A 118449-nucleotide genomic window follows, 5' to 3' on the forward strand; every position below is an offset into this window, starting at 1 on the left:
CAGCCTCCCCCACAGCATCGGGGAAAGTCCTCTGAGCCTTTGGCCCTGCACATCTCCCGCCCTGCCATGAGCTCTGCTCCAAAGCCTCCTCCCTGAGCTCCTTCCTCTCTCCCTGCTGTCACTTTTGTCCCTGGTGGGTTGTTTTCTTCACCTCTCTGCTCCTCTGGAGGTGATCCCAGGGCCTGCAAGGGAACAGGCAGCAGCAACACCCACATCTCCCTCCGTGAGCTGGGAACCGCAGGAAGGGTGGAAGAACCAGGCTGAGCTCTCCCCTCTCTGCAGGAGCGCGTCCCCTGCACAGTCCGGCTTCACCCCTGGAGAACTGCAGGCAGCTGCCCTCTCCCCTTCGCCTGCCTCCCAGGTCTTTTATCATATTAATGGCAGACCCACAGGGAGACTGACCCGCTTGGGGCATCACTGGACGAACCTGCAATTGGAAAACCGCTTTTGAGCAGGCTCCCTTGTGGGGATGGGCAGTGCCACCTCCCTTCCCTGCCCGCGCTGCCGAAAGCGCCGACCCTCGCTCCTGAAGCTGCCGGCGCTGAGCTCTCGCCGCTTCCCCCTCCGGCTTTTTGGCCGGCTCCGCCTGGCACAGGTACAGCCTCTGAATAGAAATCAAATTTTGCTCAAAAGCATTAATTTCTTCTGGATCGTGGAGCGCCCAGATGGTCTCCAGCGGTAATGAAGGGAGACCTTGAACGTGTCGCTTGAACAGCGTGAAAAGCCAAAGTCAAACAACACTCCTCCCTCGGTGGTTGTGTTTGTTAGCTTGCCCAGAGAGCCAGGATGAGCGAGGCATCGCCCCGGTCCAGCGGTGCAGCTGGCACCTTGAACCCACAGCTATAATCCCTCACCCTTCCCCAGCGCTCATCGCTCCAGAAACTCCAAAGTTTCCCAAATGCTGCTTTAATTGAGCCTGGCGGGGGGGGCGGGAAGGATGACCCCGTGCAGCGTCTCCGCAGCATAACCCAGAAGCAGGGATTTTCTTTCATCATCGACTCACTGGGTGATGCTCCCCTGGTGCAGACGGGCGAGGAACCCGGCATCCTGCACCCCATTTCTGAGCTTTAGCCCTAAAAACCTTCCCTGGGCAATGCTGCCCGCTGTAGAGCCAGCCGAGTGGATTCTGCATTTGCTGACAGACCACGGGGTGCCAGTGGCAAAGTCGCAGGGGGAATTGCAGGGTTGTGTTTTGTGGCTCCCCAGGGAGAGCAGGGGTCTGGTTTGATGCTCTTAGATTTACCACAACTATGGGGATGAGGGGGAATGCAAGCTCGGTACGTTTTTTAATTAAAGGCTGATAAACAGCCTCTCCGCCTGCAAAACATCCGTGGCTCGGGGGTATAATGAGGCTGAATCTCCTCAGCACTTACCAGCGTGTTGTGTTGTGGTGGCAGTGCAGGAATATGTTGGTGAAAGCTGGGATCAGTTGTTTCAGCGCATTGCGATGTGCCACCGGCGGTTACAGCCGTGGGATGCTGCTCGCTGCCCCGCGGGGACGGGGATGCGGGGACGGGGATGTGAGGATGGGGGTGCAGGGATGGGGATGAGGAGAGGGGGATGTGAGGATGGGGATGTGGGGTTGGGGGTGCGGGGATGGAGGTGCGGGGACGGGGATGCAGGGGTGGGGGTGCAGAATGGGGGTGCGGGGATGGGGATGCAGGGATGGGGAGGCAGGGATGGGGAGGCAGGGATGGGGATGCAGATGTGGGGGATGGGATGCAGGGACACAGTGCCACGATCCTTGGGGCTGACAGGAGGGGTTGCGTCTGTCTCTTTGGCAAGTTCAGAAGTAGAAAAGCAAATTGTCGTGCTCAAAGGCGGCTCCTTGGGGAAGCTCTCCTCTCTGTGCCTGCCGGGAGGAGAAAGTGCTTCTGGAACCTGCTTTGAACACTGTCCGTGGGGGGCTGCATCGCGCGCCTCGGCTGCTGGAGTTAACTTAGGTCAATGTTTTTATCCCGACTGCCAAACTCTCCCGTGCTTTTGCAGCTGGAAAGGGGAAACTACTACAACCCCAGTCCCAGCACAGGCCGGCCTGGCTGGGAGAAATGGGATCTGCCGGTGCATCGCAGGCCGTGGGGCTGACGGTGGGGGTCCGTGCCGTGGGAGTGGGAGGGGGGTATCCGGGCGCTAAGCATCCTCTCCGGGAGCAGCGGGCCCCATCCTGCGCCGGGGGATGCCGGGGCTGGGGTCCCTGCTGGGAAAGGGGACCCGGGAGAGAGGCGTCCCGGCCCGGGGCCGCCCGCCCTCCTCCCCGCCGCTCCCGGGGCCCGGCCCGGCTCCAGCCCCGCTCGGAGGCAGGAAAATCCCCATCGATCCCAGCAAAACCATCGCAACTTTCCCACGGCCGGGAACGGGCTGCCGGCCCCCCCGGAGCCCACGCATCCCCGGGGGGGTGGACAAGGGGGGGGGTCCCGTCCCATATGCGTGTGTGTGTGTGTGTGCGCGTCCCTCCCCGCCGCCATCCCGGCGCTCCGCCCCCCCGCGGGGCCGCGGCCGGGGCCGGGCGGAACCCGCCGCCCCCCCCGCCCAGGCGTCCCGGCGGCGGCGAGGGCGAGCCGGGAGCCGGGAGCCGCGAACCGGGAAAGCGGGAACTGGGAGCCGGGAACCGGCCGCTCCGCTGCCTCCCGCCGCTCCATGGCCACGGCCGCGGCGGCGGAGCCCAGCGCCCGCCGCCCCCGGGGGCCCGGCCCCGGCCCCGGCCCCGGAGGGAGGCGCACGGCTCGGCGGCCGCCGGTGAGTGCGGGGCGGGGGGGAACGGGGCCCCGTGGGGGCGGGGGGGCACCGGCGGGTGGGTACCCACGGACACGGCACCGGCCGTACACGCTCGCATCAACCCCGGGCGCGCCGAGCCCGCAGCAGGATGAACGGCGGGCACCCACGGGGCACCCACAGTCACCGGGCACCCATGGCCACCGGGCACCCACAGGGCACCCACGGCCACGGGGCACCCACAGTCACCTGGCACCCATGGCCACCGGGCACCCACGGCCACCGGGCACCCACAGGGCACCCACGGCCACGGGGCACCCACAGTCACCGGGCACCCACGGCCACCGGGCACCCACAGGGCACCCACGGCCACGGGGCACCCACAGTCACCTGGCACCCACGGCCACCGGGCACCCACGGGGCACCCACAGTCACCGGGCACCCATGGCCACCGGGCACCCACGGGGCACCCATGGACGTGGGACGACCACGGGGCACCCATGGACATGGGGCACCCCCGGCCGCCAACAGGCTCCCGCAGACATCAAGCGACACACAGGGACACGACAGACGCAAGCACATAGGCACACAGACATGGGCACACGCGTGCGCACACCAACACGCAGGCGTGCACAGGTGAGCACGCACACTCGTGTGCAAGCCCACGCACGGACACGCGTGCACACACACCCCCCTCACGGCCAGAAAGCGGGACCTGGGAAACAGCCGGCCGTACTATCCACATCCCAGTGCTTTTTGCAGCTCCCCAAGCCTCCTCGCAGAGGGTTGAGGCGAGGAGCGGGCACGCAGCTAATCCCCACGCAGGGTTTGATGCAGACACTCGAGAGAGGAGAAGTGGGTGGAAGTCACCCCAGTAGCTCCTGGACTTTGGGACTGGGAGGGTCTTTCGGCACAAGGGGCTCAGCTTTGCGGCTTGGAGGAGGGGAACAACCGCAGCCAGACCCCCAGCTCCCGTCTCGCTTCCAGGTGGGTTTTGATTCCTGTTCACAAAATCAGGGAGACGGAGCTTTTGCAGGGCGAAGACTAGGGGAGATGGGAGGTTTAAAATGCTGGAGGCAACAGTAATCCCGGCTGGGAACACAGCTGGGAACTTCACTGCTTGCAGGCAAAGTGGGAAGGGGGTCCCTGGGGTGGGAGGAGATGGATTGTATGTGTTTGTACCCGCTGGGTAACTTGGGCCATGCCTGGGAGCAGGGAGGACTTGGCAGCCCCCTAGAGTCCCTCCCTCCACTCTGGCAGGGATTTTTCAAAGGAGCAGCAGAGAAAGTGCCAAATTCAGAGAGTTTGGTCCTAATTCCCTGGAAATCCCGGCCTGTGGATTCCTTCCCCCCCACCCCCCTTTTCTTTTGGCCGGGAGGATTCGCAAGGTGCTTGGCTGCAGCCTGCATCCCCGGGTGCCCTGGCCACCCTGCACCGCTTCCAAGAGGCAGGAATTCTCCCAGGAAATCCCCCTGAGCTCTCTCCTCCTCCAAGCAAGCAAAAAGCTGCCATTAGAAATCCGCTCTCCGTTTAAATTTAGATGCCTGCATTATCTTGAATTTGGATTTATTAATTATTTGCATCTGGTTCATATCAAAAAAAGTTGAGCAATGCAGATGTCCTGATTTCAGCATCAGCTTGGAGGAGAAACACAAAATTCGCTGGCGTTTCTATTGTCTCCTTAAACAATGGCCCGTCAGAAGCGGCCGGGAATTACGATCCCCTTTGCAGGGGTCTGACATGAATTAAGCACCCGTCCAACTTGCGTGATCTCCTCGCTATGGGTGACTGCGGCTCATTTCCCAGCCGCAGAGATTAGTCTAATTAGCAGACCAAATCTGGGTAAGGCAAGCTCTTGTAATTAGTAATCAGTTGGATGTTTCCACGCACTTTCTTTGCCTGAGGGGTAGAGAGGAGTTTAGCGGATGGCCCCGTTTCGGGAGCAAGGAGGACTTTGGAGCAGTCAAGGTGAACGGTGCTCGTGACACTGGTGGCTTTCCCTGATCCCGGGCGTTGCCGCACCCCGTTTGCCCATCGGGACCCTCTCATCCGGGGGACCCCATCAAGCCTGGGGTGGAAAGCGAAGGGACAGACCCGTCTGTGTCCCCAAACCACCCCAGCACCGTCTTTCCCCGTAGCCTGCTGTCCTGGTGGCTCCTGGCTGCTGTCTGGGATGTGTCACCTGGAGGTGGGAAGCCGGCAGGACGCTTCTCCCACAGCTTGGCCAGGCGCGGAGGTGCTCTCTCCATCAGCGAGTGCTTAGTGGGGGTGGTTGTGCGCTCGCGTCTCATCCATCCCGTTAACGTCTCATCCATCCTGTCCTTCCCTTGGGGGAGCCGAGATCTCCGCTTCTGCGGAGAGAGAAACGAGGGATGATTCAGACTGATGAGCCATCACCTTTGGGTGACAGGCAGAGGGTAAGTATTCACAGCCAGGACCTCCGGTGCTGCAGCAAAGGTGGAAATCTATCACAAGCCCCATTAAAAGCAGGCGTGAGACCCCCAGCCCAGGACCAGAAGGTGGTTCCCGCTGGGAAGGGGGATAATCCTTCCTGCACCGTGATAACTAGTGTTACTGCATTCATGTGAAAGCTTCTATGAGGGAACTTAATTAATTATGATTGATTAACAGGTGTCCCCAGCCAAAACTGAAGCTGGAGAGGCGGATTTTGTCACCGTGTTGGGAATGCGCTTTTGCTGGGGCCATGGCAGGGAGATCTACCCCTCGGGACAGAGGCCGGAGGAGGCTTTGCAGCTTTGGGCTGGGAGCTGCCTGTGGGTGCTGGGAGTGACAGGGTTGTCTTCTGCTGGGAGGGTCCCAGAAAGATGCTTGGCAGCTTTTTATCCTGTTTCTTCTCTCTGGATGCCTTAAATGTGTAGCCAAGGGGGAAAACTTGAAGTGGACCGAGAAAAATAGGCAAGGAGGAGGCCCCACGCCACTCCAAGCATCCAAGACGATGGTTGCACCCCATGCCGGGACCCACGCTGCTCCCCCTCCGGCTTCATCTCTCCTGCAGCCGGGATGGGAGGTGAGATGGGGAGAGGGGAGCTGGTGCCTGGGTGCTGCTCCGTGCGATCCCCTCCCTGCCCCGTGCTGGGGGCAACGTTGGAGGTTAGGCTGAAAAAGGGATTCTTTTTAAGCATCGCGTCTTGGCACAGACTGTCGTTACTGTTGTCCATACCTTCCCCGGTGGGTGGGGAAGCCAGGGAGGGCTCTCACAGCGCGGCATGTCCTTGCGTCCGTAAGGTCTCGGCTGCCTGGGTCCCCCTTCCATCTGGAGGGGGATTTGGGGGACCTCAGCCACCACGGCCTTTGGCATCAGGGGGTCCCTGAGGGGCTTGGATGAGCAGAGGGGGCTGCTCTGTCTCAGCACTTTGGGGGTCTCACCCATCACTGCGGCCTTTAAACACGCTGCAGGCTTTGCTGGCTGATTTGGTTACACATTCCAAAACCAGTTTATTCCCAAAGTCAGGAGAGTGGCTTTAAAGTTGCAATATTTTAGGAAAAAAAAAAAAAAAAAGGAAAAATGAGGGGCTTTCTGCTTGTCAGGCCTTCCTTGAGTGCTTGTTGCAGCCTGGGCTGCTCCCGGTACCAGCGCCCCGGGGTGATGCGCTGGAGACGTGACGTGCAGAGGAACCACAAGATGGGATCCTGGGCATAGGGTGGGACAGTGCCCCGAGGAGGGGCAGCACAGCCTGGAGCGGGGCAGGACAGCACCACTGGAAATGCTCTCCCTGGGAAGATGCTGGGTTTTAAATCCCTGCTGGTGTGGTGGAGTCTATCCCTCTCTGAAGCCCTTTCCAAGATGTTATCCTGGAAAGATAACGGGCAAGGGGGATAGACCTGCAAGGGGAAGGCAGCTGCCCTCAGCGTTGCTGCACTTGGCCCTTTTCCGTCCTTTTTTGCAGCTCTCCAGCACATCACCGAGCTGGCTGGCCGCTGGCCGGCATCTCCTGCCACATGGCGCCAGGTCGGCACTGCCAGGCACCAGTGCAGCCCCTCACCCCTCGGCCGCAGGGAGATTTTGAGGCCAAATCTGCTTTTTTGATAGCCTGTGGCACGCTGCAAACTCAGGCTCTCAGCTCGGTCACGGCAGGGGCAGAGCATCTCCAGAGCACCCAAGGGATGCTGGGACCCGCCTGGGAGAGGGACCCTTCCCAAATTCTGCGTTACCCCCGGTCCAGCTCCGCTGTCATCGGCTGCGTTGGGATTTAGTGTCAAATTTTAGGAGCGTCTGTCTGCGAAGGCGGCAGGAGAGGATTGGGGTGGGAGGGTGGAGCCAGCAATGTGCCTTCGTGATGGGGGGGATTAGAGAGATATTTGCGTTTACTTTAATGCCAGGCTTATTGCGGGGATTGGAAGCTTAACTCCGAACCTGGCAGCGCAGCAGCCCTCATCTCGCTCTATAACGATAACGGCATTTACATTTCTATACTGTCATTCCTCCCCACCGGGAATCAAAACCTCAGAACTGGAGGCGTCGGGTCCCGGTGAAGCACGGCTGCCTCCGGGCTGGAGGGAGGTGGCCGGGAGCGAGGGGAGCCTCGAGCCACCGCCGGTCCCAGCCAAGGCACCGGGCTGTCCCCCTGCCCCGGCAGCACCCCCGGGACCCCCGGCCCTGCCCTCCAGCTGAGCCGTGTCTCGCGCCGCTGCGCCAACATTGCATTAATTCGCGTGAGTGTCGGCGTCTGCGAGTTGCAGAATTGGATGGCAACACTGGTTTTTTTTTTTTTTTTTTTAATTTTTTTTAAAGAGCTTATATAACCTTGGGGATTCTATTAATAAAAATAATGGTTTTGAACTCTGGGAACAACCAGCCCCGACGATGAGCAATTAAATGCTCCAACTTCAGAAAGCAGGCAGCTATCGGGCAGCGGGGAGATAAGGGGAGAGGCGTTGGGGGCAGGAATGGTGGCAGGGGGCTGGGGAGGGAGCGAAGGGGATTCCCTGGATGCAGATTGCCGGCGTCTGCCTGTCCCTCCTGCCCTGGGTCTCCATCGCTGTGCCCTAGGGAAAGGGAGAGGAGCGGGGAATAGGCTTGTTTCAGACCCAGCCTGGGTCTGGACCCCGTGGATGGGCACCCTCTGGTCCACCTCCACCCATTTTTAAGCACCCCAGCTCCTGCGCTTTGACCCCGGGCCATATCCAATATGAGAGCGAGGGAAGAGCAGCCCAGTGTGGCCCAGGTGAACGTCACTCGGCCCCAGGCCCTGGGGGAGATCCTGGGGGGATGCTCATGGTCCCCACCAGAGCTGGCTTTGACTCCACGGGGCCTCAAGGGGGGGGTTAAAGGAGGTAACGGCGGAATTGGGTTTAAAGAGGCTCGACCAAAGCTCGGGGCCAAAACTGAGAGGAGGCTGGTGGGGGGGGCGGTTTCAGGGTGACTTTGGGGGCCACGAGCCCTGGGTGTTTCATATCCATCCCCCCCAGCTGGTATCAGAGAGTCTTTGCTCTGCTCTTGTGGTTTAGGGAGGTTTACTCCTTTTAATCCCTGAGTAGCCAGCAAGGCATTTAAAGGGTTTAATATGAATTTAAGAGAAGTTGAATCTAAGATGGTAATTAGAGAAAGCTGGGGCACAACCTAAATCATGGCATTTGGAGGCAAAAAAACCTCACAGTCTTTGGGATGTGTTCAAGTGCCTGGTTGTTCCCTTTTAATACCAAAATATTTAAAAACTCATTTTTCCATTCAGGGTGACCATTGCATTCAGGTTATTGTGTTTCCCGTTTTGCAAGGCAGGATTATCGGCTTGTTTCACAGAAGGGTTTAACACCCCACTCAGCAGCGGGCTGTGGGTTTGGCTTGTTTTGTTTGGGACTTTTTTTCCTTTAAATCTCCCTTATTCAAATTGTCACAGCTTGACAGCCTTGTGCCAGGAACACGCTGTCATCCTGAAACTCATATCTTTAATTCCTTCCCTCTGATGCTAATAACACCTTAAGATGATTAAGACTGGAAAAAAAAAACTTAGCATCTTATTTTTCTGCCGTCGGTGATGCTGGTTGTTGGCTCTCGGCTCTTCATTCATCTTGGGGAGTAAAATTAGAGCGGTCACCCTCCTCCTACCAGGGTGTTTCTCCGTGGTTTTAGTTTCTGGCTTTTAACTGCTGAATATCGGTGCCACCGGGCTGCCGTGCTATCCGAACGCTTTTCTTTTGCAATTTAAGGCGCAGCGGCGTGGCGAGCCCCCTCCCGCAGCACCCCTTGGCTGGGGGCCACCCTGCGGCGCTCCCCGCTCACGCCGGCGGCACGTCCCCGGCCCCCGGTTGGGAACAGCCCGGGCAGCGTTCCCACACCGGCCCCCGGCAGCGCCGGCAGCGCCAGGAGACGCGGGCGAGGGCACGGACGCGCCGTCCTGCCCGGGCTGCACAGCCACAGCCCGCGTTACCAGCCGTCGCTGGGCACACAGCAGCGAGCAGCCGGGCTGCAAGGACACAGGCTCCTGTCAACAGGAGGTTGTTTATCGTTTTTAAAGATGCTTTTGGTCCAGGACACGTTCAGAGCATGTTTTAGCTTCCCCATATCGCAGAGCACCACTTACCCTGTTCACGGCAGTGCCAGCCCAGCTGATGCTTCCCTGCCAGGCTGGTCACCGGCTGGTTTTGGCAGCAACTTTGACACCTCCTTGCTCATCTAGCAAACAAGATACTGGGTAAAATTAAATACTGCACACTGCGGAATGCCCCATAAATCCCTGGATGCGGTGCTTTATCCCTGTGTGTGTGGGGTCAGGACCCTGTGGATGCACTGAGTGGGTCGGCTTTCCCCTGAAGCAGAAGAGAGCAGCAGATTGAGAAGAGTCTCCTTCCGCTAAAATCCTGCATAGGTGCTGGGTTGGTGGGTCCCGCAGTCTGACGAGCGTCTCGAGGCCGATGGGCTGTTGGTTTAGGTTTTTAGGTCCTGTTTGGATAGTGAGCGGAGCAAACTGGGGAGCTGCATTGCTCGCTGGGCCCCGGGCGATGCGGCTTTGTCAGGCCTTTGGTTTGGGTTTTCACGTGTAGCCGTGCCTCAGTTTCCCCAGTGGGCAAATAAATAAGCCCCTTCCCTCACTGCTGTCAAGCTGAGCTGGCTGGTGCCTCCCTTTTGCAGGTGTCGTAGGACTCGGTGACCCAGGACAGGGCATTTTGGCCCCCCCGCTGCCAGTGATGTCTCTGCCGGTGCAGCAGGGTCCCGGCCATCCTCGCTGCCCCGGGCAACTCAGGGGGTTTAGGGATATGAGTTTTGAGGCTTTGGCAGCATGGTCGGAGGGAGCCCCACTGCTGCTGAGCAGGGAGAGAGGAGTAACCTGAGGAAAGCAGGGAGGCGAAGGAGGAGACCAAAGCTTCTGGTCCCTGTTGTGGTGCAGCCTGGGGGCTCAGTGGCCCCCATGCTCCCAGCATCCCTGTGCTCCTGGTGTCGTTGTGTCCCCCATGTTCCTGTCACCCCCATACTCCCAGTGTCCCCGTGTTCCCCAGGCTCCCAACACCCCTCTACTCCCAGAGTCCCTGTGGGCCCCATGTTCCCAGCATCCTCATGCTCCTGGCATCCCCATGTTCCCAGTGTCCCTGTGGTCCCCCTGCTCCCGGCACGCTCATGCTCCCAGCATCCCAGGTACGCAGAACCCCAGACCCAGCAAGTGATGCCTCTTCTCCCCTTTTTTTCCTCCCTACCCCACAGGAAGAGCAGCCGAGCCGGAGACGATGACTGCCGAGGGCACCAAAACCAATGGACCCATGCGGGAACTGGAGGCGGGGGGGACCAAACCGCCGATGCCCCCCGCCCCGCCGCGGCGCCGGGGGCGCAGGCTGCGGCGCAAGTCACCGCCGGAGGTCCCGGTGAAAGGGCAGCTCCGCATGCGCTCACCGTCGGGAGCCTTCGTCATGGTGGGCATCTCGGTGGTCCTGGTGGGCATGACCATTGCCGTGGTGGGCTACTGGCCCCACCGGGGAGCCGGGAGCACCGGGGCCGGCACGGGGAACACCAGCACCGCGGGGGACATGAGGAGGGAGGTGGCCGCCGGGCGCCACATGCCCCACAGCGAGAAGCTCAAGCTGATCGGCCCCGTCATCATGGGCATCGGGCTCTTCATCTTCATCTGCGCCAACACCATGCTGTACGAGAACAGGGACATGGAGACCCGCAGGCTGATGCAGAAGGGTCTCTACTCCATGGCGGCTGGTCTCCCTGTGGGGACCGGCCCCGAGGACGGGCACTGCCAGCATGGGGACGGCCAGCCCATCCCCAAGGCCAACGCCGAGTGCGTGGAGGGCTGCTACCAGGTGGATCTGTCCTGCCAGCCCTGCCCCAGCCCTGGCAGCAAGTGGTCTGACTGCTACGGCCCCAACAGGCTCCAGACCACGGCCGAGCTCCTCCAGCATCCAGCAGCATCCCCTGCCGCCTCCCTCCTCAGCCTCCGCTCTGGCACCTCCGCCGAGGCCAACCTCAGCCTCCACTGCCACGCTGGAGCCGATTCCCTCCTCTCCTCGGCCGTCGGTGCCTTGGCGTTGCCCGTTATCAAGCTCAACAACCGCTTGCTGGACGTGGCGGCACGGGGGGCTGGCGAGAGCGCAGAGGGGGACATGGCTGAGCCCCCTGCCGAAGCCCCGTGGCTCTCCCGGGCTCCGTTCTCCACCAGTGGCAGCATCGTGCCCTGCGGCCAGGACCGTGGTGGTGGTGGCGGCCACGTCATCATCAACGTGGATGGTGGCTGCCCCGGCACGGAGCCGGCGGCACCGGAGCTCAGCCTGGATGCACAGCTCCACCCCCCAGGACACTCCAAGTCCCTGGACCTCGGCCGGCCAGGGGTGCTGCTGGTGGCCCCCATCAAGGACCGTAAGAACCGGAGCTGGCCCCGGCTGGACCACATCAGCCTGGTGGGTTACGCCAAACTGGAAAGCACCGGCGAGTCCTCGGACCGGCTGCTGGAGCCCAGCGAGCCCCAGAGCCGGGGCGAGCCCCGACCCAGCTCCTGGGCGGTGGGGATGGAGCAGGGCACGCGCGTCTGACGTCCTCACGACCCTCAGGGACCGAGACGTCGCAGTCCCTCATCCTGGCCCACAGCACCCACCAGCGACCCCAAAACATCCAGGAGGGGTTCAGGTGGTGTTTTTAAGCAGATGCCAAGAGGGAGGTCCCGACTGCTGCTCCTGGGGGAGGACTGCCTGGGGTGGGATGTCCTCTCATGGCTGCCTCTCGATGGCTTCCCAGTGGATGCCCTTGGCCTTACAAGCCCTTCTCCTGGTGGCTTTTCCAGAGGAGCCCTCGCTTCGAGACCCAACACAAACTGCAGGATGAACACTCAGGGCAGGCAAAACCCCACCAGCCCCCGCAGCACTTTGTTTCAGCGGGATTGGGGTGGGGGGATGTTTTGGAGGGCAGTGTCCCCTTGCCCAGCCTCAACCCACCGGAAAATTTGCTTGACCAGAGCACGTAAGCCCAATGGGGCTATTAAATATTATCTTGATGCCGTGCGGTCCTGCCTCGCCTCATCGTCTCGCCTGCGGGATGCTCGGGGTGGGCAGCGCACCTGCGGCGGCCGGTGCCGGAGGGTCTCCGAGGCCATGCTGCCCCCACCCAGGCTCAGCTGGAGAGAGTAAGGATGTGCTGTAACCAGCTGCTGAATATTTGCAGAGTAAGGTGATAAGCTCAAGGTTTGGGGGGATTTTTGCAGAGTAGGGATGTCAGGGTGCCTGGGGAGCTGCAGGTGCTGCTGCGTGCCCTTCTGCTGTTCAGGCAGCTGCAAAATTAAGAGTTTCTGGGGTGCGGTGGTTCCCAAAGCCCATCTGCAGGTCCAGGTTTATTTGTTCTCTTTTCTGGTGGGGTGAAGGATGCGGGTAGTGGGAGGATGCGGGTATTGGGAGGGATGCGATGGGGCAGAGAGTTAGGGGTGAGTGTTGGTGCTGGTTTTTCTGGGCCCTGTTGGGTGCTGTTGCATTATTTGGTGCCCTTTGGATGCAGAACAGGAGCTGCACGGGATGAGGCCAGAGAGCCAGCCCTGGCACTGGGGCAATGCAACCCCCGGAGAGAAGGCAGCACAGAAACAAAACCCTCCAAAAAACCCATCACAGCAGGAAAATGCAGTGGGAAAAGGTGGATAAAATGAGAAATGAGGCTGCGCTGTGGGATGCTGTTTGCATCCCGTCGCGGGCGACGGCTCCGGGCTCGGCAGACCAGAGGAGGGAAGTGTCAGCTGCCCATTTTCTTGCAAATGAGCAATTTTTGCCCCAGCATTTCTTTCCCTATCCTTTCCCAGGGCCTTTACGGTGTTTGCCCTGGGGAAGGTGGTCAATGCTTTGGTGCTCGGCCCCCATGCCCGTTGATTCCCCTCGCACGTGGCTGCAGCGTCCCTCTGAAGCCCCATGGGTGAAGCCCACCCGGGAGGGCTCGTGGGGACAGGGGGGTGAGGGGGTGTCAGGTCCCACCGGCCATGGCGCAGCCATGAGGCAGCAATGGTGGGGCATGGTTAAAATAAATAGGAACTGGAGAACTATCCTTCACCTTTGTATTTTTAAGGCAGGGGCTGGAAGGTCCCAGCTGTGCCACCGGCTCCTGTGAATGCTGGGACAAACCTCCACCGGGCTGTCCTCCCTCGACCCGGGGACGCACAACGCTGGAGTCTGAGCCAGTGCTCCTCCCAAAAAGAAACCCCCAGTTTTTTAACACCAGTTCCATCTCTGGCTCTGGCAGAGACCCAGGAGCCAGGGGGTGGTTGGGCACCCACCGCTGGCTGGTGCTGAGCCTCGGGCGGCTGCCGAGGGCACCGAGGTGGGAGCATCCCCACAGCCCCTCAGTGGCAGGGTACCACTTGGGCAGACACCTGTAGCTTTCCAAAGCATCTTTTTGCTCTTTGCCTGTTTCTTTTCCCCCACCTCCAGGGAGCTGTCACCTACCAAAAAGCAGAGAAGGACTTTTTTTTGCAGCAGCAGCAGCTTTGCCTTGTCAAAGCATCCGGCACCGACATCTTGCCAGGCACCCGGGACCACCCTTGATGCTGCCCTCCCCATTGAGCCAGAAGTAAATGGTGCCCTGGGTAAATCACTGCTCTGATCCTGTTTTCCAGCCAGAAGCACCCTGTCCATCTGCAGCAGCCGTGTCTGCCGGTGCTGGGGGCTTGTCCCAGCCCGGCCCATTCCCCCGGCTCTTATCACGGATGCCAAGGGTGTCAAAGGATGGGTCAGGGTGAAGGGGCGAGGGCGGCTCTGCTCTCCAGTGACTTGGGAAGCTTCAGAAATGTGGCGTTGCTGCTTAGATGGGCTCTCTGCCTTTTGCCTTCCCAAGACCAGAGCCCGCCATGGTGCGCATAAATGGCTGAAATATATTTTCTCTTAATGAAATGTATTTTTTTTTCTTTGGTGATTCGTGTCTCTGCTTCTCCCTGTCTTTGGTCTGAAGCGAGCCCAGAGCCTCAGACCTTGCAAGCCTCAGGGACAATACCCTCCTCCAGACCAAAACATCCCTGCAGAATGGTTTGGAAACTGTCTTTTCTGGCAAAAAAAAAAAATATTCCCAGCACAAGTGTTTCCAGCGGCTCAGAGACCAACACCCTCCTGGCCCGGGGCTGAGGCTGGGCAGAGGGGAACCATCTCCAGCTGGGGGCTCTTGTCACCCCTTTTTGTCACCCCATGGGGCTGGGGAGAGGGGACAGGGCTGCGGGAGCCGGGGGATTGTGGTGGCGATGCTGTTGTCTCACCCAGCTGTGATCGCCTTCCACATCGCCCCGCGTTACCAACGGCACTTGGCACCAGAGCTGGGAAGCAGCAGACTAAAGCTTCCAAGAAACAGAACTGCTCCGCACTCATCTTAGAAAAGTCAAGGTTTCCCACAACTTTTATGTTTTTCCTCCCTTTGAAAACTCGGCATGCCTTGTTTCAATTTTATTTTTTTAATTTCTGGTTTGCCTTTCAAACAGGAGCAATATCTGCTTGGTGCCCTATTGCCCGGAGCAGACCTGGCCCCGTCTCTGCCTTCCCCCGTGCCCCTGCACCCGCTCCCAGCCTGCCCCATGTGAAGTCCCCCCAGCTGTGGGGCTGCTGAACCCCCCTTTTCCCAAAAAGCAACCCCATAGCTTCCCCCCCCACCCTCCTGCAGTGTTTTTTTCCTGCTTTACAAGAAAAGGCTGCCTCTGCTTCCAATGCAAACTCCCCCAAGAAGTTTGGGTACCAGCATCCCCCTTTGCAGGGAAGCAGAGACGGGGCCGACGGCTGCGGTCTGGGAGTCGGTAGCACCCCTGAGGTTTCACTGGGAGCGATACCAGCCCACAGCTCAGCTATTTATTTGGCTGTTTAATCATAAAATTATTTAGGCACTGGTTCAATGCAATAAAGAGCAACAACAGAAAGTCACCGGCGGGGCCTGCCCCGAAGCAGCGTCCCAGGGGATGTGCCAGGAGGTTGTTTTTATCTGAAAATAACTTTTCATTTGGGCTTAACCAGCTGCAGCCAGAGCTCATGCCAGGCCCTGGGCCATGCTTCGGAAACTGGCAGCAAGAAACTGGAGCCTGAAACACTGCAAGGAGCCACGCCAGGAGCTGCCTTAGGGCTGGGGGCTTTTGTTTTAATTTTCCTACTTCATTTTCTGGCTGGGGCTCAGCCTGGCCTCAGGAAGCGGCTGCAACCCAACATGGCAAATGATGGGGGACGAGAGGAGAACCTGCCTGCAACATCTCCTGCCTGGACCACACACCGACTCCAGCATCCTTCTGCCCAACTCAGCAGCAGCCTCTGGGGAGGCATTTCTGAGCCATGTAGGGATTGTTTTAAAATGCAAAGCTGCTTTATTAATTAGTCTGGTGGGGTGAGAAGACCCCTGCTCTCTCTCAGGAGAGCATCAGCTCCACACCCCTCACCTGCATCTCTGCCTGCGGACACGGTTTCGAGAGCATTTGTGGGATTTTAGCAGCACTGTCTTCAACAGCTCGTCCTGCTGTGGATGCTCTCAGCCCCACGCTGTCCCCGCAGCGTGCTGGGAATGATAGTGGGTAGGGCTGGATCTGGGTTAAAACCAAAAATTTAAAAATAAAACAAAAAACCCCACCCTGGATCCCCGCAGTGGCCCTGCTCAGCTGCAGAGCTGTGAAGTTAAACCATCCTGGGAGCACTGGAGATCTCACGCTGTGCAGGGTGATGCCGGACAGTATCTTCTCATCCTGCCCAGGAACCAGCTCTATAAACTATAGATTAAGTACTCAGACATTACCACCCTCCCCAGGAGGTGCCTGCTGCAGGGGGAGCTTCCTACCCAGAAAAGGGGGATTTCTCCAATAACACCAGCAAAAGAGATCAGCGGGGCTGTCCCCAAAGCTGGCCAGGACTGACCACGGGGTGTCCTTGGGCCACCACAGCAGAGGATGGAGGCAGGAGAGGCAAGGGGCCCCACTAATTGCAATTACCCCCATGCCACCGAGGCACCTCTAGGCTGGTACATGGTTACGGGACAGCTGTGCTTTGGGCCAAAAATGGACAAAATGCAGAAAATGGGTTTGGGGAAACCACTGCCATAGGTTGTGTGTGGGAGAGGTGCCCTGGGAAGGGCGCAGACCTCCCCAGCAGCCACATCCCATGCCCAGGGCCACCCAGCCAGCACCAGTGGGGCTCCAGGTTTGCTGCTGGGACACGTCCATCCCCAGGGGAGGTGGTGGAGGCCGGGTTAATAACAGCCCTTTGAGCACCTCCTTAACAGGACACCTATGTGGAGCTGGAGCCAAGGACTGTGCAGCTTGAACAGGGCAGGCTCAGAGCCAGCCCCAAAAACATCCCCCAAAGGGGCAAAAAGGGCGGACAAAGAGAGAAAGGCTGGAGCAGCCACACAAAAAAGTAGCAGATAACACTTGCAAAGGATCCAGACCCAAACCCCCGAGCGCAGCCAGCTACGGCCGCACTTGGCCAGATCGGCCACAGGTGAGGGAAGATCCCTCCCACCCCACACCTGATGCTGCTCAGCCCACGGGGTCCCACTAAGCTGCCAGCCTCAGGCTGGTTTGCAGCCCTTCCTCCTCCTCTCCCCGCAGCAAGGGAAGCTACAGCCGTGAGTCTGCATGGCCGGTAAGTCCTTAAGATTTAAAGTCTGTGCAAAGGAAAGCGCTCCGCTGGCGGCCGCGCGCCTGTAGTACGGCCAGGGAATGCAAATGTTGGTGCATTATTTAGGGCAAGTGCTCTCTGCTATAAATCTCCTTCCTGAGGCACTGGGAAGATGATGTGTTGGGGTTTCTGTGCCGGGGCTGAGGCTGGGGCCGTGGCAAAGTGCACTGAGCGATAGCGCGGCGCTTTGCACCTTATGTTTAAAGATGAGGACCCCTAAGCGGGGGTGGTGGGGTGTGGATATACTCCCTGATGCTATAAAGCCTTGTGACCTCTTGGTGAGGTGTGCAGGGTGCTGCTTTTGGATGCTTTATTTAAAAAAAAAAAAAAAAAAAAAAGAAATAAGTGCAATGTAAAGTTGTTCTCTGCATTAATGAGCCAGCGCTGAGCCAAGGGCATCTGTCTTGGTGCTTCCTGGCACCTGGGGAAGCTGGGACGGGGCTGGAGCTGGGGTGCGTTTGGGTGCTGTTGCTTGATTTTTTTGTTTGTTTTAATTTTATTTTTTGGCTTTTGTGGGTTTGGGGGTGTCCTGCACAGACTCGCTGGACCCCCAGGCTCTGCACGTTTCTCCTGCTGCAGAAAGGGGCTGTGCAGTGTGGGGCTGAGCCCCTCAGGGCTGCTTCTGGGTGGGATGGGGAGAGCTGAGCTCCAAAGCCCGAATCCCCCATCAGCTGTTCTCAGCATCCCTGTGAGGTTGGAGCCGGAGCCCAAATCTCTGGGGCTTTGGCTTGGAGCCTGTTGGGGAGCCTGTGCTGAGGGCAAGCAGGGGGAAGGAAAGGATGTGCAGATAATGGGGTATGTCTGGCATGCAAGGGGTTAATTGGGACTTGGGACATTTAAGGGCTGGGAATTTGGGCTTTGGGAATCCATTCCTACCCCAGGAAAACTGTCTCATATGGAGGAGCTTGGTAGGATGTGTGTGTGGGAGGTGGCAGGGGAAAGCTTGTGTCTCACCACCTTGGAGCTTTACTGCTGCGGAGGCAGAGCAGAGCGTGGGTCGGGAATGGCCAAAAGCCGCTGCCTGCGGCTCCCTGGGGCCTCGGCACCGCGGCGACACCAGAGCATGGACCAAAGCACGCCAGCTCCGGAGCCTGGCCCAGCCTCAGTGTCCTGCAGCGGGCAGGAGAGCAGCTGCTTTCGGGAGATGAGCTCTATCCCCATCAGGGCACCAGAACTGGGGCCGATGGAGCCAACCCCGCCGTGGGGACAGCAGGGCAGCGGTCTCTCCTGGACGTGTCCTGCACGAGAAAACTCTTGTGGCACTAAATGCCGTGGCCACCCGAGATGTCCCCTGGGTGCCAGAGCTGCGCTCACCCACTGCCTCATCCTGGGCGAGCGCCTGGGCACGGGTTTGCGCCGGCACAACTGGGCGCTGCCTCGGATCCCACGGCAGAAGCTCTGCAGGTTTCCCTGGCGCTCGCCGAGGGCGGTGGGACGCACCCAGCCGGTGTGTCCGGCTCCATGGGGCGACAGAGGAGCCGCGCTCTGGCCAGAGACCCACCGCCTCCCTGCTCTGGAGTTCTGGAGGGGGGAGGCGAGGTGGTGGCGGTGGCGATGGAGTGGGCTGGAGGGATGCCGCTCCAGGTCTGTGGTGTTTGGGAAGCCCAGCATGGCGCAACTGGGCTGTACTGGTGTGTACTGGGCTGTAATCCCAGCCATTGATTTGGTTTTCCAGCCTTCCAGGGGCTGGCGTGATCCTGGGATGCTCTGCAAGAGCAATGGGGATGCTCTGCTCCCCCAAACCGACTTGGGGAGCACCAAGCCCTCAGAGCCTGGGTGGGAGCGAGGGGCTGCTGGAGCTGATGCCCACAGACCTGCAGATGTGCTTACCTGGGGGCTTGGGGACAAAGCAGGGGTGAACCCAGTGCCACCAACCTGGCTGCTGTAGGACAGGAGCTCGTGCCCTGCCTCCGCTTTTGACTTTCCCCCCCGTGCCTCAGTTTCCCCAGTTATGGACCAGTTCGGGCTGCTCGGTGAGCAGCCGAGCTAGGGCTGAGCTTGGTGTGTCCTACCTGGCCTGTTGCAAATGCAGTTCCTCCCTTCCAACCCTGTTATCCCAGACCCTAAACCACCCTGGGGTCGCCCACCTAGAAGCGATGGAGTCAACCCCACCGCTTGCCTGGCTCCCGCAGCAATTCCCCTGGGGGCCCTGAGAGCGGCCCTGACCCCCGGGCACCACGCTGGTCCGCAGGGAACACAACTGGCTGCCCGAGCCCCCAAAATGAGAGGAACAGCCTAAAAATAGCCTGGGCTGGAATGAGCTGGTGTCTGAATGGGAACTTTCTCCTGCTGGTGCGATGGCTGCTCCTCTGGGTCAGGGTCTGGGATGGAGACCCAAGGAAGGACCACGGATGGGTGCTGAAGGGAAACGGCTTTTATGGCTCCTTCCCAAAGGATGGGACCTCCAAGACAGAGCCGTTGCCATCAGTGGGGGATCTGGGGGCTGGAGCCGGTGTGGGGCCACCCAGGAGCCCGCGCTTGGTCCCTGGGGACCCCGTGAGCTGCTGCTGCCTTCTGCTGGTGTTGGGACAAGGAGTTTGGGGTTGGTTATTTTTATTTATTTGCATCTCTCTAGATTGCCATGGTGTTTGTTTACCTAATATTTTCCCTTGCTTGTAGCCAGGCAAAATGCCTCTGGGCTTTGTAGACTTTGCGGTTTTGGGGGGGGGGAACGGGACGACTGAGGCACGGGGCTAAAGCGAAGCGATAGGGCTCAGACCCCCTCCCCTGCTCCAGCTGTGAGGGGGTAAAGGCACCCTGTGCTTGGGACACCCAGCCCGGGGCTGGGCTTTAAGGGGAGGGAGCTTTAAGGAAAAGCCCTTCCAGTCGTGGCTGGCTCCTGGTTGACGGCCCCAGGGCTCGGTGGCAGAGCAGGGGTCCTAGCTGAGCACCGGTGGTTGGTGTTTGCTGTTACTGCACTTGTCCTGGGGACACACTTCCCCTCGGCATTTCAGATGGAGCTCAGATATCCCCTGTGCTGTGGATGTCCTCGCCCTTGCGATGGCAACGGTCCTGCCCAGCGAAGCGCCGCGGATGGGCTGTGTGGGACCAGGTCCCCCGGTGCCACCGATGTCTCTGGGGAGGGGCTGGGCTGGGAGCCCCTCGGGGAGGGCAGGGGCAGCGGGGATGGCCGTCAGCTCACATCCCCTCGCCGACGGGCTGCCCTGGCGCAGGGTGCCCAAGGGTGGTGGTTTTTCTGCTGGGAGATGCCGCTGGAGTCCAGCAAACCCCGGCCGGTGACGCTCCCCCTGGTATGACCTGATGCTGAGCTGGGTGCTGTGGGGACGGGCTGGGACCCACCTCTGCTATGGGGCAGCTCGTCAAGGCCAGGCAGAGCTTAGTGTCGCTCCCTGGGTGACTTCAAATAATTCAGAGGGGGGCAGGTGGTGCTTTGGCCAGCTGGCGGCTGAGCGGGTGGCTGACACCCCGACGTGCAGCTGAGCGGAGTGATTAAGCTATTTCTTGGCTCTTTGTCCCCCAACACCCTGTCTTCAGGGGTCGCGGTTCATGCCTGGCTGTGGCTCATCAGGCCAGCGTGTTCGCTGACGGAGCTGGGACCGCTGCAAGCCCCAGCTCCCCAGGACAGGGTTATTTAAAGCGTGTTTTGGTGTAACCCTAATCAGGTTGGACAAGACGAGGAGCCCGGGGCTGCCCCGGCCGCGTGCGGCAGCCTGTGCTGGCTTGGGGAAATAACATGATGTTTGACTCTGCCTCGTGTTTTAAGTAAATGGAGTTGCTGTGACATGTTATGGAAAAGCAGCTCCAGGGGTGGCCGGTTCCCAACTATCTGGGGCCGATTTCTGTGGCTCCTTTGTACTTTTTGCTTTACAGTACATTGAGATTTAATACTTGGAGTGGCTTGAAAGCAAACTGGCCAAAGGCAGGGTGTCAGTACGATGCACTGGCTTCTCTCCGCAGCCATTTGAATTAATGTTGCTTTTTGCATGTGGACAGAGACATGTGCATGAGCAGCAACGGGGTCATGGACCCTTCCCCTTCTGTCCTGTCGGGGAAACTGAGGCACGACGAGGTGGTACCACAGCCAGCCCCAGGGCTGCCCCTGCCTTCCCATCCAGTTCCCAGGCTCCAGCTGTCCTATCGGAGCCAAATGGCTTTTGTTCTCTGTCAGGCTGGCGGCCAAGATGCCCCATCAGCTTTCTGCGGTATTTCTGTCCCTCCTAAAGATGCTGCGGCCAGAAAAAAAAAAAATGCAACAGGACAAAAAAATAAATAGCTGGGGTAGGCATGTTCCCCCGCTCCAGTTCAATCGCATTTGCTCAGGGTTGGGCAGCAGCTGCTCAGCACAAACCCTCACCCGAGCTCACCTCAAATTCAGGCGCGCAAAGGGAGGTTTTATATCAAGTGATGATGTTTGCGGGAAAACTTGGGCCTCTGGGGCTCCCTTCTGGCCCTTTCTGGGGGCTTTGGTCCCACACGTGGCCCTGCTGGGAGCTGGCTGCAGTGTCTGAAGCCACCGCGAGCGCAGGGAAGCGCAGCCGGCGGCGGCTCTGCCGGGGACGCGCCTGGGAGGCGCCGGGTCTGGCTTCGGCTGGAACAAGCAAATTGCCACAAAGCCGGGATGCGGAGAGAGACCTGGAGGAGGGTGAGGACAAGAAAAAAGGCTTCGGGGCCCAGGAGACAGTTTTGTTTGAAAATTTATTGAAAAACGCAATACAAGAAGCAATACTGAACACTTATGTCTGCCTAAATGCTACAGCAACTTTCCCTTTGATTTACTATGAAAGTCCAAAATAACAGCTTCCATCGCTAATCGATCTATAAAGATTTGCCAATTTTAAAAGTTCCTATTTATTTTTATAAAGAAGAGTGTAAACACCTACCCTAGACAATTCATAATTGCCTTAGAAAAATTTTACAAAGCTCCTTCATATTCTCAACTAAATTTTTTTAAATTTTTTTACAAGTTTCATCTCTAAGGCTGGGACACTACCACCTCTTAAGGTAATTGTACAATTAGGAAAACCAGCAAACCACAGTTTATTAAAACCAGAAATCAGTTATTCCTTTGCTAATACATCTGTGTTGGTCAGAGATTGCTATTTGGCAACCGGAGCTGCCTTTCCAGTTTAATAGAGGAGAACATGAGCTCCTTGCCTTCCTTTCTATAAAAACATTCATTCATATATAAATAGCTTCCATATAATGTATATTATACAATCAAGACAGTCTCTGGGTGAATTTGTGGAGTGGGAAGAGCTGGGAACATTCATATAAATAGACCTTACTTAGCTGGTTTGTCCCTAGAAATAACACAGCATGCTAAGAGCCAAGGATTTTAAAAACCCGCCGGAGGTGGAAGGGATGCCGGCAGCCCCGGCTGAGGATGGAAGAAGCTGCTTCTGCTCGTAAGTTTTATCTTCTTCCCAGGCTGCCGCTGCTCCTGTCCAGCTCCCGGGCTCTGCACGCGGGCGGCCGCGTCGGCTGGGGAGGGTCGGCAGGGCTGGAAATCCCCCGTGGGGTCAGACAGCAGGGCGACGGCAAAGGTCAGACGAGGCGGTAACTTGTTTAAACTACTCAAGGAGAAGCCAGAACTTAGATGCGGGAAAGTGTGAGAATGAACAACCTGGAAACTGCCACCCAAAATCCAGGAAAAAACAAAGTTATTCTAGTCTACGGGCCCTTAGAAAGGGGCGTACGCAGCCACAGCAGGCACATCTTTTTGGAAAGGAACCACCTCTCTGTGCCAGCAGGTTTCTCACCCCAGAAATCCCCTGCCCGGGGTGTTTTTGTCCCATTCATCCCGCTCAGGGCACAGGACACCCCAGCTGAACACCCACGGCCAAGCTTCAGCCTCTCACCACGTCCCCCTGAGTTCTCGTGATGGCCGAGTGCCTTTAAGTGCTATGGCCAAACTTAATTTATCACGCTGGCTTTGTCTGGTAAAGCTCAGAAATCCTCTTAATGACTACTCGGTGTCCCTGTTTCCTCCGCAGGTAGCTGCTCCAGGGTGAGAAGGAAGGCCCGAGTGGCAGAAAGCTCAGTTCCTAGAGAAGGGACATCGCCAGAGGGCTGCTCAGCACGACGGGCTTTAAGGCAAGCGTTACCCAACTAAGCTGAGGACAGCAAGGACTCGGACCTGTTAAAGGGCCTGTGTTGCAGAATAAGGAAGGAAAAGGCTGTTCAGACATAAAGAGGAAGACTTTGGCTCTATACTACAGCTGTGGAGCCCAGGACTCCCTAAATCCCCAGGGCAGGATGCCTGGTACCCAGTGGAAGGCAGAGCATCACCGGAGGGGACCACTCGCCCGGAGCAGCCCGAGCAGCAGCTACCGGCATGGGAAGGCTGGAGGCTGAGAAGGACCCACGGCCAGCAAGGCTCAAAGAAAGCAAAAATCCAGCAGCTCCAGCGTTTTCAGCATAGTCGCCAATCAATACTGACAGCTTAATTAAAATTGCACCTGACTCTGAGAAGCTACACTAGCCCCAGTGTAGTTCAAAGGTTGTTTGCAGCTAAACAGCAAGTTGTCACAGCCTGAGCTAAATCCAGTGACTTCTGAAACACATTATTCAAATTTAAAATAGCAAAGAGCTTTTTTTTATTGCCATTCTCTTCCCATCCTCGACTGCAGAGCAGCAGCAGAGCACTCCATGCCCTCAGCTACCAATGTGCCACACTATATATATATATTTTAAAAAAAAATCACAATCTCAAAGTGTACCAAAGTGATCACAAGTGTCTGGGCAGCCTCTTAACAAAGCTTGGTTTGGGGTTTTTTTTTTTTTCTTCATTTCTTTTTAAATGTACATGCTGGAAAGAGAAACCAGGGCATGATTAAAACACTTCCATGAAGCTCAGAAAGCAGCAGCAGGAGCTGAGCCCCAGATGCCGTGCAGGGAAATGCATCCAGCTCCAGCGAAGATGTTTTCTGGTCATCCCCACCTAGCTGGAGATGGCCCCCGTGGTCTGTAAGCTCAGCCTAAAGATGCAGACACTAACCCTGGTATTTCATTCCAGCAAGGTGGTCACGAAGCCAAACGAAGTACAGACCCTTAAGCCAGCGTGGAAGAGGGGGTGGCAGCGCTCCCCACACGGCTTGGCTCTGTCGTGACCAGCAACACCTGACACCTCCTAAGATTCCTTGTTCAGTCTCTCCAAACAGAGCTTACAGGCCTAGGTAGGATTGTCTAAAGGACTTTAATTTAAAATGCTAGTAGGTTATACGCCCTGGTATGGGGGCAACATGTTTAGCTTCAAATACCTCTGTGTAGGGAGGAAAATCTCCAACCCATGACTTATTAAAAAAAAAAAACAACCCTAATTTAAAAATCATGAACACAAACAAGTGAATAACTATGACACTGAAAAAAAAAATCAATTACTGTGAATGCTGCATAAGCCTACCTTAATAGCATTCAGAGTCCAAACACCTTAAACGCACACTTCTAAGGGCTTTTTTTAATTTAATGGCATCTAGAAAACACAAACAGGTAGGTAGCACTCGGCAGAGACACACAGGAGGAAGGCGAGGTGCTGTCACAGTCCTCTTAAAGCTCTAAAATTCACAGTATAAGATACTTGAAGCAACTTCCAGTATTCCTTAAACCTAGTCAACTATTAAGATGTGTGCATAGGCTACACCACAAAATCCTACTGTGTTCACACATCGGGGGCCTGAAACCCAACGGGGAGGAAACTCGGAGCGAAGGCGGCAGCTCTGCTCTGCACGCCCGGGCGGCGCGGCTGGAATCTCCAGCTCCCTAGAGCTAAAAAAATCAAGAGGCAATCAGAAATGCTGCACAAAACTGAAGTCTGACTTTTTAAACTGACTCTCCCGGCAGAAGGACCCATGGCTTTTTCAAGGCGCGTATGGATCCTACACTCGGAATATGCACGGATGTGGCTTATCTCCGTTATCCCTGATGAGGCGGAGGGAATACAACTTAAAACAGCGACCCTTTGAGCCCTGCAAGGCGTGTCTGGGTCTGTATCTGAAGAGGCTATGCGTGAGAGGGAATGCAAAATGGAAAACCTGTAAAAAATATTCAGTACAGTTAGAAATATGGCATACTTCTGTCACAATATAAAAAAAAAAAAAAATCTATATCCAATACGATCCAATGGAGTCTGGAAAATCCCAAGTAAAATGTCAAAGCGCAACTCCTAATAAATGATATGAATGTCTCTGAGTGTCAAGTCTTGTAAATCCGAGGTCTTTGTGCTCCAGGTAGTTTCTTGGTAGTTTTGCTGAGCTGCTTCTTCCTGGTGTTGTGTCTAGCAGGAACGATTCCTAGAGAGAGAGACAAGTGGTAAGTTATGGCTCCCGACAGCCGGCTTTCTGGGAAAGGAACCTGCTTTCCTGAAGCCGCTGGAGAACTGAAATCAGGTGAGTTATCATCAATAGCAGGTGTGACTTCAGGCTCAGAGCCACCTCCAGGCGCCCGGCACAAACAACGTCCTGCTCCCATCCCTGAAGGACCATATTTTAAGAGCTGCAAGGCCAGGAACCCTTAAGGAGACCTCTGCTGTTTTAATTCTGGTTTGGACAGTTAACAAGCCCAACCACACGCCTGTTAAACCACGCTGTCTCTCCTCTCGCCCAGCTTCTTGTTCCAGCTCCCAAATCTCTGCAGGTACCGCCTTTGCTGGGATGAGGCGGGGCAGCGCACAGCACCGACCCGGGCACCACCAACACCACCGGCCGTGGGGCAGGACAGGCTTTACAGCACTGATGCACCAACAGAGCTCCCGGGTTCCTCGAGCAGCTCTTGCCCAAGACCATCACGACCGCAGAAAAGGGATCTTCCCAGGCGAGTCAGGAGCTCGGGGTCCAGCTCAGGGGTTTACCGGCACTGACACAGGCAGGGCTCTACAAGAAATGTATAGCTCAGAGTGCTGCTGGTGCATCGAAGGTGTTTGGTAAGGCAAAACAGCCTCATCACAGGGGCCACGTAGCTTCTTTTAGATTTTCCTGGCTCGTTTCCACAGCGGGATTAATCTGTATTCGTGACTGCTTCATCAGCCTTAAATGATTGAATGGGAACAGCCTGAGCAGGACTCATCAGCTAACAATAATAATTTTACTTAAACTTTGACCGTATTTAGCCAAACGTCGCTTGCACTGAGATCAGGCCCCCTGCAGCACCCGCCCCTCCCTTGTACGTGGCCTCCTTACTTACACAGCCTCGCTACTCCTCTGGGAGCTCGGTCTCCTGGTGCACAACCACTTTGGTCACCGACATGTCCGGGTGCTGCTCCTTTGCTGCCTTTATCGCCTGCGCTAGAACCTGGAAGAGACCACATTTCAGAGCATGCCACCGAGGGTCCTCAGGGGTCAAGAGACTAATTCTAACTCTGGGGAGAGAAAAAGAAAAGTGATTCTACTTCAGTTCGGTGACTTGCAGTCATATGAGGTTGTTTCTGAAAGGAAAAGCTGTTTTCTAAGAACACACTACACCTCCCCACTGCCCGATGGTAGACGATGGATGAGAGCAATTAAGCAAAACCCTGTTTGTTCTTCCAGGAAGGGTGATGAGCACATTTCAGACATCATCTCAGGCATTTTCTTTCGGAATTAATAAAGTGGTTCTTGTCGTACGAATGTTCTCCAGCCCCATGATACTTGCAACTAAAATTAAATTCAAAGAATAATTCTCTGATGACAAAATCATCACTTCCAACACACGCCAGAGGCCAATGAGGCTGACTCATCAGAAAGGTTTCATATAAAGCCGATGAGATTTAATGCAGGTGCTGAGTGCTATGAAATGACTTCTGGCACTATACAGCAGCAACAGCGCTTCGAAGTTACTATAAAACTAATGCAGATCATCCAGATATCAAGGAAAACCTTCGTTTCGCATTTTTGTGGATTATTTTGAAAAACTGCATTTGTCCAGAACAATTCTGGAATCAAAACTTTGCTGCCAACACCAGTTTCAGAGCAGAATTAAGCTTTGCTGGCCCAGCTATACAGCTGCGTATGGGCAAAGAGGAATTTATTATTAAAATCAGTTTTGGATTTTTATTTCTACCCCAGTAAAGTTTCCCTAGATTGTTTCCTGGTTAAGTTGTCTCGGGAAAGGCAGCCTGCCTAGTTGGTGCCAGCTCTGAGAAGCTCTTTGGACCGCATCCAAGCTCCTACCTGGTCGTGGTCTACATCTGCATCTCCTGTGATGACAATCCTCTTTTCAATCCGCGTCTCTGAAATGCCACCTTTTACAGTCTAGTACAAAAGGAAAAAACTAGTATTAGTCTAGAAGTGAAAAGGAGTTCGAGTGCACTGGGGCTGCCCGTCTAAAGACAGTATTAAATACAGCGTTACCGAACACTGCCGTCACACCACGGTATCAGAATCACGGGGGAAAACTCAAAGAAAAACTGTCAAATATTATTTTTCTTATAACTGAGCAAGGAGGAGCTTTGACTCGCTGTACAGCTCTTTGCCGTTGTCCCACAGGACAGTCAGAGCTCGTGTCCACAGACAATTAATGCATAATCTACAGTCTTAATTCAATGCAGGCAAACCTGGAAACCTCATGCTTTGTTTCATGGATTAATCACATTTTTTTAAAAAGAACTGGGGTTTAAGCTTTTTTTTCCCTATTACTCAGCTCTGCCCGTCTCTCTATCGTGTTACCGTTTTAGCTGTTGTCGTCGTTTTATCGTGGTCCCGTGCTTTACCTTTGTGATCTGTGTGGTGGTGGTGCTGCTGGTGGTTTCCGAGGTGATGGTCTGAGCAGTCAGCAGGATGCCAGGGTCTAAATCTCCATTGCCACCATCCGTCTGTGGGACAGAAGAACAGGCCGTCAGCCTCTGCGGGCCGCGGGGACAGAAGCAGAGGCCTCCGCATCACGAGCGGGATGCGATCCGAGGACAGGAACTCCTCCCCACCGTGACCGCGGGACAGAGCGAGCTGATCTGCAGCCGCCGAGCTGCGCCCAGCTGCACGAGGACGTCGCAGGGCGCTGAAGGCTCAGCACAAAGCCCGTGGGCTTTAAGACTGGAAACGCAGGGATCCACAAAATCACCCAGGCAGGACCTCTAACACCTCTCGGACCAGGTGGGCTGGGATACACCCAAGTCTGGGTACGCTGCAATGCCGGTCGTGCTCCCCCGTGCCAAGCCGCATGCTTTGGGCCGCGATGGGAGACGGAAGCAGATACCTATCCCGAATTACCCCTTCCTGGATCCAGGCAGGTTCACATAGCCAGAGAGCACAGTCTGACTCAGAAGGTACTTTCTCCCCTTCCTCCCTCCTGACACCACCTCGCCCATCACTCGCTTTAAACTCTGCAGAAGGGAAGTGCAGATACCTGCTGACCTAGGAACAACTTCTAGAGCTGGTTGCTTGGTTCCCATCCTGCACGACTCGACCTTTCAAGGTCTGCTGAAAAACCTAAACCAAGTCATCCTGCCAACTCATCCTGGCCGCGCTGCCCGCGTCTCCCTTACGGTGCGCTGCCAACACCGGGCAGCGTCCCCAGCTCTGCGGCGGAGCAATATCTGGAGTTACCACAAGGTGGGACCATTTTCCACAGACTGGAAGAAATCTCACGGCACATCACAAGCCGGTACACGCACAGCCGACTTCTCCCAGCCCGGGAGATGCACTTCTCCTTTTCATTTCCCAGCTGGAAATGGTAACAGCAGGAACCAGAGCAAAACTCCTCTCTTCACGTCTAGCCGCTCCCTGAGAAACGGGGCGATGCTCACCACCGCCCGGTGCAGGCGTGTCCGAACGCCCCCTCCCGCAGCCGGGGAGGATGCTGAGCGGCCACGGGGCTCCGCAGGAATCCCAAATTACACAAGCATGGTCCATGGGATACCCGCGCCCAGACCTACATCCCACAGTCACTACACTCCAACAGCAGAGCATGGGGTGCTTCTAACAACCAGCTATGACAAACCCAAGATAACACAGGCTCTAAATTCTCAAATACATATATAAAACCTATTTTAGATTGAGGATTAATTTTAACCTCAGCAACGAAACCATACCTGCATACGTTGGCATTGCTCCACTAACTTTTCTAGTTTCCGATCACCAGGCACCCAACTCTGGCTATATTTTATACAAAACTTTGGTTTTCAACACATGTTTCAGGGTTGAAACCTGAAGAATAATGAAATCGTTTCTAAATCAAGCTCTGAAGAGGCATATACAGCAAGGAGAGCTGGGGAAAACAAGACGAGGCACCTCTTGCAGAAAAAAGGCCAACTCAGGTTAACGCCATAGAGTCCAATCTACATCCACCAGTGGCTGAAGAGAAATTCTGCTTGCATACACGCCTTGAAAAAATAATTACTCTTCAGGGACAGTAAAAACACTGCTCCTCAAAAATACCAGATGCACCTGGAAATAATGCCCAGAGCATCGGTTAACGTCTGTGCTGTGACTCAGGTGCTTGGAGGAAGGCAGGTGCTGCTGCCTCATCCGGAGGATTCGGAAACAAAACACATACTTGGGTTTAAGCAATCCACTGGAAAATTAATCAGAACACACCTTACCTGTGCAGCTTCATAGGTGATGGTCTTCGTCTCCGTGTGGACAATGGGGACTTCTTTTGTGGGAATTTCGCTTTTGACGGCGCTGGACACGTCGGAGATGGTGACCGTCTGCGTCTTCACTAGCGGTGGCTGTGAGACAGGGTTAAAAACATCTCCGTAAAGACCCAGTTAGCATCTCCGCATCGTGACCGTGTTGCTGGCAAATGTTCTGACACTGATCTGATAAAAGCACTGTGGGAACCAAGGTCAGCCTGGAAATCTGGGGTTTTAAGCCTCTGGTACGACACTGCTCAGAGGGCAGAGACCGTGCGTGGGGATTAAACAGACAGAAAGATCCTCCAGACCTTCCCCAGCACCGTGCCCTCGGGTCAGCCCAAGCGAGGCATTAAGGGTTTAACCGGTGTGTCACATACCACAAAGAAACTGTCTCCACTGATTATTAACTTTCTAATTACTAGAAGCTCATTGCCAGCTGCCAGTAAAAGATGACCCTCATCTACTGATGACAATGTCAAGATTAACATAAACCCTGGGCAAATAAAGACTTAATCACAGTTGAGAAGCTTTATCCTGACTGCAAGTGAAACTATATTAACTATATTATTTAAAAAATCCTCACCAGATCCTAGGTCTTTAACTTTTATTAAATCAATGTCAGACAAAACAGAAACGTGACATCTCGGAAGAGAAATGGAAGGGGGGGGAGAGAAATCAGTTGTTCCACCACCTGATAATTATCCAGAAGACAGAGTTAGTTCAGACCCACAGTGTTTTTCCCAGAGGGCTTGATTTCTGCTCACCGTCCCCAAACCTGATAGATGCCACCGTGATTGTTAGTGGGGGAAGTGGGTATCTATTTAACCGTAAGCAATTAATATCAACACTGAAGCAGGCAAAAATATCTCCCATGGTGGGGAGCAGAAAGGGACATCAAAGCCCACGTTCACGATGTAAAAGCACGTTTGACAGCGCTTCAAATCGCTCTGCTGTGCTGAGGCTCAGCCTCCGGTACAGCAGGAAACAGCAAAAACCTTAAGGAACTAAAATTATATGCCTTTGGAGCCTAAATATTTCCCTTTTGGGGGATGCAACAGGATGCTTGGATCAAAGAAAGGCAAAGGGCGTTGCGCTGTAGCAACGGTATTTAACGCAAAGATAAATTGAGAGGGGCTCGTCTTTACTGCAAAAATAAATCGAGAGGGGCTTGTGTGCACTGACTGCAGGAGATGAACCAGCTAATTGGCTCCAAGCACGAGCCCAAGCCAAGCCAACACACAACTCCTCTCTGGGTCCGTGGCATCTGCTTGCTGCAGTGTTTGGGTTCCCACGCCAAAGACAGCCGGGGTGTGGGGGAGCAGGCGCTGGGGCTCACTACCTGGAAGCAGCGAATGACTGCCGGCAGCCCGTTATTAACATCTGAGTCGTGACACTCGCCATTTAGCTTTCTAAAGGCAAATCTGTCTTCGCCATCCTCCGCCACCTCCTCCTCTCCTCCCCAGGGCTGCTGGGGAGGTGCGGCAGGGCTGGCGGGGGGCTCCGGCTCAGAGAGCTCCGAGTCCTTCTCTGCATCTGCACAAACCCCCTTTCCACATCTCGGGTCCTCCTCGCTTGTGGGGAGGTTGGGAGCTGCTGCCGCCTCCTCCTCCTCCTCCTCCTCCTCCTCCTCCTCCTCCTCGCTGCTTAGGGAGGAAGCAGCAAAGTCACGGCTGGGAGAAGGCGCTGAGGCAGGTGGCACTGGGGTCTCACTAAAAGCTACCGACTGCTTTGAGCCCTCCCACGCAAAGCCAATGTTAACACTGCTGCTCTCTGGCACTGCAGCCACATCCTCTCTGGGGAGAAAGTCACTCATTTTCTAAAAAGAAACGAATACACAAAAAAGGCCAGAGAGAGAGAGAGAGAGAGAGAGAGCGCGCGTTAGGGAGAACAGGAGGTCATGAGGCATAAAGGCAAAACATCAGTTTCTTATAACATATCACATCTCCAGTAACGCATGCATCGGCAGTGAGTTTGGAGACTTGAAAGCTTGAAAACCTTTGTGCTATGCGACGTATCCAGTGCATTCACTGGCTCGGCCTTCCTGGTACATTAATAATCCACTCTCCTGAAGTTTAAGGAATTAATATTAAAACAACTCTCTGCAACTAAAGGAAGAGCCACCACTAAGCCCTTTTTGCCCAGTTTGGAAACAGCGGTCACTTCGGTGTAGCGAGCGGGGTCTTGGACACATCCAAAACGCACATGTGCAACAAAACCCACCGGCTACACCAAAACCATACCCCAGTTCTGCTTTTAAGTCCTTAAAATATTTTACACTGTGTTTTAATTTGCATGTGGAAGTTAAAGGAATAAGCCCAGAATCAGCGTACAGGATACCCCGCAGAGCCTGTGCTTTGCTCTTTTCTTCTCCCCTGGGGACGCTCACACCTCCGAGCACCCTCTTTGCTGTTGCAGCCTCCGGGATAACTAACACAGACTTGTCATTACGGCACTGGTAAAATTATTGTAAGAATATCTACAGGGTAGTATTGAAATCAACTGCCTCAATTACCGAGAGGCTCCTGAATGGTCGATGCAGTCTGGTCACCTGAAAGAATTTGTATTATTTCTTCTAGACAAACCAGTTCAATCAACTCGCACAACTTAGCACAAAACTTTTCAGCTGAGGAATAAAGAAATGCAGCTTTAAACCAGAAAGCCAGGTGTTCACGCTGACGCGTGCTGACCCCGTCGGCACCGAGCATGCGGCTCAGCTCAGCAAGCTGCTTTTGACCACTTATTCAGGACTATCGAAATATCTGTAACATACTTTATCCCAAAGGCAGGTGGCGCACGGAAGCCTTTGCGGTCGCTAAACCTCCTGGAGGTACAGCGTAATTGGCGTTTGTGATGGTGCACGGGAGAGAAGGCACGTAATGAAGCAACTCAGCCCTCCGAGAAGCAAGCAAGCATGTCTAAAGCACCTGAGGTATTTGGGAGGAGCGTGCCGAGCCAGAGGGTTTAACTAAGGCTGGTGCTATTCTCTCTCCGTTCGGCTCGTTAGCAAGGTCTCAACTAGGTCTTCTCGCATCTCTGGGAGCCCTCTAGCCAGGAGGGAAGCAACAGTGACAGAAGAGAAGAGAAGAGTTAAAACGTGAACAAGACAGAAAGCTTTAGCAAAAATCAGCTGTTTGCCCGAACGCCCGAGCGACGACCATTTCACACGCACAGAGAAGCAGCATTTCAGCCAGCAGCGGTGCACGACGGCTACGCTCCTGCCCCCTGCCAGAAATCGCGTGTCTCGTTATTGACGCGGGAAGTTGCCTTCAAGGAAGGGCAGAATAAGCAGTTACGGGCACCTACGCCTTTACACCTATCTAAGTTGTCACATCATACAACATCAGGGAGCAAGGAGGGAAAAACCCCAGCGGGATGCTACTTAATCAATGCCATTGCTATTCCTTCTCAATAATTAACCTCAAAGTTCATTTCTGGTAATTTTGTATAAAAATAGCAACGAATCATGTTCATCCAAAACCACGGATTAAATTTTCGTAAAAGCACGGCCAGTCCATTTCGTCAGCTGTTGTTCTAATTTCGGTGGCGGTGTTAAGATGAACAGAAACTGTTGCCTCACTGACTATTAAGAAGATTCTCTGGGCAACCAAAATATTGTAATTTGTGCTTAAAACACGAGGTCTGAAGCCTGTGGGTTATTGGGTACAAACGCATTTTCTGTACACCAGGGGCTTTCAGCCCCATTGACCTCATCTAATGGCACAGTTCAATAGTATGTTAAGAATAGTAACTGCTTTATGAGGGAATAAAAAGACGCTTATTTTAGCATCATTTCAAAAAGTGACTCCTCCACCATTCCCCCCCAGGTATTTTTCAGCTCCCAGCTCCTTTATGTTGCAGATTTCTGTCCATTAGGATTTCCAGCCTCTTGGGCATCTTCTAAGTTCTTGGGACATTGCTTAGGAAAATGCATTTACCAAGAGTGAAGGGACAGTCACCAGCACTGTGATGATCAGGTCTAGTAGGGAAGTGTTATTTCTGATCAAAAACCACTTCCATATGTATAATTTATATCCAGATCCCCCCCTTCATTTCGCCTAATGCAAGAGACTACGCTGCGCATCTCACAAAACAGAACGGAGGTTATCAGCTTTGAATGCCCTTGTCTTAATCTTCCTTTAAAACTTTGTTTCATACACTGCCAATATACTGATCTTTCCTTAATTATACATGCTAAAACTTGCAAATTAATCATGGGGTCTTGAGAAGACACAGTACATCTGGGGTTTAATGGAAACTGCCTTAGGAGCAAGATTTCCTTACATACCAGCTGGGGCACTACAACCAAGAGGAAGAATCACAGATAAAACAAAGCAGATTTAAATAGATCTGCCATTTGTGTAGCTGCTTAGAGACAAACATTTGTATCCAGTCAAAATAACTTCCCAGCTCCCTTCTGTATACAGAAAAAATAATTTGCATTTTGGAAATATCTCGTATGGTAAAAGCAAAAAGGAAGGGAAAGGCTCGAGTGAAGCCTGTGGCGCACATATCCCGGCCGGCAGTAGAGCAAAGTGCGGCAACAAACATGCGAACTGTAAAGACAGAGTGAAATCCTGATAAGATCAACCGATCAGAAGCACTTTTCTTGCCTTCCTATTCCACCGGTAAGAAGTTAGGCTAATTGAAACTATTTGTTTGTATATAAAATTATCTATTTACACACACCTTTGGTTTTTTTTTTTTTAAAATACAGCTATGTTTGCTCCTATATTTAAAAACACAGTTTGCACGTAGGCTAGAAGAGAGTATTTTTTAATTTAAAAAAAACCCGAACAACCAAACCTGGGAATTTGCAATCTGTTACACATTCTGATCTTATCAAGATTTATTTTAATTTGCAAATGCAAAAGCATTCCTATTTTCAGGGCTCAGATTTGCAGAGTTCCAAGCTCTCCTTGAGACCCGTGAAACCTGAGAGCGCCCGGGCTGCAAACCGCTCACCTCCGGAGGCACAAAACCAACCCAGCGACGCCTGCGTCAGGCACGAAGCAGACTATTCGCATAAGCCATACACAGTGTAAACAAAATACAGGACAGGATGCAATGCCCCAGAAGGGAGAAATCGAACCAGAAATGAATGCAGCTAAAACATTACCCTGCTGAACGCAAATCTTTGTGCCCCCGACGCTGACAAACACCGAGGATACAGCTTAAGCGTTACAGTGTAGTAAGTGACACACAGCAATTCAGACTGGGGATAAATTAATAACAGGCTTAATTGCACGGCTGATACCAGCGACCAAAAGGATTTGTTTTTCTTAAAAAGTGTTTTCGTATAAATTTGGTTGCCTGTATTTTTTGAAGAACCTGCTATTTTGGATGAGGCTACGTTCGCATGAGCCGGCTGCCCCGCGCTGCCGGCACGGGCGCCTGCTCTCGCAGCCCGCGCAGACATGCTGCTGCCGCTCTCCCCCGAAATATTCAATTATCCTCATCCCAAACCAGACCCCTCTCCTGCAGGAAGCTTAAGGAGTGCTAAGATGATGTCAACCTGACGGTTACCAAAGACGTTTGACACAAACTGATAAAACCATGAAATTACTCCCTACAACCGCCCTATGAAATGCTACAAATTCCTGCTGGTTAGTACTTCCCAGTCCCCTCCTTTTTCAGCACGTCACTGCAGCCGTTAACGCCGGTGTGTTATTAGGTTATCCCCGAACAAGCACCCACATTAGCTGACAGGCTCGGTGTGACCGTCTACGGATGCACAAGTAGATGACGTTGCTTTCGCAGCGCACCACACTCACCAGTGAGAACTCCCAGATCAAATGATGCTCAATCTCACAGCTGTCAAAGCACTTGGGTAAAAAGCATTATAAAGCAGGAAACAAGAGATCCTTATTTTACAATACCTGCCATGCCTCACAGAGCTGCTTTGCCTTAAAGATAGAAGGTAAAAAGTTTAGAAGCCATTCTACAAACCCTGGCATTTGAAAACAACAGCCGTTACCTATGGATTTGCGTTTTGGGGCTGACTTCTTTAATTGCCATCGATCTGATCACAACGTCCTGCCCAGCCTAGTCAGATGACAGAAGGGTAAAAGAGAATTTAACCGATGTTTAAAAGTAAGGCTAGAAAATACACAGCATGCTACGAGCTTAAAAAGAAGAAATTACTGCGTGAGCGAGAATCCCAGGGAACGACACGATACACAGCAGCCACCTCCAAACCACCGCATCGACTACCTGGCAACATGAAACAACCTCAAGATCAACACTTAAGTTATTAAAATAAGGTTGCTGAGCGGTACGATTCCAGAAGCGTGTCCTCTCCCCATCCACCCTGATCCCCTTCCCATCCCCTTTGTGGGGCAGGTACCCCCGGGTGAGGGGTGCAAAACTGTGCACTTGTTATTCCAAATTCCCTCTGCAGGGAAAAAGCTGCTAGCGGCACTGCAAACATCGCTTCCGACTTAGTGCAGCAGCAGCAGGTGAAAAGAGTGGGAGTACCATCAGGGTTTATAACTGACATCGCCTTTGTGCTGCTGTGTTTCGCCTGCTTCACTTCATAAATCAAGTTACAGCCCTGCTCTGGTGCCAGGCTCGGCCAGGAGAGCGGCAGCACAAGCCTCGCGCTGCTCCATCGCAGCCAGATTCGCTTTCCTATCATCACTCGTGACAGCACGGAATGAGCCAAACAGTTATTCCAGAAGTAAATAATCTCACAGAAGGGAAGTTGGGGAGTTAAAATTAAGCCTGATTCTTGATACAGCCTCTAGACACAACCTCAGGCAGCTTCAACCAGCTAAAACCCAACCAGAGGTTGCACTGTATTACCAAGCAGAAAGGTGGTGGTTAATCAGGAACGCGGTTGCTTTGCTTACAAGAATAGATGGGAACATTTTTGTCCTCAAATTAATCCAACGTGCCGGGCAGAGGCTCTCGCAGTTGCGCTGCACAGAACCCACGACACTTCTGCTCTCAGGACAACTTTCTGCAATGACTTTTCCTGCTGTTCAGTCTCAGAAGCGAAGAGGGAGAACGTGTTAGTGTCACATTAAGTATTTGGTAGAGGGCTGAACCTTCTGACCCCTCTGCAAACAAAGCCTTTCTTAAACCAGGCTGGTTTTAATCCTCAATCAAATTTTTCAGGCCAGTTTGAGAGTGTGCATTGCTTACGGCCGCAGCCTCGCGTGCCCCCTCTTCCTGGGGGCACCAAACCCGCACCGGAGAGCGTCCGGCAGACCCAGCAGCCTGAATGCAACCGGTAACGGCCCGGGGTCTGATGGCTCCCGGTTTGAGAAAGCAACGCCGAGGGTTAGTCTGAGGAAGTCCTTAACACCGGTCATATACACCTTCTTTGTTAATAAGTTAATAAGCAGTGGAAAGAAGTATCTGATTTGCAATAACATTTATTAATGATACATGTACATATTTACACAGAAAAATCTGAGAAAAAATACAAAACCGAAAAAGTGTTCCAAAAGAGAGCATTTTAGGTAAAAAAGAAAGTGTTTTTAGTCCCCACAAACTGATCCAACATGACCGTGCACCACCGCTAGAAGATCCCAAAGTTGCACAAACCAAGGCTAGTCCTTCCCTCCAGCTTCAGGAACCAAGACAGATGCAACGAGGGACTCAAGAGAAACCACCACTGCCAGCCTCCCCAAAGTCACCCGCTGGTAACTGCACACCAAAGAGCGTCTAAATGCACCCGTAACCCTTCTTTGGGCTAAATTTTTCCAGAAAGCATCCTACCTCAGTCTGTAAGTCACAACAGGTGCCATCAACTCACGACCAGGAAAAAACAAAACCCAATAAACCAGCAGAATAATTCTCATAGTGACAAATTACTGACCTTTACGCGGAGTGTAAGACTTTGCCCATAACCCTCCCGAGGAGCCCTGCAGTACGGGCACGGCGAGGCCGGCCCAATCGCGCTCCTGCAAACAACTCCTCTGCTGCCACGCCGAGGAAATCCACCTCTCGTCATTATTCCAGGAGAGGAGATGAATACCGAATACCTACTTTTTAGGGTCAAGACTAGTTACAGCACAAACTGCAAGGGAGGAGAGCTGGTCTTAGCTTAACTCGTACCCTAACCTGACCTGCCCATCGAGCCCCAGTTCAGCTCCTATTGACCCACGGGGCAAAGCGGCACATGGCAGGAGTTGCAACAATACCCTCATTTATCTGTTCACTTTTAAGAACAGAAAAGAAAACAGGGATGTTGTTTTACAGTCAAGCACACCTCGAATATCGCTGATGATGATCACACACTGAGCCCAATACCTAACGCAGCCTTGGAGCCGAATCCCAGTTTCAAGCCATCGGCTCTGACACACTTTCTGCTTCAAAATACTAATGTCCACCTTCTCCTAAAGCATGAAAGCACATGGAACTGTTCTGTGTTTATCTGCCATTCAGAAGAGATGACATCAGGGTAAGAAGATTCAGAAAGTGAGCGCGGAGCCAACCACCAACTTCGCGATGGAGAACGCCGAAGCCTCAACAGCTGCTAACTGGATCCCACATGTGAGCACCGAAGACCCTCGCTGCAGCTGAGTGGCCACACCACAAAACACTGGGAAAGTCTAATTAGCATCAAAACTGCTGGCAGTTGTCTTGTAGCTACGTCACCGGCGTGCCAGAGGAACTGAAATGTTGTTTTCTGCAGCAGGTCACGTTGGAAAAATCAGGGTTACTCACACCGACCTGGGTAAGGTTACGTGCTGTGGACATTTCCGGCTTCCCTTTGGAAGGGATAATTCAGTTCTCCATCACTCACAGACCGGCACTGCACCGGCCACGTGCGAAGAGGGTGCGTTAATCCCACCACGGCTCGGGGCACGTGGCCGGGGGCTGCCGGTGCTCCGCAGCAAGTTTGTTCCTGAGGAAAAAAGGGAGCGAAGTACCTGCATTGGTTCCTCTACAAAAACCCTGAGACCTCTGCCTTTAAACGAAGCTAGAGCGAATCAACCCTCCCTGTGCACGGGTACGACAGCACGCATCCCAAACCCCCTTCTTTCAGCGCCGCATCCTGCGCGGACATCAAGGGAGGAGGGTGAAACCAGGAATCGAGCAGCAGAGCACCACCGCGCACGAGAGAGAAACCGCGCAGGAACGGGACCGTGCGTGGATTGCCACGGGGCACGTCCGCGACTCCCTTAGCCTCACAAGTGAACAGGGAAAAAGAGCAGAGGAGCGACGGGCAAGGGGGCTGGAGCACAGCGGGCACATCACTGCGGCGGCGAACGGATGAGGTTTCTGTTCCTGAAAAGCTACAGGCTTTCTCTGTCAGAAGAGATCGTATCTACCCGGATGAATATAGCTAACTGGCCGCTAAACTGCCATAGAAATATAAAGTATTTGTTCAGTTTCTTTATACTCTGCAGTGATAATTGTTATATAAATCCCAAAAACGGTCCTGAGCATTCTCAGAATGTAAAGTTTCAAAGCTTTTTTTTGCTGATGATAACCAGCCTTATCTCAAGATTAAAAAAAGAGAAGGTGGGAGAGAATGTTTTAATTAAGAAGTTAAAGAATTGAGTTTAAGCGCCCAACAGAGCGCATCTCTCATCACTCTGGGATAAGATACACCAAGCACTATGTTCAACTATTGCTCTGGGCAAAGATTTTCAGACTTCAGGTCCTTTGGAATTTGGTACAGAAACCACGGCTTTGCAAAAGCCACTGGTATGGCTTCAAAGTACTTGTCATCGGTTCAGAAAGAGAGCATGTGGTAACCTCAGCGGTGCTCAAAGCGGCATCGCGGCTTTGAAAGGAAGCAGGTGCGTGTTTAAGCTGCTCTTTTCCAGGAAATCTGGACAGAAAATGGACAGAGAGAGACCCGAACAACTCCTGTCCCTTCCCCTCTCTGCGCCAGGCTGGGGAGAACGAAGAGTCCCTGTTTTTCATCACGTCTGCTCCAATTTTGGGAAGGAAATTCAGGCAGGGGATCCCAGCCAGAAGCTTCTTCCATCCTGCACCTTCTGAACAGCACGTGGCACCTCAGCACCCCTCCCCACCTCTGCCACCTCTCCTCTCCAGGGCCCGCCTTCGAGATAAGCCTTCCTAAACGTCACGCTGAGCTCAGCGGAGCTCACACGCGCCCTAGCGCGCGTCCCGCGGGTGCAGGCGCGCCGCCCGAGCACGCCGGCAGCAGGCAGGCTGCGCCGCCGACAGCCCTCCTTCGCGCCACGGCGCGCCGCTGCGGCCACCCGGTGACTTCTACACTTCCAGCCACTGAAAGAGGAAGACTGTGTATTAAAGGCAGTGTATTAAAAAGGGAAGAATACTTTCCAATGAAAAATCAGCATCCTCACGAAACAAAGTCCTAAAGGCACAAACTGGTGAACTAATCGGAGCGGGTTACCAGAGTAATCAGAAGGATTCCTGCGAGATTAAAACAAAGGGTTTCACTAGCAACCTAAGTTTCTGAGACATCATTTAGAGAGCCTCACCCTGTACACTGAGAGCAAGAGAGGCGCTCCAACAGTCCGTGATACACCACGGTCCTTCAGATCAGACAGCACGTGCCATAGTTGCCTGATGTCTTTTTCCTGCAAGATTATCTGCTAGCTTCCTAAATAACACTGTTCACACAGACACAGATCTATAAAGGGTTATAAATACATGTATTTATATATATTCACACGTCTTAGCCCCTGTAACAAAGGTCTACTCCTTTCTCTTCTGTGCTGCTGGAGCAGCTGCCAACACTGATGGCACTGGTGGCTGTTCTCAGAAGTAGTTGTGTCTATACCAATGCTCCAGAGAAAGCAACAGAAAGCTCGTCACTACCGAAAGAAGCGGTTGGCTCAGCTCAGTCCCATAATTACTATATACAGAAAAGAAACCCCTTAGACACAAAGTCCCATCTTCCCTCCAGCTCGCCAATCAGTTTTGCTCAGCCCAGCTGGGCAACTCGTCTTGGAGCCTGCGCAGCTCGACCAGGGTAACTGGGGTAAACGTGAGCATCATCCAGACATTTACATTTGTAGGCAATAAACAACAGGCGGCATGCAACAGTTTTGTTAGAGGAGTCAAAAGAATCGATGGCTTTAACATTAGAAGCGTGTCCTGATGTGGTAAAGTCAACATGCTAACAGAGATGTACCCAACACCAGGTTACTCCATTCCCGTGACCTAAGCGTCAGTTAGTTCAACACAAATTAGAAAAAAAAAACAAAACACATCTGAAGCGCACAAAGACCACCAGATTCAGAAAAATGATTAATCTATGTTTACAATAAACATTTCCTTGCAACGGGTTTTCTTCCGTAACACAATGTATTTTCTTGGAAACGAGAATAGGGGTGCGAGAGGGAAGCAGCGATGCTTTGCAAAAGGCTTCCCCCACTGGGAAAATGAAGAGTGGCCTGTCCCTGTCTCTAAGTCAACACTAACAGCAGCATTGATAATCAACACTTTTTATTTAAAAGCCAATCTTAGCGTCCCAGAAAAGGAGTGGTTACGGATTAGATTCGGCAGCTTGCTGTAAAGCCTCTTTTGGGCCAGTACCAAATGTTCTTCAGCTTGTGAACATCTTACATTTAAAAGAACAAGCTTAAAGGCAAGTCTTGGCCAATTCCTACGTGAAGCCTACAGGGGCTGAAGAAGCAAACGCCTCCTCCCACGTATTTACGCTCCCCGTCTGCCCTCTCAGAGCAATCAGGAGCACGGTTCAGAGAATTTGCTTTTGCACACTAGGAAACGTCAGAATAGACCTGGCAATCCATGACCACTCCTGCCAGGTCCTGGATCACGGCTACACAACAACACACAGCGGGATTAACACGACGGTCGCAGGGTGTCCCCGACCCGGGACAGCGAGCTACGGAGACAGGGATGCCCAGGACAAGGAAGATGCAGCAGAGGCTACGGCCAAGAAATTCAGGAGCTTTGGTCTTGAGGTTTCACCATGACCCTGTTGCCACTCAGAGAAAGAGCAGCCACCAAACAGTCAGTGCTATGACCAGGAGAAAGGACATCATAAAGGGAATACGTGGAGAAGGAAAAATGCTAGAGTACAGCTGACACTTTTTGAGTGATTTCTGCTCTTCAGGAATTGGAATAGAAACCTTTGGAAGAGCTTCTTCGCTTGCTTGCCGGGGAAAGGCTGTCTCAGTAGGGATCTCCTGCTTTTTTAGTTTGTCTTCATCCTGTACTAACAGAGGACGTTCCTGTGTCTGCTTTCGTGGTAGAAGATCAAGAAAGACAGAGAGAGATGAACAAAGATGACGGATGGAAAGTGCCCAAAATGACACTTGGAGGTGTGCAAAGCGTTAGGACAGCCTTCCTCTCAACAGAAAAATAAACTGCCCTGGAGAGCAGAGCCGCTGGCGGCTCGGGTCGCACCAGCCTTAGAGCTACAAAATCGAGTCCTCTCTGCAGAGCTCGTGAACATCTGGATCACGACCACGCGTGTTTTGTGCCTGCCCTCCCAGAAAAGCATATGCACAAAACCTCCTGAGGTGTTTTGGAATCGGAATGGTTGGGGGGAAAAAAAAAGTTTGAGGCATTAGAAGTAGAAATGGCTTCGTACAAAATGTGGTCTCTGACACCTTCCTATTCTACAGTGCCCTTAAAAAATAGCGTTCGGTAAATACCGGTGAACATCCAGCAGCAGCGCAGATACAAAACGCTTTTTTGGAGTTCTCGCGACAGTATCAAAACGTCAATTTTTTGAAAATTCTACCAGAACAAGTGAAAAATTGTTACATCTCAGAAATCCCGAGCGTGGAACAGGCAGGGTGGCAGGAGGAGTGTTGCAAACTCCTTAAACGTTGCTCCACATTTTAGCTCTGTTGTTTCTGGTGTCTAAAGAATGTAAAAAACCAGAATGAGCAAATCACCACGTAGGATCATGCAAGGGCTCTAGCGCTTTCGTTGAAGAAAGAAAAGACCGTGGGAAATGTTGTTCAGTAACTCTCCACCCCTTTAGTTTGCCAGACCTGGTCAAACCCAAGAGCACCTAGGAGAGGAAAAACTTGGCTCTAAGCTCTCGCAGTTGAGCTAGCCTCCTTTGATCAGTGCGGTATTTTGGGACTGGTTCTTTGCACACCCCTAAGTGATGAGTATCAGGGAGAAAGTAGCTGGGAGACTGGGCAGCGAAAGAAAATATAAAATGCAAGAGTAACATGATCATTAAAACAAAAAACGGAAAGAAAGACAACATAAAAAGAACAGGGTACAGTTAAACTTTCATAATTGCTTTTCTCTCCGAATACACGGTTGTATCTTTCATGCAGCTTTTTCGAACCAGCCATGCACCAAAATAAGCAAAATTGAAAGCTGCAAAAGCTGCAGCAGTGCAAAAGTCCTCTCGGTGTGAGTTATGAAACTACTTCAAGTAGCCAAAAGAAAAAAAATGTTATCCAGCAGCTGCTGTTGAGTTTCTGCTTGGTGCCATTGCAATAGCAAAAGTCTGGTTCAGAAGCACATATCAGAACAGCGGCTTTACCTCAAGCCCACCAACCTGTCTCTCAGAAGATAGGACAGTGACTTTCTTGACCTGGACACACAAAGCGTGTTAAGGTTCAGTTGTCTTGCAATAAAACACAAAGGAACAGCAGAAAACCAGCCCCTGGCAGAATACCCTTCGGCCGCTACAACAGGGTGGAGACACCACCACAACAGGAGAAACAGGTTTGCTTTGCATCGTGATTTACCGTCCCTCCGCGCGTGCAGGTAAAGGGAAACACCCTCCCCGGTAGGTGCCTGGCAAAGATGCATTTCTGGAAGTCCACAGAACGTGTCCACCTCAGAGCAAAACCACTTCAGAGAGTGAAGTGAAATGGGAATTTCCAGAAAGGCAAGTCCAGGGCTGCCACCAACCCTCGCATGGCTGCGGACCACCGCAGCCTTAGATGGGGAAAGCCCACACCACCCCGCTATCAGGAACGGCAGCCCCCCCCCCCCCGACCTCACATGCAGTCACCACGCTTGAAATTCCTCCTAACAACCAGGAATATCATTCCTGAACTGTAGTTGTGGAGCTTGAGAGCCGCCGCCCCCCGCCCCGCACATCCATAAGCCACGTGGCACCGTGGGCAGAGCTCCGCTGCCCAAATTCCTGCAGAATTTACACCGAGGCTCAGCATCCAAAAAGGAAAGTCCATCCAAGTGTTAAGCAGGGTAATTCCAAGCATAATGATCAAGCCCAATCCGTTGATTTTGGGGGGTTTTATTTTTCTAACGGGGGTAAAAAAGGCCTATAAACGTTGTGGCTTTTCTCTATGCTTTGAGAAGCCTGTAGCAAACCTGGCTGCTAAAACCCCTTGAACCTGTTCTGATAACCCTCCTTCCACTGCGAGATTATTTCTGTTTAAAAAGTATCTCCCTTGCAATGGTTTGAAGATGAAATACCAGCTTATCTGCAGTGCTGCGGGCAGGAAGGGGAGAAGCCAGGCTTAAACCAGGAGAGACTCTACGACTGCTGCCACTGCAGCCAGGATGCAATTTTTCAGTTGTAATGAAAAATCACATTCATTATTTAAGAGTCTTATTACCACAGGCTCTGACTACAATGTTACTCACAAGCTTCAAATCTGAGCTAGGTTCCGCCAATATTAATCAGAGAAGCTCTGTTATCCCAGAAGAAACCAGTTGGCAGGCAGAACTCCGCTGCTCCAACTCGGTTTCTTTGAAAAATTACCTTTTCAAGGACATTAGCAGGGAGACTGTGAATGTGTATGGCTACTAACACACAGACACTGTTCCTGTAAGGAGAAAGATTCCCATCACGTATGAACAGCCCTGCTGTAGCCTGAGGAGTCTTCCTGAAGCCTCCACAGCAGATCAGCACCTGCAGATCCTAATGCAAGACTAAACCCAACGACATACCGGATTAACTGGAGAATGAAGTGACTCTTGGAAACTGATACCATCCTAGTGCTTCTCCACAGGGTTATCTGCAATATTCTCTCCTACATAATAATTCCCTTTAACTTAGGTGTTTGGGTTTGGGGATATATTTTTTTTTCCATATTTTGGGGAGATGCATTCCCTGGCACCAGGAATAAGGCAATCCCCAAAACAGCCATGCGAAGTACACCCTCGCACCACGGGTGACAGCAACACTGGGAAAAGCGGCATCAAAACCAGGTGAAGAATTCCTACAATTCCTTCGTTCTTTTCTACCACAAAAAAAAAAAAAAAAAAAATTTAAAACCCCCACGGTTTTACGATACTACGCCTAAAGCGCCAATTCTCTCAGAGACTGTTATACATCCTAGAAGTCAATTTTAACTATTAAAATTCAATGCAACCAAAAACTAAGGGGAGCTGAGGCTCGGTCCTAGGCTGCAAAGCTGTCCCTTGGGAGCTGCGCACGAACACCCCCACGCCGCCGAGGTACTCACTCCATCCGCTCCCGTGGGAATCTGCCCGTTGACGTTGAGGGTTCGGAAAGGGGAGTGAGTGGACAAGCGTTTGTCCCATTCACTCGGCCGAGGCTCCGGGACGGACTCCATGAAGTTCTTCTTCAACTCACTGATGTTGGCGTGATGCCTCTTTATTTCTTCTTGGGTCTTATCTAGATCCTATTAGCAAAAGGACAGGGTGAATGACGAGACACGGAGATGACGCCTGCGATGGCCTACGCTGCCGCATAGCGAAGCTGCGCTCAGCAGAGTTGTTGCCGACTTCCACCAACTGCGCTCACACTGCAAACGCACAAAGGGAACGTCCTCTCTCCTCTTTCCTCTTGTGTTAATGGGGACGAACTGCGATCGGCACGAGTGGGGTCTCCTCCAGGGGCGGGGCGTGCCATCGGTTCGTCCCAAGGTACGCCAAAAGAGATGACAGCTGAGGTGTAATCTCATGGCTTTTCCCCATATGGGTTTTTTTAAAAATTACAATAATATGGGGTTTTGGGTTATTTAATTTAATGCCTTTAAATTGGGTGGGTTTGCTTTCTTTTCCCTCCGCTAGCCTGAATATTCGTGGGTATAAACACAGTTAATCTTTAAGAAAATATTTTCCCCATTTTATTTATTCTCTTCACACCTATTTCTCTTTCATCCTACCAGGAATTATCTTTGGACCGAGAATAACCCCATTACTTTTTCCCCTTCCCTCTCATCTCATCTCATCCCTCCAGGAGCTACCACAGGAGGTTTTAGACTTCTGAAATGAAGACGAGATGAGAGCCCTTTAAAAATCAAACGGAGAATTTACTCTATGCCGGATCAATCCGGAAACTTCTGCTAAAACGGTTCGTCTGGAGAAAGCCAGATTTCTACTCCGTGATGCCAGTTTACAGCATAAATGCACAGACTTCAAGGCAAGTCAGCTCTCCTCAACTTGTTTAAAAATAGCTTTTCCTTGCAAGCAAACGAGAGTTTGTTGAAAACAAAGCTTTTGCATAAAATAGGCATAAGCCAAACAACAGCTTTTGTGGACAGTGCCAAAAAGCAGCAAGCCTCACCCGTTAGAAAGGGGGGAAATAAGGTCAGTAAAAGCATCACTGAGAAATGTCACCGGTTTTGTGCTTTTAGTTGGTACCGGGCCCGTTGGCTTCAGAAGACGGGAGAGCAAATGCACGCCCAGAGGAGGGTCCCCCCACAAACACGTGCGCCCCTGCAGCTCACCCAGGGCACCGCGCCCTCCCGCCGCGGGGCTATAAGCCCCAAGTGCCTCATTAACCACGTCTGTCCTTTTTGGCACGGTTCTGGGGGAGGGAAAAAAGCCAGTTTTGGCCTCTGTCCTGGATGAAAGCACAAGGCAAGTGCCTGCTAGTTGCGGGGGGGGGGAGGGGAAACCACAACTAAGTCTGCTGAGGGCTCCAGGTAAAGCCCTGCCCGGTTCCAGGAGCCCTGCAGCTTCTCCTGGTTTAGAGAAGAGAGAAAGACCACCTTGGCTATCCACCACTGCATGAGGGCTGGTCCTGGGCGGGTTTGCAGCGGAGCTAAAGCCACAAGGAGCTACGTGGAGCCACAACAGGTCTTGAAAGCATCTGGAGGAACAAGCTCGCCAAGCTTTTCCTCCCGGGTTGCCCTTTTTGTAAGGCCACGGAGCGCGGGTTATCGAGCACGGAGCGATAAAAGGCTTTCAATAAAACCAAGCGGCAGCTTCGGCAGCGTGAGGTCTGCTGGAAAAACATCTGATCTGCCAAATGCATGGATTAAAAAAGACAAAAAAAAAAAAAAAGGAATAAAGGGGGTGAGCTGCTGGGGTCAGCCCTTTTCTAGGGGAGGGCTGGAGCACCTGCAACAGAACTGGTGGGGAGGGCAGCGGAGAGGGAAGGGGCTGGAGAAGAGGCTGGGTGCCAGAGCCAAGTATTGCACTAACAGGAAAAAGGGGTTTAGAAGCAATGAAAAAAAGCTCTGTTTGGGGTTGGGGAGATGGAGATGCTCGAGTTGGGCAAAAGAAAGCGACAGGCGCAGTCTTCGCAGTGCTCCAGCGGCGGCTCAACCCTGCCCGTCGTGCTGCAGACCCTCCACTCGTGGCCGAAAGCTTAAGTTGTAGCAGTCAAAAAAAAAAACATATTTAAAAAACGCTAAAACACCCAAAAGCTGCAAAACTTTTAAAATCGAGGTTAGGAGAAGGCAGTTAGTACACTTCGCTTGCAAGAGATACCAACAGGGAAACCCTACCAGCTGCTGGTGCTGCAATTTTGAGTAGAAACACATAACACAGAGTATCAGAAGCCACAAAACGTCTTCCATAACACAGTGTATTTAAAAAAATAATAAATATATGATTGGCATGGTCTGTTCTGAGACCACGCTCGGGCAAAACCAAGTGTAAAGGGCTCCCAAAGCTGAAGGGAACAGCGTACGCCGTGGGACGAAGCAGCTTCTCGCCCGCTCGCCAGCCTCCCGTGGCCATCGAGCCCCCGCATCAGCTCCAGCGGGACCAGGCACCGATGCAGGATGGGGCCCGGGGGGGCGTTACAGACGCTGCAAGGCAAGCGAGCAGCGGGAGGAGGATTGCGACACGGCAAGCTTCGTTGCAACCCCGTCAGCAACGTCCGAAAAGGAGGGCTCGCTCCTGTCTGAAGCCATGTGGACATCGCGGTGGCCCGAACGCCACGGAGGTGACAATTTCGCCTGCAGCTTATCCTGGTTTTTGCATTTTCATAGACTGTCTTTTCCCCCAGGAAAACAATTTATTTCAAGCAAGGAAAAACTTGTAAATGAGCCCTCCCCGCCAGGATTCATGCTGCTGTGAGCACCCAGCGGGTCCAAGAGCAGACCTGAGCTCTGCCAATCATATATTTTGGGTAAGTATGAGAGAATGAAAGTCAGAAGAGGTAGAAGGAAGAATGCCTGCAAACTGTTGACTGTCACCATGCAAAAGCGTATCTAAAGAAAACAAAAAAGGTCTTTCATGCAACAGCATGCAAAAACAAAGGCAGCGGCAGAAGAGGAAGAAAAAAGTTCAGCGCAGATGCAGAAGGTCTAGGGCAAACGCAACTGAAAAAAGCTTCAAGTTCATACAAACCTCCAACATTAAATTGCTATGCCTGATATAAATGTTTTCACCATCTAGCCTCTTTGATCTTTTCTGTGAAAATGAAAGAAAAGGGGGAAACAAAAAAAAAAAAAAAAAAGAAAAGCACAAAAAATTAAAATGTTGTTCTTGCGGGATTGACAAATTGGCAAATTAAAAAAGTTAACTCAAGGTCGGGAGCGCAGCGCTGTGCCAGCGTGGGGCGGGGACCCGGCCGCAGGGACGCCGCCGTGGGGCCACCACCAGGAAATGGGGGTTCTTGCTCATGGAGAATGGGGAAATGCAATGAGTCCTTTAAAGAGACAGCTCCCGGGGGTTCGTCGGCTTTTGCCTCGATTTGCGCCGCTCGCCACAAAGAGACAGTTCACCAATTTTCTGTGGAAGCCTTGCACGAAGTTCATGTTGCCAACAGTGACACGTGCCCGAGGCTGTACTGCCTGGTGTAACTTTTACGAGCTCTCAGTGTGCGCAGCAACTGTGTCTTTACCACCTTTCCCATCGTGGATATGTCCCCTATTATTTAATCAATACCAAAAAAACATTATACTTTTTTTTTTCCATTTCCTGGAATGCACACTTTAGAGTTTTCTTTGTTTTCTAACTAGATTTGTTACAGAGAAGATAAAATTTTATAAATCAAACCAAGCGTGTTTCTCTTGAACATTCATTGTGCGTAATTTTGCAGTCAGACTGTCTGCGGGACAAAAAGCTATTAATTTAAAAATCAAATATTTGATAGTTGCAGTTTAGGAAAAAAAAACCCAAAAACCCAACGCAAAGCGCATGAAGAAATTGGAGCACTGTCTTTTTAAACAGGTTACAGATGCATGAATGATATGGCAAATTTGTTTGGGGAGAGCGTAAAATGGCTAACCTTCCTCATTCTTATCAGCTCTTCCTCTTTTTCTGCAGGCTGCTGCTGTTGGGCAGTGATAAAAAAAAAAAGTTGTTGGTTCATTTCACTATGTTGAACCTCACTGTATAACCTTAAAAAAAAAAAGTGAGCAACCTAACTGAATTATTAGCACAAACCTGGGGCTGGTCACCATTCGTGGTGGGTACTGTGACCTCAATGTGCGTTTTCCTCACCTACATTTAAGAAATAAATTGGTAAAAACATTTCTTGTTAGTAGACTTGTTTCAAGAGACCATTTAGTTTCAAAACACAGCTGCATAAAGTTGGTTTTGAAATGCTGGGTTGAACATGCAAAAACCAACATGCAGACCTCCGGAAAGAGTTAATGACACCGCAGCTCTCTGACAGTCTGTTAGTTAACAGCGCATTTACGATGACTCCTTCAGCTTGAGAATTATTGGCATTGAAAACCAGTGCTCTCTAGTGCTTCAGGAGAAGGGCTTCCCACTTGCATTAGCTTTGCCAGGCAATGTTTTCAAATTTCATTTGCAGCTGAATCTCCCAGGGAAGCCCTTCCCCAAAGCAACATGCTCAAATTAACACAGAACACCTCAAAAATCGGAAAATTATTTGTTACGCTGTTGTTATACCACGTAACGAACAGGTATTACGGTCACAGAGTCAGTGGGAAGAGGCCTCTCTGTAAAATCAAACCTAACGTCGCAAATGAAGTTCTTTGCCGTCCATAGGCAGAGAGCCAAGACTGTCTTAACACTTTAAGGAAAGTATTTTAGGGAAACTGAATTGCCAAATACTCTAAAGGCGAGAGAAGTGTTAAAAGAAGTGATGCAGCTACATTTCAGCAACAGGGTAAATTTGGCAAGTTCAAATCCACAATTTCCTCCCACACCTACATTTAAAGGGGGAAAAAAAAAAAGGTGTTTAAGTGTTTGGGAAAAAAACCCTGTAATAAGTGAGGTGGGATGAATAAAGTTTACTTGTTCTCAGTTTAATGCTAGGGCGGGTGAGCAGCCGTGCAGGGACAGCGCTGCAGGAACTCTGCCACGGTGCACACTCCAGAGTGCCATCCTGAAGATCTCTTCAGCGTTTTCTTTTAAAAATTACGGGTCACACAGCAACCGTCCTTTCTTCACTCCCATCTCCCAACCTTAATTAACAGTGATCTCCCCTGGAGTATGTGGTACAAGACCCACTGCGTGATGTATTATAGCAAAAAATGTGGCTCCAGTAATGCTAGGAACAGCTAAATATTCAGAGTAATGAGAACATTGTATCTTGAGGCATACACCTCTGCTGCCACGCTGGAAGGTCTCAGTCAATCAGATTTGCAGGATATTAAGGACACTGTAATACGAACAATAATTTCTCACATTATTTTCGCTGACGAGAACAATGCGCACAGATCAACACGAACAGGGGTCTCAGACATTTGTAAAAAACCTCAAGTAACGTTTTAAAAAAACTTCATTTAAACAAGAAACCCCCCCCAAGGTCTCAACAGTGCCCCTCTTAACCAAAGCTTTAGTTCAGTCTGCAGAAGCATGTTAACAGCTCTCCCAGAGAAAGCCTATCAGTGTCAGAAACATTTGCGTGCCGATGCAGGGCTGCAGACCAGATCCGTCCCACTGATTTCTCTGGAATTGCTCCTGCTGTGGTACCAGGAATCGGCAGAGGCAGCTCAGCAATGGGTGAGCTCTGAATTCAACTACCATGAACTTCTGTGCAATTCTTGCCAGCTTTTTTTTTTAACCATATATCAGCAAGTTGCATTTAGTCTGAGCGCAACCACTAAAACCCAGCCACCCCAGACCTCCTCCTCCCCCGCAGTCGGAGGGTCAGGGCTGGGATTTCCCTGGGACCCAGAGCCCCTGTACCTCACTCCCACCCGATGCCTGGAATAAACCCCTGGCTGCCCGGGAGGGGAGATGCACAGAGCTGTCGCTCTGGGGCAGCTTCTAGAGCCAATGCCCCAGCCCGGCAAAGCGCAGCCGCCTCCAAAGGGACTCCGCTCTGACCTACCTTCGATGCATCGCCTGGCTCTGGCTTGGCTTTCTCCGGTGGGATTTCTTCACGCCTCACATCGGGTTTCACTGTTTCCTTTTCTACTTTAGAGGCAGCGACCATGTCTTTTGTGTCGGGCTTAGCTAGGCCTGGTTCTGCAGCGTGGCTCTGAGCGATGGCCGGGGCAGAGGAGGGCCGGGGACTCCTCTCGGGGGTTATCACGGCCACTGCTGAGGATGGGGGAGAGACAGACAGGGACACAGTTCAGAGCAGGCAACGCTTCTAAAGCGCCAGGAAAAGTCTTTCCAAATTACAGTGCTGTCATTGAAAAAGAAAGGGAGGAGGAGGAGGGGGAAAAAACGGAAAAGAAATAAAGATGTTGAGCAAAGCGGCTTGTGCATTTAGTACGGGAACTTTGTGATTATTTTCCTTATGGTTTAAATAAAATAAAATAAAACCCCACAACAGATGGTTTATAAAAAGCAAGCTTGCACTCTGCAGAGAAGCCACACCAGAAAGGTGAATCTATTTTTGACACTGTGCCATCGATTTCTGGGTCCTTCCCACACAACAGACACAGAAGTCCATCCCAATGCAGCCGTTAAAACAGAAACCACTTATAGCTGTGGTGAGTTCTTGACTCTTTGGCATCTCCTCAACCAGAAATGGATGGTTTCTGGAAGGGCAACACAGGCTTTCCCCCTTCTCCCCAGTCTTTTCAGCAATTCAGAGGAACAAAAAAAAATAACAAGTGTTGCTCTATAAAACTTTACAGCAACTTCCAGGTGGGTTTCAAAGCAGGCTGAGGCTGCGTGCCCGAGATGGATATCTCCTGCTGCAGATACCCAGCATCTCCAGATCAGTGACAGTGCAGAAATGAACAGCATGCTGCCAAAAAAATCATCATTCCAGAGAAGAATGACAGTCTTAGATACCAGCACTGGGTACACACAAAATCAACTGCCTACTCATTCCTTGGATTCCTGATTTCCCAGACAGTTCCACTCCCTGAAAAGCCTGACACCTCCGAAACACTCACGCCAGTACGGTGCGACAAAGCAAGGCCCAGTTAATTCCCTGTGTGTACCTACAGACGCGATAAGCTACGTGGTTCTCCTGGTGTTGGTTTTAATAGCCATTCCGCTAAAAATATACCTAGTCACCTGAAAATATTTCTTTGACGTGGTCTCATACTCCTGAAGTCAGTTTTTGCAGCAAGGGTCACACTGTGTAACCTACCCCAGCCAACACTGGGTTACCAGTGTCTGTCCAGCTGCTCAAAGGCACCGGAAAACTTGGTGTTAAAAAAGCAATTGTAATTTTAAGTAACTCCTCAGTAAGAATTCCCGTTTGACTGAAAAGATAACTGCGTCTCATCCGTGTGCATAAAACGTGTACAGAATTAAGTACCCACGTGGCCAAAAGCAGACATGGTGGAGGGGCAAAGAACCACCTGAATTTTCAGGGACTGAAATTACACTTTTAAGACAAACTCCTAGACAACACGCCTTGCTGAAAATCCACACTAAGACCCCAAACCACCACCGCCACCTCCTTTACCTCCCCCCACCCGCACTTCAGCACGGCAGTTCATTTCTGTGAGCCAGACACTGCGTCATCCTTTCCGAAGGATAACCGGTGCCGTGTCCCGGTGTCATTTATGCCGCAGAAGCGGTGACAGCCGCCGGGGAGGCCGTACGGAGAGACGGTGAGATGGCAGGGACAGTCAGGACTGGGAGGATGCTGGGTGTGCAAAGCCCTCGTGGTGGTACCTGGCTCCTGTGGGACCGGCTCTAGTTCTCTCATCACCACCATTTTTCCTTCCTCCTCCTCTTCAATTGGGCTTATCTCAACACTGCCAAGAGCACGTTTGGCTAAAAAAGTTATGCAGGTGTTAAAATGCCACCTTGAAGATCAAATCGCAGAGGAAATACTGCTATCAGTAAATCCGCAGGGCACCCCTCTTTAGGGACTCCTGCTTCTCTCGCAGCATTTCAGAGCCTCAAGACACATGGGAAATAAAATAAAAGATCCTAGGCTCTCCTTTTGATATCCAGCAAGGAGGTCTGCGCTCTCCAGAACTGCATTATTTTAACTATATTTTCTTGATTTACTACCTTTGGCTATTATGACACATGACGATTCAAACACAGTAAAAAGCGCTGCTCCAAAATATGAGATTTAAAATACCACCCTGGCCAAGAAAACTGTCCCTGCTGGGAACAAATGTGCCAAGAGGAAGAAAAAGTGCAGGAGGTGAATGAGAAGGGGCAGCTGCAGCAGGAGACCCCTGGGTGTGCTCGTGTCTGACACTGGCTGCTGTCCGCTCTGCTGCAGCCCGGCCCGTGGAATAGCCTCAAGTCGAACAACTTATGAATATTTTATGAAGCACAGGGGCTGGTTTGGCATTTTTCAAAACATTCAAGGAAACGGGTGAAGTTCCCAGTTACCTCCCTCCACAGCTTCAATCTCCTCTTCCTGCAATGACTAACCAACTCTGGTTTTAATTATAATTAGGGTGTATCTGTCTGCAACAGTGAAGTTGCTCTGAAAAAAAACCAAAACCTATATAGGGAAGAAGCTGGCTCCCTAGTGAAGAAAAAAAGCAGAGTGTAGGTGACCTCCAGCAGCCCCAGATCACACAACCTGATTTTCAGGCACCGCACGCTCCCACAGCTCAGGGGAACCAACCTTACAAGAAGGGACGGTAACAGAGGAGCGTTAAAAGGCCACTGCACGCTCATTTCAACATACAGGCACACAGCCAAGCCACGGCATGGCACCTCCTCATCTGCCCCCAATAAAGCAGCGCTCGCGTATCGCACTTGCAAAGCCGAGTATGATTTTAATGGCAACAAACACCACCGCAAACGATGCAACCTCTGGCCTACAGCACTGCATCACTTCAACCCAGCAGGTCAGCCCACGGGCGGCCGTGGGAGCCGTACCGATGCCAAACGCCGCTGCAGCTGTACCTGACCATGGCTGCAACGGCTCCGGTAACTTTGGCTCAGCAATGGGAACCTCCTCTGCCTTCTCCTCCTCCTCCTCTTCCTCCTCTGCAATGGGTTTCATTTCAAAAGTTTCAAGAGCGTGTTTGGCTAGAAAGAGGTCTGCATGCATTAATAGAGTGGTTGGAGAACCGTGTGGACACACGACAGTCACCACAGCAGAGGAAACAGTGAGAGGAGATCCCTCTCCAAGGCAGCGGCTGAGAACAGCAACGGGGTTTTCAAACCAGGCAGCTTAATAGTAATTTTTAACCGTGCAATCACTCATCAGTTTTTCTAGCGCTGCCAGGCCCAACAGGGTATTGGATGAGAGGGGGAAAAACAACACAAATAAGCTTTGCAGGCTTCTTGCCCGGGCAGGGATACGTGGGGACGTGCAAACGGCTGCCGAGCGCGGTGCTAGGACAGGCTCTGCCTGCAAAGTCTGGGGAGATGCAGGTGCTGGCTGGTAAAAATCCATGAAAAACACACGCAGGCTCCTCTAGATAAAAACCTATATAAAAACTAACAGCTTTAATTAAATGTACTTGAGTGATAAACTTCAAATCTAAAAACTAAGAACAGACAGCCATCTAGCCTCGTGTCTTAGAAGTTCATTCTCCACCTTCTGTTTTTACAGCATCAGGCTTTCCCTGGCAGGCGACGCTGACTAGGGAGAATTCAAGGCAAGATAGCGGTGGGGAGAGAGTCTGCCACGTTACTTTATGAAAGCTTGGTCTAGATTTCATACCGGAAAAACAGTGATGTCAAAAGCGTGCTGTACAAAAAGTCAGGGTGGAAGAAGGGAAGTGCAGCAGCACACGATGCACTTGCATATGAAATACCTCCAGCCCTAATGCACAACAGACATTCGCTATTTAAGTGATGAAGACTGCAAATATTTGACAACACCGCTGCTGTGATATGCTTATTAGTATTCAAATATGCTGTTGTACCTACACACCTCTTAGGGGCATTAATATTTATTAATGGTACTTTTCTTAAGAGAAATACAAGGCTCCGTGTAGCAAAATTGGCAGCATTTCTCAAACCACCAAAAAAAAAAACCAACCCAGAACAGGCTTTAAAAAATGGCAAGCGGGTCCCGGGCTGAAGAATTTCAGAAGCTTTATGAGAAGTTTCAAGATCAAACTTTAAAGTTTTCTAATCCACATTTACAAAAAAAACCCTCAAATTTAATAAGGAGACAGTTCTCAAGTGCCAGCACAACCTAAACTTTTTCCCCACCTCCCCGCAAGAATTACAGTCTAACAAGGTGCAAGGTGGAAAATTTAATGGGTTTCCCAGAGCCGGGGCTCGGACGGGCTGTCTGTCCTCCGACTGCCAGACTCTTCTTGCAAAGAAACAAAAAAGAAAGCTGCCAGATTTCGTGAAACTTGGAGTTGTCAGGAACAAGCATGTGAAGGATAGGAAAGGCGCTGCAGAAGAGTTGTAGCCACCACCACAGCTATACCTGGCTTTTCTTGGATCTGATCCACGGGTTTTGGTTCGGGAACCTCAACCGCCACCACCTCCTCCTGCTTCTCTTCCTCTAAGGCTCTGAACTCAACTTTTTGAGTCGCGCGTTTAGCTGAGGAAACGGGGCACACGTTAACAACTGCCCACACGGCAGATGGAGAAAAGCTGAAGACTTCAACGGGGACAGAAGCGTTACATTCACAGGCTGCTCTTTTCCAAGCTCTGACATTTGGGTGCGGGATTGCAGCAGGGATTTCTCTACTCATCCGGGATCGTAACGGTCTACAGGGCATAGCCGAGGGGCAACCAAGAGTGCTGGCCCCCTCGCCGCCGTGCATCGTGCCTGGGTAACCTCGCGCACCCGGACTGCAGGCAAGCGGGCACTTTGTTTTGCTGCGGTACAGAGCTCAGACCAGGCAGCCCTTTCCCTCCCGGCTCCGAGGCGTGAAGCCCGGGCTCAGGGTGTCGCTGAGCCCTGTAAACCCATGCCAAGAGCAGGGGCAGCCTGGCTGCTGCTGGCCACGGGGCCCTGGGGCAGCCCTGCTCCCTCCCGGGTTGCAGCACAACCTCGGGGCTCAAAGCAACACTGCTCTCGCTTCATCAGGTGCCCTTGGTGCCAAGGGATGCTCCCCTCAGCCCTGGATCCTAATTTTACAAGCACCCCATGATCTAGATGAAGGGAAGCAAACTTAGGCACTCCCCGCTCCATCCTCGCCTCCTCTAGCCTGCTGCTATCCAGCTCTCTTAAAAATGTGAGGGACGTGCCCACCTGATCCATATGCCACCAACTTCAACATTCGCTTTAACAGTCACTGAAGAGGTTTCACAGTTATGGCAAAATATATCTCCCTGAAGGAAAACTATATAATTTAGGAAGCTACATTAAACAAAACAAATCCTAGAATAGCTTAATTCCTGATTTACTAAAAGGAAAATGCGTTGAGATTGAATGAGGAAATATCTTTACACCCAGAATTTTGCCATAAGCCTTCAGCACCCACCTACAATCCTTTCTGTCGATCAGTTCTTGCTAGTACCGCTATCGGTTTGCATTTTATATCCAGGCCGTGTATTAAAGTGAGAAGTAATGTGTGTTTTTCTTTTAAAGCAGGGAATTTAGGTGGTATTTAAGGAGTATTTCAACATCCTACTGAATCCAGCCACAGGGAGGGAAGAGGCACCGGACACTCACCTCCGTCGAGGCTCCTGGAGGCTCGCTTACTTGCCGTCCGCTCGAACTGGGGAGCAGGTCGGTCGATCAAGGCACTCGCCTGCCTCGTCTGCGCCTGCGTCCGGCCGCTGTAGCGGAACTTGGAGCCCAGCGCCAGGAACCTGCTCTTCGGGATGGCCTCAGTGGAAGTCAGCCTGAAAACCACACGCACAATTTAAAAATCATACCTCCAGATCTAGGAAGCGGCAGGCGAAGAGAAATTGAAATACAAATTAAAGAAGTCTCTGCATACGCTTGATTAACAAAACAACACGCGCTAACAACAAGCCTCACATCCACATAAGCCAGAAGACCTCTGTCTTACGCATCTTACGAAGCAGAAGCCGCCTAGAAATTTATTGCAATATAAGCATTTAACGTCTCTGCAACCATTTCACTCCAATTTTAATGAAACACCGAGGAACGCTGAAGGAGTGCTTGTTTTCAGCACCTAACCTAAAACATTAGTTACTCAGGGTGAGCCTACCATTTCGAAAACCCACCTGAAAAACGTGTGATGTTCAACACATACTTTCCACAGCTTCTTCGCTGCCCGGTAACTTGGTAGCTTGAACCCAATTGTACTTTCATACTGTTCTTGCTGCAGAAAATATAAGTTATTTAGGTATAGCAAGGCATAAATGTGGCAGGAGTCCAGCTCCCAGCCCATCGACCTGTTCTGCTGTGGGACAAACTGCTGGTCTAGCCCAAGAGCAGCTGAACTCACTCCATGATGTGCAGGAGGAGCTCGGGTCCGAGAAAATACAGGGCTTGCCCACAAGGCCAGGCATCTCTCAGGATGCACCAGGATGTGCAGAGGGTTTTGCAGCCATTCAGACTCATTCACCTCCCCATCATTCTGCCCAGCTGCGGGACAGGGTCGAAAATTGACCTCCTTGCAAGGCTGGGTCATGGCATTCAAAGCAGGAGGAAGGAGGAGAGGAGTAAAGAGGCAGAAGCCCATTGTAGCCTCTTTCCCCACCGTGTTTCCAGCAGCCAGGCTGCTCTCGGGATCCCTCTGTTCACAAGAGGCAGCGTCAAGGCATCTGCCCCCTGCCCGTGGCAGCCTAAATGAAAAGGTATGCCCCTGTGGCTTTTTTAACACTTTTTTAAAGTGAGACAAAGAGCCTTTGTGCTGCCCTGTTTCCAGAAAAGGAGTTAGTCCTCTCCCAGTCTCAAGCGTGAGCTTCCCACAGCTTTCCTCTGGATGCTGGGAATACCACGCAGTGCCAGGAGGTGGTGCTGGATGACACGTTGTTTAAATTGTCACCCGCTGTTTTACGGCTTCAGCAAGGTCAGCGGGCTCTACCTGAGGAGCTGAACTTAATACCAAGCCAAGATCAGAAACCCAAGAGAGTGTAAAATGCTCATTCAGAGAAAAGCTTGCTCCCTCCCGCCACTTTGTTTCAGTGAAGCATACCCGTTGGTGGTCACCAGAAAGCAATTAAAGACGACACGAGCGCAAGAGAGTCCGAACGTACCTCCCCTGGCCGGATCTTAATAAAGAAGCCGCTGCGTTTGTAGGAAATCTTCAGGACTTTGGGCCAAGGGAAGCGGTTGATTCTCAGTTTATCTTTGTAAACAAGAAGGCCACTGGAACAGACTCCCAGAGTGATATCCACCCCTTCCAAGTCCTGGGAAAGAAGATGAGGGCTTAAGCAGTGTCAAAGTTAAAAATTTCAGGTCAATGTCCTCCAAATTACCCCTTTGGCCTTCCTCCGAGACTCTCCTGAACTCATCTCCCCACCACCCAGACATCAGCTTCTAGCTCCTTATGCAGCCAGGGCCAGGCTTGCTTTTCCTTCACGTTCCTCTTTACAACCTCCTCCCTTCTGCAGATCCCTCCTGCGATGCTGTTTGCTCAAAGGGCTGGCCTAGAATCTACCCTGCATTCCTCTGAGCAGAGTAGCTCACCTTGCCAGGTCAGAGCCTTGCTCTAAGTTCCTCAGGACCTGTCTACATCAGTAGCTTTGTAAAGCTTCCTGTAATATAGAAATAAGCAGTCGGGAAGAATCACTTCTCTTACAACACTTGCAACAGTGCTTGAGGCATTTCTGTTGTGTGTCTGTTTCTGGACCAGTAACCAGCTTCCTCCCTATATCTTTCAAAAGGAGCCTCCTGAAATAGGTGAAGTTGCTCCTGCAAGGGAAGGATAATCAGATCACAAAAGCCACAGGCAGGTGCACACACACAGATTCTCACCTTGGCTTGGTGAAGGTCGACTCCATACATAGAGAGCTTTTTTGCATTCTCAAGAAATTCCAGATCTGCTTGGGCTGGAGTCATGGATCTGGGGAAAAAGAGAAAGGGCTTGGCATTCCCCTAACTGTTGCTTTTAGGAGGGAACAGGTCAGACTTCACAAAACCATTTAAACGTTAGATTTTCCTTTGCTTTCAACACAGATGTGTGCCCAGATGAAGAATTATTAAACTGCTCCGAATGCACAAATCTGTGCTTTGAGACACCCCCATAACACAGATACACCGCATTTCTGTGGCGCTGTACGGACCCCCGACAAGAAAGCAAGTTATCCAGCGAGGAAGTGCGTTATGGGGTCCAAAACTTGATTCAGTGGAAGAAACACCAATTCAGCTGAAGGCAGAGGGTGACGGGTCCTGTCCTCCCAGACCTCCTGCCTCCGGCGCCCCCCAAACCCAGCTTTGTTCTCCAAACCAAATGCAAGGACAGCTGAGACCACTCGGCAGCGATTCCTACTGGGGCAGACCAGATGAATGAGACGCTTTCTGGGAACAGATGGTACCCCATCTGCAGGAGGGGCCGCACAACTTCGCTTAACAGAAACATCCTGATAACAACAGCTATTATCAATGTTACTGACGTGCCCTTGTAAATAAGTTTCTGGTGTACGAGGTACATCTAGCAGCTCTGCTGCGAGAGTATTTGGCTGTACGCATCTCATTTTGTTCCCCGCTTTGATGTCTCTCTTACTGAGCGCTCGCTTACACCGTGCGTGCGACGTCCATAGAGGTTTTAGCGGTGGGAGACAGGGCGAAGACGACTCTAAGGACAAACCTCCAGGAAAGACCCAGGAGCAATCGCCATCTCCGACACGTGCCTTGCGCTTTGCAAATAGAGTAGCCAGAGACGGAGCACGGCTTAGTGGAGTTTTCCTACTGAAAACCCTCTGACAGCTCGAGGTTCACAGAATATGGACCAGAAATTAAATGGCTGCATATTACTTCCTCCCTCCGGCACACACGAGCAGATTAAAGATAACTACGCCCTATACATTGAAGTATCCTTCTAATGAAGCCATGAATAATTCAGCAACGTGATCTGCCACTTCTAGCACAGCTAACGGCCTTTGACTTCAAGTCATGAAGCTTGTCAGCAGCCCCGTACTTATTTTCCCTCATTTCCTCTCTTCTCAGTGCAAATGGAGGGGAATCAATTTAAAGTATTGATTTGCGGGGTTGAGCGAAGTGTTAATTGTAGCTTTGGTCACAGCCGGGGGCACACGTCCGCCCTCCCCTACTGCACTCAGGTTATTAGCTCCCGTCTGCCTGCGAGAAGGCGTCGTCTTTGCTCTGTTCTCATCATTAGTGCATCAGCCAGCAGCTTTCCACAGGTCAAGGGGTTGCCGGTTGAAGGCCTCCCTATCACCAACTGGTTTTATGGGCTCCCCTCCCCCAAAACCCAGATGCATCTCTGGGAGGGTGCAGAAGCTGCCGGCTGGCCGCCCTCGCCCAGCTCCGCCCAGCTTCTGCAATCCAAGCACTCGAGAGCACCTATGAAAATAAGCTTGAAATAAGACGAGGAAGAGGTTTGGTTACTGTCGCCCTCTAATCTGGGACCAGGGGACTCCCAGGAGTCCTTCGACCCTACCGGAACAGGGCGCATCTGCCCAGGTCATGGCCGCGCTGGGAAATCCAAGGCCAGCCTAACTGCAGGTTTATACCTCCTGCATCACCTGGAATACTTCCACGTTAGGAAGTGTTACTCATTAAACGTGGCAGCAGAAAACCCCAAACATGCTGTAGGCTATGGCATATACATAAAGAGACGAGATCTGCTCCAACCAGACGCAATCCAAAAATTACATAAATGCCAAAGCAAATATAAAAACAGCAACAAAAAAAAGACAAAGGGCAAGGTTAAAAACAAGCAAACTTTGTATTTTCACACGAAATAAAACTCACTTTCACAGCTGTACTGTTGAAAAAGAACACGTGTTACTAAACAATTGCAAGGCTTTGCATCTGCTTTCTAAAAAATGTAATTTCTTCTTCACGCAGGAAAAAGGAATCCCAGCTTCTAGAAAGATTTTGTTTATAAAGTATTAGATCTTTTTTAAATAGCTGATGTTCTCAGTAGCTGAAAATTCACACCCCACTGCTAAAGCTTCTGTTGCCAACATAAAAAAAATCGGTGCAGCAGGAAACCAAAAGCATACGACAGAGGTGGGGAAAATACCAGAAAGCCCCATTATTTCAGGCTGCTGTGCACGAACAAGTCCTCCAGCTGCCACACCTTACCTGTACGTTTTATGAAGATCCACAACCTTCTCTTCAAGCTCTTTTGTCTGGTTTGGGGCCAATTTAAATTCACTGATGTAATCCGGGCCGTGGAGATCGGGGTCGTAGTCTCCCAGCTCGGACTGGACCGTGTACGAACCCAGCAGAGCCAAAGTCGCAAAGGAACAGGGCAGCCGCCCCGTAATGATGTCTTGTCTGAGCTGAAGACACAAGTAATACCTGGGGGGTGGGGGAGAAGCAAAATACTATTTCCAAAGAGCAAAGAGAAACTTAAGACACTTGAGGATCAATCAGAATCTCTTTTTTTGTGCCACTGATGAAGGCAGCACGATGCTTGTTTCTAATTTCTACCTGTACTTTCACTTATGGGGTAACAGTCCCATGGTAAGGAGCATGGAGGAAGGAGGACTTACTCTACTCTGCAAAGGGAGTAGAGGACACTTACAATCAGAAAACCTCATTTTTTAATAAAAATATACTTTTCTATGCAAAAACAGACATGTCAGGATCATAAATGATGCTACTTTACACATGCGGACTTCGGTGAAGAGAGGGAGCATCCCAGACATCCACTGACAACCAAACAAAAAACCCCTCCAGACCGTTAAGACGTTGGATCTCCTTGCCAAGGGATGGAATAATGGCCGAATAGTAAAAATTTCTGTTCAATATTCACTACTTTGCCGAGCGAGCTCCCTGGCCGGCAGCAAGATTCCCAGGTAATTCACCTGGTTATGTCCTCTGTCAGCTGCGCAGGATCCGGCGGATAAAACTTGACGTTGAAGGTAAAATCCCAGGGGCCTCCTGCAATTACAGAGAAAGGGTTGAGAAAAATAAACACACCTGAACAGCTTCATGATAGTCAGTCATTACAAAAACGCTGGGGATCTCCAGTCTGATCTTCAAAATACAGCCAGTGGATCATAAATACTGATTTTAGTGGTGCTCGCTCGCACCGCTGGCTGCTGCTTAGCCGACGGTATAAAATACAATTTCATTTACAAGGGCTAAGATACAGGCAGGAGGACACAAAGCAGGGCAGGCAAATACATGTGAATAGACCACAACTTGTGGAAAAAATTAAATTCATTGTTAAGAGGGCGAATTACATATTTTCTCACTGATTAAAAAAAAAAAGATTTATGTAGAGAGGTCAGGCGTGTGCTATAAGTTAATGAATTAGTATTGTTTTATCACCCGACCCAATTTTCAAATTTCTTGTAAGGAGCAGATGTGCTAATTGACTCAGCAGCCTAATGCACCGTGGTCGGGTGGTCAGACCACAGTTTAAACTCAGCACAATAGGAGCATCAATCTCTGGAAGAAACAGCAAGAACGAAGACAGGAAGAGCTTTACAAGTCCAGACCTAAATGCTTTAACGCAGCTTGGTGCAAACCTTGTACTGCACCGTTACAGGCATTAACTGGAGTGAGAATCCACCAGATCACACCTAGAATTGGCATTATATGTGGTACAGACCGTCTAGGTGACACAGCTGAAGGGGTTACTCTCCTTTCCTTGCAAATAATCAGGTTTACATGCAGCAAATAGTCCCGACCGACCCATTAAGCACTCAAAGTGATTTTCATAGTTACAACTCCCCCCTTGCTGTGCCCTTTAACGCTAGTTCAAAATAATATTTATTTCAGAAAGAGAAGATACCCCTGCACTTAACTTGCTCTGAGATTTAAGGCAATCTCAGACAGGGAGGAGGGGGGAAGTAGCGCTCATGGATTTACTTCTTATGCAATGCCGTAACAGGGATTAAACACAAGGCATGTTGTTTTCATCATACACAGTTCAAAACAAGTTACTCCAAGAAGACATTTTAGGTAGCAGAGGTTTCCTACAGATTGCAAGGAGGAGGCAGAGACTGACTCCCTGTATACGTACAACAACCTATACTCATAACCTACATAACCTATATGTACACATACTCATATGTAACATTCAACATATACTCAATTAAACTCAAATGATTTGCCATTTAACCCATCTCAGGGGACCAGATGCCGTAGCAGGTTGCTCATTACACTTACAAGCTGAATTTTACCTGCAGAGCAAGAGCAGCTCATGCCCTTTACGCACACCCTGCCATCGATTCAAAGGGAAGTTGATAAGAGCAGGAGCCCTTCCTACTCCATAGCCCTGTGGCATTTCCCCCCTAATCTGTACTTAATGCCACGCCCTGTCCTGCGACCCCACCAAAAGCATACCTAAAACAGTATTTTCCTTCGAAGCAGTCAGATTTGCTCCTGAGAGAAAAGAAAAGCCTCAAAAATTTATTTGACGCTGCCCTCATCTTCAACTAATTCAGTGCTAGCAGACCTTAAAACACAATTTTGGAGAGCATCTAGCATTTGCTCTGATATGACTCAAGTCATTTATCATTCCGATACCTCTATTTGGACCCCAAAACAGCCTCAGAGCCCATAAAACCTTGCTAGAGCATGCAGTTTTGCTCAGGCTCTCCCAGTCTCCTCTGAGATGTTAACAGTTCCCACTGACACCTATTTTCCCATCCTCCAACAGGGAGCAGATCCCCCAATTCCGCATCGCGTGGTGGGAAGGATAGTGTGGGCTTGCACAGGGCGAACGCACACCAAGTGATCTTTCCCCAAGAAAACGACATTTTTCCCTAAATCTAGCGCATCGCTAAGATCACTTAAGAAGAAGAGAAAGGATGCACAGGCTGCTTGAACTCGTGCTGATCCCTGCCAGACACCCTCACTCGAACTCTCACCCACCCTTGGGCCACCAGAGCCACTCTTATTTAGGGAAGGGGGGAGAAACCGCACACACCCACACGATAAATTCAATCTACTTACCATGAACCTGTTTTTTTATTTCTTTGGCAGGGTCCAGCCACGTCTGTAAGAGGATAAAAACATTCACAGTTTAACAGACGTTCCAGAAACACAACAGAAAACTGTAATTCACTAAAAATATGGCAAAAGGGCAACATTTGACACGAACACAGCCATGGAAACTGGACAGATGGTGCATTTTTCACAACTTTTACTCCAGTCTATGGTCTCAGTGGGTGCATTTCCAACCCTCCACCTACCAGGTACTCGTAGGGGAGGCACAAGGAACAGGAGAAAATAGAAAAGCAGCACATTAGGGCTGCAGGCACAGAGCAGCAGGTACGCTTACATCCACAAGGGGCATTTGTGCAACACTTTTTTTCTCCAGTGCCTTTAAAAATAGGCAAATGGGATGTTTACATTCATTTTAGGCACCCTGGCTCCATACTTACCCTATTCAGAACAAAGATTACCAAAATTTTCTCTTATTAGCTATGGTTTATAATGACCTAATCACTGAAATACGAACAAAAACATCCAATCGCTGGGGAAAGCTGGAATATTTTACAGGAGTGTGACATAAGCTTTCTCTCTTTTAACTACGACTCAAGCTTCTAGTAATTATCTCAGCTACAAACTTAGAAATATATCCTTCCTCCCTCCCGCCCCGTAATTTGGGGGTTTGTGGGATGGTGGTGCCACATCAGCCTCAAAAAACAACTCCTGCTTTTGCCAGCACGGTCTGAGCAACTCCCAGCACGTCCAGATTGGGCCTTTCCCTTTGCAGAGGTCAGGGTCCCCTGCTGAAGGCGATGGCATGGTGTTAACGGCCCTCATGGAGAAGCTACATTAAACCATCTTCTTCATTTTCATGAGCTCTGAGCGGGATTTGGTTATCCAGGTCTCCCAAGGTGAAGGAATTAAGTCATTGAATCCCCCAAGCTGATCCGTCTTGACCAGAAGGACACGTAATTTCATGGCAGGGGGACAGCGATACTTACATTTAATCTTACCTTTTTATATGCTTGCCCCTCTAACCTATAAAACTGGGGATACAAAATCCATTTGAAAGGTAGAAATGCCACTTGCTGTCTTTTTAGGGCCACCGTTTAAAGACAGCATCTCTACGTCCATGCTGTGTCCACGACTGCTCTTTTCTGCAGCGATAACGGCTGGGTTTCGGCCAGCCGAGCCCGGGGTGCAGCCATGCACCCCCGGCACTCACCCTGCCTGATCCAGCAGACAATGCCGGGCACAGCAATTAACAGCACTTTTATCCACACTGTCAGGAATCAGTGGGAAACAATCCTCCCTTTCAGAGCAGCGAGAGCATCAAGCTCCTCCGGTGCTGACCAGCTGCTCTATCCACCGCCACAATCTCCTGTTCCCACTGTCACCCTCTGCTGTTTCCATGTGGGAAAATGCCCATCCCCAGGAACGTTTATTCCCTGAATACCAAGGTGGAAAATCCCTCATACAACCCTTCCCTGCCCGGGAATACACACGTGCAGCGCCGCCTGCTCCGCACAGCTGCGGGCGAGGTGCAGAAGCTCATCTGTTAAGATCGTTTCTACCTGTGAATCAAGTAACTCAGTGTCGGGTCTTGTTTGAAGTCATAGCAAGAGGGAGATGGAGCTTTAGATTTCAAAGTTCAATGAAACGTAACCAGAAAGCTCTCCAAGAAACCCCAAAATGGTTTTTTACCCCGTTAGAGCAAACCAGACTTCCACCGAGCAGCTTACTCTGTGCTGGAGCTAAACCGATGCCCAGCAGAGCTTTACCTTCCTCAGCTCCCAGCTCCAGGACACAAATCTGACAAAACTGGCTGGTTTCAGTCCCTATGGATAAAAAGCTGCCCAGCGCCCTAGCCCTTGTCGGCTGCGCGGAAGGAGGTGCATGGTTTTGCTTCCAGAAGAATCGACACCAGCATGCCTGGACAGGAGAAGAGCAAGTCCTGGGGGTCTGGGAGATGCAGCAGCGAGCTACCCACAGCACAAGTGTGAGAAGTTGAGCTGCTCCAGCTAAACTCTTTTTGCTCTTAACTGGATCTGAAAGTACGCCTATCTCTCCCTCTGCAAGCACAACAAACTCCTAGAGTTAAAAAATCCAGGCTATTATACGCGGAAGGAAATTTCACGGGCAAGAAAACAGCAAGACACCAGAGACAGTAAAACAATCCCAAGACAGAGCTCTGCCTGCCTCAAATAGTGATGGGCTGTTATTTTGCCTATATACTAAAAATTCACACTTACAATTATGAAGTATTTAGTGACAAACGCCTGCCAGCCGTAGTAACTGGGCCCGTAAGTGATTGCTGTAGGTGAAGCACGGGAATAGTCAGAATGTGGACCAACGTAACTGGTCTAAAGGACATAAAAGTGGGCCCTTGATTTCAGCTTAGCACACTTTTGACTAGCTTCGTGAAACAGAGCTCAAGTCATTGCTTGAGTTAAAGCGTAACCAAGGGTTTAAAGATACGACGCTGCTTGGGTCTAACCAAACAAAGACCTTAAACTGAAACCATGTGAGTAAGAGTTTTGGTATGAAGAGTCACGCATGGTTTTTTGCAGGGCAAAGCCTTGACTCAAAACTGCTCTGGATGGCTCCGACCAAACCTTACCAAAACCACCGCCAGCGCCAGGGCAGGCAGCTTTTCCTCCTGCCGACCGCTCCGCCTTACGCCCTTGGTGAACACCGGCTCCAGGACTGCGAAGTTCCCTTGCAGCGTGTCGACACTGAGGCTCATCTTCTACAGCCTAAGAGTACTTACCCTATTCTTAAAATCCCCATTTAAAAACTGCTGCTTTTCTAGAGTGAGGAAAGCCTTATCTTCCTCTAACTTCTTGAGCTATAGCTTTACAAATTAATGGCATCATTTTGCGGTAAACAAATATAATGAATTTCCTCCAGGTGAAGAGACAAGTTCACACAGCTTTTTTACTAAAATCCATGCTCCTGTAGCCATTTATTCACAACTTCTGCCTCTGTGATGACCCCCAGTCTTTTTTTGAGGAGCACACCGAGAGGAGTTTTAAGAAGAGCCTATGCACCCCAGGGGAGATGATCCTCTGAAAGAGCTGAACCCACCCGGGGGCAGAACACCACGCAACAGCAGCTGCTTACCCTGGAGGTCGGCGTGTCCCATATGGCCAAACCAAAGTAGTCTTCTTCCAGGAGATTGAGGTGGTCACAGACCTTTTTAAGTAGATCCTGCCCCTTGGCGTGTTTCTGCAGAGAGACACAAGTAATTCTGTAGGATGGGCTGGTTTTTGCCTGCCCCCGTTCACGGGAGAGGGGAGAAAGAGAACATAATCTAACCACACTGCACTATCAAGAAGGTTAAAAAAGACCCGAGTAGCTCAAAATCCGATCTCCTGGCTGACCTGGAGCAAGCACTCCTTATAGCAAGAAGCATCAGGCGTAAAACTCAAACCAGAAAAGCAACAGGAACCGCTGCCCGTCTCTCTGCTATGACCGGCTCCATGTCTGCAGCCCCCCAAAGCTGAGCTTCTCAACTCAATAAACACCAAGGATTTTCATGGATTTTTCCCTCCCAAAGTACATCTACTGCACTGCTATCTCCCAGCTCCAGGCTGTCAGACAATGAGGAGTTGATCAAAAGATGATCAATGTTGAGTATGAAACTGCTGCTACAACCCACTGCTACAGTCCCCCAGTTTGGGGGCAACCTGGCTCAGTAGGGTCACAAAAGAAACTGCATCTGAGAAACAAAGAACATCACTTCCACGGCCTTTTCATCAACCTGATCTGCTGATGAAACCCAGCTTCTCCAGCTTTGCCTTACGCGCCGAAAGCTGCTTAGCACACAACTTCTTGCCTCCAGAAACATACTTTGAGCATTCCTATCTCATCTTTTTTTTTTTTTTTAATCAAATCCTGCAGAAGTGAACTGGCCCGAGGAACAGATACACTTTTAGTCCAAAAGCATGAAGTAAAACACCCCTGAGGCACAAAACTATGGTAACCAGAAACAGCTAGTTCTATTGGAGGCTTTGCTAAAAAGTAAGTGCAGTTCCAGTGATGCAAAATAAGCTTTACTAATGCATCGCCTGTGCCCCCATCTCTCCTTTTAGTCATATTAGCATGGCAACTGGTCCAAGACCACAGCCTTGTTTTATTCCATCCCTTCAGTGTAAGGTCCCCAGTGCATACGTTGTGGCTCTATAGGTAACACAGTGCAGGTGTTAGACTGGATATTTCTCAAGGAATTGGCACTTAAAGACAAATAGGAATTAAAAACCTTCTGTGGCTGTAAATTGGAAAGGATGCCTGAAAGCACTTACTCTTCTTGGATAAAGGCATTTGTGCTGGTCTCTGCCTACACCTTTGCAGTTCCTTCCCAATTAAGTCTTAATAAATTCTCAAAATGCTCTAGTGGGACTATATTGGCCTTAAAGCCAAGGGTACTTGTCAAGTCAAGAGGATCTCACCCACACGGCAGCCCCGCCTAATCCTCCCCACAGTGCCCATCACCCTCTGGACCTACAGAGGGAGACCTCCAACATCCTCCTCAAGTCAGGACCAAGCACACCACCCCCAGCTCTCCCCCCAGGAGCGTCCGTGCAGCCTGCGGGCACGCGAAGGCATTGCTGCAGCAAACCCCTGCACAAAGCCGCAGCGAGCTGACGCCGGCACGGATGCTGCCACCAGCATTTCGGGGAACAGTTTCTGTTCGGGGGCTGCGCACAAAATCCCTGGCAAAGGCTGGCTGCGGGTGGGGAAGGCCATCGGGGCGGCGATGCTCCGAGCTGATCCCAGGCCACAACAGCAGCGACGCCATTACACAAACAGCGCTGACCTACTTGCCCAGGATCACCGAAGGTAACTGCTTTCACAAGGAGCCCTGTGCCCAGATACCCTCTCCTGGCCCATTTAGCCAGCGGGACTGGGGAAAAACAAGCTGATGGAAGTGCGCTCGAATGGTAAGTACCGGATTATTAATATTCTGGACAAGTGCTTCAATACTGAAATGGGGATTTCTGCGAGCTTTTTATTGCCCTGACAGCAAGACGGCCCTGTGAGAGAATGCACAAAATAAAGCCAAAGAAAAGCTCTCAGATGAAGCGGTTTGCAGTGCTGTAAGTCAACAAAATAATACTAAATTGTTTACTGCAAATATATTCAACTGCAGGCTAAACACAGCATGTTTTTCTTTAAAGCAAGCTCCGGGAGTTATGTTAGCCAGCTACCTGATCGGCAAATGTACCTTGGGTGAACCGAAAAGCACAAATCAACTTGACAACCCATTTTATTCAAAGGAAAGGGGCAGAAGATATTTAGACAATCCCAACCCAACACAAAAACCTAAACTCTGGTCTGTGACACAAACGAGAGAGATGACGACTTTTTTTGGTTTTAAACCTCCCCTCACCTTTACAAAGCGAGGCACCCTGGAAACTGGAGAACAAAGAATAAAAAAGGTCCCTAGGCACCCAGAGATTTTTACAACACACTAAATAAGTTGTTATAGCTTACAGCAAGATTTTTCTGCAGTAAAGCCTGCCATGTAATTCGCTGACAGCAAATTAGGCCCCTACTAAATAGTGTTTGTGGTCATTTTTCAAGGGGACGAGAAGGCAGAGGGAAAAGAGGAGAAGCACAAACAAACGCCAGAAGTACTTACATCCACAGTACATTCAAAAATGGTGTCATCCAGCAAGACAACTTTGCAGTACATGTTTCTGTGTCTTTTCACTGCTTTCTGGGCAGCTTTCAAATCCTTGTCTGCTTTGGTCTCCGGAGTCTCTTGTTTCGGCTCTGGCTTGGCGCACTCTTCCTTCGCTTCCCCTCCTTCCTTGCCCCCGAAGTCCCTGCTGTCCGGCTCCTGGTCGTCCCTCCTCTCCTCCTGCGCAGGCTGAAACCCCCACATCACCCAAGTTGCAATTTAGATGTGTCATGCAAAAAAAACCATCACATGAAACAAGCACTTCAGAGGTGTGCTGTAGGGCTGAGATCTCACCCCGGGATTAGTTATCTGACTTAAATGAGTAACCCGGGGCCTGGAACAGCAGCTTGGATGAGCAAGGTAAAGATATTAATTTTTAAAGCCCTTCAAGTCATTCTCAAGTCTTAATTTAATAAAGGATGTAATAAAAAAGAGAAAAGAGTGATTAGAGAAATCAGGGCAGATTACATCATGCAAACCTTCACGCTCTTAACGACAGCGCCTTTTGGACTAGTCAGTTTTTCCCCTCGTCGGCAGGACATCCAATACACCCACTGCAGATGCCCCCACGCTCTCACTGCCGCCCTGGGCGACGGGCTTTGCCCCACAGCACCGGAGCACTCAGTATGGCTGCAGTGGTATTAAAAGCTGGGGGGGGTCAGTGCTGAGATTTTGTGGTCGTCTGAGCTGACCGAGCAGCTCTCTGACACCAAAAAGGGAAGGCAGCCTCCATACCACCCTCCCTTTGCCTACCGAAGCACTTTGGGAGCCAGTGTAATTCACTAAAGTAGCAGAAAGAGATGCAGTTTGGGGGCAGGAGGAGGAAGGAAGCTGGTTTTTTTTTTTTCCAGTGCCATTTCAGCAGGTTAAATGAGTTCACGGCAGGCTCTGACAAGTGCTGGAAACGGCTCGATGCAGCCGCGGCAGAGGAAGCGCAAAACCCTGCCTTTTCAGCCCATCATATCTCATGAAATCACACCCAGGCACAACTGCACGGAGGTATTTAGAAACTAAATAATGTCCACGAGCTGCTGACTTCTGTTCCAGCAGGGCCGGGACAATCGGGAGCAGGGAATCAGTCAAAGCTCGTAATGCCCATCGGTCAGCATTTATCAAACAGGCAGCACCTTGCAAATGCTTTCACAGCAGAAATATCTGCCGAGTGCCACAGTTCAAAAAGCCACTGACGCTGATCTAAAATAAGAACTAAAAAAAAAAAAGAAAAAAAGCACAAATGCTTCATCTGAAATGAACAGCCCATGGTGAAGGAAGGCTGTGGGTGCACTCTCACATGCGCTCAGAAGCAGCAAATCAAAGTTAAATACAGAAAGAAAAGATGCGTTTCCTCTTGAAAACACAGCACAGACATTCTGTACTGAAATTGCATGAAAATTTCCAGCTCCTCCCCGTTCTGCTAATCCCAGCCCTCAGAGGTACAAAACACGAGCAGAGATCATCCCATGGTTTTCACAGGCTCAGAAATTTGGGAAAAGAAAGAAAAAGGTGTTACCTACTACCTCGTCTACAACCCTGTAATTTTACGGAGGTGGATTTACAATCACTGCCTACAGCTGGCAATGCTCTAACTTGCAAAGCATTGCCCCAAAAGTCAGGGTTTGCAGGTACGTAACACCTCTCTGGACCCCATTCAAAACTTCAGGCAGCAGAGTAAGTAATCTGGATTTTGCCACGAATGTGTTATGACTCCAGCAATAGACACAGGTTGGTTGGGTTGTAAGAAACCCCCATCTGAGGAGAAGGGGCACCTACCTCTCTCTAACTCCAGACAGCCGCACTAGTAACAGCAGAGCTGCAATTACCCGAGGAGTAAGCGAGGGCATCCAATACCCCCAAATCAATAACCAGCTGCAGCACTATGAATGTCTCCCTGCGGGTGTCTCTGCCTCAGTTCGTACCATACTTTAAAAACTTTAAATTTTGCATGAAAAATTACCCTGGCTGTAAAGAGTAGACATCAGATGGTTACCGGGAGCCGGGCTCAGCCCACATGCTGCGCAGAAATCCCTGTCTACATGGTGCATAAGCAGAAAATATTTGTATTTGGCAGGCTCAGCACCAGCCCGGACCGAACAGATGACCAAGTCCTGAAATACCACGCTTGCGCTCCTTGAAGTTGAAGACACAGAGGGTTGGACAAGATGATCTCCAGAGGTCCCTTCCAACCCCTACCCTTCTGTGATTCTATGAAACCCTTCCCCAAAATCACATCCTCTTGCAATCCCCACCTCATGCCACTGACCCGCCTTTATTCTGCACACACCAAGGACATCCTGACGAGCAACAGCTCCACTGAAATATTAATTTGAACCCTAGTTCTGATGTGACTTCCCATGCCTCAGCTGAGTAAAGAGTCAGCATGGCACATTTTAATTTATGCCATGAAGTGTGAGCACAATTTCAGGACTGGGTATTTTGCGGGACAGTCTGATACAGGAATACAAGTGTGGGAAGTAAGTGGTGCAACACAGAGAGCTGACGGAACCTTTTTAGCATCTCATGAATTTTTCTGATCAAGCTTACCATCCTAGGATATGAAGCAATTCTAGTTTTGGCTGAAAAGACATGCTTTCAAGAACAGAAGGGAGCACGCCACCCGGAGCAGGGTGTGTTACCTGTGTTTCCGCACTGCTTAAGGAATGGAGATCTAGCGACGGATCGGTTTTGAGCTCAGGCTCAGGAGCTGCAATGGGGGCTTTCACCAGGATGTCTTCATCAGGGCTGGCTCCTAATCCTAGGTCTTTCTGATCACCTCCCGCCTCTTTAGGGGCATCAGTGTCTTTGTCGTCTTCGGACACCTGAGACTTGGGCCTCCTGAGAAAGGATGAGAAGAGGCGGGAGAGACCCCGGCCCTCGGAGGTGCGGCGCTCCTTCTTGCTCTGCTCCTCGTGCGTGGGCGTATCGCCGTTGGAGGCCTTCTGCTTCTGCCCCACTGCAGGCTGTCCCTCCGACGTCTGCTGAGCCCCTTCGTCTAGGGAAGCCTCTTGCTTTTGTGTTTCGGCAGCTCCTTCCTCCTCCTTGGCTTGCTGCTGCTCTGAATTGTCAGCGTCCGCTGCGAGACTCTTCTCTGTTGTCATGATGATGCTGTAAGAGAGGTGCAAAAGGTCACAATCAAGAGCTTTCCAATATTTAAGTCTGCATTAAGCTATTCAAACCAAGGCACAAGCACAGACACACCACGCTTCCCAGCCATACCACCCTGTCCTGCCGACTCCAGCCTACAAAGTCACTAAGAGCAATCAAATCATTGATTTTGCTAAGGTTTGCTTTGACACAAACATCTGTGTTGACACTGCCCATGCATCTTCCACCATCTGAATGGCGCTGACTCCAAACCGGCACCAGCTCTGCAGCCTGCCAAGAGCAAATTATTAAAAAATGGAAACAGGATTAGGGAAAGGGGAGGAGACGGCAGGAGGTCTTGCTCCACAGGACTGTCCTGAGGTCCCGTCTTCCTCCAAATCCCTGCTCCCCTCCGGCAGTACTGGCTGGGGGAGGGGAGCAAATAAGAATCACAGAATCATTTAGGTTGGAAAAGACCTTTAAGATCATTGAGTCCAACCACATGGAGGACACGCACATGACCAGGTAACCTTCCTTCTACCGCACCTTGCCAAAACCCCAGAGGGCCTGCGATGGCGTGCCGCGTTACAGCATCCTTCTCCACAACTGCAACTGGAAGGAGAAATCTCCTACCTGAGAGTCAGAAATTGCACGGTCACAAAAACTTGTAACAGCTCCTCACTTCTAAACGTCCCTGAAAGAGGCCACAGATCCTCACCATGAACTACAAAGAGGGATATTTAAACATGATGAACCACACTGATGCTCTGCTCCAGATAGGACTCATCAGTGTCGATCGACTACATTGATCTGCACAAAAAAGGTCCCGTGAAACAGAGCAGGCTTCAGGATTCAAGAGATCTTTGCGTTGCACATTAGAAAAATGTAAAACGAAAAGGCTTCCAAACAATCCCCACAACGGAGGGCAGATCTCTTCAGAGCCTGTGCTGTTAAGCTGATGCAATGTTTATTTCAACTTTAGCCTGGGCTGTTGACACAAAAAGATGGAAATCACATGAGAAGAATATCTATTTAAGGCATAAAGAGGACCCAAAATAATCATGCTTTAGAGAGGATAGAACTAATCTTTGTGCGCTGCATCACATGCACCTGCAGCAATAAATTGCCACTGCTTACACAGAGCAAATAGCATATAATCCAATATGCCTTTCAATCCCGCCAGCCCAAGCCTCGGCATGCAAACATTTGTTCAAAATACATAGTTAAAAACAAGAAACATTTCAAGATGCCACCCTCCTACATATTACTACATTCAACAATTTTAATTTAACTCATCCCGATTGCCAAAATAACCAGAATGCTTCAGAAAGAAAAGCCCTCCTAGCTTTCCAAAGTACTTTCGCATTTAATGCAAAAGCTTAATATTATTCTTAAAGCTGTGGTTGAAACCAAGCAGCATTAGAGACCTTCACTGAATTTGCTTCCCCAGCGATGCAAGTTTCCTGGGTTTCAAAGGTTTGTTTTGTTTTCAGTTTTAGTTTTGGGGGGATTTTTTGCAGGGAGGTGATTTGTAAGAGCAGCGATGATGACCCACACGGTCTGTGCTCCCATCGCAGTGATGTGGAGCTGCATCAGATTTGGGACAGGCTCTCTGAACTCTTTGAAACCTCTTCACTTGGACTTAGCCCCATCAGCCAGCTTTGGGGATGAGCTGCAGAGCCCATTTTAGCCTGGTCTCCCGCAGAAGCCAGGTTTCAAGCCTCATGCCCTACCCACCATCTACCCTCGGTGAGCTGCTCCGGGTTTCTCCAAACCTAAGAGAGAGGTGGAGGCCACTGAGTCTGCAGCTTTTACCCGCACTGAGAAAACGGGCATCCGAGCAGACAGCCTGCACGGGCAGCCGTGGGCACCTGAAGCACCAGGGACTCTGCAAGGCAAATACAGTGCCGAAACCCAGATGTGTCAAGGCTCCGAGCTAGATGGGACACAGACGTGCAGAAAACCACACCGTATCGGTTCTCCTCCTCCGGTGCTTTGCACAGGAGAGGACAGGACAGCTCGGCATAGCCCAGCCAAGGCAGCGAGAGCACACAGGGCTAATTCTCCAACACACTGCTGAGTTGGGCATTACGTCACCTCACCTCCCTGGAAGTCTTGCAGGAGTTTGTTTTTGCAAGATTATCACAGAACAGGCTCTGTGAGAAAGTGGTAAAATCCAAGTTAAATGAAAGGCTATGGCGGGATTCACGCGCCATCCCCCTGGCTCCCACCACCACCCTCGAGGAGGGGGCAGCTTCACGCCTGCCGCTCGCTTCAGGGAGGGAAGCAAAAGAAAATCTGCAATCCTGAACTTCCTTCTCCCCTAAAGCAGAAACATCTGCAGTTCCGTTCAGGAGAGGTTCTGAAGGGGCACATGGCAGGGGCACAGGGCTGCGATCGGCTTGGGGATGCAGCACCCGGTGACTTGCTCCTGCAGCTTTTACTGCGGTTTCTGTTCCTCCTGTGACCCCTTGCTAGGGTGCACGGATGCTGCTGGCCCCGTTAGCAATGCACGGCCCTGTCTGCAGTGTCACCCCAGCCGCCAATTCACGCCATCCACAGCTCTCCAAAAGCTCCTGGAGATGCTGCAAGGCAGTGGAGGGGGCAACAAGCTACGTTCAGCCAAACGCACATCACCCCAAGCCCATGACGAGGACAGACTCCCCATGGCCAACTCCCAGGGCAAAGCTCCCGATGCCGCAGCACGCGCAGAGCAGGATGGATGCGTTGCAAGACTGTCCCAGCACAAATGCATGAAAATAGCAAGCTCCCTTTTGCACCAGCTGCCAAAGCAGTCTGCTTTGTAGTTGCTTCCTACTGTGTTTGTTTTGAATAAATACATTTGTAAGAATCATTATCTAAACACACATTGGAAGCACGTTGCTCTTAAAAGTAAAAAGAATTGAGGCTCTTGAAATGATGATTGCAGGGAGGGCACAGCTGAGGAGCAGCTCTTATCAGCTTCAGTAAACAAGAGGGACAGTCACAAACAAGCATTTCCTCTGGAAGTAGTTTTCTCTCTTTAAATACCAACATTTCTGGAACAAGAAATATTTACTTGTTTGGATTTCAAAGCCGCAGTCGCGGACCTTTCCTGGCACGGGAAGGTGGGTCTCGCTGGCCATGAGCAAACGTCTTTCCTCCATCCCCCGGGAACCATCTCGCAGCTCAGCCAGATCCCCTCGGCAGGGCTGGGGACGCAGAGACGGACACGTACCAGCCCTTCCCTTCCCAGCCCTTCCCAATAAACATTTCATAGCGGCAACCAGCACCAGTAACTCACTGGGTGCAGGCAAACGTCTTGCTGCGAGTCCCAAGCGCGCTCGGCCGCTGCGTGGGCTCGTGGCTGGTTCCCTCCCTTTGAAGTTTTATGTTCAGAAATGGTTTCCCCCAAGCTCTCAACCAAAAGCAGGGAGGTTTGTAAGCAACATAACCGAGAGGCGGTGTTATTTTTTTTAAAAAAGCACCTTTGCTGCACGGAGATGTTTCCTAAGTAGAGTTTTGCTTCCAACCCAGCCCGCAGCAGAGCCGGCACGAAGAGCAAGGTTCCCGCTCTGTTGTTCTTCAACTCGTTATTCGGAGAAAGCATTGCCCACAGCCAAACCACAAGCAGGTGGGGTTTTTTTCTTAAATTAGATTTTCTCCCATCGCTATTCCACAAGGCAATTCTGCAGAGCCTGCAGGTGCCTCGGGAGCTCCCTGGACACTGGAGGAGGATGCTCTGCTCTTGCAGGAGCACCCAGGCAGTGCTGCTCACCTCCTGCTCCGAGCTGCCACGCTTGTAAATGCTGGATTTGGGGATTTTTTTGGTAGAGGATGAGGGTTTGGTGCCAGACAGCCTATAAAAGGCAGGCTCTTCACAAGCCTAATGTAGGCGTTTAACGCTACAGAAATAAGCAAATCACAGCAAAACTTAGATATGATCCCACATAGAGATTTCAGAGTAAAAAAATCTCACCAGAAAAGAGTTCAAGTATGTATTTATATTTAAGCACTTTTAAGTTTAAGAACATCCTACTCCAGACAAGAAGACTTCAGCAACAGGAAGCGATCTGAAGAAAGGGTAATTAAACAGACCCAGAGCAGTCTGTGGGGAGAAGACAAATAGGCTTCTGCCTCCCGAGCAGACCCACACCGCAGGTCGACCTCCCCACCGACAGCATCCCCTTCACCTGCGCCAGCTCAGCCCCCAGGACAGGACCAGGGCCTCCCCGCGTCCCACAGCACTGCCGCGAACCTCCGCGCTTCGATGATGACGAGGGAGCCCCGCACACCTCTTCTTGAAAGGCACCGGCATCTCCAAACGCCAAACGTCAAAGCAAAGGGCTACACAAGCGCCTTATGAACCTGCTGTCCCCGGCACAGCAGGACCCTCCAGCCACCCAACCATCCCGAGACCCCCAGCCTCAGGGCTCACCCCCTGTTTCTATCCGAGGACGTGGCTGTAGGGAGCACACAACAGCTTTGCAGGCTCGTGGTCACCTATACACTCACCCTGCTTTTCTGCATCAAAATCCCTTAAACAAAATAGACCTGAGGCTTAAAAGGAGTATAAGGGCTCATTGCTCACCCAGTTCCAAACATCCATGGTCCGATCCAACGCTAATTAATATCTGGCGAGCAGAGAATAGCAAAGCTCGCTTTCAACCCCACACCCTTCCTCAGCCTCTGCTCTTCGAGACATCGAAAGACAACCACCCTCCAAGCCAAACCATTCCCCCTTTCCAGCCTGCAGGCAGACACAGTAATTTATCTAAAATACAAATTTTAAAGTAGCTCAACAGATCCCAACGGTTCCCTGTCGAGAACGCCTTCAAAGCCTGGAGGATGCCGAATTACTCACTCACTGTGCCTGTGCTCCCAGAGGGCTGGCATGAAGCGATGGTGCGTTAGTTCTCTGGAAATAACGATGCTGCTCGATTGGGTTCTTTCATGACAAGTTACAGAGGCTCAAAGAAGCACTAATATTTAGATACGCATTTATCGCTGTCTCCTACCTGTTAACGTGCTCCAGTCTCTCTTATTTAGGCACACAAATAAGCATAGTAATAGTAAAATCTACCTTATCCCTGCTTCCCAGCCTGGAAAAACAATTTATGGCTCACACCATGACTTAATTCCTAGTGTTTTAGTCTTTCAGAGAAAGAAGAGAAAGGACTGTCCACCAGCAAGTTCATTTCTCAGAAACACAAACCGTCTTGCAGCGATGCCCGATGCCAGATAAGGATAATCACGCTGCTGGAACAAACTGTCTTGACCTTCCTACCCAAAAATGTGTGGCTTTGCCGAACACTACTGCTCCAGCAAGAGCTGGAGACAACGATAAGAGAGAAATTTCTGCTAAAAATAGGCAAAAATCAAATAGTTTCAGCAACAGTGTCTCTTTTTTTTTTTTTTTCTTTCTAAAAATGCATTCCTTCTCATTTCACAATGTGGGTGAAAAGCACACAATCCACCAGGGAAACTACACAGAACATTGCTCTGAAATAAGACAGCACAGGCCGAAAATTCATGTTTTCAAAGACGTGGGGCATGTGCAAGAAAGCTGCGTCTGCGGGCGGGAGAGGAGGAAACTGCAACCACCGAAAGCAGGACTCGCCCCGCACGTGTGTTCAAGCAATGTATCCTACACGTGATTTTTACTACAGTTAGAAAAACAGAGCAGAGAACTGGTTTGGGGGGGTGGGGGTTTAAACAAAATAAGAAATTCAAATGCAGTAAAATGAGCCTCTCAATAAGAAATTCAAACAACTTTAAAATACTATAAAGCACCAGAACCTTTCAGTATTTATTTATTATATTTTATTAGAGGAATAATTAGCGCTGGCATTTTATAACCACTGCTAGCATTAATGTGCACCGTCTTTTTGTGCCGATACTTTGGGTCCTGGACAAAAGGGATGCTGCTCCTAAGCCAGCAACGCTGCCTTACCCGGAGGGTAACAGGAGACATCAGGAGCCTCATCGAGCAGGGGAAAAATAAACCACCCAACACAACACAGATGGCACATTACAACCGCCCGGATTTAATTCTCACTAGACCAGCCCTCGTAATCTACTATATGTCGGCAGCACCATGGCCCTCTTTCATCTTCTGGTATCGTACAGCTTTCCTATTTAAATGAGGGCAAAAAATAGTAGCTCACCATCTGCTGAAAGCAAATCATTTATGTCAAATTGAAGACTGGGCTTATAGAATGACCTGACTAAACGGAGCAGTAAGTGCATTACAACCGAAGGGAGCTGGGAGCTCCTCCCATGTATCCTCAGAAATCCTCCTGGATGCTACAGAATTCCTTACGCGGGAAATCATGGGCTTTGCTCATCGGCAAAGCACTGAAATTTAAATGAAAACATGTTCTTGTCACTGGAGCCTTGTCTACAGCAATAGGTTTGGAACGGTTGCCCACGTGGGACATGTTAAGAAAACTCACTTGAACTTGGAGCAGTTGGGACTCAGAATAGAGAGAAGGCGCAGGCACCAGGCTGCCAGCAAAATAAAGCTGCTCAAAGACTATCCCTTCTCCTGCTGCAGCGCAGAAGCAGATCAGTAGTTTGCTAAAAAGACTAAGAAAACCATCAGTTTAATACAAACGTTTCCTCCTATCCTGTGGTGAGCAGCAGAAACGACTCTCGGGGCTCCCTTCCCCTGCTTCAACAGAGGTCAGAGCAGAAACGTTTTGCCTTGAATGCACAGCACCTGCCAAAGCTTCCCCTCCGCGGAGACAAGTCTCCAAACCCTCCAACCCCACCAAACCCCCCGTGGAGGAAACGGCGAGCTCAGCCCCGCAGGCAGCAGTCGCACCAAAACCCTCCTTTGCAGAAGGAGCCGGTATCTGCCCGGCCTCGCAGAGGAAGGGAGGGACCCCCCGCACCCATCCCCACCCCGCCGGCAGCGCCGGCACCTGCGCCTTGCAGATAGCATCCCCGAGGGCTGCTCCGTCCACCAGCCCTCCGCCGAGGCGGGGAGCGCGGGCAGCCCAGCGCGCACGAGATGAGGCGGGCCTCAAAAATCTGTGCAAATAAAAGCAGCGGGCACGGTGCAGCCTGCGCGCTCGTAAGAGCCCCCCGAGCGAGCGGGACTTTGTCACGAGCGAGCACAGCCAAGGACGCGCGGGCTTTGTCCCAGCGGGTCGCTTCATCACAACCGCTCCTGACTTTGCACTGGAGGAATACCTACGGTGGCTACGACAGTAAAACACAGGCGGTAACGCCAGCGCCGCACGTGACAACAGCCTTCTTCCTCCAGCAGCACACCGATTGCTAAAGCAACAGTTAAACAGAAATAAGCAATAGATCTCAATCAACTGAACAGGAGATTTTTTCCCATGCATTATTCATAAGAGGTTCTTTTTTTTTTCCCTGCCTGAACACAGATGTGTTTACTCACACTGTGCCTCATTTACGCTCAAGGTTTAACATAACAGGGCTCATTTTCCTTCCTTATGGTTTTTCAAGCACAGGGGTAAAGCGATTTTCGCTTTTGTCGTTTTCCCTTTGGTTTTTTCCAAACCAAGGCTATAATTAGAACCCAAGAGGGACCTGCACGCTCCTTTGATAAAGCACTGCTTGCTAGATAAATACCACCCGTGCACACACACAGGCACCTGCCAAATCCGTACCACTGCAGCACCGAGAGCCAGAAGGGTGTTTGATGCTAAAAGCCCTTAACAGGCTTCATCACCTGCTGCTGCGCTGCGGCGGGCGCCGACGGCTCCGGCTCACACGCGCGGGCTGTTCGTCCGCTGCGTGCTGGGGACATCGCGCTTAACCACTCGATTTGTAGTTACATGGCTGCAATGCAATTTGCATTCATCCGAGCTCCTTAAATACATCTGCCACACCCTGGTACAACGCCCAAACTTCATTAAAAATAACCTATCACGCCAGTTATTTTTACACTATTAGCTGCACAATAAACGCACAATGTTTAAACTACCTAAGGGAACCACTAACAAGAAGGGCTGGCATGGCCTGAGTCTCACTAGGCTTACCCACTGCCAAGCCCAGGTAAAAGCTAGCTGAAAGCATCCTCAGCCCGGCTTTAAGCCAGGCTTACTGCTTAAAGATTGCTACTCAAGAGGAAGGATACTTAAACAAGCAGCTATGCTGCCCTAAGCTAATTTCAAGACCTTTTCTCCTGTAAATAAGCCATTGCTCCTCTTCTTCCTGACACCAACAGTCCAAGAATACCCAATGCAAAGGAGACTCCCCCTCCCCTTCGAGAGCCTGCAGGGAGGATACCCCCAGGACACGCCGTCCAGCCCCGTCCTACAAGGCTCTGCCCAGAGGCAGCAGCAACGTAGCTTTGTCACTGTTTTAAGGAGTCGGTACCGGGCGCCAGGCTGAGTTTGTTTATACAGTTTGCTCTAGAGCGCTCACCGCAACCATCGAGCAACAAGCAGGGACCAAGGGGGCTGCAAGGGGACAGCTACCTTTACAGTGATTATCAGCAAGCCCTGAACTTTTAAAGTTTAACAATCCCCCACCTAGCAGTGCTGGAAGGAACTGGCAGCTGCAGATTATTCTACTAAATTCCTCGATTCTTGGTTTTCTCAACAGGACGGCCAAGGCCCAGTGGCTTACACCTGCAGAGCAACCCAAGGGATGGAGAAGCTGGAGACCCCCTCTGCATCCACCAGCCTGGAACGACCCAGCCCCACCACGGCCACTGGCTCCGGAGACGTGACTGGGGTGGCTGCAAAAGCTCCAAACGAGCCCAGGAAGAGTGACTCAGCTAGCAGGGAGGTTTGTAAAGCTGAGTTTCGCTGGGTGGGTACATACCACAGCAGGTATCACACAGCAGCAGCAGCCTGCTCTTCCTCCCGAGCAAGGAGAAGGCTTTGTTTCAGGAAGCTGCCACGGTTTGGCATTTTCCCTTTTCTGAAGTCTCCTCTCCTCCTTCCAGGGCTCAGCATCACATGCAGCAGCACCAGGACACTAAAAGCCTCATGAAGGAGGAGAAACCTGTTCCCACCACAAACCTCAAGCTGTATACTCCCAGTATCACGGGAAGAACCCAAACTTTAACCATCTGAAAACTCCCATGACTACACAGCTTAGCTTTAGAAACCACTAAAAGCTAATTAAAGTCCTCCAACAAAAATAGAAGGGCCTGCAGAAGCACAAGCCCCACGAGCCCTCTCCGAGCTGGCTGTAGCTCCCAAGGCACATAGCAATGGTGAATGTAAACTGGGATGCAGACCCCCAGCCAGCTGCTGACCTTGCCTCCAGACTAGGAACTGCCAGGCATCTTCTGTTGGCACCATGTGCAGAAAGGAGGTGGGGAGACACCTGTTCCAGAAAGCCCCCCTCTTTTTTTTAATTCACTTTTTTTTTTTTTCCTCTTTTAAAATAGTGCAGGTGATGAGTTAATTCAAATTCTGCACCATTCCCAGAGAAGCATCCCATGGGGAAAATCCCACTGTGCATCTCTGGGCTCCTGCTTGGGCCCAAGGAGAGCAGGAAAACACCCAGCGCCATTTAAAGCCTGGGCGCAGCCTTGTTCTCAACCAGACCTGGCCCACGGGTAATCCACACGCAGGCCTGCAAACCAGTCATTCAGATGTTTTCGCAAATACTCGTACCCAAGAGTCAGATGCTGTTTGTAAAGCCTTAAGGTATTGACTCAGCCTGATTGGGACAAACTCAACGGCCACCAGAACCTCGGAAGGACGTTGCCCCAGTGAATGCAGCATCACGTATTACAGAAGAGCATTGCATGTCCCAGGCACGCACTCAGACACTTAACACCGCCTCCAAAAGGATGGGTTTCTTCCCACCTTTCCTGCTCGCGATGCTCAGTGACCCCCCCCAAAGTCACCCTTCCCCCTGGGGTGGCTTCACGAGCTGGAGAGCAAAGGAGAAGATGGTTCCTGGAAAATCACAGCTGGCATTGCAACCCCTCCCACGCAGAGGGTGTTCCCCCAGCAGCCCTTCAGGAATCCTGCACCCGCACAGCGTGTAACACCCACCTGGAGTCAGATAAGCACCGGGAGATCATCGCATCAGCATCCTCGCTGGCGGTCCCCATCCCATGACAAAGCAGTTCTCTTAGCAAGGCTGGGGAGAAGCCCACAGAGAGCACAGCCTTCTAATGTTTCCATTGCACAACATCCACCGTCCCAGATTTGGCACAGTACTGCCCGTTTTGTGCATGCAAAAGCACCTCACAGATGCCTGAAGGTCCTGCCGTGTGTACCGGACCTCATACGTGCATCTCGCTTCTGCTTCTATGCAACAAGGTCCCACACCGCCATCCCCAACAGCCAAGAACTGGTAACGGGTACCAAGACGGTGGGGAGACGCCGGGACACCAACCCACCGGGGAGCGACACGCCTGTGACCTCCCCGAGGCTGCACCCCAGCACGGCTGGCAGGGGATGAAAATCCTCCTGTCCCCACCAGGAACAGAAACCGAATGGGAGGGAAGTGCAAAGCAGCGATTAAGTATCGCCTTCCACACTCAGCAGTCTGAGGGTTTGGGGTTTTTTTGTTTGGTTTTTTGTGTTTGTTTTGTTACTACACACAAATTACAGAGCGGCTCAGTCCTGTCACCCCCCCAGAGCCGCTCCTTTCGGTACCCGGTGTGGCTGCAGCAGAACCACCCTACCCAGGACTTTCCACCAGCCGTTTCCACCAGTCAGTCTGTTTGTTTTTTCCACCCAGCAGTGAAATCAGGCAGCTTTAGTTTTTAATCCCCTTAATTAGGGGTGTGCAGCAGTCTTCATTCCTTAATTACATCCATTGACACATCTGATGCAACACATTTGCAAACAACCATTTTCACTGGAGATGGCTTTGAATCAAAATTGCCATCTTTTCCACACCGGCTGTGCTGTGTCACCAATGGGGAGAAGACACAGCCCGGCTTTCTGGGTGCTTTAACAAGACACACTGGTGCACAGGTCAGAAATGCGTTTTTCATTAAATAATCACCTGTTTCTTTGGCAGGATTTAAGCACAAGGTGACTACAGCGCTGAGAAACCCCTGGCAGTCTGCTTGAAGCAGCAGAGTGGGAGCACAGCGACTACAAGTTTGCAGCAAAAAAAAATGCCATTTCAGGCAATACTCTCAATATTGACCCACGGGACAGAGGGACGATATTTCAATGCCTAACCCGGCTATTTTGGTACATCGCCTTTCGGTAGCTCGGTTAAAGGCGGACAACGGCATGCTTCATTTCAGTTGCTCAGCTGTCAGGAATCCCTTTGATCCTCTGGGAGAGCAAATACCCCAGCGAGCACTTTATTACCACCACTTCTGCTGCCGAACCAAAATAATTACGCTGACACCTTCTGCCTGCCCACGGAGCCTTTACAGCGTTATCCCACGGGGTGCCCGTGTTCACTCTTGCTGTGAATTACTACCCCGGACTCCCATCCTAATGCACTAATAGCTCACCAGGACGCGGCAGCTGAGCTCCAGCACGCAGCCTGTCCTACCAGCGATAGGAAATCGTCAGCAGGAGATTAAATATCGTCTTGCGGGGAAGGGAGAACATTGATTTTAAAAATGGGAAGGAAGATAACATGGCATTGAGAGTTTTCTTCCAGTGCTGGAGACCCAGGTCAGCATCCTCGCCGGTCCCCGCAGCACCCCCTGCTCAGCTCCTGCATCACCCTCCTGCTCGCAGTCGCTGCGATCATTTGCATGGAGGAAATGTGCACAAATGTTGCTTTCTTCAAACTACAGAAAGGAAATGGAAGCTGCATTCACCCTCGGTACCTGCAGGGAGGCGACCAGAAACACGCTTTGCACCCAACATTACAGGGGTGTTTGTGCATGTTTTTGGTTGCTGCCTTCCCGTCTGCGCTCGATGGGTTGGTATGGGAAAGGTTTTACACGTTTTGATTTCGCTGAACAAACACCAGCACTGCCATGTTTGAGCAGCTCTCGAGGGGTTCTTTTTACTTCTTCAACTCCCACCTTTGCCATCCAGCACAGCAGGACAGCATTACTGCTGAGTCTCACACCGGCGCTCCTGGATGGTCCTCGTCTTTCGGAATAACACACCCTCCTCTCCAGCCACGCTTAATTCTGCTGATCCAAACATCGCTCCACCCAGAAGCCCGTACACTGCTCGATGGACAAGGGGCACTAAAAGGATCCCTCCCACCCTCCTGTCGGCTGCACTAGCCCTGTTCTGCTCCCCACCACCCCACGGCTCCCATCCTACCCTCTCCCAGCTCCCAGGGGCTGCCCAGGTCCCCTCCTCCCCCCTGCTGCCCTTGCAACCTTCTCCCTTTCATTCTGCATTAAATGCCTCACCTGGAGAAGCTTAACAGCCCCGAAGGCACTAAAGAGAGCCTGGGTGTAAAGACAGGGAGGCAGACGGCAGGCGTGCGCGCTGGGGAAAGCCGGGCATTGCTTTGAAGTTGTAAACCACCTTTCCCCGCTCCCACGGGTGCCGATACACACCACCGCGGCACAGCCGGCACGCTGCCGGCCGCCGGCCAGCTGAGAAGACAACAGCAAACAGCTCACAGCTTTTGATACGTCGCAACTATTTTAAAAGAAAATGAAGAGCCACGCAAAACAAAGTCTTTCGTTTAGCGGGGATAAAGCATGTGCAGAAAACAGAAAGCAGCTGGTTTAAATATCTCTCTGTGAAAATAAATCGTAGCTGTGGCTAGCACTGCTTTCTGATGAGCTACTGGTCTTGTGTACACAATTTAGCATCCCATTGATACTTATTTTGCAAGCTAGGTCTCAAATAATCCTGTCTCTATTCAAAGTGCGCACACGTGTGGGTGCACGCGCACACACCCAACACCACAGAGGCGGTATGAATAACTGGATGTTTTTTTGGAGAAGCTTTGCTTATTTTTCCCTTTTTTATATTGAAATCCCAGTTGTGCAACTGCCTCGTGTGCAGATAAAGCCTCACTGAGCCTAACACTGCTTCGTCCAGCTGAAAGCTCCGCAGACTCATGGGCACTCAGCATGGCTCGGGTATTTAGCAAGTCCCAAAATGACCAGAAAATTAAGAATAACCCTTCTTATCCTCAGTATTTTGGACTCAAACCCTACTGGTCTTGTTCGGCACCCAGCACTGAAGACTGAACGGAGAGCCCCAGCTAAAATTGTGCTGCAAAAGGGCTGCGAGCGCCCCAGTCGCAATACCAGACAAGTGAGCTACTCTTTTCACTGTGCTGCTGACAGCAGGAGCGACACAACAATATCGCTGAAATCCACATTCATGCAGGACAAGGGAACAAAATGCCACACAAATCCTCTTTTCTGCAAGCTCTGTTGATGTCATTGTTCGGGCTAAAACTGCCATGAGAAGACCCTTCAGATGACACCAGGGCAAAAAAGTGGAGAGAGCAAAAAGCACCGGTGAGCTCACCCAGGCTCCCCGGTCAGGCGGCTCACGCCAAACCAGCTCTTTACGCCCCCAACACACACATTCTTAAACCGCCTCCTTTGCGCTTCCTACAGGTTCTCTTTATATATACATAAGCTGAAAGTAAATGGTGGCCAGTTCCCCCGTAAAACAAAAATAATGAACATGCAGATGAGGTCTGGCCGGGGTTCAGCTCGCTCCGAGGCACCTCCTTCACCCGTGTACGCTGTTAGCAGGGAAGCACGGCAAAGGAGAGCGAAGTCACACCAGCTCCAAAAAGCAGGTTGGTTTTTGCAGCCCTCACAGTGGCAAGAAGTGTGGTTTAAGAGTGAAAAGCAAAGCAAAGACAGAAACAAACGTAATGAGCTGGTCTCCCACATAGGACGTTGGCGCACGCGCACACAGCAGCCCGAGCTCCCTCCAGCAACCCAAACTAAACAAGCTGCAAAAGCTGTTGAGAAGTGAATTACAACTCCACATCAGGAACGCTTCATTGCCTTATTCCTAAGCGAGGTTGATGCTTAACAAAATATCTGCCTTACCAGGCGGCGTTCCCTCTTCAGCACGCGGGGAAGGAGGAGAGGAGCCTGCCCCTGCTCTGCGCCTGCACCTTCTGGTTTCGCTGGGTTTGCTTTGAAGCACGCCTGCGTTCAGCACGCGCTTTGCTCGCGGCGCGCATCGCTGCCATGTGGATTTGCTGTTTCCCAGGCGTTTTACCTGCTGACATTACGACTGCAAGCCTGTTTGTTTTATTTAACCGTGCTCCTACTCTTAAGCTACCATCCAATTACTGCTCCCAATTACTCGGCACTCAAGAGCCGACATTTAATTACAGACTTCCCTGTGCATGAGGTTGCTGCCGGCTGCGCTGCACGGAGTTAGAGGCACTGCTTCAAACCCACCGGCATCCAGGACCAGCCTCTCCTCTAGGAAAAGAAACAGACATTCCCCGTCTCTTCTTGCCCTGAGCAAGAAGAGCAGGTCTGGTGAAACAGCAGATGAGCAGAAGGTCATCGTAGCCTGAGTGCCCGAATCTCAGCAGCCTCTGCCAGCCCCTCAGATCCCCCGTACATCCACACGCTCAATGTCTGTTTTCTTCTTTGGGACTCAACAAAACACAGCACCAGTTCAAGACTGGGGACTTAAACACAGAAATCTCCGGGATGTGGGGCGCCCATCACATCAGCAGCCAGTGCCGTATAAATTCATGCCAGCTGCAAGTGCCTTTGGCAAACCAGTCAAAAAAAGGAGGTTGGAGACCCCAAACTCCCCAGACTACCAGAAAAATGCTTGAAAACCATCTCCCTCCAAGCACGGGTCACTTTATACCACGAACTGAACCTGTTCAGGCATTAACACCAGACCTGGGAGGCAAGACCTGAAACAGCTCCCTGCTGCAGAGCCCAGGGACAAGGGAACACAGCGGGAGCCTTAGGGAATGGCGCAGAACAACCCCTTGCAGCTTGCGAAGCCTTCACGAACGCACTGGCATCTGCAGAGAGCAGCGCAAGAAGTTATTTTGCAACTTGCATTGCTCAGATTTAATGATCACCCGGTGCAAGTCATCCTTCTGCTGGATTTTGAGAAAGATCCTGTAAACTTTGGGCTCTTTTTCTCCTTTCTACATCTGCCCATTGCAGAAAGGGCCGATGCAGTGCCATTTGTGTGAAACAGCTACACACCAGAAGGAAATATCGCTTTACCACAATTATATACTCATTTCTTAATTGAATATTAGATTTCTTAAAAAAAATGTGTGTGCTTCTATTTGAGTGGTGCAGTGCACTTTCAAGGGGTTTCATGAACAGCCCTGCAAAACTCATTCTTGACAACAGCAGGGAAGGTCAGTGCTAGACAACTTCTATATACAAGAGGAAAAATGAAAAGGTAAATAGCTCTTCTCTGTGCTTCGTTTCTGCTCCCAGCCCTTGCCTACCTTCCCAAACACACGCTTTTTGAGAAAAACCCATCTCGCTGCAGGTTTGCTCAGCAGCAGGGCTTGGACAACCCTCTGGACCATGAGCAGGGAACCCTGTGGTGGCATGAACTTCTCACATCGGGGACGCGCCTGCAACGGGACATGGGGAACATGGACAACTCACGCCCATCTGGGACCGCTTCAGTCGAGTACTTTGGGGCAGCAGAACGTGCCTTTCTAACCCATAATGTATTTCAAATTAAAAGCAGCAGTTAAATCAATTAGAGGTCACCCAGTGAGCTGCTAGTACGCAAAAGGGAGTTCATTTTAAGCAGCAAAATCAACCTGTAGCATCGTTTAAAACAGGACGATGCCACACAAACATAATCATGCTCGTGCCATTAGGCATTAGGCAACGGCTGGGTAGGCTTTTGCTGCAGGTGGCATATACCAAACACTCCTCTTTAATGGGAGAGATGGGTGGGTCTCGGATTTCAAATGAAAGACGTGCATCCCCATTTACAGTGATTCAACCGAAAAGACAGCCCGCCTACTAAAATGTAAGTGCCACATCTATTTTTCCTCGCAGTAGATGCGGAACACATCTACGATCACTGCAATCCCACGAAGCCATACAGGGCCGTACCTGGTACCGCACTGGCTCATTACTTGCACGACAAACTATCAACTTAAAAATCAAATATCTGCATTGCTCCAGGCTGAATTTTTTTCCAATTTGCATTTAAAAAAATATATATATATTAAAAATTCACTTCTTGGAGTAACAAAGACAGATTTTTCTTAAAAAGAGAGCAACAAATCACAAGTGTTATTTCCCAAAGCACCATTAGAAGAGCTCTTGGCTGCCAACACCAAGAGGTCTGGATCTTTTTGTGTCTTGGAGTCAACCTTTAATTATAACCTTGTGCAAAGCCTGCGAATCTCCCGGGTTGTTTTCAAGCAACTTGCCCCATCCTGAGCTCTCGTGACTCATTCCCAAACACCTCTGTGAGTCGCAGCATCCGAACTGGCTGCACCCATGAACCACCCTGTGACTAGGCGAAAACACAGTGCATGGGTAGGAGAGCAAAGCAAGGAGATTAATGCAGAAAAGAGGGCAAAAGCCGCACGTTCTCCAGTTGCTGTTTGCTCCAGGGAGGAGGAACCGAGCGACTGCGGGGCTTGGCTTATGTGGGGACACTGAGACGATGCTCGACCTCACGGGGTGCAGCTGGCTGCGTTTCCGTACTGGTTTCAGAAATTGCTCCCTTAGAAAAGCTCTGACGATGTTTTCCAACTGAAGGAACACAGAGAGGCTCGTGCTTTTCTCCATTTGTTTTTTGTTTTAAAGAAATGTCTCAAAGTATTTTCCCAGGGAGTGTTTCTGCTGAAGCAGATCAGGGTATTCAACACCAGTGAAAAAATAAGCAGACCCTCGAAGTACACAGCACAACCTACCCACAAACCTCGTACTTCGGAGATGCACGGCTGCAAGGTCTGTGTCCTCTCCACCCCCAGCTAGATTATGCTAAAGTATATCAGAGCAGGTGCTTTTAGTAAAAAAACAAGGCGCCTTAAGATGTTTTTCTAGTGGTAAAGCTGAAGCGTTACAAAAGTTACAATCGATCAAACTTCAGTTTCAGTATAACTAACCACTACTTGGTTTCTTGCCAGAGTCAGAAGTTTCAAAAGATCAAACTGTTTCCAGAACAAGCACAATCTATCGACAGATTTTCAGTTGATTTTATAGTTATTGCATCAAAAGGGCACAGCTCTTTGTTTCCTTACAACCCTGGTTTCTGTTCCGAAGAGGCAGGCAGGAGGTGGCATGCTGCACAGCAAAACCAGGGCTGAGGGCTTTCTGCATCTGGTCCTGCTACATTAGCGATTTACAACTGTTTGTGATGAGAAATAGTTAATGTGCAACCACTTCCACCAGCAGCATTAGCCCAGCAAACAAAGCTAACCCCGTACTCGGGCTTGCACCTCGCCAAGCCGCCTATTAGCCCTGTGCAAACCTTGCGACCTACTGAGCTTGTGCGCGATTGATCTCCGGGCACCGGGGAGCGGCAGGTCTGCCTACACCGGCTCTGCCGCTCGCTTCACCTGTGTGTGCAATGAATCTAATCGCCGGCAGAGACGCAGCTGTGTACCTCAAAGAAAAAAGGAGAAAAAAGTTTAAGCCAGCAGTACTTGCATTACTAGATCGCCTGCCTTTTCTGCGATTAGCAGGGCACAGATCAAGCCCAGCCTGAACAATGTCTCCGGTGTAACGATCAGGTAATACCGATGGCGGAGAGTCCAGTACAATTACAGAAAGAAATAAAGCTGCAAGAAAAGCGTCACAGTGGAATACCAAATTTTGCTGTAATTGCAAGCCTCCTTGCTTTGCTGAAGTCATCTCTCACGTTCATTATCGAGTCCCACTCCTTCCTCTGGAGGCACGGAGGCACATAACACTAATAGATTCAGTTTCCCCCAGCTCTCCCTCTCAATTCATCAGGTGGTGGGAACTCTTTTTTTAATAAACTACATCTTTACAAAAGGAGAATCGCCATTTGTCATCATCAGGTCAGATGAAGAGAGTCAATCATTATTTTAAAATAAGCCAAGAGTAGCGGCTGCAAAATAAGAAGTCGGCAGCACTGCCCACACCGCTGCTGGTTTCCCTACCAGCATCCAAGGCGCTGTTCAACCGGGCGTTTGCAGGCGGGGATCGAGCGCACCTGAACGCAACCAAGAGGAGGAACATTTTCTGCATCGGTGCCCCAAAACTGAGGGGACGGGAGACACCAGCTACTCAAAGCATCTCACAACAGAAGCAAAACAAAATAGAAAAAAACTTGCTCCAGTGTGCAAGCAGAGGGAAAAAGGGTCATTCTTCGAGGCGAGCACCCACAGACACCGCTAGTCCCTTGGGTTCTCGTTACCGTTTCCAACGAGGGGGCGAAGCGTCCCAAACCACGCTGCAGAGAGGGGCAGGGACACGATCCCTGCAGCAGGACGGGCGGGACACGGCTCTCGCCTCATCAGCCAACTCCAGCTTTCTTCCACCATTTCCTGGGGGAGGGAAGGGAAGCGCAGGGACAAGCAGGAGCAAACAACCCAGAATCTGCCGCCCGTAAACAAAGGAAGTGTTTTTTGAAGACAGTATCTAGGTAGACAGGAGGGAAATAACGGAAGTGGCAATTACAACAACAACAACAATAACAAAAGTCAACCAGAAGTCTAAAGAAACTACTTCCTCTAACGAAACATGCTGGAAATGGTATCAGACGCTGCTGAAGTGGGAGGAATTCAGCACTTGACCATGTTCCCGTGCTGTCGGGACACCCTTCCCACGCTGATGCAATCGCCCCCATTGCTCCTCCTGGCTTCACCACAGAGTTCACCCCACCCATAATATTAAATTATTTTTCAGAAACTCCTGAAGACTTAAGCCAGCCAATCTGTGGAATTAACTCAGCAAACCCGTGCATCTGCAAGAGCTCTTCTCCATCACGTTTAAGCACCCCAGGAGGGCTGGCTGCACATGAAAATCAATGGAAAAACAACATGTATTTAGCCTGCTTTTTTTCCCTCCCAAATCACTTTCTCTTCTTAGCTATGCCCTCTCAAGAAAGCATGGGGGTCCTTAAATCCTTTTGAGTAGAGCTACGTACAACAAACAGCTGAAAACAGTCATTTTCTCTGCAGCTGGACTCCTCCCCAAGCCCCGAACATTTCAGCCTTGTACCTAGACTGAAGTTGTTCGAGCAGCTGTACCAGGCAGCCCACGCTTCGATTTTATAATATTGCTATTTGATGTGCTTATTCACGAAGAGTTTCGCTAGCTTCCCACCACGCACGCTCGCTTTCAAGTTGGCAGTTAGAGATAAAGAAGCAGCAATATCGGCAGCGGCTGCCAGCACCAAGGCCGGGAAGGACGGAGGGAGTGACATCCCTGGGAAGGTACATCCCAGGGAGGGAGACAGCGGGGTGCCTGCTATTCACCCTGGTCTCTCACTGCTCAAATTCTAATACTTGCGACTGAGGATCCTAAGAACACTGTTCTCTTGCATGGGAAGTGACCCCTTCCTCCTACAAGAAGCCTGGGAACACATCCTTTGCCTTCTGCCTGTGTCGGGGCGTGTTCACGTTGTAGACGCCCTTTTTTTACCGCCTCCATACCCTCACTTGCACGCACGCGGGAGAAACGGGGGTGTCGGTCAGGTGGCACCACGCCAACAAACCCCCCCCATTTAAACACACCGTTTCCATCTTGCACATCAATCGCTGCCAAGCCAACACTCGTGAAACAGGCACCTAAGGCAGAAAACCTTGGCCTAATGCTGGATTTTAAGACTTTTCAGACAAAATGAGCAGCTATGCTTTCGATTTATCTGAAGGACAGGAGGGTCCCCTTGTCCAGGGAAGACCCTCATTCTCCCCCAGCCGCCCAAGGGGCTGCACCCCTGTAGGGTGACTGACGTGCACGTCAAGACGACAGCGCAAGCAGGACTAAAAAACTATGTGCACGCAGAATCCAGTATTTAAAAGACAGACTAATGGGTTTTGGTTGGGGAGTCAAAGGAGGGTTTTTTGTCAGACTGCAAAATGCCACCCTGAACTGCCCCTGCACCTCTTAAAATTTGCATCCTCCCGTAAAGCCCCAGGGCAGCCTGCTCTCCTCTGGCCCTCGTGTTAAGAGGTGAAATCAGGGATATTTGGTTTTAGGGCCCTCTTATCGTTTGTTTCATGAACTGGAAGGCAGCAAGCAAGGCAGGGTTGGAGGAGGAGGAACATTCCCTAGCTACAGCAGCTGAAGCTGGACCTGAAAGATTTTTACCCTTCCATGAACCACCCCCTGCCCAATGACAAACGACTCTTAAAACTCCCCAGGAATGGTCACCAGCTGCATGTTTCTCATTTTCCGAGAGCTTGGCTTGAGGCACTGCAGGCAGCTCAGAGAGGCAGAAACCAGGGCTTGAATACAAAACATTCCACCATGCTCCGTGTCCAAAATCAAACCGCCCTTCAAGGTTTACACCATTACCTGTCCCGAAGCATCCAGCCCCACCTCACACGCGAATTGCAAAGACCAGCTCATGCTTTTGATGCATTTGCACACAAGCATTGCCGATGAAACTAGGCAGGAATTATTAATCCTGTCTTCGGAGCAGAGATTGAGTAGCGGGACATAAATACAGCCCGGGGCCTCGTACACAATGGGTCGGGACTGTTCCTGCTTAGCGGGCAGCTTTCTGCCTACATTTAGCGACATGCAAGCCCTTGCGGGGGGAAAAGCCCATATGCAATCACGCACTGAGACCGCACCGGCCTGCGCTCACACAGAAAGGCGGAGGAGATGCTGCGGGACCAGCAGCAGCACACGCCATCTTCTATCTTCAAGTGTTTGACTCTGCAGTTCTAATATAAAGCCACGTGAGCGGCTTAGTTATTTATTTAACTAAAAGCTTTTAATTATCTCTCTCACACACACGCATTACGTGGGGCGGGGAAGGGGGGGGGAAATAATCAGCCTACAACCGGTGACTCGCGGGTTCAAAGGAATTGTGGTTTTCACAGAAACAGCTAACTAGCCCAAATCTTCTCCTGCTGCTTCCAAACCATGCCTCCACCCGCAGGGCTCCATCCACGCTGTGTTTTGCTGCGGTTACAACTCAGGCTGACCCGATCCCTGTAAGAAGGGCCTTGGTTCAAGCAGAGCGAAGGCTCCTCCCCGAGCCCAGCCTGCAGGTTCCCTCGGGTGGCCACGAAGGACATTATTTCGTGGTGTGAACCTGCCAGAAAGCCCGGCTGACATCCCATGGCACTCACCCTCGCCAGGAGATGGAAGGAACCGCTCTCCCAAAAACACACGTGTGGGGCGGAAGCACTCAGCGTGATGGCCACGGCACGCAACCGGCCAGCCACAGAGCTCTCCCACCACCAGAGACACACTGCGAGCAGGAACACTCCCCAGAGCTGCTCCTCCTACGTCTTCCAGGCTCTGCATCGAGATCAGGGAGATACAAAACACTTGGTCCCCTCCAAAAGCACCGGAGTTCAAGTGCTGTGCAACTTTAATAAATTATAAATCATAAACCACTGCTGTAGACGGTTGCTCTGAGCACAGCGGCGAAAGCAAGTTGGCATGGGAATTTGTTTAAAAAGCCTGTACCAGGATGGGAGCAGGGTCTGCAGGAGCGTGCCCTGGAAGAGTACAAGTGCTTGAAACATACACCCCAAGCCCACACAATTTTCCTATCCGTGGAACCACTTCATTATTTAAAAAAAAGATATTTAGTCCATCTACACAGACAAATTTAAAGTATTTGCTTTTAATACATAACATTAGCAGCATTACACAAGCAAAAATTCACATAAACAGAAAACAAACGTAAACAACTGACTGAACGTAAAGAAACTAATAATATTAATCTGGATTAAGTACAAGCCATGAACGTTCCTACCTAATCCATCTAACAGACGCAGATAAATCCCTGCTATGCCGCATCCTACAGTTCTTTGCAACTTAAGGAACCACAGTACTGATCAAAACAGCAGAGCAGATGAGAAGTATAAGGTGAAATCTTTACGTACAGCAGCCTGCTTAATCTACACTAGATTACAGCAAAAGCCAAGCACCAAGAAAGCAGAGCAATCATTGCAAAAGATCACCAAGCCCAGAGCGCAATCTCCACTCGAGATGCAAAGCTTCACATCGAGCCTCCCCAGAGAGATGCATAACAGCAGCAAAACACAGCTCCAAGTCTGAACAACCTGAATATCTGCCATTTCTTAGCGCTCCAGAGAAGTTGCATGGGGGTGAACCGCGGTGAGCAAGAAGCCAGTAGGCAGCGGAGTTTAAAAACACAAAATAAGATTTATAATAGGAAGCAATTTGCATCCACAGGGCTGCTGCAGGCCCCTCCAAAGACAACCTTATTAAAGCAACACCTCTGATTCATCACTGCTCATTACTGTGAAGGTAAAAGCAACTTCAGCAAGCAGAGCAAGTCCGGACACTAACCCAGATACAGCCCAGCTCCAGCTCCCCATCTGCGGAGCCGTGCACGCCTCCACCAGCAGCGGGGTGGGAAGCACCCGCTCTGCCTCCCGCCCCAGCGGGGTCTCTCCATTCCAGGCGACCCCCAGGCCTGGACACCTGGAAAGAGCGTGGGGCTCTCCCCATCCACAGCATCTCTGAGCTGCACCAACTCCTCGGGCTTCTTCCAAGAAACAGATGCAGCGTGGCAGTAACTGGCTGAAAAAATACCTGCTCTGCAGCAGAGCAGGTGCTGTCACGGTCCCCCCAAATGAAGAGGCTCTCATCAAACACCCCGCATTAGAGAATGCATCGAGGAAAGTGTTTGATGAGAAACTCCTGGCCAGGTGCTGTGGACACACAACCAATGCCTCCACGAACTTCCCTGAGGATAAAGAGACGGAGTTTTACTCACTGACACCAAAAATCCAAGATTCCTTTGAGACACTAAATAACTCCTGGTGAAACCGAGCGCTGAGCTGCTGCCTTCCATCAGCAACACCTCCGTACATGCAGTCGTCTTCCAGCACGTTACATGCCGCACTCCCGACACCGTCATCCACCCATCAACGTATCAAAGCGCACACACGGAGCATCCCAACATCCCGTGGCTGGAAGCCTGCAAGCTACCCCGGCACAGCACCGCTTGCATCGCTGAAGAATCAATCTGTAAACGTGGTTGCTTACTAGAGAAGCCGGGTACCTCCCAGCCTCTGCCGCCCATCAATTCAAATATTTGCTCTGCAAGCAGTAAGCGGGGCGTCAGAACAGATACGTTTTACCGCTTTCCAAAGGAAAAATCAAACGCTGTCAAGTGAAAATATCGCGTCCGCTCATGCGGAGCACGCGGGCAGCTGGCAGCACGTTACTGGAGACAGAAGCTGTAGATTCAGAGTATCATCGTCTAAAGTATTTTTAGGCTTTGGGAACATACGGTGTGTTGAAACAGGCCGAGAAGAATCCTTCCTCCCCCCGCCTGGGCTAGGAGTGCCCGAGAGAGAGACTGACGCCTTCCCGGCTTTGCTTCTGATAAGAATTTGGTTTAAATTGCAATTATGAGATCAGATGAAAACGCGGGTAATTCCTGTTCTTCTAAACCGATACTGGAAATAATTAATGCATTTATATTAGGGGGAAAAAAATCATTCTCTGTGTCATAAGGCTCTGATTGAGTTTTGAAGGAGCGCTGTGTTTATCCTGATATTTACCTTCTGCAGCAGATTACGGCTGCCCATGGGAATCCTAGAAAATCCTCGCCTTCTTTATTAAGGCCATGTCAGCAGAGATCCGTGAAGGATCCCACTGCCTTTTAAATCACACCCAGTGCTCAAAATTGCTGTGGAAACATAACCGAAGGTGCCAGAGGCCATCGGGTGCGTAAGCAGCACCGACACCCGACAGGCACCGCAGGCAGGACGTCCCTGCTAACCACCACCACCACCACACTGCAGGAGAACCCTCAAACAACCCAAAATGCGGTTGTGCCAGCCATTAAAAAAGCAGAAAAAACCCAAACCTACTGTTGTAGCTCCACAATAGAACCTTCCCAGGGCAGCGACACGCCAGTCAGCTAACTGGGAAGGGGACTGCGCTCCAGGGCATCGCCGCAGCGAGGAACGGCGACGGCAGCCAGGTCAGAGCCCCGCCGCGTCTCCCTCTGGCGCGGCCGCGTCTCCTCCCCCAGGATCTTACAGGGATTGTTTTTACATTCCGTAACTCGACTGCAAAATGACAATCAACTAATCAGAAGGACCATCCCTCCAGATCTACGTAACTTCTGCAAACAAAACCCAGTGCGTCTGGAAAACTTTAAAATCCTAACAATAAATAGCAAAGTAAGGCGAAAATTAGTTTCACGCTGTTCAGAAATAACATTTTGCTTTGCTTCTCTGTAGTTTTACCAGCGTCTTAACTGAATCACAACGCAGAGAACTGCATTAGAACTGAGCTGTAATTCCCAGCACGACACCTGCCCCAGAACTGGGACAGCCTCTAAGAAATTTTCCCTTTGCAGCTGGACGCGCCATTCTTAAACAAACATTCAGGCACCCCCAGCCGGGAGGGCTGCCGGCCCCTGCCCAAAATCAGCCCCCCCCAAACTGCACACAGCCCCCCCGGCACAAAAGGGGAGCAAGTTCCTTTTCCTCCCCCAAGACACGCTTGAGCGACAGCCCTCAGGACGCTTTGCAGACACGGCACTCACAGAGTCAAGGTATGATTTTCACTCTTTCTGGGCCCTTTCGAGCCGTTTTCATTGTAACCGTCGCCTTGATGGAGGTAAAAAATAAAAACACGCTTTGGTGGAAAAGCCTTTTAGCGCTGCTTCCCAGCGGGCTGAGGTGTTTTCTTGAGCTGAAAAATCAGAGGGAAGTGGGATGCACGGCTGGAAAAGAGCCTTCGCCCAGCCGGGGCCCCACCACAGCACCCACGTTCAGCCCACGGGTGGGCGAGTGGGGCCCCGCCGCTTTGCAGAGCCCGGAGCTCTTCCCCACCGTGTCTCCTTCCTCTTCCTCCTCCTCCTCCTCCCGCACAATGGACTCTGCGCAGAGCTGGGGACGCCGGCTCGGCCGCCGGCAGCCCCGGGCACCCACCGCCCCTGCAAGAGGGGACGCTGGGTGCCAGTTCCCCCGTGCTGTGTCCCCCCCGACCCACTACTCCCCCCCTCGTCTCCCGCCTCCTGCACAACCCGCCTCTGGCTAAGGCTCAGCCTCAGATGTTCTCCATGACACACGCACCCCCGCGGAGAGCCCGCACGCCGCGCTGTGCACGCACGGATACGCCGCGCACACACACGGGCTGCACACACACGTGCACCACGCGCACACACGCACCGTGCTCGCGTGCATAGACCACGGCGGACGCACCCCACGCACCCGAGCTACCCACACACACACACGCACGCAGCCTGTGCAGGCATTATGCGTGTGCAGACCAAGCGTGCACGCTCAAACCCCACGCACGCGTATCCTTTCCACGCACAGACCACGCGCGCCGTGCAGACACAGGGCGCACCTTGCACGCAGACCGCGCGCCCACGAACCCGCGCACGCACAGACACACTGTGCACACACGCCGCGCACACGCAGGCACCCCGCGCACGGACCCCGGCACGCGCACCCCGCCACACCGCGCACAAAAACACGCGTGTGTACATACCATACGTGCCCAGGCAGCAGGCAGACCGCGGGCACGCGCCCATACGCCGCTTGCACGCGCGCGCGCGCACACACACCGACACGCCGCGCAAAACCCACGCGCGCACCGGTAACGCCGTACACGCAGGCGGACGGGGTACACCCACGGACACGCCGTGCACACGCACGCGCTGCACGCGCGCACTTACCCGCCCGCCGAGAGGGCGCGCGCGCGCGCGGCCGCCCCCGCGCGCGCCGCCCGCCGCCCTCACACCGGGTCCCGCAAAGCAACCGCCCCCTCCCCCCGGTGCGGCGGCTGAGGGTCGTGCCGAGCCGCGCCGTGCGGAGCCGAGCCCAGCCGAGCCGAGCCCAGCCCGCTCCGCTCCGGTGTCGCCGCCGCCCGCGCCGCAGCCCCGCCCACCCACGGGCCCGCCCCCACCCACAACACTGTAGTAAGTTCCCATTGGCCGAGGGCAGGGGGCGGGGCGCCAGCGCAGCACTGCTATTGGCGGAAGGGAAACCGCGGCTGCCGGGGAGGGTGGGGGGAGCGGGAGCGCGCGCCCCCTCATGGTTTCCCCCCCCGCTGTCTCCCTCCCTCAGGGCTGCCCGCGGGCACCGAGCCCCAGCCCGGCGGCACCTCGGTCCGGCCTGGCCTCGCCTCGCCACCTCCCTCGGCCCGGCGGAGAAACACGGGGCGGAAGGCTGAAGTGCCAGGATTACCGCCGGCCCGGCGCTAAACCGATGGCGGGGTGGGGGGGGGGGGGGGGGAGCCGCGATCTGTTTGGCGCCGCCCGGAACCGGTACGCCAGGGGCGGGAGGGGCCCAGCGCGGCGGTAAGGCCGAGCGGCAGCGGGCTGCTCCCGCCTCCCTCCCTGACCTAGATTTTAAATACAGTTCGCTGTCTCCCAGAGAAAGTTGTGGCCCAGAAGGGAGGACCGGGGGGGGAAGAACCCGAGGGACGGGGGGGTTGGGGACTTTTTTTTTTTTTTTTTTTTGTTTTTAAACATAAGGAACCGGACAAGTACTGGCTCAGGCCATAGGGTGCCACGCCGATAAAGCGACAATGGAGATGGTGAGCTCTTGGTCAGCAAGAAAACCGCACAGCCACGCTGGTGAATGTGCAAAAAAGGAGCAGTGGCACAACCCCTGAGACTGCACCTAGCAGCACCAAGCGGCTTTTCCTCACCTACAGCCAAATTATAATACGTTCTTTTTGTCAGCCAGAGCTCTCCAGCTCTCCCCACTACATGCACTGGAGCAAAACACTGCCCAGCTTCCCGTCAGTGCTTCCACAGGGCTCCAGCGAGGTTGCTGCCAGCACGCCAGCCTGACCAGCTCCAGGGGACCAAATCCCTCTCAAATATTTACACAACCCCAAAAGACACATGGCACTGAGGCATCTCCGTTTGCTTCCCAAAGAGTATTAAGCTATCAGGCTCATTATTCTGCTTGCATTAAGAGCAACCGCCCCACCTCTTCATCAGCAGATAATACCCTGGGCTAACAGGCACCGGTGGAAGGGCTTCACCCTCATGCTGAAGCCGTCTCTAGTACCGACCCAGCGAGGACCACTCAGGCACTAAGGTCACTCGTGCTAAATGGGAGCCAAACAAACCCAATTTTCCAGAAAAATTAACATGCTTCTCACACCCCTTCTATGTCTATAACATTCAGCTCTGCCAAAACATGCAGAACGGGGCAGCTTCCCCCTTGTCTTGGTGTTGAGATCGCTTGCAAAAAGCTCCTTAATGGGAGGGAAGAGAGGTATTTTTGCCTTAAATCCAGACTATCTGGTGGTTTCCTTGGACTCAGATGAGCACATTCAAAGACAAAGGCTGGGAAAGGTCTGGCGGCTCCAAGTCGCTGCCCCTACACCAGGGACAGGCAGTTCCCCTGAAACATGCCCTGAAGCTCCAACTTCACTCCCCGCGGCATTAAATTAACACGTTTTAATAGCCCAGGCTGTGAAAGGAGGAAGCTCAGATGTCTGGCGCTGACCCACCGCAATAACTGCTGCCTTTGCTACTGCTCACCCACGGACGGGCTGAAAACAGACTGTGTCAGAAGGGAAACACGAGTCCAAAGGGCTTTAAGGAAAAAAACACTGAGCAAAGCCACCACAATTTTTGGATGCGAGGGGTTGGCAACAGCTTCTCATAATTACGAAAAAACAAACAAACAAAACCATGCTGCTTCGTCATAACACGCACGCGTGCTGACCGACGGCAGATTGCAGATTACACAGAGGAGAGACCAGGGCAACGAAAACTTCGCATCAAAACGGTGATTTAACACCACGCAGCATGTCATCCCCCATGCTCAGATCACCAGATGATCCACAACTCCATCTGCCAGCATCCGAGTATAGAGAGCAGCAGCTCCTGTTTTTTGAGCCATTATTTCTCAGGTGAAGCATTTACCCACAGGGAGCACTAGTGCAAGCTGCCACACACGCTGTGCACGAGGGCAAAGGATGCTGTTACTTCTTCAGTCCCCAAACAAATGGCCGAGGATTTGAACAACAAGAGAAACTTAAAAGCGGCAGAGTCACCAGACATGAAAAGAGGCACATGGTCTGTGCCATGAGAGTGCCTTGAAAATGTTCTTCTGGGGCAGGGTGATTTGAACTTAGGCCAAAGCAATCCTTTCATAAGGAGTAAAAAAAAAAAAAAAAAAGGAAAAAAAGAAAAAAAAATAACCCAAACCCAACGCTTCTGCATATGGAAACACCACCATCAACACCACACTTCTGCTGCAAATCGCTGGCTTAGCTTCTAACCTTCTTCCTACACAGCCCCAAACTGCCCTCTGAAATCCCATAGGAAGTAATGGAAATTTCTTAAATTCTTCCCTATAAGAACAGATTGCCCCGTGCCAAGCCCAGATTGCAAATATTTAAAGAACTCTCCCAGTTACAGCTGGTTTAAGTCGCTTTATAGGAGTCAATTAGAGATTGAGAATTATTTCAATAAATCAGGATTTCTTGGTATTCGGCTGCTGGATAGAGGAATAAGGAGTGGAATTATATTCATTTTAGGCATGCGTTTGTGGTCTCTAAGGCAGAAGCTGTTCGTCGCAAGCTGAAAGGCCACTTGGTAAGTGCTCAGGTCCCAGCGGACTCGGTCAGCACAAACCATACTGGGTCACAATGGAGAACGATGCCAAACCCTACCCTCTGCCTGTTAACCGTGCGTGCAGCTAGCAAGCAGCTCAGAAGTACACGCTCTAGCATCTTAAGAGCATCTAGACAGTAGAGTAAATCCACCTCAAGCAAGGCCTTCATAAAAAATATCCTTTGTAAGATGATCCAGTGCTCTGCAGGGCCCTGCAGGATGGGCTGCTGGTAGGATTTGTTGTAACAGGGCTCCCAATTTACACCAGTGCCAGTGAACACCATGCCTAGAGCATTACTGGCACAAATAGTAAACCACACAGAGCTCTCCTCACCCCGAGGAGCTTCTTGACGTGAGGAATTCCCAATCTAAACAAAGGAATGGTGCATCACGCTCGTATCAGTGCTCCCTCCCCCAAAGCAAGCAGGATTTAAGGTGAAGAGAAATACTCAGGATTACGCCAACTTTTAGGAAAACAAAGAAATTAAGCTGGTCAACTGAATCATTCAACCACTGCTGCTCTAAGTGAGCTGGTTGTGTCTGTATCATGCACACGTTTGTCCACACACAATAGGCATATTCAGTTTACGTGCCACATTCACAGATTTTGCTAGCAAGTGACAGTCTCCAGAGCAGCAGCAGCCATTTCATAAGAGCAAACAAGGTGGGAGGAGAGCAGGTGGCTCAGTTTTGCCAGCTACTGGCCCTCTGCCCTTGGCTCCTCTTCCGAGATTACTGTCACCATCAGCAGCGCTGACTTGGCTGATAGCAAAAGGCCAGGATGAGGTGTAAAGGAAATCTCCCTCTGGCTTCACGAGCTTCGTTTTACTGTAAAACGTTGATCTAGAACAAAGATCTTTCAGGTAAATGATTTACCTAGAAGGAAGGGGCACTCCAGCTAGCGCTGCATTTCTCCAGCGCTCACCCCTTGGCGTAGCACACAAAGCGGCGGGCACAGCGGAATTCCCTGCCAGAAAAAGCCTCTGACAGGCTGAACTCAAGAAATTTTCACAAAGAACTAGAACACGCTGCACCGCTTTGCTACAACACGTGTGTGGGCAGTGAAGGCAACCTGGAACGTCTACACTCACCTGGCTCTGGGTCAAGTATTTAACCAAAGATTAAATCTCGTCCAGCCCATCGCAGCACTCTCCAAACCCAACAATAGATTCATTGTTGAGCCAGTTATTAAAGGACCAAGCAGTGCCCTCCATAGTTAAAGAGACTAAGTGATTTTGCTATTGTAATCCCACTTGGCATAATGGCATTTAGTCTCAAGTTTTGCTAAATCCAGGCTGCTTCTCCTACCTGTGGTTCCCTGCTGGAACCTTTTGCTTTGGCTGGTTTTTTCAACAGCAGGAGTTGTGCCCTTTGAAGGCCATCATTGCCAAACTAAAACCGCATGTTCTTCCCATGGCAGAAGAACTCAGTTTTTGAGCTGCTACATCTTTTTGGTGCTGGGCTGGCTTATGTGGATGCCTTTTGGGGAGATGGGGAGGGCAGAGGGGACAGCTGGGCAACCCAGCCTGCATGCCTAAGAACTCCCATCCCACCCGGAATCTGGTTAATTTATGCAGAAAGCTCCCACCATGGGTTTCATTGGTTTGCGTGAAGTTGATATTCACTTGAGCTGGTGTCATGCAGCACAGCAGACTAGCTCCAAGAAGAAAGAGGAACAAAACAGATAAAGAAGAGCATCAGCTCTCTCCAGGCTGCGTGCCTATGCGGGGAGGAACAGCTCCCTGGAAAGTCAGCTTTGTTACAGGGCTTAGGGACAGTGTGTAAATCACATTTCTGCCAAGATGCACCACTTAAAGATTAGAGGAGGTCAGCTTCAGATTGCAGGATCAAGTTTTCATACGGTGACTGTTTCTACACTGAGAGAGAAATACTTTTTCCCCTAAGTAGGGGCAGGAAGCGTTAAACATACAAGTGGCTGCACTTAAAGGATCTAGATGGTGATTTAAAAAAGCCTGGAGAATAGATGGAGAACACTACAGGCAGTGCTGTGAACACAAGCAGCGCAGGCTCAGGAAAAGGGAGAATCCGTGTGGCATGAGCCTGAGCTCCAAGAAGAAATGGACTGAACCATGAGAAGAGCTGTTGCAAGACACACAGCCGGCCCAGTGGCATGCTGACCTCCATCAGGTCAGGAGCTCTCCCTCATTTTGAGCATTTACCAGTTTTTCATTCCCTAGCAGTCTTAGCAAAAACACGACTAAAAATAGAGGAGCGTGCTGCTCACAGGGAGTGCTCAACTCCCTGCCCCTTGTTAATAAATTCCAGGAGACGCTGCTGGAAACCTCTATGTTTGGGCAGCAGGAAGAAGTTCAAGCCCTTGCGCCAACCTCCTAAACCAAACAAGAAGAGCCAGCTTGGCCAGAGACGCAGCTGTCACTTCAGCAGGGGACAAGCTCAGCTATGCAGCCTTTGTTGAAATAAACCCAAAAATAACAGTTAGTGCCACCTAGGGACCAGTGCTACGGCAGGGAGGCAGAAGAGCCATGCCACAAACAAAGGATGTCAGTGGCTGCTTTACTCCTTGCATGGATGAGAAGTCAAACCGCAGCGAGGAGAGGTTCCGGTCTATTTAAATAACACCAGGAAGGTAGTTTTTGAGCTGCAGCTTCTCCCCAGAAAGGCACCGGTTAGGTGAAGCTTTCATAAGGGGCTGCTCAAGCGCAGATTTGACTCTGTACTCTTATTATGTTCCCAGTCTGGCCAAAGATAGCGCTCCCTCGGCCTCAAAAGACCCAGAGCTCTTCGGTTCTGGGAAGGAAAGTTTCAAGATCAGGATTTGTGTAGGACCAATGTGTCCCCAGCAGTAAGCCAGAGCTACGTACTTGGCAGAGCCCTCTAGTCCGTACTAACGCATCACTTGTAATCCAAAGGCCAGGCAGCAAATTCACCCAAGCTGTGAACCCAGCACTAGACAACTGACAGCAGTTTGTTATCGCAGGCCAGGCCTGCGCATCAGTGAGGGACACATGGCAAGACCTAACACCTATTTAATTAAGGCTTTAGCTACAGAGAGCAAATACAGCTTCTAAACAGAGCACGGGCTACCTTATTTCTTCCAGAAATAAGAGTTGAAGCTCCGCACCACCTGCCTGCTATCTCCTTGGACCTTGCAGGGTTTGTCTTCAGCTACCAACTGGATCAGACTTGTCACCCCACATCCCTTCTACAGTTGATCCCACAGCCAAAGTCTGCCGAGAGAAGCATGTCTGCAGGTGCGCAATGATTAATTGGTGCACATTTACATATCACAAATAAATAAAAAAGACTTCTCAGCTTGTTTGAAATGCAGTATATTAACCTTTGAAACTGGCAGTCATGGATACCAGCTTCAAAAAGATTAATATCAATAGGAAGAAATCCCAGAGGATAGCATCACATTGCTGCTGGTATCTTCTGGAGCTTTACAAAATAAGGCATTTTGAGGCTTTATTTAAGGTCATCTCTTTCCATGCTCATTTTATAAAGAAAATCCAAAGCGGCTCAGATTTATAGGCAGAACCCAAGTACTGGAGGAGGGGAGAGAGGGGGAAATCAGGAGTTGTTGAGGAAAGCTGTGGGTATGGATGGAGAGACGGGGAGGAGAGGGCAGGAAGCATGCTTCATCTGAACTGTTGCCATTGTGACAGTTAACTGCTAAGAGTTGTTCTCCCTGAAAAAGGTTTGTTCCTGAAATAAATAATATAACTGTTAGTTCAGTGGGTTCTGCAGGCCCACAGAGGCTGCAAGTCAACATGGTGTACGCGGTAAATCTTTCGAGCAAGAGACGCAGCAACAGCTTTGAGATGCACGCTAGCCAGATCTCACCCCTGCATTCAGCTCTCACCACAGACTGCATCAGAAAGAAGCTAATAATCATTAAGCTGCCATCTTTTATTTCTAATTATTTGCCTCCACAGCAGGGTTCCTCCAACCATCAAGCAAAAGGGAAGCAAGTCTCAAAGGAGTAACTGTTTTGAAGAGGGCTTGCAGCTGCCACTGCATGAATGGCTCTCCAAGAACAGTAGCAACTGCTACAAACTGCCGGCAGAGCTAGGAGGAAAGCATCTCTGTTTAGCCTGGTTTTCAATGTTGGTTTTTAGGTCAACTAAAACAGCTTTTCTTATGCAACGAGAGATGCAGAAAGCTCACTTGCTTTTGAGTTTTTGCTTTCATTTAATTAGATGGTAATTCAGAAGGCAGCACTGCTACTCTAAACACCACAATGAGAACTATTTCACTGCCTTACAAAGCACCAAGTGAAACCGCTGAGCTAAGCCAGCCCTAGAACTTGACACCGCATTGGATTCTGATGGTCTCTTCTGAAGGGGTGGGACAAATGAAAGAGATACCCTGCTACCACATTGCCAGGAGAGGTTCAAAGCAGAAAATATCACTGAAAGGTGGAAAAGCAGACCTTATTTGTTCTTCCTCTTTGAGCTATGTGTGAATAAAAACTAAGGTGAGGCCCATGTGACAACACAACTGCCATTCAATTGCTTCACGAAGCAACGCCCTTCTACAGGTGACCCACGAATTAAGGGATAGAAAGAAACAATTTCGTGACAGGTAAACTTTAAGATTACAACATGTGGCTCCCAGCATCACCAATGCCAATGTACGGACAGAGCGAGCCCAGCAGCAGCCCGTTAGCAGACACGCTGTGCTTTACCCCCTCCTTTGCCTCAAAGACAGCTCTGAACATTTTCCAGCCAGCGCCCATGACCTCACTTCAGATTTCTTGACAGGCTTCAAATAATGGCAACATATGTGAATCTTAGCTTGAAGGTCAAGAGCACAGCCTCAAATGTCATAGGCTCCTCTTGCTGCACTTGCATCTTCAGCATTTTTCTTCAACGGCTTCTGCCGTCCAGCTCCTTCCAGCACATCCTTTTGTGGAAGCTGCTGCTGCGTTACTTTTAGGACTGATGCCCAACACTCTTATCAGGCCAGGAGAGGAGGTTCACTTACTACAGCTCCCATGCATTTTATGTTTACCTAAGAGATAAGCCAGGCTTAAAGATGGAAAGGCAACCTAAGCCTGCCAATTTCTTTGCTGGGTGAAGGTCAGGGCTGTCCCTGATCCAGTGAAACTGTACCATACAACCTTTATCTTTGCCATCGCTAACAAGGTACCACTTAGCTTTCTTGTTTGCTGACCAAGATTAATACCAAGTATTCAGCAAGCAACAAATTTCGTCTTGTACCGGGGTCAAAACCCCAAAGGCCTATAACAAGCAGGACCATTGAAATGCAATTCTTTACTCTCTGGGCGGTATGCGAAAGCCAACAGACTCCTCACGCAGACAAAAGTCGCAGTGAGACTGCTCTGGGGAGAGCAAACCAGGGGTTGTTGGGCTTACCAGCCTTCTCAAGGACGAAACTCACCCTTGACCAGAGACTTGTCACCCAGCGATAACCAGAAGGGTGACTGTGTCCTGAAGGTCTGCTCAAGCACGAAGGAGGAAGACCTTGCTGCCGCTCACCTGGTCCAGGACACACTGGCACAGCTACAGCTGCTGTGCTGGCAGAGGCACGCCTCTCGCCAACCCACTCCAAGTCACACGAGTAAGCACTTGCATCTGGCTCCAAACACGACCTCCCAGCCGGCATGCTGCCAGCCTGCACTTCTTGCAGCTACACCTTCGGTGCGGAGGAGCTCTATTCTGCGTTCAAATGACTGGTGGGCGTTTGCTGGGGATGGGAGCTCGGCACCTCTGATCAAGGCAAGTTCTCTAGTTAATTAATGATCCTTCTTTTAGAGGCTTGGTAGCAAAGCACAGCTCATTGAGAACAGGAGACAGCTGCTCAGCTTCCAAATATAGTGCTTCACTTACTTCTGTGTAAGAACAACAGGTTTATGCTTAGATTTGATTCATCTCCCCTGTGAGGCATCGTATAATAATGCTGAGTTTAAGAATAAAGCAATCTGTTTCCAGCACCTTCCTCTGCTTTCCCCTCAAGTCTTTCATCAGTGACTGGCAGCACATCAAGCACTTGGGCATGGAGCAGAGCTGCTCTAAATACGCTCAGTCCTTCCCATTACTGGGAGAGAAGAAGCTGTTACTGGGGAAAAGGGGTAATGGACAGGAAAGGGGAAAGCTTAGCAGGAGGATACTTTAGATTTGAAAAGAAAAAAAGTCAATTAAAGACTTCTGAAGTTTCCAGAGACAGCAACCTCAATGCAAAGGCACCACTGCATCCAGAGAACCAGCTTTACCAAGAAGAGGCCCCTTTCCTTCCTCCACCCTGAGCGCACACACCTTACTTTAAGAGGTGCAAACAGCACCTCACAGCCAGGCTGAGGTGCAGGCACCAAACCTCTGCTGGGAAACCATGAGGATCCACCCCACCAGGACCACCTTCCCTCTGTGCAAAGCAGGATCTCCATGAATGCAATCTGGAAACATCAGTGCCTGCTGCACTCCTCCAAGCTCGACAGGCATTTCTCCTCCTCTCCTGCCAGAAGGGCCTCTGGCTCCTCTCCGTGCCCAGCGATGCACGGCATATCTGCAGGTTTGCAAAGGGGAAGCCAGCCCAGCGCTGTGCTCCAGCCTTCAGAGAGTCCCTTACACAACCACAGCACTGATTTACCATCAACAGCTGCCAGGCGGCATCTGGGGAGAAACAAAGCGTTGCTTTCCACTACCAAAAACATTTTCACTTCCATTTGCTCACTTGCTGGCACTCAGTGTGTTTTTTCAGCGCTCCACAGAAAAGCAAGAAAAGGCAAGAGAAACTACTGCTGGGGGACTTTTCATGTTATTAACTTGGCCTGGAAATTGCTATATGAAGTGCTTTTCAATATTCAAAAATCCTCACACACACACACGAGATAAATCCCACTGTTTGGTAATAATCAATGCTCCAGGGTTTAAGACAGAATAAACAGGTCAGTTCATCATTTAAGTCCAAGTGTTTCATTTCAGCTCTTTCCCCTCACAAATCTAACAAAGCAGGTACTTACCCAGAGAGGAGATGCCAGGCAAACCACGCAGGCAAGGCACCAAAAATCCATCACGGGGCAGCGTATAGAAGAGAAAGGAGAAGAGGCACTGGTTAAAAAGCAGTTCCAGCTAATAATGAAAAACCCCACGCACCCACCAGAAAAATCCCTCCAGCCACAAAGCCAAGTGCTCACACTTGTATTTTACATGAGCGCTGCAACAGAGTTCACATAAACGAACTTTGGTGTCTGACTCTTCCCCGAACTGAAGGTGAAACCGGACGTTCACATTGAGCCACTTCTTAGAAATGTAAACACGAAGTGGGGAAGGAAAAAAAACCAACAAAAAAAAATTAGACCAACATTACTTAATGCTGATAACACAACGAGCGGTGACGCAGGCGTCCCGTGCCTGCCAGCCTCCAGCGACAGTAAACACAGCCTCCAGAGCCCCGGCCGGTGCCTGGGGAGGCACGGCACGGGTCAGGCACTGCCGAGCCCCGGGCAAAGCCGGGCTGGAGAAGCAGCGAGCGCCGGCACGGAGGCTGCAGCCCGGCCCCGTGCGCTTCTGCGTCTGTCCGGCTCCTCCGGCCTTACATAACTTCTCATGCAAACTTCTGCAGGGGATGGACACGGCCCAGCTCCTCCAGCCCCAGCTCCACAGGGCTCCAACTGAGCCCTCTAGTGGGCTTTAAAAACTCCACAAAACACCCATAGACTTAATTTAATTAACACTCTGCCAGACGCCTCTAAACCCTAATCCTCCCAACAAAAGGATCATTAACTAAATGGCGAGATTCAAGAGAACAGTGGTGGTCTCGGCTGCAGCAAGGCCGGCTGCGTGCTCCAGCGGGCACACACCGGCGCCCGGGCAGGGTGCCGAAATCCAGCCAGATCCTCAGCCCACGTCACCACCCCACCAAGGGTCCTGCTCTGCACAAACGCGCGCTCAAGCACTGCACCGGGCACAGGACTGCGCACCTCCTCTACAGCCGTCCTGCTGCGCTGGAGAGACAGGCACGAGCCCCCGCCCATCCTCCAGGATGCACAGCGATGCTGACAGTCTCTATCAAGACTGAAACCCCAAACTGCTGAACCAGGAGAGGATTCAGGTGGAGCGCTGGTTGGTTTGAAGTGTAAGTAGGTGAAGAGCAGCTCACCTTTCAAAAGGCTGCCTTGTCCTTCAACCGAAGGCTGGGAAAACACCCCCATCTCACCTGGCCCTGCCAGCATGAACAGCAGGAAGGGTTTTCCTCACTTAAGACAGTGGGCATACATTGGCAGATGAATTTACAGCACACAGGGTGCAGTCTAGTAAGCTGCAGTCAGGGAAAAGCCCTTAAAATCAAAGTTTCCCAGCCGAGGAGCTTCACCCCAGTGAGACAGGGACAGAGATCTGGGTTTGCCCTTTGCAGGTGGCTCTCTTGGAAAGCCACCTCCAGCTCCTGAGCCACACAGAGGATCCAGAGCACTGTGGCTGCAAGGAGCACATCCGTTAGACTACTCATCAATAAGGTGAGCAGGAGCAGAAGGAAGCCTAATTACAGGGCAGGGATTGTTCCCTCTGGGTTCGGATGTCAGCGGCAGCCTCAGCAGGGCCGTCCTGCCCCACAGGACAGGCGTTCCTTGACAGAGCCCACAGCAAGCGCCACCTTTCCCTGGGCCACGTGCAGAGCCCGTGGTCCCCGGGATCCTGGTCGGGGCTCTTGCAATGAGCTGCAGCGCCTCAGGCTTGCGAACCTGAGAATGCAAAACAAGGAAGACTTCAGCCATTGCTTGTAAAAAATCTTCTCTTGGCCAACAGCAGCCTGCACAGCTCACTCTGGAGATGCTACTGCAGCCCACCTATTAGACAGTGGTCCCCTGATTTTGGTGCTGTCTGTGAGCACCCCAGTCTTACCAGCAGCTTCTGAAGCTCAAATCTAAGCTCCAGCCATACATTCACCAGGGCAGAGACTGCAGCAGCTGCTGGTGGGGCAGGCTCATACCCCAGAGGCTGCCACAGCTTGAGGCAGGGCTTTTAGGGTGGCCAGGAGATGCTTTAGCACACTACCTCCCCCCAGACCAACGCAGCCTTCCCTGGAGGGACCTCAGCCCTGCAGGGCACCAGCCGAGCCCATCACAGACCCCCGATGTTTGGGTCTGTATGCTGGAAAGCATTCACAGAGGTCCCCATTTTCAATAAGTGCCTTCTGCCCCTGCCCTCTCCCTGCAGCTTTTCGGGACGTGCCTCCAGGACAGAGCTGACATATCTTCAAGGCCTCCTTGCCTGAAGATGCAGGAGCAAGTGTTCCCAGAGTTAATGAGGCTGTCCTGCTTTGACCCCGGGCAGTTTTTGGCAGACACAGAACAAACAGTCCCCTCCGTGTTCACCTCCTGGAATAAATCCCAAGAGCTCCCGACTCCCCAGTGCAGGCAAGAACACAGATGGTCACAGAGATTAAAACATACAGAGAATTAACCACCCCATGCAAATGAGCTTCTTCATCCAGCCCCAGAGCTGCCAGGTGGTTTGAGGTACAGCGCTCAGATGTGATCATCATGGTTTGCTGAGCTCCAATAACAGCCTTGGATCAACCAGAACAGGGGCCAGGAAGTTTGAAGGCAGTTTGTAGGGGAGGCAAGATGCAAACTGCCAGAGCCAGGCAGTTGCCGTAACCACGTTTGCCTCTTGCTACAGCAGCACCAGGGAAAAGCCTGGCCAGCAGCACGGATCAATTCTGCGCTCAGATATCTTGTGTATTCCCACCAAAAGGCAGCTCAGATGGATCAAACAGCATTGTAACCCCAGCATAAGCCATCCGCAACTCCAGATGCTTCCCCAACACCTCCAACTGCCGCTCGCGAGGCACCCCTGGGCTGGCAGCAGGCAGCAAGGGAAACCCACACCGGCTCCCACGGCCTTTCCTAGAAGGCTGAAGTCTTGGCGCTCGGCCGAGGCACAGCAACTGACACAGCACACCGGGAACGATCCGACCATCACACGGGGCCGAGTGACCTTCCTGAGAAAAGCAGGGCTTTCTCCTGGCTGCCTCCCAGGGAGGAACTGCACCCCAAACCCACGAGCGCATCACCAGCAATAGGTTTAAACCATATTTCATTTTTATTCAAAACCAGAGAAAAAAGTTCTGAAGTGAGGGGACTCCTCTCGCTTACTCACACCCCAGCTGCCAGACGGTACTTTTAAGGGACAGGTTTCAAGCTATGCAATGATACAGATGACCATGTTTGCTATGAAGAGCCTCCACTCCGCATCCAAGGGAATCCCTGAGCACCGCTGACCCCATCTGTGAGCCCGCGGTGGCTGAGGCCAATCCCGACCATACGGGAGAGGTTCGCCTCCACCTCAGACATGGGCCCCCCCAGCACAACATCAACGCAGACGGAGAAAGTCACATTAGAGCCCAACATGGCGCAGGGCCGGCCCAGCATCTGCCCTCCATCGCTCCCGTGCTCAGCGCTTGAGTTCCACAGATGCAGGGAGGCCACCCGGTGCCATTCCTGTTTGATACGACCCTCAATGCAGAGAAAGAGCTCCCCTTGAGTTCTGAAGTGCCCACAAACATCTCCAAGGGTTTTTAGAGAGCAGATACAGAAATACAAGCCCTTAAAGGTTGGTGCTGCCTGGCAAGCAGCTAAACCATTGCTGCAATCAGGGACAGCAACCAAGCAGGGATCAGCTCACAGAGGTCATGTACGGCATGATAAATGCTGTAACGCTTCAGCTGCGGTAATGCCATGGCTACAATGATGCTTCAAGACATCAGTCCACCCCAGCTCCCACCAATGCTGAGCAGAGCTCATCGCTGGCACTGGGCTCTCCAGGCTGTAAGCAAGCTCACAGCTTCCCTGCATCTCCCACCCCATCGCTGCGCTGCGCTGGCTCGTTTGCGACACCTACAAGATTGCTTTAACACCGCTGCGGTCAGAGCTTGGTCACTCCAAAGACTCCCAGCACACGTTAGGCCTCACATCCCCTTGCTCAAATCCAGCTCAGGTCAACCATGACCAGATGTAATTACCTACATGAAAGGAGCTCAAAGCCACTTCAATTAAGAGGATGCATTTCTGCCGTCAGGCCAGGGTTCCTCCTCCTTTTTTGCCGCTTCCCAGGGTGCCAAAACTTGCCTCACATCAAGTGGGCCAGCAAGAACTTAACCTCCTTCCTTGCTACCAAATCAGGCTTTCCCAGGAATGGCAGGAAAAGGCAGGTTTCTTAGTCACCTATTATAAGCAGGAGTGAAAAACACGTTAACAGGTATTCATTCATTTAATCGAATAGCACACAGGGCGTCAGTGGCTTAAGTTGTGCTGCCAAAAGGTTTTGGTGTGTGCATATGGAGGAGCAAGGGCAGGCCCTACACCCCAAAACACTTCTGACGGGCCAGGCAACACACTGCGTCCACAGGCCGGTGTGGGCCCAGGGTGGTTCCGACAGCCTCAGCATCCTCCCAGATGCATTTCCCAGCTGCCTTCAAATCACAAAGCTGCAGGAAGCAGCAGCAAACTCTAGCTAAGAGGCACAGCAAAATAAGACAACCCAGGCTCCCTTCCAGCCTCTCCTCCTAAAATGCTCAAGCGAGAGGCAGCTTTTGAGCCTTCCCGGGGCAGCAGAGTCTGCCTTGCACAATGCTCAGACAACATAAAGCCAGTTTGACCCAGTGTTCTCTGCCCCTGAGCAGACCCCTGGGCCAGGAGCCCAGATGGTGCCTGCGTGTGCACTGCCCACAGCGCCCCGTGCCTGCACATCTGATATTCCAGGATTTTCTCGGGGGACATGAGGAGGGGACTGGAGACAAACCATGCTAATTGGATAGATGAAGAGTCCTCCGCAGCCCTATAAAGCTGTGAGCAGCTGCTCAAAACCTCTTGTGAACCACAAAAATAGTTTCGTCTAAGGAGCAGGCGTGGATTAAACGCCACAAACACCCTTTTCTTTTCTCTGTGCAAAGCGCATTTTTCCCCATTGCGGTCCCTAAACAAAAAACAGACCCGCAGATCAAACCAGGAAATTCGGCAAACTTTGAGCACCAACAATAGCAGGAGGATTTTCCAGACCTTCAAGCTTGTTTTGCAAGTCCCAGATTATGTAAAGCGCCGCTCTGCCATTGTCGGGGAAGCCACGGTGCCTGCTCGGTGCTGGAGCCAGCTGGCACCACGCTGCCCTCCCAGCAGTGCCTGTACCTAGCAAAGGCGGCCGGGTCTTGTGCAACACCACAGATTCCTTCCCAGGCACCTTCCACTGCAGCTATTACCATGTGGCAGCTAATTGTTATGTGATCAATCATCTTCCCAGGGTCTGTGGTTGCTTTCCAGACTACCATCCTGCCCAGGCATTAGGTTCCAAACCAGCTGCCCTGGAAGAAGAGCCTCCTTTGTGTCTACACAGCAGCTTTACCGTGCCGTCACGGTGATGCCCAGCGGTGAAGCATCCCTTCCGTCGCTTCACTAATCCTTGGCTTTTCTGCCAGTTGGGATACGCCAGAGGAGCGAGGCGGTTATCGCTGCGCACACATCCTCCAGGAAAACAATATGAGAGGCTGAACTCATTCTGCATTCAGAGCCCAGCTGGAAAAACCCCGTTGGCACCCCCAAGGCAGGCGGGATGGGAGCCGGCACCCCCAGACCCGGCTCCACTCATGATCCGTGTCCCTTGGCAATGGCCTCACACATGGTCCTGGTGCATTTGCCTAATTAAGACCTAATGAAGTGGGGAGATCTATTGTGGGCCTAGCAGGGGAGCAGATGTGCCCCCTGAACCCCGTCGCTGCTGGGGGAAGCCCGCTGCTGCCTCCAGGGTGAATCAGCAGGAAAAGCTCAGGCCGGGATGCTCAGCCTTGCAAATTCAAGACCCTGCTGCTCCGTCAGAGCCAGGGAGAGAAAAATGCTCTGTTCATCAGCAGCCTCTAGTGGGGAGAAGCAGGCAGACGGGCCGGCCGCCTCGGAGGGACCCCGCCAGCCCCGGGGCACGCAGCCCACCGAGCCCACCCTGGCTGACCCCTCCAGCCTGGCCAGGAACAGCACCGCCTGGCACAGCCCCGGTGCTCACACCGTAAGTGACCCTGAGAGCCACGAACCAAACCACCACGGCCTCGGCGGGGCGTCCAGTGTGCAAGACTGCTCAGAGGGGTCACCCCCAGGCGCCGGCCACCTGCCTACACCCAGGTGAAGCACCGGCTGCAGCATCTCCCCATGAAGCCTGACTCAGAGCCTCACACAAATGACTACGTGAAGAAAAAAATATGCATAAAAGGGGCAACCAAAATATCCAAATCCTTCCTGAGCAGCTCATACAAAGAGAAACCTCCAGCCTGATGGTGGGTGAGTCCATCTCCCCCACCCGAATCACACCTCAGACAGCTCCCACACCTCCAACCCACAGCATCCAGTGTGGCCAAGAGCCATTTTTGACCCCAAACTTCCAGCCACCACGACCTTGAGCCTCCTCCCACAGCTGGGAACACGCACAAAGGTAAAGCGCTGCTCAGCACAGAAAGGACAGTATCTGCCCTTTGGGGTAGGGACTGTCCACAGCCTGCTTTCCTCCCCGGGGAACGGCTGCGGATGGAGCTCAGAAAAAGCTTTGTTATATATTAAATTAGTGACGTATCTTCAGAGCCCCTTGCTCGGAGAAAGGCTGATATTTTGCTTACCCTCCGAGTGATCTTCACCCACCGGCGGCTCTGAAAGGACCACGCCAGCCCAGGGGGGACGCGCGGTGCGGAGAGATGCGGCTGTAGGCAATTCCGGCAGCTGCCAGGCTGCGCGCCGGGAGGAGAGAGCCTCGTCAGAGCAGCACCGCCGCGGATGAGAAGGCACTTTCTCTCCTCGGCAGGGTTTCAAACCCTCTCGAGAAGGCCTGAAGTTTCTCTTAAGCGCAAGGCAAAGCCAAGCAAAGGGACGGGGGAGGCTCCCGCCACCTGCAAAACAGCTTGAGCACGACCACAGGGAAGCAGTTGGATGCGGTGAGGAACTTTTTGCTGCCGCTGACTCGCTGTTACCATCACGACATGCAGAAGTGGCACGTGCCCCGCTTTGGGTGAGAAACAGGAGGGGCTACCAGTGCTGCAATGAGCTGGGGGAGACCCGCGTCTACACACGCCCCGGCACTCCGAGAGGAGCCGTGCCATGGCTGTGCACCCGGGGGGACACAAACTGCTCCCCAAGTTTTGGCTGCCTCCTTTCGGGGACGGGCACGGCGTATCTGCATCACCCACAGGCACATTTAACAGGAGCAGGGCGACAGCTGCAGAGGAAGGATTAAGCTGAACAGGGAACCTCAGTCCCGCGTCACCCGAAGCCCTGGCGTGGGTGCAAGTTACTCCCACGGACTAACCGGGTTACTCTGGCAGAAAGAGGACGCGGAGGGGACCGTGCACTGCTGCTGGCAGCCCTGACCCCGGCTCTCCCGGAGCCACATCCATGCCTTCGATAATGCCTTAGGAAGGGAGCAGCAGAGGGATGGAGACCATTTTGGGGCGCACCTTCAGGAACCTAACTTGCTCCCGTGCCCCAAGGCGGCCCCTCTCCCACGGGGCTGCAGAGATTTCCTCGCACTGCCAGCCTTCCCCATCCCTGGCCATTTGCTCCGGCTCACCCAGTCCTGCTGCCAGGCAGCGGTAGAGCACAGGCGAGGGTGCTGGGGGGCCCGTCGGCGCACCCCGCGCCAAGCCGCAGCCCCGCACGCATTTGCGCAGCCCGACCTCATGTAGAGCGTGCGTCGCCCGACGTCAGCCCCTGCCCGCCCGAGCTGGCGGCACCGGCCAGCAGCCTTGGCAGCGACCCCGCTGCATGCGGCTGCCAGCACCGCCCGACCCTAGACTCCAGCCCCACTGCGGACCCCAACACCCGCTCCCGCCAACCGCAGAGCAAATGTTGATTTTTCCCATGCGGGAGCCTCGGTGTAAATCAATCCTCGGGCGAGGGGGCGGCTGCTGGCAGCGCCGAGCCAAGGCACACCCCTCCGTTGCAACACAGCCCTAAAGATAGCCGCTGTGCCCTGCGACTCCGGCCAGCGGCTCGCACCCTGCGGCACCTGCCGAGCCCACCGGGAAGCGGGGAAGGCAGAAGCCCCCGGTGTAGCCCATGGCACGCACTAGAGAGCAGGTTCACTGACCCCTCGTCCCGCAACAGCTGCAGGAGGGTGAAATTCAGGAAGGGAAGAGATTGCAGGAACCGCCGCGGCCACTGAGTCCCGCTGCACGCTCCTCTGGTTGCAACATCAGCGCAAAGCACCCCCCGTCTAAAAGGGGATGTGGCGAGATAAATCCCCGCAGCCGCACAGGAGGAACGACGCAGAAAGTTGACGGAGAGGGTTTAGCGGTGCTGGATGAGCGCGGCATCGGTCCGCGCTGGCACAGGTATCGATGGGAGGAGGAGGCTCCCGGGACTCTGCAGCTCAGCCGCCGGCGGCTTCGGGAACCGTCTCGGCGGGCGCGGACGGCTTCTTGGAGAGAGGGGAAAGAGCGCGGCCGCCCCGAAGCCGCGGGCTGAGCAGGCTGGGGCTCCGGCACAGCCCCAGCCAGCACCGAACACCTCCGGGAAATCAGAGCCCAACCCAGATGCCAACGCGGGAGCTGCCGCCGCCTCCCAGGGAGGGACGACGGGTGCTGCCGCCGGGAGCGCGGGGTGCAGGGGGGGGACCCGGCTCCCCGAGGCTGCACCCACCCATTCCCCTCCGCTGCACCAGCGGGAACAACGCTATGGGGGGAAAACAGCCCAGCCCGGGGCGGGGGCATCCCCCGTGGGGCAGGGCCCCGCGCCCCACACCTCCCCAGACTGAGCCAGCTGTGGGCCCCCCCCGCTGCCCCTCAGAGCACGCCATCCCCTCCCCTTCCGCCCCACGCACCCCCCAGCCCCACTGCTACAGCCCCAGTGCACCCCATTCCCCCCACACCCAGCCGGACCCCACTGGCAGCCCCCCCACTCCAGAGCACCCCACATTGTCCCTTCTGCCCTATACACTGCCTGACCCTGCTGTGGTGCCTCCCTGGTCTCCCCAAGCCCGAAGACACCCCACATCTCCCCACAACCCCCCCTACCCACACCTCACTCACTGAGAGTCCCCAAGCCCGACCCCCCCAAACCCCACAGCACCTCACATCTCACTTGACCTCTGTGGGTCTCCCTGGCTCCCCAAGCCCCAGGTCACCCCACACCCAGCCTGACCCTATCAAGGACCCCCCTCCCACCCCAGAGCACTCCACGGCTCCTCATAACCCCCCCCACCCCATAACCAGCCTGACCTCCCCACGTGACCCCAGAGCACCCCAAATCCTCCTATAACCCCCCACCCCAGCCTGACCCCACCAGAGGTCCTCCAGAACCCCCCACCCCGGGGCTCCCCGGTCCCCCCGCGCAGCCCCCCCAACCCCCACCACTCACCCGGGCCGGCGCCGCTCCACTCCGCACCGCGCTGCCTCCACCTGCACCGTAGGCCCCGCCCCCAGCTGACGTCAGCGCGCGCCCCGCCCCCTCCAGGCCGCCGGCCGCGCCCATTGGCTACCACTTCCGCCCGTCAACGCCGCGGAGGGGGCGGGGCCGGCGGCGGCGCGGCGCTGCAGTGGGCGGGGCGGGCAGGTGACGGTGTGGCGTCACGGTAGACGAAGGGGCGGGGCGAGGAGATTCCCCCAAACCCCACCTCCCCGCGGGGGGCGCGTGACCTCCGAGCGGCGCCGTGACGTCACCACCCTATATAAGGAGAAAGTGTTTCCCGCAGGTTCCCTGGACACCCCAGGGGCCGTGGGCACCCCCGGGCGGGGTCTGGGGCCCGGCATCACCGTGGCACAGCTGGCAGAGCCCCAGATCCCCCCGAAAACCAGCAGAATTGGCTCTTTTATAGATTTTTACACTCGTTTTCACCCACCTCGGTTTTTAACCACTTTTTTAGGAGAAAAAAATAAACCCATCCCTACCCTGGGGGGGGCTGGTGGAGGTGGGGACCCCCCACCCTGCGCTCGCCCCAGGGAGGCTGCAGGTGCCCCGGGGGTGACGCCGCCCTGCCAGCGGTGTGGCCGGCGCCGATAAGGGCAGCGCGGGGCTGAGGCACGGCCACAGCCACCCCCGCTCCTCACCAGGGTGCCTGCGTGGCACCGGCTGCCCGGAGACCGGCCATATCCCCGGCGGCCACGGGGACACGCCTGGGCTATCAGTGCCGTGCAGGCGGTGGCTGCAGGCGATAAGGGGGGACTGGGGTGGCCGTGGTGGTGGTGGGCTGGGATTCCTCCCCATCGCCAGCACTGAGGGCCTCGCAGGCCTCCCTGTGGGCCAGGATGTGGTGGTGGCCCTGCGGTGGCCGTGGCAGCCCTGCGCTGGTGGCCCTGTGGTGGCGGTGATGGCCCTGCGGTGGTGGTGGGTGCGTGGGGCTGGGCTGGAGGAGGTGGGTGCTGCCCCAGGGCTGGGCTCAGCAGCCAGGCACTCCACGGCACCCAGCCTCAGCGACAGGGTGTCCCCGCAGGGAGGTGCCTGGTGCCACCTAACGGCCACCGCCCTGGGGACACTGGCAACGGCTGGCACCGCATCCCTCCCCAGGGCCTCTCAGCCTCCGATGGGACAGATCCTGCTCCGGGCTCGGAGCCTCAACCCCCCCTGCAGCTCCCGCTCAAGCTTGACGGGGCTTGTCCCCCCATATCCTGCCTC

At 51.9% G+C, this 118449-nt stretch overlaps 2 protein-coding genes across 51 annotated transcripts; one reads left to right on the plus strand and one right to left on the minus strand.

The window, feature by feature from the left end:
* Positions 1-2283: 2283 nt before the first annotated feature.
* On the plus strand, positions 2284-23414 carry TMEM200B (transmembrane protein 200B). Its single transcript, XM_075114695.1, has 2 exons — positions 2284-2736; positions 10370-23414. The coding sequence occupies exons 1-2, from the start codon at positions 2424-2426 to the stop codon at positions 11695-11697; spliced, it is 1641 nt and encodes a 546-aa protein (XP_074970796.1). The 5' UTR covers positions 2284-2423; the 3' UTR covers positions 11698-23414.
* EPB41 (erythrocyte membrane protein band 4.1) lies at positions 21405-117321 on the minus strand. Of its 50 annotated transcripts, none has more exons than XR_012663780.1 (24): positions 97965-98137; positions 71877-72345; positions 69202-69432; positions 66681-66785; positions 63579-63621; positions 61478-61553; positions 60750-60968; positions 58455-58542; positions 57734-57886; positions 56756-56853; positions 56235-56407; positions 55038-55154; positions 53522-53686; positions 50592-50803; positions 48728-48784; positions 48570-48614; positions 47687-47749; positions 44602-44781; positions 30612-31088; positions 29232-29365; positions 27410-27511; positions 26871-26951; positions 25906-26013; positions 21405-25016 (listed from the first exon to the last, which is right to left on the minus strand). XR_012663780.1 is itself a non-coding variant. In XM_075114666.1 (24 exons), exons 3-23 carry the CDS (start codon positions 69253-69255, stop codon positions 25915-25917), a joined length of 2736 nt encoding a protein of 911 aa, XP_074970767.1. In that variant the 5' UTR covers positions 69256-69432; positions 71877-72328; positions 117196-117321; the 3' UTR covers positions 21405-25016; positions 25906-25914. The 50 variants fall into 50 exon arrangements, 48 of the variants coding, with proteins under 48 accessions (XP_074970767.1, XP_074970775.1, XP_074970744.1 ...); XM_075114666.1 differs by lacking the exon at positions 97965-98137 and adding an exon at positions 117196-117321 and having other exon boundaries at positions 29237-29365; positions 71877-72328; XM_075114674.1 differs by lacking the exon at positions 97965-98137 and adding an exon at positions 108007-108155 and having other exon boundaries at positions 29237-29365; positions 71877-72328.
* Positions 117322-118449: the final 1128 nt, after the last annotated feature.

This window comes from Phalacrocorax aristotelis, chromosome 20 (assembly GCF_949628215.1).
Source record: "Phalacrocorax aristotelis chromosome 20, bGulAri2.1, whole genome shotgun sequence".
NCBI lineage: Eukaryota > Metazoa > Chordata > Aves > Suliformes > Phalacrocoracidae > Phalacrocorax > Phalacrocorax aristotelis.

Bases quoted from the DNA above. Each gene is read 5' to 3' on its own strand.
- EPB41 (XM_075114643.1), bottom strand. From the start codon at position 72,338: ATGACAACAGAGAAGAGTCTCGCAGCGGACGCTGACAATTCAGAGCAG. The intron at 56,854-57,733 runs GTACGTTCGGAC...TATTTTCTGCAG, and splicing joins TTAAGATCCGGCCAGGGGAG to CAAGAACAGTATGAAAGTAC. The intron at 55,155-56,234 runs GTGAGTGTCCGG...CCGTTTCCTCAG, and splicing joins CTCCAGGAGCCTCGACGGAG to CTAAACGCGCGACTCAAAAA.
- TMEM200B (XM_075114695.1), top strand. From the start codon at position 2,424: ATGCGTGTGTGTGTGTGTGTGCGCGTCCCTCCCCGCCGCCATCCCGGC. The intron at 2,737-10,369 runs GTGAGTGCGGGG...CCTACCCCACAG, and splicing joins GCACGGCTCGGCGGCCGCCG to GAAGAGCAGCCGAGCCGGAG.